The 141860-nt window shown below is 45.8% G+C and overlaps 4 protein-coding genes and 1 pseudogene across 6 annotated transcripts; 3 read left to right on the forward strand and 2 right to left on the reverse strand.

Moving 5' to 3' along the window:
* Nucleotides 1-4189: 4189 nt before the first annotated feature.
* RCC1L (RCC1 like) lies at nt 4190-44321 on the reverse strand (the record flags this gene model as incomplete). Its single annotated transcript, XM_079720156.1, has 11 exons — nt 4190-4389; nt 16521-16606; nt 19005-19178; nt 20017-20104; nt 22986-23167; nt 25687-25771; nt 27467-27518; nt 28047-28113; nt 28965-29093; nt 33370-33499; nt 44007-44321. The coding sequence occupies 11 exons, from the start codon at nt 44319-44321 to the stop codon at nt 4312-4314; spliced, it is 1386 nt and encodes a 461-aa protein (XP_079576282.1). The 3' UTR covers nt 4190-4311.
* An 11911-nt stretch (nt 44322-56232) lies between these two features.
* On the forward strand, nt 56233-73544 carry LOC307063406 (general transcription factor II-I repeat domain-containing protein 2-like). Its single transcript, XM_079719536.1, is given in 5 exon segments — nt 56233-56579; nt 65067-65170; nt 73195-73341; nt 73343-73366; nt 73368-73544. Coding segments are annotated over 4 exon segments (327 nt in total). The 5' UTR covers nt 56233-56579; nt 65067-65071; the 3' UTR covers nt 73425-73544.
* A 13003-nt stretch (nt 73545-86547) lies between these two features.
* On the forward strand, nt 86548-110528 carry LOC307063063 (general transcription factor II-I repeat domain-containing protein 2-like; annotated as a pseudogene). The gene is made up of 9 exons: nt 86548-86672; nt 86986-87029; nt 90604-90681; nt 100194-100240; nt 102806-102875; nt 104108-104185; nt 105115-105198; nt 107207-107390; nt 110351-110528. The product of its transcript is annotated as a general transcription factor II-I repeat domain-containing protein 2-like (transcript).
* Nucleotides 110529-110544: 16 nt separating this feature from the next.
* Nucleotides 110545-111954, forward strand: LOC307063064 (general transcription factor II-I repeat domain-containing protein 2; the record flags this gene model as incomplete). The annotated part of the gene is made up of 1 exon (XM_079719049.1): nt 110545-111954. One exon carries the CDS (start codon nt 110545-110547, stop codon nt 111952-111954), a length of 1410 nt encoding a protein of 469 aa, XP_079575175.1.
* Nucleotides 111955-119104: 7150 nt separating this feature from the next.
* On the reverse strand, nt 119105-133470 carry NCF1 (neutrophil cytosolic factor 1; the record flags this gene model as incomplete). 2 transcript variants are annotated; one of them, XM_079719937.1, is made up of 11 exons in its annotated part: nt 119105-119235; nt 119441-119586; nt 120139-120243; nt 121555-121672; nt 122521-122628; nt 123108-123230; nt 124644-124699; nt 125736-125901; nt 126053-126128; nt 128668-128748; nt 133399-133470. In XM_079719937.1, 11 exons carry the CDS (start codon nt 133468-133470, stop codon nt 119105-119107), a joined length of 1182 nt encoding a protein of 393 aa, XP_079576063.1. The 2 variants fall into 2 exon arrangements, with proteins under 2 accessions (XP_079576063.1, XP_079576062.1); XM_079719936.1 differs by having other exon boundaries at nt 119105-119238.
* Between the last annotated feature and the right edge of the window lie 8390 nt (nt 133471-141860).

The following is a 141860-nucleotide window of genomic DNA, read 5'->3' on the forward strand; positions in this document are numbered from 1 at the left end:
TATTGTAAATAGTGCTGCTATGAACACTGGGGTTCATATATCTTTTCAAATTAGCGTTTTTGTTTTTTCTGGACATTTTCCCAGGAGTGGAGTGGAATTGCTGGATCATGTGGTAGTTCTGCTTTTAGTTTTTTTTTGTTTTTGCTTGGTTTTTTTGGGGGGGGTGGGCTGCATTGCTTCTTCATTGCTGTGCATGGGCTTTCTCTAATTGCAGCAAGCTGGGGCTACTTTTCGTTGTGGTGCACAGGCTTCTCATTGTGGTGGCTTCCCTTGTTGCCGAGCATGGGCTTCTAGGCACACGACCTTCAGTAGTTGTGGCTCGCGGGCTCTAGGGCACAGGCTCAATAGTTGTGGCGCACGGGCTCAGTTGCTCCACAGCATGTGGGATCTACCTGGACCAGGACTCGAACCCATGTCCCCTGCATTGGCAGGCAGATTCCTAACCACTGCGCCACCAGGGAAGTCCCTACTTTTAGTTTTTTAAGGAACCTCCATACTGTTCCCCATAGTGGCTGTACCAATTTACATTCCTACCAACAGTGTATGAGGATTTCCTTTTTTCCACACCCTCTCCAGCGTTAATTATTGTAGACATTTTGATGCTGGCCATTTTGACCAGGGTGAGATGGTACCTTATTGTGGTTTTGATTTGCATTTCTTTAACGACTGGCGATGTTAAGCAGCTGTTCATGTGCCTGATGGCCATCTGTATGTCTTCTTTGGAGAAACATCTATCTAGGTCTTCTGCTCATTTTTTGATTGGGTGGTGGTTGTTTTTTTTTATTATTGAGTTGTATGAGCTGTATCTATATTTTAGCTATTAACCCCATCAGTCCCATCGTTTGCAAATACCTTCTCCCATTCCGTAGGCTTTTTGTTTTGTGGATGGTTTCCTTTGCTGTGCAAAAGCTTTCAAGTCTGATGAGGTCTCGTTTGTCAAACAGCATTTTCTGATGGGCATGGCTTCATGTCCTCTACTCTCTGGTCTCCTGGCACTTGTGCTGCCACCAGGCTACCAGAGCGATGGCAAGACTAAGCTACTCTGCTCTCCAGCCCCATGGGCCATCCCCCCTCCACCAGCTACATCTCACCTGTTTGCCTCCTTGGCAAGACAGTGGACTCCTGGTTTGAGGAGGTGACCACGGTATCTGGATTTATCCTTCTAAATGGGACTGCTGAGCACGCACCTCAGTGTGGCCCCAAATCTGAGAAAAGACATCTTAGAAGGGCTCCAAACATTGTCTCAGCTCAAGCTTAATCTGGCCTGCTGTTGCTCCAGGTTAAATAACAAGGTTCGTGTGGACGAAAGGCCAGGATTTCTTGATTGGTGCAATGTGAGTCTTTGGGGGTGGCTGGTAATGCATCCTGGCAGAGAGAAAGGCAGGTATGGGGCTGTCTGGGGAGGGGATAAGTTCCTGGGGGTCAGTCCTGGGCGCTGGGACGATGGCTGTCTCACAGGGCCGGGCCCGTGCTGGGTGCTGCCCCCAAGGTCTGTCTGTACGTCACACCACACGAGGCAGCTGGCCCGCGGGACAGTTTGAGTCACTCTTGTTGCTGGTCGGGGGGCGCTGGGACCGGGCGTCACACAGGAGAACAGTGTCGATCTTCACGGACGCAGCCCGAGCTTTTGCCCGGGCGCGCGGCCAGGTCGTCACCTGCTGGGCCAGTCAGCACCGTTTCGACTGTGTGGTTCTCAGCATCTGACTGTCGCACAGAACACAGCAAGCGCATTGAGTGTTTGGGCACTTATTATGGGCAACCATCTATTCAGGGGACAAGCATGGTCATGACAGGATTCTGAGTGTGTCAGGACTGACCTGACGAGAGTGGTGAGCCGCGTCTTCTATTCGCTGATGTAAGGTTTTGCGCACAGTGAGAGCCGTCCCTCCCCCAGAATCGTTATGAAGTGGCAGCCTGCACGTCTGCCGGGGACTCAGGGGACGGAAGGCGGAGACCCAAGTGCCTTGGAAGGGACTGTCCACTCACCAAAACGGTGGTGGAGTCCCTATGCCTTCTCAGGGCTCTGCACTGGCCCCAACATCTGTGAATGAACGGAGTCTGAGTGTGAGAAGAGAGATCACGTCGGAGGTGGCCCGTGGTCGCTTCACCCAGGGTGTCATCCACGCACTCGATAACGCGAGAGGAGCCCGGGGCCTGTAACACTGACCCTTCACAGGAACAAAATGAGAAATCACAGCAGCTGAGCCAATGGTGTAGGCGGCCTCTGTGTTAAATGCTGGGAGAGGCTGGGAACAACAGGACAAAAGCTGAGAAGGGCCACGAGCACAGAGGACAGCCATGGGAAGGGCCTGGCAGATGCGCTCCAGCTGGGAACCCCTGTCACCACAAAGGGCACAGACCCCACTGGGAGACACTGGGTTTTTGGGGGGTTTTTTGGATTTTTTTAATTTATGTGGACCAATTTTAAAGTCTTCATTGACTTTGTTACAATGCTGCATGTGTTTTATGTTTTGGTTTTTTGGCCATGAGGCATGTGGGATCTTAGCTCCCTGACCAGGGATCGAACCTGCACCCCCTGCATTGGAAGGCAAAGTCTCAACCACTGGACCACCAGGAAAGTCCTGACACTGGGTTTTAAGACAAATCCAAAGATGTCCCTTAATATACCCTGGGTGCTGTGTCCAAGGTGGAAGTAGTTACTGGACCTGAGTCGTGGTTGCCACTTGAGGGGACGAGGGGAGGCTAAAAACCATTCCCACCTTCGACAGAGACCCTCCATCACCACCATCCCCTACGGTCCCCGAACATCACTAGGGGAACCCCAGCCTGCCCTTCGGGGAGACATCACCCTCCTCAAATCAGCATGTGCTTCAAGGCGTGTATCTCCCTGAGGCTGGATTACTGCCGTTCACCACTGGGGTGACATGGTCCTCGGCCCAACTAGAAGCTCCAGGAAGGAAAATGACAGATGGTTTTCAATTTCTGTTTCAAGTTTATGGAAAAACTTTGCTGTAATAAACATAAGAACTGGTCCCGCTACAGAGAAGTGGAGGTGGTAGGAGCCCAGGTGAGGGGTCCCAGGGCCGCTGCCCCAGACACCGCCTGCCCGGTTCGAGCTGCCTCAGGTCGCAGCGAGGATGTCGGGTCAGTGACTGCTCCACTTTAAACCGCCGCCCCCGGCACCACCTGTCCCTCTCCGGCTTTTCCTCCACAGCCCACGCAACCACCTAATGCACTTTGCATTTTGCTTGTCTGTTTTGCCTCCTCGAATGTAAGTGTCATGAGACCTGCTTACAGGGATTCTGTTTGCCACCACGTGACCCAGTGGGGTCAACAGTACCTGACAAGTATGGGGTACAACAGTAAGTGTTTGTTGAGTGAATGAATAAAAGATGGGGGATGTAGGCAAACCGTGAGTGAGAGCCTGCTCTGCGACATGACTGCCCAGTTGGTTTTATACTTCATCATTTTCTCCCAACGGCACTGCGGGAGCAGACTCTGGTCAGAAAACAAACAGTTTTCAAGTGGGACTGTCTTCTAGAGTATTTTTCACTGGTTTCTAGTTGCCTCTTTACCGAAAGCCTTGTTTTTGAAAGCTAATCTCTAAATGATCAGGTTAAAATAAAAAGGCCTCTCCAGTTCTTAAAAACGAAAAAGCAGAAAATAGACTTTATTCCAAGAGAGATTTTTAAAAGACGTTTTTAAAGAAAAAGACAAGTTACACTACTAATGCACGTGTTTGTCACTGTTTCTGAATTTTCCTTCTCCAAGGCTAGCACTCCAGCCAAGCTTTCGCAGGATGTGTTCAGAGCCCTTGGTCCACAAGAACTTGGCCTCGCTCTTCTCCCGAGGGGGCTTCTCAAGGCTTCTAAGCCAGGCAGTAAGAGTGGTTACAAGGCTGCTGAGAGCCGTGGGCCCACAGGGTCCTGGGCTGGCGCCCACTGGCATTTCCAGGGAGAACTCCAGTGCAAGGGGTTTCGGCTGGTGTCCCAGCAGCCATCAGAGACGGCTGAGCGGGCTAAGCTTTCCAAAGACCAGACATGACACCAGGAGCCGTCGTGTGTTCCCCAGAAGCAGCCGAGATGAGCAGATCATCCTCACCCTGCCGGGGCCACACACCCCTGGGGCTCGGCCGATAACGGCGCCATCTGTGCTGAGTGCAGCATGTCTCACCCTCGGCAGTGGGGGGGACCCCGTCCCGGCACCTCCAGTCACACCGCCCCGGGCTGCCGGGGAGCGCGGCACACCACACGGAGCGCCCCATCCAGAGCCCCAGGGGCTGCTGCCTCTGCTGCGCAGTCCAAGCAGTCCTGAGGCCGAGGCCCGGCTCGAGCGGGCCGGGAAGGAGGTTCAGATGAAGGACCTGGCCAGCGTCACCATGTGGTCCACACCGCACGCCACATCCACAGGTTCCCCAGGCATCGTCACCTGAACAAACAAGACCCAGCACACCGTGAGGAGAGATGGCCTGGCGGTAGCCGATCAAGGGCCTGACCCTGGCTCTGCTCTGGGTAGGTGACCTAACCGCTCTGAGCCTCAGCTCCCTCACCTGGAAATGGGGTGCTTACACCCACCCGGCAGGTCTGCTGGGAAGGGCAGAGCACCCACCGTGGGAAGGGCCGTCCTGACTCCCCACCCAGACCCGGGCAGCATCCCCCGAGAGGCCGCTCTGGGCACGCGCATGGACCCTGCATGCACCGTCCTGGGACATGCACACCCCACAGAGGCCGTCCCCCATGAGTGTGACTCCCCAGAGGTCAAACCTGTGCTCAAGCCAGCTATTCAGTGACTCTTCCCAGGGGTCACCAGACAGCTGCCTGGAGCAGCTCCAGAAACCCTCCTGCCCTGCCCTGCCCTGCCCTCAGGGTCCACTGTGGGAAGGAGGCCTCCCAGCCCAGTGTCTTCACCCGCTCTACCCGTCAGCTCCAGACCCAGGCAGTCTGCTCCCGGGTCCTGTGCACCCCGGAGGACGGGTGTTTACTGCGTCTCAGAAGGTGCCAGAGGCCTGGCTGGCAGCCCTGCCAACAATGCCACCCACACTGACACCACTTCATCACAGGCAGGCCCAACCCTCCAGGTGACGTGCAGACAGCCTCGTGCGGGTGTGGAGGCTCCAGCCTGCTGGCCCTGAGGGTGACCCTCAGTGCCCCACAGCTGGGCCGTGGAGATGGACCCCCTCCCTCCAAACTCCATGGTGCCCACAACACAGGTGGGACCTCCAGGTACACACAGCCACCCAGTTCTCCAGGACAGGGGCACTTTGCTTCCTCCTCTTGGTGTATTATTACTATAAATGTTATTATTATTACTACTATTACTTTGAATAGGTGATAGCCACGTGGCTACGATATAAAATGACATTCAGTAGAAAAGAAGAAAAGGCATTAAATCCCGTTGGACGCCACCCTGTCATCACATGCCCTGCTCCCCACCTTCCCTCTGAACTGGAAACTACTTTTAACTGGTTTCTTGTCTTTCCAGAGATTCTAGACGCAGAAAGCGGTGCGAGTGTAGTGTCTTCTTAGGGGGCAATTTCTAAGACAGAACACCTGCACCACCTCCTGCTCAGCCCCCGCCAGGACGCTGATGCTGCTCTTCTGACCGGATCAGAATCCTGCCATCCCTCCCCAGTGGCAGCGCTCAGCGGGGCAGCGTGACAGCTGGAGAGGGATCTGTAACAGCCTGCGGAGTTTACTGAGCTTCAGAGGGAGAGGCCTCGTCCAGATGGCCTGCCCTAAAAGCCCAGAGGCAGCAACATCAACCGTTCAGAGACAAGTCCATTAGGGTCTCCCGGCCACAAGGCAAACGGATGCTAGTAACCAAGTCGTGCTACTCACCCATCCCTAAACAAACGCCTTCAGCAAAACCTGTTACAGAAATCACTGAACAAACATGCAGCGGTGCCCTCAGCTCATCGCAAAGGCCCAGAGCTGCAGAAAGCGTTCCAGGATGGCCATAGAAGCAGAAGAAAACATGCTGCCTGGGGTGACCAGGCCAGGTGAGCTCCTAGCAACCTCCCCGGGCCACGAGAGCACCTTTATTGACCTTCCCCAGGAAAGGGCCACTCTCCGCGCTAACCTGCGGCCAAGCTGTCACACTTAGGCACCTCTGTCCTTGTTCTCCAAGGGCTGTGACCATCAGAACCCAAAGCAGAGGGAGCCACCCCGTCTTGGCTGACTCGCTGGGATGATGGTCATGGCTGACGCTGGCCCCAGGAGCCTCTCTGGGGAGCAGCAGGTGGCTCCCAGAGCCCCAGCCCCCCCCCCAGCCAACTGCCTCTCACTGTCAGCCTCTGAACTGAGTCCAAGAGAAGGCTGCCCTCAGCCGTGTTTTATTTGTGACCTCATCAGGGTTAAAAGGAGTTTCTATTCTAAACCAATTTACACTCACATTGTTGCAAAGGCAAACAGTTCCAGAAAACGAACCATATTTGGCCTGAGTGACTCTGAAAAGTTTGAGCAGAATCAGTGTACGAACAGCTCTCTGTACCAGGACAAGTTCCCAAGACACGCACCCACCAGCTGAAGGGCAGAGGAAGGCAGAGGAGGAGCGCTGGACCAGCTGTGATCCGGCCACCGGACTTGCCGTGTCCCCACTCGGCTGCACCCAAGATGCCCTTCCCCGGCGCCCAGAAGCCAGGCCACACCCCGGAGGGGAGCCGGCTCAGCCTGCGAGGAGGCCCAGCCCCTGCAGCACGCCCTCCCCTGGGGCGTCATAACTGCCAGGGCCTGTGGCTCCTGAAGCAGCCAGGTAAGAAAGAGGCCCAGGAAACAGAGGGTTCCCAGCTTGTGCTCCAACCAAAGCCCCACCAGAGAGGCGCACGGCGAGGGGGAAGCATAGTCTGCACTCAGAGCACCGAGTTCACGTCGCAGCCCACCCACTGCGCAGCTGAGAGACTGGGCCAGCGGCTTCGAATCCTGAAGTCAGTGTGCACGGGGGCAGGCTGGGGGGCAGCCCAACCTTCACAGGCTGTTCTGGGGATAAGAGAGACAGTGCAAAGCACCGGCCCCAGGGACAGCTCCGGGCCCTGAGAATGGCGGTCATGTGCGATGTAAAGTGAGGGCATGGCCTGGGTGGGGGTGGGGCCACTCGAAAGCTCTCCTCAATGTCCTGTTCCCAGGCCCGCAAGGCTGCCATCAGGCAGAGGGTCCCCACCTCCGCCTCGCCCTCCCTCCACCGCGGGGATTCCAGGGGAACCCAGCTCAGGCCCTCGCAGAGGAGGGGGACCATGGTGACGTCTTTTTCTTTTTTTTTTTTACATCTTTATTGGAGTATAATTGCTTTACAATGGTGTGTTAGTTTCTGCTTTATAACAAAGTGAATCAGTTACACATATACATATGTTCCCATATGTCCTCCCTCTTGCGTCTCCCTCCCTCCCACCCTCCCTATCCCACCCCTCTAGGTGGTCACAAAGCACCGAGCTGATCTCCCTGTGCTATGCGGCTGCTTCCCACTAGCTATCTATTTTACGTTTGGTAGTGTATATATGTCCGTGCCACTCTCTCACTTTGTCACAGCTTACCCTTCCCCCTCCCCATATCCTCAAGTCCACGCTCTAGTAGGTCTGTGTCTTTATTCCCGTCTTACCCCTAGGTTCTTCATGACTTTTTTTTTCTTAAGTTCCATATATATGTGTTAGCATACAGTATGTCTTTCTCTTTCTGACTTACTTCACTCTGTATGACAGACTCTAGGTCATCCACCTCACTACAAATAGCTCAATTTCGTTTCTTTTTATGGCTGAGTAATATTCCATTGTATATATGTGCCACATCTTCTTTATCCATTCATCTGTCGATGGACACCTAGGTTGCTTCCATGTCCTGGCTATTGTAAATAGAGCTGCAATGAACATTTTGGTACATGACTCTTTTTGAATTATGGTTTTCTCAGGGTATATGCCCAGTAGTGGGATTGCTGGGTCATATGGTAGTTCTATTTGTAGTTTTTTAAGGAACCTCCATACTGTTCTACATAGTGGCTGTACCAATTCACATTCCCACCAGCAGTGCAAGAGTGTTCCCTTTTCTCCACACCCTCTCCAGCATTTACTGTTTCTAGATTTTTTGATGATGGCCATTCTGACTGGTGTGAGATGATATCTCATTGTAGTTTTGATTTGCATTTCTCTAATGATTAATGATGTTGAGTATTCTTTCATGTGTTTGTTGGCAGTCTGTATATCTTCTTTGGAGAAATGTCTATTTAGGTCTTCCGCCCATTTTTGGATTGGATTGTTTGTTTTTTTGTTATTGAGCTGCATGAGCTGCTTGTAAATTCTGGAGATTAATCCTTTGTCAGTTGCTTCATTTGGAAATATTTTCTCCCATTCTGAGGGTTGTCTTTTGGTCTTGTTTATGGTTTCCTTTGCTGTGCAAAAGTTTTGAAGTTTCATTAGGTCCCATTTGTCCCATTTGATTCAGTCTTGGCAGGCTGTGGATTTCTAAGAATTTGTCCATTTCTTCCAGGTTGTCCATTTTATTGGCATAGAGTTGCTTGTAGTAATCTCTCATGATCTTTTGTATTTCTGCAGTGTCAGTTGTTACTTCTCCTTTTTCATTTCTAATTCTATTGATTTGAGTCTTCTCCCTTTTTTTATTGATGAGTCTGGCTAATGGTTTATCAATTTTGTTTATCTTCTCAAAGAACCAGCTTTTAGTTTTATTGATCTTTGCTATCGTTTCCTTCATTTCTTTTTCATTTATTTCTGATCTGATCTTTATGATTTCTTTCCTTCTGCTAACTTTGGGGTTTTTTTGTTCTTCTTTCTCTAATTGCTTTAGGTGCAAGGTTAGGTTGTTTATTTGAGATGTTTCCTGTTTATTAAGATAGGATTGTATTGCTATAAACTTCCCTCTTAGAACTGCTTTTGCTGCATCCCATAGGTTTTGGGTCATCGTGTCTCCACTGTCATTTGTTTCTAGGTATTTTTTAATTTCCTCTTTGATTTCTTCAGTGATCACTTCGTTATTAAGCAGTGTATTGTTTAGCCTCCATGTGTATTTTTTACAGATCTTTTCCTGTGATTGATATCTAGTCTCATAGCATTGTGGTCGGAAAAGATACTTGATACAATTTCAATTTTCTTAAATTTACCAAGGTTTGATTTGTGACCCAAGATATGATCTATCCTGGAGAATGTTCCATGAGCATTTGAGAAAAATGTGTATTCTGTTGTTTTTGATGGAATGCCCTATAAATATCAATTAAGTCCATCTTGTTTAATGTATCATTTAAAGCTGTGTTTCCTTATTTATTTTCATTTTGGATGATCTGTCCATTGGTGAAAGTGGGGTGTTAAATTCCCCTACTATGAATGTGTTAGTCGATTTCCCCCTTTATGGCTGTTAGTATCTGCCTTATGTATTGAGGTGCTCCTATGTTGGGTGCATAAATATTTACCATTGTTGTATCTTCTTCTTGGATCGATCCCTTGATCATTACGTAGTGTCCTTCTTTGTCTCTTCTAATAGTCTTTATTTTAAAGTCTATTTTGTCTGATATGAGAATTGCTACTCCAGCTTTCTTTTGGTTTCCATTTGCATGGAATATCTTTTTCCATCCCCTCACTTTCAGTCTGTATGTGTCTCTAGGTCTGAAGTGGGTCTCTTGTAGACAGCATATATATGGGTCTTGTTTTTGTATCCATTCAGCCAGTCTGTGTCTTTTGGTGGGAGCATTTAATCCATTTACATTTAAGGTAATTATCGATATGTATGTTCCTATTCCCGTTTTCTTAATTGTTTTGGGTTTGTTATTGTAGGTCTTTTCCTTCTGTTGTGTTTCTTGCCTAGAGAAGATCCTTTAGCATTTGTTGTAAAGCTGGTTTGGTGGTGCTGAACTCTCTCAGCTTTAGCTTGTCTGTAAAGGTTTTAATTTCTCCATCAAATCTGAATGAGATCCTTGCTGGGTAGAGTAATCTTGGTTGTAGATTTTTCTCCTTCATCACTTTAAATATGTCCTGCCAGTCCATTCTGGCTTGCAGAGTTTCTGCTGAGAGATCAGCTGTTAACCTTATGGGGGTTCCCTTGTCTGTTATTTGTTGTTTTTCCCTTGCTGCTTTTAATATGTTTTCTTTGTATTTAATTTTTGACAGTTTGATTAATATGTGTCTTGGCGTGTTTCTCCTTGGACTTACCCTGTATGGGACTCTCTGTGCTTCCTGGACTTGATTAACTATTTCCTTTCCCATATTAGGGAAGTTTTCAACTATAATCTCTTCAAATATTTTCTCAGTCCCTTTCTTTTTCTCTTCTTCTTCTGGAACCCCTATGATTTGAAATGTTGGTGTGTTTAATGTTGTCCCAGAGGTCTCTGAGACTGTCCTCAGTTCTTTGCATTCTTTTTTCTTTATTCTGCTCTGCAGTAATTATTTCCACTATTTTATCTTACAGATCACTTATCCGTTCTTCTGCCTCAGTTATTCTGCTATTGATCCCTTCTAGAGTATTTTTAATTTCATTTATTGTGTTGTTCATCGTTGCTTGTTTCATCTTTAGTTCTTCTAGATCCTTGTTAAATGTTTCTTGCATTTTCTCTATTCTATTTCCAAGATTTTGGATCATCTTTACTATCATTATTCTGTATTCTTTTTCAGGTAGACTGCCTATTTCCTCTTCATTTGTTAGGTCTGATGGGTTTTTATCTTGCTCCTTCATCTGCTGTGTGTTTTTCTGTCTTCTCATTTTGCTTATCTTACTGTGTTTGGGGTCTCCTTTTTGCAAGCTGCAGGTTCGTAGTTCCTGTTGTTTCTGGTTTCTGTCCCCAGTGGCTAAAGTTGGTTCAGTGGGTTGTGTAGGCTTCCTGGTGGAGGGGACTAGTGCCTGTGTTCTGGTGGATGAGGCTGGATCTTGTCTTTCTGGTGGGCAGGTCCACGTCTGGTGGTGTGTTTTGGGGTGTCTGTGGCCTTATTATGATTTTAGGCAGCCTCTCTCTAATGGGTGGGGTTGTGTTCTTATCTTGCTAGTTGTTTGGCATAGGGTGTCTAGCACTGTAGCTTGCTGGTCGTTGAGTGAAGCTGGGTGCTGGTGTTGAGACAGAGATCTCTGGGAGATTTTCGCCATTTGATATTACATGGAGCTGGGAGGTCTCTTGTGAACCAGTGTCCTGAAGTTGGCTCTCCCACCTCAGAGGCACAGCACTGACTCCTGGCACCAAGAGCCTTTCATCCATATGGCTCAGAATAAAAGGGAGAAGAAGGAAGGAAGGAAGGAAGATAAAAAGATAAAAGAAAAAATAAAGTAAGGTAAAATAAAATAGTTATTAAAATAAAAAAATAATTATTAAGAAAAAAAATTTTTTAAGTAAAAAAAAAAAAGGGACAGATAGAACCCTAGGACAAATGATGAAAGCAAAGCTATACAGACAAAATCTCACACAGAAGCATACACATACACACTCACAAAAAGAGGAAAAGGGGAAAAATTAATAAATCTTGCTCTCAAAGTCCACCTCCTCAATTTGGGATGATTAGTTGTCTATTCAGGTATTCCACAGATGCAGGGTACATCAAGTTGATTGTGGAGATTTAATCCGCTGCTCCTGAGGCTGCTGGGAGAGATTTCCCTTTCTCCTCTTTGTTCGCACACTTCCCGGGGTTCAGCTTTGGATTTGGCCCCGCCTCTGCGTGTAGGTCGCTGGAGGGCGTCTGTTCTTCGCTCAGACAGGACAGGGTTAAAGGAGCCGCTGATTCGGGGGCTCTGGCTCACTCAGGCCAGGGGGAGGGATGGGTACACAGTGCGGGGCGAGCCTGCGGTGGCAGAGGCCGGTGTGACGTTGCACCCGCCTGAGGCACGCCGTGCGTTCTCCCGGGGAAGTTGTCCCTGGATCCCGGGACCCCGGCAGTGGCGGGCTGCACAGGCTCCGGGAGGGGAAGTGGGGATAGTGACCTGTGCTTGCACACAGGCTTCTTGGTGGCGGCAGCAGCAGCCTTAGCGTCTTATGCCCGTCTCTGGGGTCCGTGCTGATAGCTACGGCTCGCGCCCGTCTCTGGAGGTCCTTTAAGCGGCGCTCTGAATCCCCTCTTCTCGCGCACCAGGAAACAAAGAGGGAAGAAAAAGTCTCTTGTCTCTTGGGCAGCTCCAGACTCTTTCCCGGACTCCCTCCCGGCCAGCCGTGGCGCACTAGCCCCTTCAGGCTGTGTTCACGCTGCCAGCCCCAGTCCTCTCCCTGCGATCCGACCTCCGAAGCCCAAGCCTCAGCTCCCAGCCCAGACAAGCCTCTCGGGCTGGTGAGTGCCGGTCGGCACGGATCCTCGGTGCGGGAATCTCTCCACTTTGCCCTCCGCACCCCTGTTGCTGTGCTCTCCTCCGCGGCTCCGAAGCTTCCCCCCTCCGCCACCCGCAGTCTCCGCCCACGAAGGGGCTTCTAGTGTGTGGAAACCTTTCCTCCTTCACGGCTCCCTCCCACTGGTGCAGGTCCTGTCCCTATTCTTTTGTCTCTGTTTATTCTTTTTTCTTTTGCCCTACCCAGGTACGTGGGGAGTTTCTTGCCTTTTGGGAGGTCTGAGGTGTTCTGCCAGCGTTCAGTAGGTGTTCTGTAGGAGTTGTTCCATGTGTAGATGTATTTCTGATGTATCTGTGGGGAGGAAGGTGATCTCCGCGTCTTACTCTTCCGCCAAATTCCCCCTCTCCCATGGTGACGTCTTAAAGTCAGAAATTCTGAGTCTGATTCTTGGCTCCACTTTTCTTTTTTTTTTTTTTAATTTATTTAATTTTGGCTGTGTCGGGTCTTTGTTGCTGCACACGGGCTTTCTTTAGTCGTGGTGAGCGGGGCCTACTCTTCCTTGTGGTGCGCAGGCTTCTCATTGCAGTGGCTTCTCTCGTTGCGGAGCACGGGTGCTAGGCGCGTGGGTTTCAGTAGTTGTGGCACGTGAGCTCAGCAGTTGTGGCTCACGGGCTCTATAGCACAGGCTTAGTGGCTGTGGCGCACAGGCTTAGTTGCTCCGCGGCATGTGGGATCTTCCCGGACCAGGGCTTGAACCCGTGTCCCCTGCATGGGCAGGCGGATTCTTAACCACTGCGCCACCAGGGAAGTCCTCTGCTTCTTACTAGGTGTGTGACCTTAAAGAAATCACTGAACCTCTCTGAGCTCTAAGCATCAATGTGGAGGAGGAAAACAGCCTGGACAGCTTCTGGAAGAAGAGGTTTCAATCAGGTGACTCAGATGTCACTTCCTAGGCCTACGAATCATCAGAAAAGCCCAGGCTCTGTAAGTAAGTCTAAGAATAACTAGTTAATACCACTGTAGGAGCTACAAATATGGCTTTACTCTTTTTTTTCTTTCTTGGAAGACTTTTTAAATGATGTAACATATCCCCTACTTAAGATTAATAAGAAAATAGTGTTTAAGGAATAAAAATCACCTGCAATTTTTTTTTTAAGTGACAAGAGAACAGACTGGAGAAAGGTCCAACTACCCAACAAGAGACTAACCTTTAAGGAATCCAACCTAGTTGATCGAAAACCTGGTTCCTGTCACCACCACTCTCCCAGAGCCCCAGCCTCGCATCTAGGAGCCGGCATGGACTTCAGCACCACCCTCCCAAGCCCGACCAAAAGGTGACACGGGGGCGAAGGAGCTCCACAGACACACAAGGGGAGACGATGGTGTGGGGCATGAAAGCAGCCGTCACGGGAACAGACCAGAGTGCCCTTTCCCTGATGGCATGGAAGCCGGGAACGACACTTCAGAGGGACGTTCAGCGCAGGGGTACGGCTTGAACGACGGGGCATCCACCCCGAGGCCTGCCACTCCACCACAGAGGCCAAGCCTGGCCCGGCCACTTGGACAACGAAAATGCTCTCAAACCTGATTTCACAGCTGATCTTCGCTCTAATTGGGAGGACATGAAGGCAGGTGGGGAGGCCCTAGTCACAACGATCATTCATTCAAAACCCACTTGCTTGGCCATTTCCCCAGCTGCCTCTCAGAAGGAAGTCCCTTGCGGGGGGGGGGGGGGGGGGGGGGTGGAGCTGTTAAAGAGAGGGCTGTGAGAAGCTCCCAAGAGAACGAGCAGGATTCTAACTGCTCTGTATTCCCTGAGCTGCTGGCCACTGTCCACCCGCCACCATGCCTTTCCTCACCCGGGCTGGGGTCCCCAGGGAACAAGCGGGTCAGCACCAGCCAGGCTGGGAACAACTCTGGGCCACAGTCATTTTTTTTCCAACAAGTTTAAAGTCTCCCTTTTGACGTGTTCTCTTAGAGAAAGCACCGGAGTCAGGGCCTGCCGAGCTCAGGGGAGCCAGGAGAGCCAGCAGCCAAGGGGAGGGCTGAGAGAAAGAGCCCCTAAAATAGCAAAGTAAGTGCCTTGAAACATTTTCTGTGTGTTTTTGACCGATAAATCCTTCCTTCCTTCTCTTTCTTTCCTTCTTTCTTTCCGTCTCTCTCTCTCTCTCCCTCTCCCTCTCTCTCCCACTCTCCCTTTGTCTCTCCCTCTCTCTCTCCCTCACTCTCCCAGTCTCTCTCTCTCCCTCTCTCCCTCTCCCTGTCTCTCCCTCTCCCCCCTCTCTTGCTCTCTCTTTCTCCCTCTCTACTTCTCCCTCTCCCACTCTCCCTTCTCTCCCTCTCTCCCTCTCCCTCTCTCTCTCCCTCTCCTTCTCTCCCTCTCTCTCTCCCTCCCTCTCCCGGTCTCCCTGTCTCTCCCTCTCCCCCCTCTCTTGCTCTTTCTCCCTCTCTACTTCTCCCTCTCTCCCTCTTCCTCTCTCTCTCCCTCTCCTTCTCTCCCTCTCTCTCCCTCTCTCTCCCACTCTCCCTCCCTCCCTCTCCCTCTCTTCCTCCCCCTCTTGCTCTTTCTCCCTCTCTACTTCTCCCTCTCTCCCTCTCTCCCTCCTTCTCTCCCTCTCCCTCTCTCTCCCGCTCTCTCTCTCCCTCTCCCTCCCACTCTCCCTCTCTCCTTCTCCTTCTCTCCCTCTCCCACTCCCTCCCTCTCCCTCTCCCTCCATCTCCCTCTCTCTCCCCTCTCCCTCTCCTTCTCTCCCTCTCTCTCTCCCTCTCCCACTCCCTCCCTCTCCCCCTCTCCCACTCTCCCTCCCTCTCCATCTCTCCCTCTCCCCCCTCTCTTGCTCTTTCTCCCTCTACTTCTCCCTCTCTCTCCCTCTTGCCCTCTCTCTCTCCCTCTCCCCCACTCCCTCTCTCCCTCTCTCTCTCCCTCCTTCTCTCCCTCTCCCTCTCTCTCCCTCTCTCCCTCTCCCTCTCTCGCCCCTCCCTCTCCTTCTACCTCTCCATCTCCCTCTCCGGCTCCCTCTCCTTCTCTCTACCTCTCCCTTTCTCTCCCTCTCCCCCTCCCTCTCCTCCTTCCTTCCTTTCCTTCTTTCTCTCTCCTTCCTTCTTTCTTTCCTTCTCTCTCTCCTCCTTCCTTTTCTCTTTCCTTCTGTCTCCCTCTCTCTCCTCCTTCCCTCCTTCCTTCTTTCTTTCTCTCTCTCTCCCTCTCTCCCCTCTCTCTCTCCCTCTTTCCTCCTTCCTTCCTTTATGGCTGTGTTGGGTCTTCATTGCTGCGCATGGGCTTTCTCTAGCTGCAGCAAGCAGGGGCTACTCTTCGTTGCAATGCGCAGGCTTCTCATTGTGGTGGCTTCCCTCATCGCAGAGCACGGGCTCTAGGTGCATGGGCTTCAGTAGTTGTGGCATGCAAGCTCAGTAGTTGTGGTTCACAGGCTCTAGAGCGCAGGCTCAGTAGTTGTGGCACACAGACTTAGTTGCTCCACGGCATGCGGGACCTTCCTGGACCAGGGCACGAACCCGTGTCCCCTGCATTGGCCACTGCGCCACCAGGGAAGTCCCCCTTATTATTTTTTTTTTTTTTTTACACATTTCTTTTGCATTTTTACATGTGTTTTTTAAAAAATGCTTTACACAACCTCAAAACACGTTAAAACCTAACCTTCAAAGAAAACACTTAGGCACGTACACACACGCATGCACGCACACAAGCGCCTGCTCCTCTACACAGAGACTATCTCTGGAAGCGAACGATGAAACCAGAACCAGTGGCTGCCTCTGGGGCAAGAGACGGGAGACTTATTTTTCATAATACATTTTGTACCATGTCCATATGTTCTGTATTCAAAAAAATAAACAGCCTTTTTTTTTTTTGAAGAACTTATAAAGAACTGACTTAGTAAACAACACTAAGATAAACTACAACTTAAGAAGGAACCCTCTTCCCCTTTAATTCTGAAATAAGCCTTTTTGTGTAATTGCATCCTCCCCTCAGAAGAGCCTTCATGTTTCACTCTGATGGCTGTGGTAAGGCACTCTGAACAATAAACATCCCGCTTTCTTTTAAATCCACTGTAAAACATTCCTCTCCACGGCCTCTGTAAACAGCTCCTGGCACGTCAACTTCATCTCAACCCTCTCCCTCTCGGAGTCCCGAGGCACCCAGCCTGCAGCTCGCTCCTCCCTGAGGCCCCCGTTTGCCCGAGGCCAGCCTCCGAGGAGGCTTCTTACAGGCACCACAGGGACTGGAAGCCCGGGGACCCGGTGCTGGCCGGGCTGCTGCATCAGGTGAGTCTGCTCTGTGGGCACGCCGCCCTCACACCCGCCCAGCCCAGCCTTACCCTCCACGGGAAGTACTGGTCTTCCAGGCGACCGATTCCCAGGCACCCTCGGATGTTCTTGCCCCACACAAACAGCTCTCCTCTGTCTGCAAATAAAGAAAAATGGCTTGGCTGGGGCTTGAGGCCAAGGGCAAGTCTCCAAGAGAAGGAAGGGTCATGGGAATAGGCTTTCTAGAACCAGGTACAAAAAGATCAAAGTTAAACTTCAATTTCTCCCAGGCATTAATGCTTTCTTCTAAAGGGACAAGTATACAGTACCATCCCCATACCAAAAACATGTCCCGGCCCAGATTCATGCTGTGTCCCTCGCATGGGAGATGAACACATGCCTGGAGGTGGGCCCAGGGGCTCCTGCACACGGCCTGCTCTGTGTGGCCCTTACACACACACCCTCATCGCCCAGTTATGTCCAACCAAACCCTGCCCTCCACAAATCCTGAAATCTCAGCATCCTCAAATCCTGGTCACGCCCCGACGGAGTGAGAAGTAGGACAATTTGTCATTTCTTGTCTGGGTCTCCACATCTCAGGAGCATTTGGTCAAGTGACACACGGTGACTGGGTGCCTCTTTGGGTCAAGTGTACATCTGTGTGCTAGGAGCTGGGACAGCATGGGGACTGACACGCATGTTCCTGTCCTCACGGGGCTGGAGCTAGTTGAAGAGCGAAAATTAAACAAATGATTAAACCAACAAATGCACGTTTTCAAATTGTAAACAGTGCCATGAAGGAAAAGGACAGGCAGGGTGCTGTAGGGGCAGGCCAGGAGACGGAATCCAGACTGGGGCTCTGGGAACGCCAGCTCCAGGATGGACCCTCAGGCTGGGCAGGGCCCTTGGTGCAGACTTCCATCCACACCAGCCCGGGGCATCCTCGGCACGGAGGCCCCATTTACCAGCCCCCTCTGGCAGAAGGCTCTGGTCATGGGAGGAAGGGAAGACATGGAGGAGCTGGGACTGAAACAACCCAGCTGATTAAATAAGGGATCCTTCTGTGCCACGCTGTCAGAGCCCTCTGGTCTTGTTGCCGTCCTTGGTCTTCCACCTCAGAGGTTGTGTTTAACAGAACAATTCAATCTGGCCCCCAACATGTTAGCAGACCTCAGGGCAAACCAGAGGAAGCCAGGCTCTGAGGCTCCCCCTACTGAGGGACAGTCACTGGCATGTGGAGGGTGGCTGTCGGGGGAAATCTAGGTAGGACTTCATTTCAGTGTGACCCCAAATGGCCGCATGGCACGACAGCAGACAAAGCAATCTACCCTAGTCAAAGGCTTCATACGGGTTTCCAAGTACATGACTTTGCACATAGTTTAAGCCTTAAACATTGGGGAAATAGGTTACTGTTACCTCCAGAATTCGCCCACACTGACTCTATCTGCTACATCAAAATAGCTTTAAAACGCCAATGTGACACAGACGCATTTGCAGATGAAGGTGGCTGACCCTGCGTGAGGGGTCGTCCACCCCGGGCGCCACTGCTGCCACCCAGCGCCTCAGCGCACAGACAACGCTCCACCCACCACCACAGCGGCCCACGCTGCAGCTGCTGCCACTCAAGCCCCGAACCCTGAAACACAGACAGTGACTGAACGGCAGTGAGGACTCTGCAACAGTGTGCTCATCTGGAGCAGCCCTCACGGCAGCGTGAGGCCGGGGAACACAGACAAGGACCACCCAAACTGACTGTCCCGGCCCAGATGTTTCTAAAGGAAACAACAGCTTGCCGTGAGACAAAACGGTCTTTAAATTGCAAGGAAAAAGTGAATTTACTTGAGAATCACAAAATGAAATTTAGTTCCCTCTTACTATTCAAGTCAACTAACGAGGAGCAAATGGAGCCAACAGCCGCGGTGGGGGGATGAGAGCTGCAATCAAGAAGCGCAGACACGCGGGACGTCTGCAGAGTAACTCTGTATGTCATGGCTTTGTAACTGGGCAACGCTCTGAGAAAACCTCCATTTCAGCCCCCCCTTCGATCACTCCCCCTGGCACTTTGGAGAAACCGGGCACATCTACCGCCTCAAAACCACAGGATGGTCTTATAAATATGCCTCTTGCCGCCCCACGCTCCTGGCTCGGATGAGCGTCGGGCTTGGGCTTGGCCAGGGACCGGGGTGAAGCCCCCACGCTCATTTCCTCCTCACCCACCGTGATGTACCAAACCTCCGCGGGTCTCCCCCAGCAGCCCGGCCCACTCGAGGGTCCCCTCTCCCACCACCGACTGCATCCGCTTGAGAAAAGTCACTGCAACACCAGCCTAACCACAAACCAAATGAACTGAAAACAAACCTCCCAGGGGAAAAGGAGACACACATTAGACCACCTCAAGCCAAACAACTTCTGGATTAGCTGCTCTCTTTAATTATCCACACAAGGGTGCCACTCCACTGGATGGATGGAAACTGAGAGCAGCCCAGGGATTGGGGCTGAACCTGAGAGGGTGAAGCTCGGTAAGGCCTTGGGGCCACATGGGCTTGATCACTTACTGGTGAGGGCGGCGAAGTGGCTGAGTCCACAGCGAATGCGGGAAACCTGGACTCCTGGGTTGAACTCCGTCAAGCCAAACAGAGTGGGTGGAATCATTTCTGGAAGGGCAGTTTCCATGAGGTTTGGTCCTTTCCCAAGAATTCCATAGCCCCAGACGAAAACATGTCCCTCTCCTGGATTACAGTAAAAACAACGGTCAGGAAGTCAAACCAAGTGCAGCCCTCCCTCGCAAGAAATTCGAACCACACCACCAAGATGCATTATATCCACATGGACTTTTTTTTTTTCCCCTCTTCTTGCTTGGCAAGAACACATTGATATTTAAAATAATGTTTCTTTTCTCCTCTTTCAAATTCTTGCTTGTGGAGTATGTCTAGCCAGCTAACCAATCTCACAATACAAATGTCCTACATCTTGAGTGTGCTGGATGGAGCCACTCCATAAATCAGCCACAAACCCCACGTGAACACAGGAGAGCCTTAGAAGGGCAGCTTTTCCTAACAGCGCTACGTCTCACACGGATCAGAAGACCAAGCCAAGTACACACACAACTTCTGGCTAGATTCTAAAGTTCGTAACGATTCTCAGCTCATAACAAGCTCACTGCTCATCAGTGGTGCCAGACGTGTAACCCCAGGGGCCTGGATCCCACTACCTGAACCCTAAGGCTCTTCTCCTGTGTGCCCGCAGCTCTTGGCACGGCCTTTCCGGAGAAGGCAGGCCTGGGGGCTTTGGCCCACGCTTCAGGAGAGGGAGCAGAAGTTCATCCTCCACTCCAGAGATTTGCGATAGTTACTCAGCTCTATGCTGGCTGTTCGTCGACCTATAAATCATGGCTGTTATCCTTCTGTCAAGAATGTCACCCTCACCCTCTATTAACTGAACTAACTAGATCTTCCCACAACTGTGCTCCCCGCACTGAAAACCACAGCCTGAATCCAGCGGACACCAACCCTTCCTCACCCAACCCACCCACAGCTTCCCAACAAACTGCCTGCAAGAGGGTCTCACCGTTTAATACAGCGCAGCCTGTTCCCCCACTCGCAGCCTGCTTCACCCGCCCGACTCCCGAGAAGGGCAAGCACCGGGGAACGTTCACCTGAATCAAAGGAAGGGTCCACACTGTTAGGAAGACAAAGCAGCGAGAACTTGGAAATGCTGTTTCATGTGCAGAGTAGGTAAGTCCCCGTTCATTCATTCCCTCCCCATGTATCTCCTTAAATCGTACACATGATAAGCTTCTAACTGCATGCTGGGAAGACGACAGGCAGCAGGAGAAGCAGCCCCGCTCTCAGACTGCAGTCCAGGGCGGGAGGCAGATGTCAGCCAAAACTAACACAGGATGACTCTGTGCTGAACGCAATGAAGAAGAGTACAGGGGTCCCTGGCGTGAGTGTCAGGGACCTGATCTGCTGTGCGGGGAAGAGCAATCAGGAGTAGGCGGGCCAGGGGAGAAGAGAAGGAAATCCCAAGGTGGCGAGATGGACGTGCAAAGGGGGCAAGGTGAGTGTGGCCCGTTCGGGAGCTTACACGAGGTCAGAGTGGCTGAAGCGGGGGGACAAGGGGGAGTATCTGGGCAGAAGGGAAACCAGATCACACAGGGCGTTGTTGATCACAGCAAGGGTTTGGTCTCTATCCTAAGCACAACAGGGAGGCAGTAAGGGTTCCAAGTGGGAGAGGGACGTGATTTCTAGAGGGGAACGTGAGTGGACGTGGTAACAAGGGAGAAGGGCCAGGATGTCGGGCTGAGCATGAATTCACTCCAGGATGTACTGAACTTGCAGTGCCTAGAGACGGCCAAGTGGCACTTCTGCTCAGAGTGACAGATGGGAGGCTCAGGGGTTGGGAGAACGAAGTGTGGCCAACTAAGCTGTCCAGCAGGATTTGGTCTTGGCACCCCTACTGAGGAATAACTTTGCAAGACAGATTTTAAGTGCTTCCGTGACAGCCATGAATCTTTTCAGAGTCGCTTGCAAATGGAGACAGCTGGAGGGTAACAATCCCTAAGATGACTCCAAAGGAATAAAGGGGCTTACTGATCCGAGATGATGTGAGGCTGCTGGCCTGGCCTGGCGTCTGCTGCCTGGCTCTCACAGCTTCTCTACCCAACTGGGCTCTGGCACAGGGCCCTCGGCAAAGGCTGAGAAACGCTCCAGCAAAGAGCCACTGGAAACGCACCACTGTTGTCACTGACAGGATGAGGCTCGGACCACGTAAAGAATCATGGATGCGGTGGGCTGCTTCCAAAACAAATGACCCGTCTGTGCTAGTCACACCATGGCTAATCTGCGCCCTTGTGTGTGGGAGTTAGGCCTAGGGACTTGCTTCTAAAGAACAGAATTCCAGCAAACGTGAGCGGAAGGCATTGCCAAGATGAACTTATGAAGCACTGGCTTCTGTCTCACTGACACGCTCTCTCGCCCTCTTATTGGCTCATTCGGCCGAAGCCACGCTGTGAGCCACCACTTGGAGGAGCCTGCATGGTAAGGAGCCGAGGAAGACTTGGACAACCACTGTGAGCTGGCCAAGCGCCAGCGAGGACCTGGGGCCCCAGGGCCAACAGTCCACGAGAACCTACACCCTGCTGTCAACAACCAGAACGGGCCCGGAGGCAGGGCCTTCCCAAGGTGAACCCCAAGGTGATACCAGCCTTTGAGAGACTCAGAGCCAGAGACCCAGCTAAGCCACCCCTAGGTTCCTGACCCACAGAAATGGTGAGACGATAAATGTGTGTTGTTTTAAGCCGCTACGTGTTGGGGTCCTCTGTCATGCAGCACAGATAATGATGACATGACCCTAGATCTGCCCTCATAGGAAGGCCGTGGGAGACACTGATCTCAGGCCTTGCTATCCGGAAGCCCAGTCCCTCTTCTAAACATTTTATTTGCTGTTTATCTTATGGAAACAATGAATCATTTCAATGACCACGTTTTCGTCTCTGTTTTGGCTACTAGAGAGCTCAGAGACAAATCTGCAGCCACTTCTAGCTACTGTGTCAGACCACAGAGAATGAATTTTTTCATCCAATTAGCTGATCTTTATCCATTTGTGCATATCTCTTTATCTATTAATATATATTTAAAACCCTTCTGTATGTTGTCAGAAGTTTGATGATATTAAGTCCTTATCACTTAGAGATACATGCTGATTTAGGGATATGATGTCTAGGATTTGCTTCAGAATAATGCAGGACAGAGAAGCAGATGGAATTACAGACGCAACGAGATTGGCCATTAGGTGTATGGGGCTTTTTGGAGAGCAGGGTGGGGAGGGTGAATGAAAATGTTCTGGAATTAGTGGGGACAGTTGCATAACCTTGAGAATATACTAAAAACCACTAAGTCACACAATTTAAAACAGTAAACTACCTATTTTTTTGAACGGGCCATTAGTTGGTAATTGTTGAACATGGATGATGGATACACAGAGATTAATTATGCAGTGAGGTCTACCTTTTGCTCACGTTTGGAATTTTCCTTAATAAAACGTTTAAAACCCTACTGTACTGTACTGACGGTGTGACAGGGAGAGGCCACCAGCAGGACTGCCAATGCCCTACTGCATGATCTAGGGGCCACACAGGTGTCTTCATCAAGGTGCACACCTCAGATCTGTATATTTGGGGGTACACACACTAGACGGCAACAAGAGGCCGACTGTGACATCACAGGACCTTATGTAAACAGCCTCACATCCCTTTCAGAACAAGACAGGGCACACAGACATACCTAAACTACTGCTCTAAACCAGGACTATCTCATCGAAGTATTGATAATGATGGCTTTTGCATCTAAGCTTTCTTTCCAGGCTCCAATGAGACTGCCAAAAACTCGGCCCCTTGAAGAGGCAGCCGTAGCACAGGTGAGGCCTACACGGCACTCTATACATCACCCCTTCGTGAAGGATCTCCTCTAAACATCCTTAACACTCTATCTCCAAACCCCCAGCCCCAGGCTGCAGAGGACCTCGTGGGGTCGTACCTGTGTGGAGTCCGTGACAGAGGCCAGCTGCAGGTACTCGGAGTTCCCCCACCCGAAGAGGCTGCCATCGACTGACACAGCCAGGCAGCAGTCCCCGTAGGTGGCCACCTGGACAACGTTCACTCCGGCAAGGTCTCCAGCCAGCTTGGTGGGCACGCTGGTGATATTGTAGTGACCCAGACCTGGAACAATGGAAAACTGTGTTACTTACTTTTAATTGTTTATTCTTTTAACAAACACTTGCATTGACCTACTATGTGTCAAACACAGTTTTAAGCACTTTGCAAACATCAGCTCAAAATCCTAATCTGTTATTCTGCATGCTGTACAACTTCCTTCTCCATGTTCTCTCAGAAGACGAAAAACCATCATAGTAATTGTTTACTTTTAAAACCCTTGATGGGACTTCCCTGGTGTCCCAGTGGTTAAGACTCTGCGCTCCCAATGCAGGGAGCTGGGGTTCGATCCCTGGTCAGGGAACTAAGATGCCACATGCCACAACTAAAAGATCCTGTGTGCAGCAACGAAGATCCCTCGTGCCGCAACTAAGACCCGGCACAGCCAAAATAAATAAATAGAATTTCAATAAATAAACAAACAAACAAATAAATAAAACCCTTGATATTTTCTAAGTCTGATTCAAGTTACATACCTTTTCAGGATGAAACACCAACACACAATGAACCTATCAGACCTTGTATATTACATGCAGGCATACCTCGTTCTATTGCACTTCATAGATACTCCATTTTTTACAAATTGAAGGTTTGTGGCAACCCTATATTGTCAAATGATGGTTGGCACTTAGGGGGCAGTATTTTTTAATTAAGATACGTACATTTTTTTAGACATAATGCTATTGCACACTTAATAGACTACAGTGTAGTGTAAACATAACTTCCATATGCACTGGGAAACCAAAGTTACAACAAGCAATTCCTAATGCACTGCTGGGCTTGCTAGAACAAAAAAGAAATCTCTAAGAGCCCATCCCACCTCAGCCTCCCACCCCACACCATCCCCCAACTACAACAAATCAAAACTGTCAAACTGGTGTGGTACACAGTGACCAGAGGAAAAGACGGGGCTTGCCTGGAGGACAAATGTCACCATCAGCACTGCAATGGAGAGTAACCCCTGGGCAGCAGACCAAGGTAGAACCCTGAACCACAGACTCATGCTTGTACCAGGCTTTCTCAAAGGGGCCCAAAGCAGTGTCAGACTGGCAGCACCCCTCAGCAACAGTCAAAAGCCTGTTATTATGTACTCCATATATAATGAAAAAGATTTTTAAAAAGTAATTCAAAATGTTGAAGGGTTATGAAAGAAATAGGATGCTGAGATAGAAACTGCTTTAGACAGAATGGTCGGGGGAGCCTTCATTGAAGAGACAACCTCAAGCTGAGGCCTACAGGATGAAAAGGAGAGCACAAAAGAGCATTCTAGGCTACGGGAACAGCATGTGCAAAGGCACGGTGGCAGCACAGAGGAGGACAGGCTTCAGAATGGGCTGCAGGGGGCTCGTGGGGCTGGACTCAGAGCCTGGCAAGCAAGGGCAGTGAGGCCATGGGACAGTGGAGCTTCTGGAATGGCACCAGGAAACTGTTAACCACAGTTATCTCCAGCAAGTGAGACTTTCACTTTTCACCATATTCCTTGGTCTATGCTGTCAAAATGTATCAACAATTTCATTCTTTTCATGAAAAGCTGATTTTTAAAAGTTACCCACACCAAGATTTTAGAAAATAAAAAGAAGCTTCCACTTTATAGATTAAAAAAAGGCACATTTCAAAAACTGGCATTGTAATTAAATTAGGACACTTAAATTGACAATACTCACTGCTAGAGAGGTTATGATTAAATTGATACATCTATACATTGCTGATGGCAATATAAACTAGTAAAACTTTCGGAAAGCAATTTAACAACACATTCTGAAAACAATAAAAATATTCTAATCCTTTGACCCACTCCTGGGAATTTATCTAGGGCAACACTCCAAATGAAAGGAAAAGCTAGATGTCTATACATGACAAATGTCCTATCTCCAATGGCTACTGCACCCCCCAAAAAGTAAGCCTCCTGACAACAGGGTAATGAGTAATCACCTGATAAAATGATTAACTCACCTTATGGTACATTAGTTTGATGCTGTACCATACAAATGTTAAAAACTGCAACTGAAAATTATACCAACATGGAAAAATGTTTCATGTAAATTTAATGATAAAACAAGCATATAAAATCACACCTCTGCTATGATTACCATAAAAGATGTTCACATATGAACAAGGACTTGGGAGAAAACATGAGTCAAGGAACAAAGATGATGTGATGAGGTAGCAGGGTTATAGAGGATTTACACAAGATTTAAATCTTAAATTTAAGGTCCTCCCTTCAGACAAATATCAAACACAGAAAAATAAAATATACAAGGATGATAAAGCTTATCCCTCATTCCTCCCTCCCTTAATCACATTCTTCTCAAATGAGTTAAAATCGAGCTCCCTTTAGGTGGCATTTGTCTCTTAAAAGACTCAGACCTGTTGCGGGACTCTCCAATCCGGGGAGCCAGGGGTGAGGGGGATGGGAGGGGACACAACAGAACGGCTTTCCCAGGAAGTGACAGGAGAGGGAAGAGTCAGATGAAGGCAGCTGCACCATCCCACAGGGAGGGGGGCGGGGGTGGAAGGGACGCTACCTGTTTGCCCATCCGCGCCCCATCCACAAGAATACACTTCTCCTTTATCCGTCAGGAACAGACTATGGTCCTGACCGCAGGCGACCTATCACACAAACAGAGGTGAGGTTGGTGAGAAGGAATCCTTAGAAGCCGGTGTCCTGGTCCAAGTGCCCAAAGCCGGGCACCACTCCCCACCGCTCCTGAGTGCCAAGGGGGCTGGGCCGGTAGACTGTCCTGCTCTGCTCTGCATCTGACTCTCATTCCAGTGCAGCCCAGCTTGTGTCTCCTACTCCCCTGAAACTGCTCTTGCTAAAAAAAAAGAACAGCGCCAGGTGTCCTAAGGAGCGAAGCCGGGAGCTCCCCCACCAGACTCCCTCCTCCATAAGCCTCTCTCCCACACCCCACAACAGTGTCCTGTCTTTGTCAGTCTCCACTTCGGACCCTACAGGGCTGGAATCCTCCTCTGAGGTCTGCCCTCTGCCCTCCTCGCTCTGCATGCTTCCTGGGAGATGGTACCCACCCCCACGGCTTCTGCTGCAACCGCCATGCGGTCATCTCCAGTCTCAACCACTCTGCTGAGTCCCAGACCTACTTTGCTAACTGCCTAATGAAAAGCACCATTTAGCAAACATTCCTTATGCCAGGCACTGTGCTAAGTCAATGACCAAGGCAACCCAGTAAGGAACCGAATCTCAGAGAAGTTCGGTAACTTGCCCCAAGTCACCCAGTTAACATGTGGACAAGCAGGGACTTGAACTCGCATCAAGGTGGCTCTGAAGCCTGGGCAAGATGCACACTCCACTCCACTGCCACCTTGAAAACAAATTCCCTCTCCACCTCCTCACCTCCCCCGCTCCGGGACTCTGCCACCCAGGGCCAAGAACCTCAGCGCCACCCATCTGCCTGTGGAGTCGCACTTGGCTCCTTCTAGCTCCCTCCCTGCCCATCTAATCAAGCCTCAAATCTGGTCAATTCTCCTTACGTCTCCTCACCTGTCCCTTCTCCCCAGTTTCCCATGTGGACTTCACCTCCTCCCTCAACTTTATGCCATGGCCAAAGTTATCTTCTTAAACAGATCGTGACTTGGCTGTTACTCACCCTGCTCAGAAACTTTGGCAGCCCCTGACCACCAACAGGACGAAGTCTAAGCTCCTTAATGAGGCGTACAAGACCCTGCATCGTCCCCTCTCAACCTGTCTTGCAGCCGGCTCCACCCCGCCCCACCGCAGGACGGCATGCACACTCCAGCCACACTGCCTGCTCTCGGCACCATCGAGCCTTCAGGCTGCTCCTTCTGCCATAAAACCTTTCCTACCGCCCGCCCCGGCCCAGCTGGTCTGTTCCTCGGCTACCTCCTCCATGACGCTGTCTCTCCTTCCAGTCCACGCCTGGTAGACGTAACTATTCTCCTTCTGGTGCTTTCAGAAGTGCTTTCGGTAGACACTCATTTACATATTTAAGCATTTAAGTATCTACCATATGCCAGGCACTGTACCCAAGCATGGGTACAAGATAAAGCAGCCTGGGACACACACAGCCTTAATATAGTCTGAGACAGCTAGTTTTTATAACCTGCCTCTCCCACTAGAGTGTTACCTGCCCTCCCCAATTTTTACTAAACTTTGTATCCCCACAAGCTAGCGTAAATCCTGGCCTATAGTAGGCAGGCAATATTTACTACAATAATTTATTAATTCAGAAAATCCCCCTAACAATTTGCCATCACCTCACCCAACTTTCACCCTTTCAAAATCACCCCCCAGGGCGGGATCAGTGGTTCCCAGCCCACGTCTCTTACCTGGACCACCTGTCCATCGAAGTCCTGCATCCTATGGACTTTGTGGCTTTCGCTACGGCCAGGAGCGATTTGGGGAGAACAAAAGATATGGTCATGGTAAGCACTGTGCGATTCTGGCCCCTCCCGTCACCCCAACTAGCAGCCTCCCCACACACATAGCAACGTTAGGTCAAATATAAGCAAGAGGTAGGTCTGGGCGTGAAAGGAAAATGAAACAAAATCCTTTGGTGATTTTAATATGCTGCAGATTTCTGACTGGCGTTTAGACCTACCAGCATAATGTGAAGAACTAGAGGGAAATTTTTTTAAAGACTAGAGGAATTTTAAGTTGATCAATTTGGTGAAAATAACAAACAAAATCAAAGAAGTTCCACGCATCACAGTCAATGCTCACACGCCCTCCCTCCCACCTGCACCGGAAAGCTACTCTCCACAGCCTTCCAGTGAGTTCTCACTGCCCCTCTCCAGCATGAGGAACCTTGAGTTTTACTGCTCTGTGGGTCTATCACATCATAATCACTCAGGGGGTGTTTAATGCTTGACACAATTTGAGGAAGGGGTAGTCCTTTCGGGAACTCACCTGTAAACTTCATTTTCGACCACTTTTCTTCCACACTGCCCGTAAGAATTGTTCCCCATGCTGAAGACTAAAGGATAACACCGCCAGTTAAATCAGCTCTAAAGGTTCATGGAATCCTCAAATGTCAGGACTGGAAGGGGGTCTCAAAAGTGGTCCTAGTCCGACCACTCACCCTAGCTGCCCTTTGGCCTCCTTCTCCAACATTCCCAGCCTCTGCAGGCACCCCCCACAGGTGTGCTGGGGTCCAGGCTGGCCGCGAAGGCCTGGGCCACTGTTGCCGTGCCTTCCGTCTCCCCGCCCGGGCCCTGGTTGCGCTTCTCAGGAATTGCACAGTGTGAGGCGAGCACACTCCGTGACAGGCCTCAGCAGCCCCATTCCCTGCACCTGTCCCTAGGCTGCCCTCAATGCCCAGCCCCCTCTTGAAAGAGTTCCTAACACCACCTTCGCCTTTTCCTACAAAGCACACTTAGCCAAAAAAAATGAAATTTGAAAACGTCAGTCAAGTTGACCTTCCCCTGGAAACAACCGCTCTTGTGGAGAGAGCCAGGGTGAGCCAGGAGCCTGGACCGTGGAAGCCCCCCACCTGGAAGCAGTGTGAGCAAACAGGCTGCTTTCAGTACAAGGGAAAAAGCCGTCTACACACATGGTCGGCTTGGTGGCTCCATGGCTAAGGAGCAGGGGGCCAAAATAAGGCTGCCCGCTGTGCGCCGTCACACTTATAAATACCTCAGATTTTCCAAGAACCACAGAGGGCAGAGAACACGAAAGACTTAGCAAGGGCTGCCCAACACGGCTCTCCTGAAACCATCCTACTGACTTGCTTGGGAAATGCCAACAGCTTCACTAACTAGATGTGGCTCAACTGAACGAGCCGCTTCAGGCCCAACAGCGGAAAAGCGGTCCCCACTCTCCCATCACCTCCTTCGCTGTCTGTCAGAACGAGAGAATGGGCTCTGCCGCAGGAGACTTGCAGCACCCGCGTCTCCTGAGGTCTGTCCAGTGGCAGTGGGACGGGTGAGGGCTCCAAAACATACTCATATCCCCTCGCTGAAACGAAAAGGACAAGGTGCACATACATTACACTGCCTGAGAGACTACACTAGTGACAGAGCTAAGACAAGAACTCCAGCCCCACTCCCAGCCCTTGACCTCCATCACATGCTAGGTTATTGAAAAGCATACTTATTAAAGAAATCTCTTCCCACGTCATTTAACACCTTCTGGATTTTTTTTTTCACAGCCCCTGCAGTGGAAGGGCAGAGTCGCAACCACTGGACCACCAGGAAAGTGTCACCTTCTGGATTTTTAAGGAAAGGAAAAGCATTTTCTTCCTGCAATACCCACTAGAATTTCTAGTAAAGTGAAGAACAGCATATACGGTATGATACCACTTAGATTAAAAGGAAGTGAAAAGAATACATAGATGCATGTGCTTGCATATATATAAAATCTCTCTAGAAGGATATTCTGGAAACTGTTGACACAGGTTGTCTTCAGGGAGAAAAACTGTGTGGCTGGGAGGACAGAGGTGGAAAGCAGACTCTTCTCCATATATTCAACTGCGTCTTTAGGATTCTGAGGTATGCAAGTATGTTATCTATTTAAAAAAGAAAATTTTAGGGCTTCCCTGGTGGCGCAGTGGTTGAGAGTCTGCCTGCCGATGCAGGGGACGCGGGTTCGTGCCCCGGTCCGGGAGGATCCCACATGCCGCGGAGCGGCTGGGCCCGTGAGCCATGGTCGCTGGGCCTGCGCGTCCGGAGCCTGTGCTCCGCTACGGGAGAGGCCACAACAGTGAGAGGCCCACGTACCGCAAAAAAAAAAAAAAAAAAAAGAAAATTTTAATATTTAAATAAGCAAGAAAGGGGGAAGTGTTTTAGAAGGCACTCTAAAGAAGAACATTATTGCTCTTCATAATCCTACTGGAGAAGCCAGAATGGTCTATATAGGAAATTCCTATGGTAGGTTTTAAACGATGAGCTTTGGAATATTTATAATGGAGGCTGGAGTTAACGAGAAGAACTGCAAATACACTGGTTCTCAACCCACTCCCCACTAATGACCCCTCTCTTTTCTCCTATGAACCTCATGTTTAAAAACATTCTGTCCTGGGGACTTCCCTGGCGTTCCAGTGGTTAAGACTCCGTGCTTCCACTGCAGGGGGCGCAGGTTCGACCCCTGGTTGGGGAACTAAGATCCCTCACACCGCATGGCGCAGCCAAAAAATTTAAAAATTAAAAAAATGAAAATGAAAACATTCTGTCTACCAAATATATGGCCTTATTATTATAGTTGCCTGTTAGTATTTTTAGTGACTGATATAATTTTCAAACAGAGCTTCTGATCAGCATGAAATAACAAATTTATCACAATAAGATGATGTAATTCTAAGCAAAACCAAAGACGCTGAACAATGCTGTTAGTGTATAGAGCCTTATTAACTGCAAAAATACAGTACTTTAAAATACTAAAACGTTACATCTCCTATTACTATCTTCACTGACCCCCTAAGGGCCTGGGAAGCAGTAAATACATAAATTTAAAGGGAATCTGAAGTGTTACAGCTCCTTTTTTGAATGAATGAATGAATAAATAAATAAATGAATGAATGAATGAATGAATGAATGGAATCTGGCTCCACATCCAACTACCAATTGACAGGAAATACAGAGGACAGAGGATCATGTTAAACAGCACCACAGGGATGCATTCAGCAAACTCCAGACTGGAAACTTCTACAGGATAATCAACATGATTTCTTCAATAAATAAATATCAAGGAGAAAAAGACTGACACAAACTCAAAAGTCTTTTAAAAGTCTTATCAACCAGGGCTCCCCTGGTTGCGCAGTGGTTAAGAATCTGCCTGCCAATGCAGGGGACACAGTTTCAAGCCCTGGTCCGGGAAGATCCCACATGCCGCAGAGCAACTAAGCCCGTGCACCACAACTACTGAGCCTGCGCTCTGGAGCCCGCGAGCCACAACTGCTGAAGCCCGTGTGCCTAGAGCCCGTAGTCCACAACAAGAGAAGTCACCACAATGAGAAGCCCACACACCGCAATGAAGAGTAGCCTCCACTCGCCGCAACCAGAGAAAAGCCCGTGTGCAGCGATGAAGACCCAATGCAGCCAGAAACAATAAATAAATTAAATTAAATAATAAAATAAATAAATTTTTTTAAAAAAGTCTTATCAACCAATTGCAATGTCCAGACCTTATCTGGACCTTGATTCGAATAAATTTTTTAAAATAAAATAAAAACCTAATGACATTCATGAGACAACTAGCAATTTATAACACTGGAGGGGAGTTCCCTGGTAGTCTAGTGGTTAGGATTTGGCACTTTCAGTGCTGTAGCCCAGGTTCAATCCCTGGTTGGGTAACTGAGATCCTGCAAGCCGCGCAGCACAGCCAAAAAAAGAAAAAAGTTAAAAATAAAATAAAATAAAATAAACACTGGATATCTGATATTAAAAGATTATATTGGGACTTCCCTGGTGGCACAGTGGTTAAGAATCAGCCTGCCAATGCAGGGGACACGGGTTCAAGCCCTGGTCCAGGAAGATCCCACATGCTGCAGAGCAACTAAGCCCGTGCGCCACAACTACTGAGCCCGCGCGCCTAGAGCCCGTGCTCCACAACAAGAGAAGCCACCACAATGAGAAGCCCTCACACCGTAACGAAGAGTAGTCCCCGCTCGCCACAACTAGAGAAAGCCCATGCGCAGCAACAAAGACCCAACGCAGCCAAAAATAAATACATAAATTTATATAAAAAAAGAAAAAAATGGTCCACGTCAAAAAAATCTTTAAAAAAAAAATAAAAAGATTATTTTGTTATTTTTAGGTGTGATAATGATGTTGTGTTTGTTTTTTTATAGTCCTTAATTTTTTTAGATATGTACTGAAATATTTAAGAAAAAATCAATAATGTTAGGATTTGCTTCAAATTTGTTGAAGGGGACAGTGGGGGAAATGAATAAAACATGACTGGCATGAGTTGATGATTGCTGGAGCTGATGGCAGTACATGGGATGCCTTATACTTTTCTGCCCATTTCTGTATATAATAAAAGGTATAAAAAAATGTAATGTGACGTCTTACACAGCAAACAAAGACTTCAATACTAATTTATAAAACGATACTGATATAAAATTAAGTGAAAAAAGGCAGAAAACAAAACATATGTGGTAATCAATTATATTTTTAACATATTTGCATATGAATGGGGAACAGGAAAAAATGGGGGGGGAAAAGTCTTGTCCAGTACATTTCTGGGTAATTTCCCCTTTATTTTAAAAAATGTTTCTTATCGTACTTATATTGATGGCTAGCATCTACTTTTTAAAATGTCATTATAAATCATTTCTAACATTTTTACAATTCAAGTTTCAAATATTTGGAATCAAATCTCCATCTTAAAAATGTCACTGAATTTTTTCCCTAGACCATATTCGAGGCACTGTAGAATATTTCAAGTGATCTCCAAGCTAGGAAAGAAAGGTCATCTCTTTGGGGCCAAAAAAGAACACCTTTACTGGGACTTCCCTGGTGGCACAGTGGTTAACTCCACGCTCCCAATGCAGGGGCCCAGGTTCGATCCCTGGTCAGGGAACTAGATCCCACATGCATGCTGCAACTAAAAGAGTTCACATGCCACAAGGAGCCCTCAACCCTCAACTAAGGAGCCGACCTGCCGCAACTAAGACCCGGCACAACCAAATAAATAAATAAATAAAATAAGTTTAAAAAAAGAGAACACCTTTACTTACCAGCAAATGCCCCTTTGCCTAAAGGTTCAATGTTACTACCAAACAAGCTAAAAAATAACCCCATCTAGATGGTTTCAAACAACATCCCTTTAAAGACTCCATCTATTCTGTTGTTATGGTTTGGTTTATGAAATCATATTCTTAAAAATCAAAGGCTGGGGCTTCCCTGGGGGCACAGTGGTTAAGAATCCGCCTGCCAATGCAGGGGACGTGGGTTCAAGCCCTGGTTCGGGAAGATCCCACACGCCGTGGAGCAACTAAGCCCGTGCGCCACAGCTACTGAGCCTGCACTCCAGAGCCCGCAAGCCACAACTCCTGAAGCCCGGGCACCTAGAGCCCGTGCTCTGCAACATGAGAAGCCACTGCAATGAGAAGCCATCGCAACACAACGAAAAGTAGCCCCCACTCACCGCAACTAGAGAAAGCCCGCACACAACAATGAAGACCCAACGCAGCCAAAAATAAATAAATAAAATAAATACATTAAAAAAAAAAATCAAAGGGTGCTTTTTCAGACCAATCACAGCAGAGAGAAACCAAGGTAAGAACGCTCACTTTTATCTTTCCGGCTCCTGTGAAATCCAAGCTGAGAATCTTTGTTGAGCCCCATACCCCAAACTTTCGTAACATCCTTGGTTTTAGAGGACAGCAATGTGAATCCATAACCACAGGCAACAGATGAAATCTGAAAAAAAATTCCCATAAAGCATTGACTGATTTGTGACATCAAGTTTTCCCAGCAATAAATGACAGGTTGCTTATCCATTCCAAGAACACACACTATTACTATAGCAACTAACATTTATTGGACGTTTACTATGTGTTAAGGGCTTGATATGTACTATCTCGTTTAATCTTCACAATCACCCAATGGTCTAAGTATCAAATCATCCCCATTCGCCAAGACACAGTCTCACAGAGTAGTTAAGTTGAAGACTACCTTATTTTGAGTCTTGGCAAGACCGCAGGGTTTACAACTGGTAGACCCTTCCCTTACCAGCTGTGTGACCTGAGATAGACTGCTTAACTTCTGTGTCTGTTTCCCTCTATTTAAAACAGAGATAATAACAGTGTCTCTCTTATTGGGTAGCTGTGAGGATTAAATGAGTTAACATAGTTAAAACCCTTAAAGTAGGGACTTCCCTGGTGATCCAGTGGCTAAGACTCAGTGTTCCCAATGCAGAGGGCCCGGGTTCGAGCCCTGGTCAGAGAACTAGATCCCACATGCCGCAACAAAGATCCCACACAGTGCAGTGAAGATCCCGCATGCCACAACTGAGACCCAGTGCAGCCAAATAGATAAATAAATAAATATTTTTTTAAAAAAACTTAAACAGTACCTGACTTAATGTAAGAACTATATGAAGTATTTATTATTATTGGTGGTGGTAGAAGTAGTATTTGGTAGATAAGGAAATCAAGGCTCCTAGAAGATTAAGTAGCTTGCCTAATACAGTCTCACAGCTAGTAAGTGGAAGCTGTCTGATTGCAGAGTGCATGTTCTTAACCCTTATGCTACACTGTTATACTCTCAAACCACCACTGCCATGAAGAAGAATTAGTATTACAGCTACCGTGAATATAACGCATCAACAGGGCCAGTGTGTTTGCTGGGTGTTTTACCCACACTGTTATCAATCCCCACATTCACTGATCAGATGAGGAAACTGAGGCTTCAGTGGGGCTGGAAGCAAACCAAAGGCAGCCTGGTTTTAGGGTCAATCCCCTTTCCATAATACCCAGAGTGTCCTGAGGCAGTCCTGGTTTACACCTGATGTCCCAAGGTTCACTCTCAAGCAAATGATGACAAATTACATGGTCACCCTGATGATTCCCCACCATCTCTTGGTTGTTTACAGTTTACCAAAGGCCTATGTAGTCAACCTCAGAGACTACATGTATATCTAACCTAATTCTCACGAAAATGCCAGCTTTCCACCAATAATGAACAAACGTGCGATTTTTCTTTTTTTTTTTTTAACTCCAGCATTTCTTTTTTTTTTTTTTAATATTTATTTATTTATTTATGGCTGCATTGGGTCTTTGTTGCTACACAGACTTTCTTTAGTTGCGGTGAGCGGGGGCTACTCTTCGCTGTGGTGCGCAGGCTTTTCATTGCGGTGGCTTCTCTTGTCGTGGAGCACGGGCTCTAGAGCACGCGGGCTTCAGTATTTGTGGCTTGAGGACTCTAGAGCACAGGCTCAGTAGCTGTGGCGCACGGGCTTAGTTGCTCCGTGGCATGTGGGATCTTCCCAGACCAGGGCTCGAACCCATGTCCCCTGCACTGGCAGGCAGATTCTGAACCACAGCGCCACCAGGGAACCCCAACTCCAGGATTTCTTGAAGAAAGCCAGCTAAATACTTCTTTTAAATTTGATGACTTGTTTAATCAAGTTATCTAAAAGTTTTATATCCCTCCTTCTGTCTTGTGACATTTTCCCTCGTAACATTCACATGGAAGGTACATACATGTACACTTGTATTAGGAAAAAAACAAACAAACAAACCAAAAAAACCCCTCAGTCCTCCGGCCTTCTGGAATGGCTCCACCTCCACAGAAATGACCCACTGGGGAGGGAGGAGCCAGCCCCTGACCACACAGCAGGAAACATAAAAAAGTGAGTCCAAAACTGATGCCCAGCACACTACGATTATTCTCATCTGTTTACTCAACATTCAACAAATATTTAGGAAGCACCTACTGTATTATTAAATCTGCTAATATGTGAAAAGACTTTGAACAATACCTGACACAGAGTCAGCATTAAGCAATGTTTTTTATAATAATATGCCAGAAGGGGACTTTCCAACTATGGTGGTGTGAAGAGGTTAGTGAATCTCTCCCCAAACAACAAGTATAAAACTGGAGAAAACTGCAAAGAACAAACCCACAACCATTTCAGGGCTCCAGAAGTCAATCAAAGGCAAATAAATCAAGAAGTTACTCATGGGGGCTTCCCTGGTGGCGCAGTGGTTGAGAGTCCGCCTGCCGATGCAGAGGACACGGGTTCGTGCCCTGGTTGGGGAAGATCCCACATGCCGCGGAGCGGCTGGGCCCGTGAGCCATGGCCGCTGAGCCTGCGCGTCCGGAGCCTGTGCTCCACAACGGGAGAGGCCACGGCAGTGAGAGGCCCGCGTACCACAAAAAAAAAAAAAAAAAAAAAAAGAAGTTACTCATGAAGGGATGCTAGAACTACAGGCAAGAATATCAGGGGTTTGTAGACCTCTTGTCCTGGGCTGCTCCATCTACCCCAGCTCAGGCAGCACAGAAGTTAGAAAAGGGCAGAGCTGGCCATGAAAACCATCAGCTTTGTTACCAGAAAGGACAAACTTAATTTGGGGTAGAGGGTGAAAAGTCATGCTCCACAGCAAACTCAGCAGGAAATAAACAAGGAAGATCCACCACTCAGTGAGCCTGAGGTTGCAATCCTGACTAGGGTAAGAGGGGAGGCAGACCAGCCAGAAATTTAATGGGAAGATCCTAGAAATGAGAGAGCCATGGAAGGCTCTCCACACAAGCATGGCTGACTGGGAAACTGCACATAGGAGCTCCCAGCGGAAAGAAAAGTTGAGGCAGACTTGAGATCAGGCTGAACTTTCAATGTCCCCAAACCACACACAGAATCAAAAGTGAAGGAGAGAAACCTTGTAAGCTCAAGGTGTCTGAGTACAGCCTCTGCCCAACTCACTGGCTGACCACAAAGGTATGCAGATAAGGGGCAACCCTGAAGAAACCCGGCTTAAAAAAAAAAAGGCAGCGCGGGGAGGGGAAGGGAGCTAGGACGGGGAACAAAAGAAAAACCCCAAGCAAAGACACTGGTGTCAGTGGCCACGCAGAGCAGGGGAGACTAACTCCCTAAATTACAGAAAAGTTACCCCACCTCCAAAAAAAACAAAAACAAAGAACTCAAAGAGATAATATCAGAATCCAAAGTTGTTATATCCAAGAGCCCAGTTTTCAATAAACAAGTACAAGACATGCAAAGAAACAAGAAAGTGTGACCTATATTGAGGGAGGAAAGCAGCCAAGAGTAACTAAGTGGACCAAGATGTTGGATTTGTGAACTATTGTTTGAACTATCGTTCAAAGAATATTTTAAAACCATATTTAAAGAACTAAAGAAAAATATGACAACAATGGCCCAACAAATATGGACTCTGAAAACAGAAATAAAAACATTAAAAGCCTAAATGGAATTCTAGGGTTGTAAAGTATACTGACCAAATTTTAAAATTCACTATATAGGCTCAACAGCAGATTTGAGATGGCAGAAGAAAGAATCCGTTAAGTTGAAAAAAATATCAATAGAAATTATTCATTCTGAAGAACAGGAAAAAAAAGAAACATTGGAAAAAAAAAGAACAGTGCCTCAGAGACCTGAAACATAACATCAAGTATATCAACACCTACATAACAAGAGTTCCAAAAGGGCATGAGAGAAAGAAAGAGGCAGAAAAAAATACTCAAGTAATGGCAGAAAACTTACCAAATTTTATTAAAAAAACCCATAAGTCTCATAGATGAAACTTGCTCAACAAATCACAGTTAAACTTTTGAAATACAAAGAGAAATTTTTGAAAGCATCAAAAGAAAATGGATTCATCAAGTACAAGGGAACAACAATAAGATTAACAGTTAACTTCTCATTAGAAACAATGGAGACCAGAGTAGAAGGACACACTCAAAGTGCTGAAGGACAAAAACTGTCAACCAAGAATTCTATATCCAGCAAAACTATCATTTAAAAAAAATATGCAGATGAAATAAAGACATTCCCAAAGACTGAGAGAATTCACTGCTAGCAGACCTGCTTTAAGAAGTACTAAGAGGGCTTCCCTGGTGGTGCAGTGGTTAAGAATCCACCTGCCAATGCAGGGGGCACGGGTTTGAGCCCTGGTCTGGGAAGATCCCACATGCCACGGAGCAGCTAGGCCCGTGAGCCGTGGCTGCTGAGCCTGCGGGTCTGGAGCCTGTGCTCCGCAACGGGAAAGGCCACAATGGTGAGAGGCCCGTGTACCGCAAAAAAAAAAAAAAAGAAAACTGCATAAAATAATAATTATAAAATTGTACTGTTGGGCTTAAAACGTATAAAGATGTAATATATATCACAATAACCACACAAAGGAGAGAAGAGGAAATGGGAGGAAATGGGGCTATGCTGCAACAAAGTTGCTATAGTCTTTCAGAATTAGGTCACTATTAACCTAAAATAGATTATGATAAATTATATATTATAATCCCAAGACCAACCACTAAAAAAACAAAAACTCAAAAAACATATTAAAACACCTGACAAAGGAATTTAAAGGGTCCAAAAGAAAAATACCTATTTAACACAAAAGAAGGCAGCAAAGGAAAAATTGACAAACAAAAAAGACATACAGAAACAAATAGCAAAATGGCAGATGCAATCCAACCATGTTAGTAATTACATTAAAAGGACATGGTGCTTCCCTGGTGGCGCAGTGGTTAAGAATCTGCCTGCCAATGCAGGGGACACGGGTTCAAGCCCTGGTCCGGGAAGATCCCACATGCCGTGGAGCAACTAAGCCCGTGCGCCATAACTACTGAGCCTGCACTCTAGAACCCGCGAAGCACAACTACTGAAGCCCATGCGCCTAGAGCCCGTGCTCCCCAACAAGAGAAGCCACTGCAATGAGAAGCCTGCACACTGCAACATAGAGTAGCCCCCGCTCACTGCAACTAGAGAAAGCCCACGTGCAGCAACAAAGACTCAACACAGCCAAAAATAAAAAATAAATAAATTAATTTTTTAAAAAAGGACATGGGGGCTTCCCTGGTGGCGCAGTGATTGAGAGTCTGCCTGCCGATGCAGGGGACATGGGTTCGTGCCCCGGTCAGGGAAGATCCCACATGCTGTGGAGCGGCTGGGCCCGTGAGCCATGGCCGCTGAGCCTGCACGTCCGGAGCCTGTGCTCCGCAACGGGGGAGGCCACAATGGTGAGAGGCCCGTGTACCGCAAAAAAAAAAAAAAAAAGGACATGGATCGACAATCAAAAAATAGGCAGAAGCCCTAAACAGACATTTCTCCAAATAAGACATACAGATGGCCAATGAGCACATGAAAAGATGCTCATCGTCGCTAATTATTAGAGAAATGCAAATTTAAACTGTTGATACAATGAGGTCACACTGGTCAGAATGGCTATCATTAAAGAGTCTACAAATGATAAATGTTGGAGAGGGTGTGGAGAAAAGGGAACCCTCATATACTGTTGGCGGGAATGTAAATTGGTGCAGCCATTATGGAAAACAGTATGAAGGTTCCTCAAAAAAAACTAAAAATAGAGTTGCCATATGATCCAGCAATCCCACTCCTGGGCATATAACCCAGACAAAACTATAATTTGAAAAGATACATGCATCCCTATGTTCACAGCAGCACTATTCACAATAGCCAAGACATGGAAACAACCTAAATGTCCATCGACAAATGAATGGATAAAGAAGATGTGGTAAATATACACAATGGAATATTCTTAACCATAAAAAAGAGTGAAATAATGCCATTTGCAGCAACATGGACGGACCTTGAGATTATCATACTAAGCAAAGTAAGTCAGAAAGAGAAAGACAAATACCATATGATATCACTTATATATGAATTCTAAAATATGACACAAATGAACTTATCTAGGAAAAAGAAACAGACTCACAGACATAGAGAACAGATTTGTTGTTGCCAGTTGGGGGGTTGGGGAGGGAAGGATTGGGAGTTTAGGATTAGTAAATGCAAACTAGTATATACAGGATGAATAAACAACAAGGTCCTACTGTATAGCACGAGGAACTATCTTCAATATCCTGTGATAAACCATAATGGAAAAAAATATGAAAAAGAATATAGGGGCTTCCCTGGTGGCACAGTGGTTAAGAATCCGCCTGCCCATGCTGGAGACATGGGTTCGAGCCCTGGTCCAGGAAGATCCCACATGCCACGGAGCAACTAAGCCCATGCGCCACAAATACTGAGCCTGCGCTCTGTAGCCCGTGAGCCAAAACTACTGAAGCCCGCGGGCCTAGAGCCCGTGCTCCACAACAAGAGAAGCCCCCGCAGTGAGAAGTCCGCACACCGGGACGAAGAGCAGCCCCTGCTTGACACTAGAGAAAGCCTGCACGCGTCAACGAAGACAAACAACACAGCCAAAAATAAACAAAATAAATAAATTTATTTTTTTAAAAAAGGATATATATGTATAACTGAGCCACGTTGTGCTGTACAGCAGTAATTAACACAACATTGTAAATCTACTATAGTTCAATTTTAAAAAAAAAAGGACATGGATTTAGGGACATCAGTGAAAATGGTGGAGCAATAAGAACACTGGCAAACATTCTCAGAAACAATTCTTTCAGAACTCTGGAAATTAACCAAGGACTTAAAGCAATCTGGGGAATGTTACTTAAGAAAAGCAGCTGAATCTCAGAACAGCAAGCTTTGCAGCATTTTAACTTGACCTATTCCCATCCACCTCTTCTCAGGTCCTGAAAACCAACAGCTCACAATTATAGTGAAAACCAGCAGTCTGGAAGCCACTGGAGGAGACAAAATGGGATTGGAGAAATTTCAAAGCCCCATTCCTAGGGAATTCTCATTTGATCTATCTAGTGGTTCCCTGTAAGACCCCAAGCACAAGGCTCTATTTATCTGATCTGACCCAGTTATCTATCATCCAGGGTAAACAGCCTTTTCCCCAGGGATGTTTGTTGAAAACTGTCAGAGACCAATGATGAACACTGCAGTTGCCTAGATACTGGTGGATAATAGCTGGAGCAAACAACAGGTTAACCAAGAAGCTATCAACCAACTTGACCTTGACATCTATAGAACACTCCACCCAAACAACAACAGAATACACATACTTTTCAAACACACATGGAACATTCTCCAGGACAGACCATATGCTAGGCTATAAAACAAAGTCACAATACATTTAAAAGGACTGAAATTAAAGTATGTTCTGTAACCACAACAGAATTAAATTGGATATCAATGAATAAAGAAATTAGGGAAAACATAAATATTTGGAAATTAAGCACTTCCAAATAACTCATGGGTCAAAGAAGTAATCACATAGGAAATCGCAAAATAAGGTGAATAAAGATCAAAATACAACATAACAGAATTTATGGGCTGCAGCTAAACAGTGTTTAAAGAAAAAATTATAGCTATAAGCACCTACATTACAAAAGAAGAAAGACCTCAACAATAGCCTAACCTTCCAGCAAAAGAAACTAGAAAAGAAAAGCAAACTAAATCCAAAGCAAGCAGAGGGATAAAATTATAAAAATTCAACTGGAAATCAATGAAACAGGAAAACAATACCAAAAACTGAATTAAACTAAATGTTGGTTCTTTCAAAAGATTAACAAAGCTGACAAATCTTTAGCTAGACTGACCAAGGTAAAAAGAGAGAAAATATAAATTACCAAAATCAGCAATGAAAGAGGGGACATCACCAACCTGCCAACCCTACAGAAATTTAGATTATAAGCGAATACTATCAACAACTTTATGCCAACAATTAGATAACTGGCACAAAACAAACAAATTCTCAGAAAGACACAAAGTACCAAAGCTGACTCAAGAAGAAATAAAAAATTTAATATACCTGTAACAAGTTTTTAAATATTGAATTAGTAATAAAAAAAACTCTTTCTATAAAGAAAAGCCCAGGTCCAGATGACTTACTTCACTGGTGAACTCTACCAAACATTAAAACAAGAAATAATACCAATTCTTTACAAACCTTTCCAGAAACTCATTTTATGAGGCCAGTAATACCCTGATACCATAAGCAGACAAGGAGGACATCACAAGAAAAAAACAACAAAAAAGTCCTTAACAAAATATTAGCAACCAAATCCAGCAATGTACAAAAGGGATTATTCACCACAATCGAGTGGAATTTATCCTAGGAATGCAAGGCTGGTTTAATATCCAAAGATCAGTTAATGTAATATATCCAATTAATAGAATAAGAGACAAAAAATACATGATCACAGAAACAGACACAGAAAAAGTGTTTGACAAAAATCTAATCCCTAGTCATGATTTTTTTAAAAAAGAAAAAGAAAAGAAAAACTCTGAACAAAGCAGGACAAAAAGGGAACTTCCTCAACTTGACAAAAGGTATCTATGAAAAACTTATAGCTAATGTCATAATTATAGATGAAAGACTGAATACTATCTCCCTAATATCAGGAACAAGGCAAGGATGTCACTTCAATCCACTGCTACACTGAAGGTTCTATCCAGTGCAGTCAGGTAAGAAAAAGAAATCAAAAGTTTCAAACTGGAAATGAAGATGTAAAACCGTCTTTATTCACAGACAACCAGACAATATGATCCTGTATGTATAAAACCCTAAGGAATACACAAAAATCTATATAACTAATAAGGAAGTTCAGTAAAGTCACAAAATATTAAGTCAATATACAAAAACAAATTGTATTACTATGTAAAAGCAATTAACGCTCCAAAAATGAACTTAAGAATACAATTCTATTCAAAAGAACATCAAAAAGAAAAAAACACTTAGGAATAAATTTAACAAAAGACATGCAAGACTTGCATACTGAAAAGTACAAAAACATAGTTGAAAGAAATTAAAGACCCAAGTAAATGGGGAGACATTTCATGTTTATAGATTGAAAGACTTAAAATTACTTAGATGGCACTTGTGCCCAAATTGATCTACAGATTCAGTGTAATCACTACCAAAATCCCAGCAGGTAGTTTTGCAGAAATTGACAAGCTAATATTAAAATTTGTATGGAAAAGCAAAAGACCCAGAAGAGCCAAAGCTTAACATCTCCCAATTTAAAAACCAATTATAAAGCTACAGTAATCAAGAGAGTATAATTTTAGCATAAGGATAAACATATAAATCAATGGAACAGAACTGAGAGTTCAGAAACAAAGCCTTACATTTACCATCAACCGATTTTCACAAAGGTGTCAAGACTATTTAATAAAGGATAGTGTTTTCAACTAGTGATAGGACAATTGGATAGCCACATCCAAAAAGCCCCTTATCCCACACCATACACAAAAATCAATTCAAATGACTGTCTCATAGACATAAATATGAGAACTCAAACTATGAAGTTCCCAGACAAAAACAGAGGAAAATTATCTTTGTGATCTTGGGTTAGGCAAAGATTTCTTAGATATACCAAAAGCATAATCCACAGCAGAAAAACTGATCAACTGAACTTCATTAAAATTAAAAACTTTTTCTCTCCAAATGACACTATTAAAAAAATAAAAAGAAAATCCATGGACTGGCAGAGAACATTTGCACATCATATGTGTGATAAAGTACCTATATCCAGAATACATAAATAACTCTCACAACTCAATATTAAGAAGTCAAAGCCAACTTTTCATTCCTCTGGAGCTTAAATTCCCTGGCTCTCTCTATCTCCTCTTTTAGGGCAAAAGATCATTTGTTATGCTTGACAGAGAAGTCAGAAGCCAAACTGGTCAAATCTGCTTCTTTTTCACCACCCACCAAGACGTCCACAACCACGCCAAGCAAGAACCTATCCTAAACATCCGTTTTTGCTTTTCTGGATGTTAGCTGTCGAGATAAGCCGCCCTCCGGTAGCTGTTCTTTGCTGCATCGTTTCAAATCTGAGTCAACTCAGGGGACTCCTGTACAACCATTCCAGTGTGTTTAGACCTTTCATCCTTCCTCTCATTCCTGTTACTGCTCCAGTTAACATTTTCTTTCCGAATTGTTCACCGACCCCAGCCGGCCCACGCTTTCTCTGACCTTTTGAAGTCGGCTTTCCTAACAGCAGAACTTCTGGGGTCTGATTGGCCCGAAGGCGAATCCCAAAGTACGAACACCTGCCAGCTGGGGGGCCGTGGGCCTGTCTCATAACTTCTCCGAGCCTCCCTTTCCTCCCCCGTAACTGTGGCAACAACCCCAACTCCCGAATGACGCGGGCCGGACGCAACACCTGGCACGTTTCGGCCACTCGGTACATGCTGGCAGCGCCCTAACGCACTCCCCTCCGGCAGCCCGCTCGAGGGTCGTGCTCTCCGAAGTTTGGCCACCCAGCGTCGCCAACCTCTCCGAGAGGGCCGAGTGCCTCGGGAGGCGCGGCCGAGACCGGAGGCCAGCACGGAGGGAGGAATGGAGGGAGCCGAAGTCCTCACCTTTTGGTCCAGCTCCAGGCGGTAGGGCACGGCCTGGATCCTGCGTCGCGGCCGCGAGCCGGCGCGGGGCTGGGGCCCGGAGCCGGGCAGCACGAAGGTGGGCACGCCCAGTGCCCCGGAGAAGCTGAAGCCCCACACGAAAATGCGGTCGGCGCGGGTCGCGCGCTCGCCCACGTACTGGAACACGGGCGCGTCCGCCTCGGCCTCCGCCGTCTCGCGCCGGCTCCGCGAGCGCCCGGCCGCCGTCCAGTGTCCGCGCCACGGCCCCGGCCCGCTCAGCCGGCGCCCCAGGCGAGCTCCCGCCGCCAGCGCCATCCTCCGCTACACGCCTCAGCCGTTCCTGGGCGCCGCCATATTGGCGACCTTTGACCTCCCCCGGCAGAAGAGCCTGCGGCCACGTTTACTATTGGCTGAAAGCAAAGGTCTTGAGGGCAGCCAATGGCTCAGGGAGGCTGGAGGGCTGGGCTGGACTGGGCGGAGCCTGGTATCGCCGGTTCCTGAGTGACACGACCTAGGGGACCCGTCCCGGCCCTACCGACTTAGTGCGCGACCTTTCTCCGAGCTCCGGCAGCCGGCCTGAACTCACTCGCCTTCCCGCACAGCGCGTGTTTGCTGAGCACCTTCCCGGCTCTGGTGGGCGCTCTCATTTTGCAAAGGCCCTTTGCTTTTTGGTAATCAGCAGGAGTAAAATTTAAGAGGTTGCCCACTCTGCGCGACTCCAGCGTAGCGCTGCTCTCCCCTATCCTCTGCCCCTCGACACTTTTTACCCGGCCCTGTTGCCTCTGTTCCCGCTCCCACGCCGCTCAGTCGGCGCTCCAGCCACAGAGAGCTCCCTGCTGTCTTCGACAGTGCATCCTCCTCCAAGCGTCACCTCGCCCCCCAGCCCATCACTCCACTTAAGGCAGGTGGCTCTACTTGTAATTTCTGAATCCCAGGGATGTTTCAGGCCTTCCTTTGCACACAGCGCCTTGAATGCCCTTCCCACTGCCCACTTCTCCCTGCAGGTGTCTAGCAAACTCCTACTCGCCTTCTAACGTCCAGCTGGAGCACCTCCTTTGAAGTTCCACGAAGGCAAGAACTTCATTCAGGTTGTCCTCACCAGTTTTGTACTAGAGTTTAGCATGCAGCCAGGAACAAGGCATGCCCTCATGAATGATTTGCGAGTCTGGGGACCTGGGTTCCTGTCCTGGCTCTGCTACTGACTTGTCCCGTGATGTTGGGAAGTTGTCTCCCTTCTCTGGATCTCACCTCTAAAATGAGGAGATATTTTTAAAAAATCAATACATGAAAGGAATTTTTGAACTTCATGGCCTGTAGGATCTCTTGCAGCCCATTATGATCTATGACAGTCATTCCCGAATATTAGTCCCAAATGCTGAGAGCAAACTGTCTCTTTTTCCCTCCTCTTGTTTTTCTCTCCTCTTTATATGCTCGATACCTGTATCAACTTTAATAATGTAATAGCCAGTATTTTGCCAGCAAAAGTGAGGTTATTTAGGAATAAGAAGAGAAACTGCAAATTGAGAAATACAAACAGACCACAGGCAAATCCGGAGAACAACGAAAGGGAACTTGCTTTTATATGGAAAAGTGGGTAATTGGGAGGCGCTGTGATAACCAAAGAGTCCACTGGAGGAAGCTGGGAGTCCAAAGTATAGTGGCTTCTCATTGGTTGGGTAGAGGCATCTTCCTGTCCCAGATGTGGGCATTTGTCTCTTCCTGTTTGGAGTAATTGAAGATGCACGGTGGGGCATAAGAGCTCCCCCTACAGTCCCGTCCTGACTCCAATTTTAACCGAGGTTCTTTAATTCCACAAGGCCTCGGTGGGATTAGATAGGCAAGGATTTTATTAGGGAAAATATCTCTGTAAGAGAAAAAGGGGAAGGGAGGTGCTCAGAAAGCTGGGAGAGCCATCAGGCCACGATACAAGTCTGACTCTAAATGAGGGAGAGGGACTTCCCTGGTGGCGCAATGGTTAAGAATCCGCCTGCCAATGCAGAAGACACGGGTTCAATCCCCGGTCCGGGATGATCCCACGTGCCACAGAGCAACTAAGCCCCTGTGCCACAACTACTGAGCCTGCACTCTAGAGCTGGCAAGCCACAACTACTGAGCCCACGCATGTAGAGCCCGTGCTCTGCAACAAGAGAAAACACCACAATGAGACGCCTGCGCACCGCAACGAAGAGTAGCCCCTACTCACCACAACTAGAGAAATCCTGTGCGCAGCAACGAAGACCCAATACAGCCAAAAATAGATAAATAAATTTATAAATAAATAAATGAGGGAGAGGAAGAGGGAAGCCTGGATAAAAGTGTCCTGTGGCTGCTGCTGTACAGTCTAAGGAAGACTTGGTAAGGTCACTGGGGAGTGCTGGAGCCCAAGATAACCATCAGAGGAATCCATGCCTCCCAGGATCTGGTCTGCCCAAGTGTCTCTTCCTGCCTCATTCAGTCACTGGGAGCAGTGCAAGGAAAGCATGACCTCACTGCAAACAGAGGATAGATTTCACAGCTTTGGTTAATTACATTCACTGTAGTTGGAGGCCTTTGAGGAGCAGTCTCACAGCTACCATCGTATCAGTCAGTTTTCCCCCATCACCCTCTATAAAACAGCCCCACAGAAGGGTAAAACACCAGCCACATTTCACCACAGAACGGTAAAAACATGTTTCACAGAAATGACTACAAAGCACATTCCAGGACAACAAAGTAATTTGAACTGGTCTTGATAGTACAATAAAACTGGATTCCTTCCAGGTGTGGAATTAATTCAAGAAACTCAGCTAAAATTGGAATCGGGACAGGCCTGTAGGGGGAGCGCTGGTGCCCCACCATGCATCTTCAATTGCTCCAAACTGGAGGAGACAAATGCCCACAACTGGGGACGGAAAGTGCCGCTACTTCAGCCGCCCAACCAGCGACGACAACCACCAGCAGGCAGCTGCTGCCGCAGGCGGTGGCGAGCAGCGCAGGGTGGACAGCAGCTCCCCCAGCAGCCCCCTCGGGCACTGTCATGGCCAAGTGCCTCCTATGAAGCACCTCCCCGTGGAAGACCTTCCTTGGCCCCCAAGAGAGTGGATTTCTGTAAAGTTCCAGAGTGCACATTTCCTGTGACCTCTGCTAGCAGGAAAGGTAGCTACCTCTCAGTGAGACCCCTACCATTCAGTGAGCCATGGGTGAGCCTTTCCCAACGAGGTCTGGGTCTCAGCTCTGGGGGGTGGCCTCTTTCTGGGGTAGCCTGGCTCAGCCCTAGTGGCGGGGGCTCCTCCCTCTGTCTACCATTCCTGTATTCTTTAGAGTTCTCTTCATACCAGCCAAGCTCTTGTTATCATTAATAATTCTTCATATTAAACCTTCTCTGTTCAAATCACAAGGTGGTTTCTGTCTCCTCACTGGACTTTGATACACCAACTAACAAGCCACTAATTTCACTAAACCCATTTCTAACATTCATTAAGCTAATCAGCAACCCCTCCAGCGTTGATGGAAAGAGAGCTGCCTGGAGGCTCCTGGGAGCTGCCTCTGGTGCGTGGCTACTCCGATTAAATGCTAACTGACCACACAGGGAGTGTGTCTGGGAGCCCCACCACCACACACACGGAGGGGAGGGTGGTTAGAGCTGAGTGAGGCGGTGGACAGAGGTAGGAGACGAGGTTGGAAGGATGGAGGAAGAAGGGCAGCAGATCACCTTTGGCCTTTGGGCCATGGTAAAGTTTGGGGCTTTTACCTGAATTTTTGACTCTATAGATAGTATGGGAACAGGTGCATCCAGGGTCCTCAGTCACCCCTCTCGTCCTTAGTCTGACATCTCTAACATGGGAGGATGAGCAGTTCCACGCAAGCTTTGACTCTCTTCAAGCTTCTTGTCCCATGTGCGTGCCAGGCATTTTAAAATTTCTACCAAAAACTCCACAGATGCCTCAGACACAGAAAGGAGCTCACAGGGCCCATACACACATGCAATCTGGAAAAGAGGGGGAATTAACATCCTAGAGGCAAACTTCAACCAATGGGCTTAGGAGCCAAGGGATAAATGCCACCACTGAGGTCTATTCAGGGAGGCCCCCTGTGCACTTCTCAGGATCCTGGCAGAATCAGGACCCGCTGACCCCAGCGGCAGCCTCAATGGTGACCCTTACATCTGCTTTTCCTGCGTGACTCTTGCCATTCCCTCTCTCCTCTTCCCTACGATCACCTCCCAAGTAAGCCCCCAGGGAGCAAGTCTTTATGTAAGGCTCTGTTTGGGGAAGGACACAAGCTAAAACAATTGGCACCTGAAGTGGGGTGGTGATAACCCCTGGCTTGCTGTAGCATCATGATTACTAAGGCTCTTTTTACTTGAGGTGGAGGGATGAGGTGCAGGCAGACTCAGAGCATTTGGTTAAGCTGTATCTCTATGATACGAATAGTATGGGGGTAATAGTAATTGTAAGTTTGTGGAGTTAGCTGGCCTTGTTAACTGTGTAGGAAGCCTTGAAGAAAGAGTGACAGGTTTAGATCAGCCAGCTCTTCACTTGGGGCATGCTGAGAAAACCAACTGGCCTCCATGATGCTGTTTAAAAATACTTTCATCTCCTGCAGCCAAAAAGGAGCCAGAGGCCTGGGATTTCAGGGTGACAGAGCTGCAGAGGAGGCCTTGGCAGGTCTCCTATGCTGAAGTCAAACCCCGATAGCAAAGGGGTGGGAACTTGAGATTGGGATGGGGCACCGGGACCGCGCACCTGAGAATATTACAACACAGACGCCGCCCCCACTCTAATTTCCAGTCCAGCAGAAACGCCCCCCTCTCCTTTGATATAGGGGAGCAGCCTCCCCTCGCCTGGATACCATGCTAAGACTCCAGCTGAGTAGATGCCGCACGAGATGACGCTTATCCTCCTCAAGGTGCAACCCACTTCACCTCATTGCTGCCAGACCGATATTCAGTCAGGTCTCAGCAGAACCTGAGTGAGGAAGAGCAGTCCCTGTTGTAAGAGGAAACAGCTTACTCACTGACAGAATTGCAGTACTGGGCTCAACAGGACTAGGGAATATGTGTGGGTGCATGTGTACCTTTAGGGTGTTGGACCAGAACTGCAGAATAAAAGAATGGATGGAGAGAGTTTGCTGACACGGGGCCAGCTCCTTCAGGATTTAACATCCTGGCAAGGAGCCAATTCTAATGCTGCTGGGATGGCTCTGTGAAGCTTACATATGACAACAGTATCAATAAATGAGGTGGAGATGCTGGAAATCCCTGGAAGAGAGAAGAGTCAAAAAGCTCGGGGAGGTGGGAATGTTAAAGCGGATTAATCCACCCTGCGAGGGTCCAGAGGACTCTTCCGTCACTAAGGCAATAAGAGATGTACTGGTGAGGAAGCTCTAGCATCTCTGAGAAGCTCGGAGTGCCTAGGCTAGGGTGACAGTAGCAGATGGTGCTCTAAAACTAGACTCCCAAAGACGATGGTAGGTTCCAGAGCAGCAGAGCCAGGCGGCTGGACTTTGCCATCAGAAGCAAGGTGGATGGACTTGGTAGAATGAGAGGCAAGGGCAGAATGGCAACTGTAGTGTCTGGCACCGGTGATCTGTGGCGTGGCTATCTGACCACGGTATTCCAAGGGATAAGATGGAAGCACAGACAGCTAGGGTGCTTTCTTGCCTTGTATAACTGGAAAAAATTCTGGTGAGCAGAAGGCTGACATTGGTTAGTACAATGAAAATCAATCTCTCACCCGGTTTTAGGATCTAACCCAGTTCTCAGACCACAGTCCAGCAATTATAGCAGAGGCTGGGTCCACTTGAGGAAGGACCCTGCAGAGCCACTACAGTAGCATCAATAAATATTCTCTTTATCATTTCCCAAAGGCACCTGTGGTTACTTACCAGAGTTACCATCCACTGGAGAAACGAGAATCAGATCTCCCAAGAGCTGGATAGAGGGTCTGAGTTGACACTGACACCATAGGACCTGAAACACCAACAAGGCCCCAGTTAGAGTGAGGGCACCTGGAGCCAGGTGCAAGTATGTCCCACAGGGGGTCAAATGTGTCCACACACCCACCCTGTGGCTATTTCCCTGGTTCCCAGTTACACAGTTGGGACAGACATTCTTAGCAGCTCACATTGGTTCCCTCACCCTGTCTTGACCCAGGAAGTATTAAAGGAGAAGACATACTGCATCCCAGGTGGAATTGTAGACTTGAGCACCAACTTCTAAGACGTGAAGGACTCAGAAGTGGTGGTTCCCATCACGTGTCCATCTAGTTCACATGTTTGACCCCTGCAAACACCAGATGGGTTATGGCAGACAACTGTAAACTACTATAAACTTAGCCAAGTGCTTAGTCCAGTCATAGCTGCTGAGTCAGGGGTAGTATTTTACTGGAACAGATCAATATGGTTTCTGAACTTCCCAGGGGATACTGATCCAGTGAACGGGTTCTTTTCAATCCCAGTGGTAAAGGGGATCAAAGGCAGTTTGCCTCTATATGGAAAGGACAATACTACTCATTAACTCTCCCTGCTCTCACTCCTGATACCTCCAAAATTAAGGTTCTGTGTACAAGACTTTGTCTCCAGCTCTGCTTTTACTGATAAAGCTGAGACATATACCGATAAAGGAGAATCATGTAAATATTATTGTATGAGGGTTCTCCAGAGAAATAGAACCAATAGGAAAATAGGAAACTCCTTATCTGCCATCTGCAAGCTGGAGACTCAGAAAAGCTGCTGGTGTAGCTCCGGTCAGAGCCCAAAGGCCTGAGAACCAGAGCAACAGTGGCGTTAAGTCCCAGTTCCAGGGCAGGGCAAGACGGATGTCCCGGGTCAAACAGGCAGAGAGAGAGAGAAAGAGAACATTCAATCTTCCTCTACCTTTTTGTCCTATTGGGGCCCTCCATGGGCTGGATGAAGCCCACGGACATTGGGGAGGGCCATTGTCTGTACTCAGGCCACGAATACAAATGCTCATCTCTTTTAGAAACATCATCACAGGCACACTCAGAAATGATGTTTAACCACCTCTGATTATTAATATAGTTATAATATACTTATATATGTATGAAATGCATATAAATTTTCAACTGTTCTTTCATAAGCAGGACTGTCCTGTTATCTAGTGTATGGCCTCTCCGATTTTTTGGTTTTTTTTTTTTTTTTTTTTTTTTTTTTTTTTTGCGGTACGTGGGCCTCTCACTGTTGTGGCCTCTCCCATTGCGGAGCACAGGCTCCGGACGCGCAGGCTCAGCGGCCATGGCTCACAGGCCCAGCTGCTCCACGGCATGTGGGATCTTCCTGGACCGGGGCATGAACCCGTGTCCCCTGCATCGGCAGGCAGACTCTCTACCGCTGCGCCACCAAGGAAGCCCCGATTTTTTGGTTTTAAATAACTGTTCTTTTACAAAACTGGCAATGCTGGTATTTAGTAGGCTTTTTAAAAATCTTTTTTTTTTTTTTTTGCGGTATGTGGGCCTCTCACTGTTGTGGCCTCTCCCGCTGCGGAGCACAGGCTCCGGGCGCGCAGGCTCAGCAGTCATGGCTCACGGGCCCAGCCGCTCCGCAGCACGTGGGATCTTCCCGGACCGGGGCACGAACCCGTGTCCCCTGCATCGGCAGGCAGACTCTCAACCACCGCGCCACCAGGGAAGCCCTAAAAATCTTTACTTGCCAGAATTTTAAAATTGATAACCCTATATGGGTTTCTTGAATTTCTAGAACATTTTTCTTTTAAGGGATATCTGAAAGCACTATTGGTTTGAGATTTAGGAACAAAAGGGCACAGTAAGAAACTCTGCAAATGTGAACCATAGCCACTGGGTGGCGATGCTTGCCCATCAATTTTGTGGCTCACACTAACGGAGAAACAGGATAAAACAGCCTAAAAGTCAGGTTTGGCGAAAGGAGACCTGGATTATAGTCACAACTGGGCTTTTGTATTTTACTATCAAAGCCTGGTTGGTTTTATATACTGGCTGTATGCTGGCAAGTACTTACATTTTTGTCCAAATTGCTATTCAGAAAAGATGATTCTACAGCAAAATACCAGCTATCCCAAAGTATTAAAATGTCTGTGAACTGTTAGCCAGACTAAATCTTCCCCCGACCCATAAGGACATTTTCCTGTAGACGTTCTAATTTCTTTGTCACTTGGGGTAGCTGATATGATAGTCCCTAGTTTAGGAAAGAGTGAACTTAATTATTAGTCTTATATATTTTAATTTTTATTATTAACGTTTAATTATACAATTAATCTATGATTTTTACCTTTGTAGAAAAATTAATTAATAAAACACTATACATGGCTAAGGCTAAAGGCTCCTTTAACCACAGCACCACATATATCTGGTACCATGGAAAACCATTATTTTATTTTTGTTAGGTGTGTTTTTAAAAATTGGGGTAATACGTATTTCATTCTGCAACTTCATCTTTTCACTCAAAACTATATTGGAGATACTTTTTTTTAAAATAAATTTATTTTTGGTTGCATTGGGTCTTCGTTGCTGTGCGCGGGCTCTTCTCTAGTTGCAGTGAGCGGGGGGGGGGGGGGGGGCTACGCTTCACTGCGGTGCGCGGGCTTCTCACTGCAGCGGCTTCTCTTGTTGCGGAGCACGGGCTCTAGGCGCGTGGGCTTCAGTAGTTGTGGCTCGCGGGCTCTAGAGCGCAGGCTCAGTAGTTGCGGCGCACAGGCTTAGTTGCTCCGTGGCATGTGGGATCTTCCCGGACCAGGGCTCAAACCCATGTCCCCTGCATTGGCAGGCGGATTCTTAACCACTGTGCCACCAGGGAAGCCCTGGAGATAACTTTTACAACAGTTTGTTTGGACTTACCCCATTCTTTTCCACTCTTGGATATTACTGTGAATAAACTACATCTTGTTTAACCATTCTCCTTTTTTCATGGACATTTGAGTTGTTTCTATTTTTTTCTATTACAGTGAATATTCTTGTACGTGTTCCTTTTGCACTTATTTAAGGGTATAACCTGGGTAGATACTGATAACTGGAACTGCTGGGCCACAGAAAATGCTCATTTAAAAAATTTAATAGATGTTTTTAATTTGTTCTCTAAAAGTTGTGCTACCATAGTATACGGGTGGATTCATTTTTCCATATACCAAACACCTGATACAAACTTTTTAAATGTTTGTCAATCTAATACCTAAAGCATATCTCATTACTGGTTCACTTTGTATTCTGTAATCTCTAGGAAGTTTGAACATCTATGGTTACTAGCATTTCATGTTTCTTTTACTGAGAATTGTTTGTTTATTCATATTCTTGGCCACATTTCTATTGGGTTGTCTTATTAATTTATAGAAGTAATTGATATATTATGCATAGAAACCCTTATGTGTTGAAATATTTTATCCTGTCTTTTTTCTTAATTTATGGTGTCTTCTGTCCTACACAATTTTATTTTCTTGTAGTCAGTTTTACTAACTTTATCGTTTAGAGCTTCTGCTTTCTGTGTCTTGTTTAGGAAAACTACTACCCAAGATAATAAGGATATTCTGTAATATTTGTAAAACACTTAATCTAATTTTTTACTTTTTCTATGTAGATTTGGAGTTGATTTTTATGAGTAGTATGAGACAAGGTTGTATATTTCTTGATATTTTTTTCAAACAGATATCTGATTGTCCCCATATTATTGGCTATTAACAGAGTTTATCTGAAGATTTGAAATGCCATTTATAACATATGATAAATTTCCACATACACGGATCAATTTCTGAATTCAATTTTTGTTTCTACTGATTTATTCTCAAACTAATGTGACAAGATTTCACCTGCTACAGTTTTATAATATGCTTTGATTTTTATTCAAATGTCTCTTCTTTGTTCTTTTACAAAATTGCCTTTGCTATTCATAACATTTACTTTCAAATAAATTTTAAAATCATCTTGCCAAGTTGCATTAAAAAATCCCACTGGGATTTTTTTTATTGGAATTGCATTAAATTCATGAGCTAATTGAGAGAAATTAACTAGGAGAAATGACATTTTACAATCTTGAGTCTTCCCGTGGCACGTAAATGTGGTATACTCTAATATTACCATTGGTTTCAGCCATCTGCTTGATGAATTCAGCTCGCTGCTTCCAGGTAAATTCTTCTCTCAGTTTTCTGAGAAAAGGGATCTTCCAACTTTCTAGGGCAGTAGTCTCCAAATTATTTTGATTACGTATCCCTATGGGTAAAATTTGTGAGCATGAAAAAATATATATAAATCATTTGCACATATTATTATACTAATATGTACTTTATGAAATATACAAAGAAATTATTTAAATAATGAGATAAAGATTAAATAAACAATAATTTTAAAACAAACATCTTATTGTGTTTTTTAAACTCTTTGCTGTCATTAAAAATAGTAGTGGTAGGAAAATACCAGTAGGTAAGATGATTTTTAGCAAAAACAATGTGACTACATATGTTTAATTTAAAATAATTTTAAATTATTTTTCAAGAAACAGGAATGGGAAGGGCTGGCTTTTTAATCAATATAGGGGTATAATTTATGTAAAATAAATTGCATTCATCCAAACTATAGTTTGAAGAATTTTGAAAAATGTATTCAGCTGTGTGAGCACCACCACAATTGAGATACAGCATAATTCCTTCCCCACCAAAATCATCCTCATATCCTTTGCAGTCAACCCCTTTCTCCACCCCGGTACTTGGAAATTGACATGGTTTTTGCCACTATAAAATAATTTGTCCTTTCTAGAATTATATATATGAACAATCATAAAATATGGGCTCTGATGTGTGTCTTCATTGACTAAGCATGATGAATTTGGAGATTCCACGTACCCGTAATTCGTTCTTTTTTACTGCTGAGTAAAAAAGGGAAGCCCTATTGGACAGTTTTGAGCAGAGGAGTGAAATGAGGTACAAATTACAGAATTCTCCAGGTTGTGGTGTTTTGGTGCTATGAATAGTCTGAGGAGGGTTAAGGGCAGAATCAGAGACAAATTAGGAGTCTACTGCAAAAGATGATGTTGGGGGGATTCCCTGGTGGCGCAGTGGTTGAGAGTCCGCCTGCCGATGCAGGGGACACGGGTTCGTGCCCCGGTCTTGGAAGATCCCGCATGCCGCGGAACAGCTGGGCCCGTGAGCCATGGCCGCTGAGCCTGCGCGTCCGGAGCCTGTGCTCCGCAACGGGAGAGGCCACAACAGTGAGAGGCCCGCGTACCGCAAAAAAAAAAAAAAGGTCCTCAAACATAGCATTGTCTAGTATTCCCAAGAACAAGGCAGAGATGTGCCTTACGTAGAAAATACTTGTGTTAGCTAAGCTTCCTTCACACAAGAGTTACAGCGCTGTTGGCCATGAGTTCAACTAATGAATCAACAATATACATTAAATAAGGTGTCTTTAAACAGACACACACATAAAATAAGGTTATGTATTGATAGTTTTACCAAAATGTGAAGAGGCTGGCAGAAACCTAATCCTGTATTTCTCCTAGGAGCAGTATTCAGTTTTGCTCAGTGTTTGCTAAGAATTTATAGACCATAACTCTTCTGAACAGAAAGAATCAACTATAACATAATGGAAATATTTTCAAACATCTTTTAAAAATGATGTCAAAAAAAGCAGGTACCATCTCAACTAACTGCTGGATGGTTATCTTTACCTTGAAATAACATCTTTTTTAGCAGCTTCTGCTAGGAAGCATATCTTTGTGAGCCACTTACAGAAAAAAATGTCAGCGAATCGTGACACTTGTCTTTTCGCAAAAGAAAATGTGTATTAGAACATAACTTCAAGACAGTAAAGAATGAGAACGCTGCCTTCAATTGCGTCTGAATATTCCTTTAAAACGAGAAACAAGGCAGCTATGTTAAATCGGAGCAATGGGTAAACGGTTTCTATTATCCTATTCTCCTTTTGGCATATATAAAATATGTAACTGTAAAGTTGCTTAAACAACACTACAGTAATATTCGACTACTTGCTGGAGTGTCATCACCATCTGATGGACAACTCATGATTGGTTGGTTATGTCACTGACCCCCATCAAAAGGTGAGGACACGTTGTTACAGTATTATAACAAACAACTCGTTGGCTTTAAGGCAGATTCCCTGGTCACTGGAGTTGTGACCTCACCGCTTTAAAGGTACAAACTGCAATCATGCGAAACTATCAAATTAAATGACAGCAAGAAAGTAGTCCACGTTCGGGGGCGGTGTCAGTGGTGAGACCAGACACGTGCAGCCACTCATCTAAGGCTGAAGATGGACGAGCACGTCTGGCCTTGAACAGAGCGGGACTAAGGGACTTCCAACAAGCTCACTGTGAAGCTGAACTATTCCACGGCACCGGAAACGGCAACTCCCACTTGGGGCGCTGCGGACACACGAGTCTAGGCTGCCTTCCAGGAAGCCAAAAAAAAAAAAAAAAAAGGAAAAGAAAGAGAAAAAGAAGGGATAGTGGAGAGCAGGGCTTCGGCCACCGCCCACACGCCGCACCCTCGCCTCTTCGCGGTCGCGGCCGCCGCCCTTGGCCCCCTGGCCACTCCCAGGTGGCTCAGCCCTCGGACCCCGCGGCCGGCCGGGCGCCGCCCGCCTGCGGGGACCTCAGGTGCGTACCCCGCCCCCGCCGCAGCCGCCATTAAGAGCGGGTGCTTTGCTTGGAACTTTCTCGTCCCGCGGGCCTGACGGAGGGGAGGCCTGGGGAGACCGCCCGCCCAGGCGCGCGGGCTGCAAGCATCCTCTTCGCCGCCAGCCCGACCGGCCCCCGAACCGGCGCCCCGCGGGCAAGGCCCGAGGAGTGGGGGTGGGGCGGGGAAGTTCTGGCGCGAGGGCAACGGTAGCACGCACGGAACGCGCATACCTCTCCCTTCTGATTGGCTGAGCGGAGGCGGTGGGGGCGGGTGCTGCCGACCCTGGGCTCTCTAAGGCCCGATGTACGTGAGGCCACGCTCCAGCTGGCGTACGTGAGGATACCGCGCTGCGTGCGGACGCGGGGCGGGACAGACGCTGTTGCCTGGTAACTGCGCCCGGCTCCACGGCAGAGGTGTCCCGACACCGCCCCTCACGTCGCGCACGTTGCCGAGTGGCGCGCGGTGTGGGGTTTGTCGTGGGCGTGGTCACTGGGGCGGCCACCAGTGGCCGGTTTGTTGGCAGAAAACCAACCTAGAGGTCAGAAGAAGGCTCTCTGGTCCTAGACTACAGTCCCTCACTATTATGATTTAGAGATAAAGGAGAAAAAAGTCTTGCAGGGCTATATTCCCCGTGCTTCGAACCCAAGCTTTGCTGTTTAATAACAGCTTTATTGACAACGCCATGAAATTCACCTTTAAAAGTGTATAATTCAGTGGTTTTTGTTTATTCACAGAGCTGTGCAACCATCACCAGTAATTCTAGAATGTTTTCATCACCCCCAAAGCAACCCCATATCCATTAGGCAGTCATTCCCCTTTCCCATCCCCCCCCCGGACACCGCCAATGTGCTTTGTATCCCTATGTCTCTGCCTATTGCAGGTATTTCCTAAGGATAGAATCATCAAAGGGAGTGTTTTGGATCTGGCTTCTTTCATTCCTTCTTATGGCTGAATAATAATTCATTGTATGGATATACCACATTCTCATTTTCTATCAATTGATGAATGTTTTTTGATTATTTCCACTTTGGGGCCATTACGAATACTGCTGTTGAACATCAGTGTTTAAGTTTTTGTGTGGACATTTGTTTTCAACTCTTGGGTACATACCAAGGAATGGAATGGCTGAGCCAAAAATGCCACCGTTTAGTTTCCTGCTGTTAATTTGAAGTAAGCAGATGTCTAAATACGGGATTGGAAATTGGCAAATTGGATATTGCTCATAGCTGCAATCGAAGAGTTGAGCAGCCTTTTCTTTTCTTCCACCTGGAGAGGAAGGCTTGATCTGTGTGACCGGCCACCTTGCCTTCAGTGGACACAGGGCTTGGCACCAGGCTACTGCAGGTGTTAATCCATTTGGAGCGGGTCAACTTTCTTTCTGCCTTCCTGTTGTTTAGTGCCCGATGTTTGCTGCCCAGAGCTCTGGGTCTTTGCCCACACCTGCTGCCTGGAAGATCTCTTCTCAAGCAGAACTTGCTAACATGCTTTCAGTCTCATCCGCCAGGTTGTTGACTCAGAACCATTTCGGGGGGTTCTGGCTTTCATTTTGCCTTCATTACCTGCTATTCTGCTGTATCTATGCAGGTCTGTCTAACTCGAGACCGCAGGATGTGGATTTTATTCACATAAAAATCACTTTGTTTCCCCCATGTCTTTCCTACCAGCAGTGTATGTTTTCACATAGCACGTGCTTATTAGATTTTTTTTAATTTTAAACATTTGTTTGGCTAAGCTAAAGTTCTTGATTATTTGTTAAGCTTTTTTTTTTTCATTTAATTTGGCCACGCTGCACGGCTTGTGGAATCTTAGTTCCCCGACCAAGGACTGAACCCATGGAGTCCTAACCACTGGACCCCCAGGGAATTCCCAAGCATTTAATTTTCACTTTTTTTTTTCGTTTTTTGACATTGAAAAATACATATTATGTCTAGTTCTTTTCCATACTCCTTGGTCATTCCAGAAGAGTCCTGGTTGTCTTGAAATTTGTTATTATTCTTTTTTTAGGATATTTTTCCCTAGCTTGAGATATAATTGACATATAACACTGTATTAGTTTTAGGAGTACAACATAGTGATTTGACATATGTATGTATTGTGAAATGACTACCACAATAAGTTTAGTCAACATCCATCACATCACATAATTACAATTTTTTTTTCTTGTGGTAAGATCTACTCTCTAAGCAACTTTCAAATATACAGTACAGTATTGTTAACTATAGTCACCATGCTGTACATTACATCCCCAGGACTAATTTATTTTATAATTGGGAATTTGTACCTCTTGACCACTTCAATACATTTCTGTTGAATGCTGAATAGGTACACCTGCATTTGTAGTTTCCACTTGCTGTAGGCCTGGGCTGAGTCAGGGAGAAGGTGGCACCTTGGGAACTTGCTAATTAAAATCAAGGCCTCAGGGATCTGAAAAATTAACCTTTGGAAAGGTAAATTTAGAAACAGTTTAAAAAATAAAGCAGGTGTCTATTTCAAGATTTCAGAGGTTTGATAAATGGAGTGGATGACATTCCAAAATTTAAGTGGTGGAAATGAATTCTAGAACAGGGATGGGCAAATTTTTTTTGTAAAGGGTCAGATAATAAATATTTCCACCTCTGAGGACATGTGGCCTCTGTCACATGCAACCCTGCCTTTGCAGGAAAGCAATCAATGGACAAGATGCAAGCCAGTGAGTGTGGCTATGTTCCAATAAAACTTTATTTATAAAAAGAGGTGGTAGTCTGGTTTTGATGTTTGCTTTTCATTAGTAAAATATAACATTGAAAAGGAGAGAAAGTCCTCAAAGTTTTCTGGGAAAACTGAGATTTGAGAGTTGTTTCAGTTTACATCTCTAGTTTTAAAAAAGCAAAAAGTTAAGCACTATATAAAATCTGTGATCAAAATGAACATAGCTGGTGCTTTAGATTTCAGTAGAGAAGTTAATCACCATATAGGCTTTGGGGGTTTGAACTCTGGTATAAGCTCTCATTGTCAAGGATTTTTAACTATTAGAATGCAATGATTTTGTTTCTCAGGGAAATGTCCTCAAGGTGGGAAACCACCTGATTAGCTTATAACCATGGTTCATTAGTTTGGATGTGCTATTGACACATGGTGTGTTCTAAATCATAAAATGTAAAAGACAAAGTTCCTGCCTCCATTTGCTGTTAAGTAAAGGGTGCAAACAAAGCAATAATTATGAAACATACATTTTTAAAATTATTGCTGGTGGCACAGTTGACACCAACCGAAAATAGCCTTTTTGAGTTCCACCTAGTTTCATTCTGCCTGTTATTTTATTCTCTGTTAAAGTTTTGGCATCACAGTCCTCTCAGAGATTACTGTGGTGTAATTACAGATTAGGTGCAAGCATAAGAGCCTGGAATATGCCAGTCCCTTAAGTGGGCTCAGATCTCTAGTGGCTCTCAGTGTGAGCATCTCACAACACTGTGTCTGGTTCTACTGTTTAAAAATGCATATTTTTCATACATCATGGCCCCTACACTACATCATTGGATGATTAATGGAAGAAACAATGACCCATGTCAACACTGCAGGGAAAACTGGCTCTGCAGGACTTAGCAAGGGGTCACAGAGAGGTCACGATGAATCCACTACTCATGTCATCAACATGAGAGTCACCATACTGTGGCTTTGAGGGTTCCAGTAGCTGCTAGGTGACCAGCCAAGTATGTGATAAGGCTTTAGAGAGACTGCAAAATATTCAAGTTATGGCTAGACGACATGAAATCTAAAGACATATCTATCGATGGCAAAGTTCTAAGAAAAAAGGGAAACCACCACCAAAGAGGGGATGGACTTGTGATAGACAACGCAGAGCCCGCTAGGGGTGGTTGACAGATTTCAGAACTACTTACCTGAAAAAATGTGTGGTGTCGGCAAAGTTGCATCTGCTGATAAAGAGCTAGAAAAGCCCCTCCCCTAAACAATGAAAGAAATCATGGAAGAAAAATGTTCTCTCTGGGAAAGATATGTACTGCTTCCTCAGATAATGTTGACCATGCTTGAATTTGCCTTTTGGTATACCTACTTCCATTGTAAGACTCGACTCCGCTGAATGAGACTTAGTCTTTTTTTTTTTTTTTAACAGTGCTTGAATTAGTTAACTCTGAAAGATAATGGTCAAGAATATATTTCTTGGCCTTCCCTGGTGGCGCAGTGGTTGGGAGTCCGCCTGCCGATGCAGGGGACACGGGTTTGTGCCCTAGTCCAGGAAGATCCCACATGCCGCGGAGCGGCTGGGCCCGTGAGCCATGGCCACTGAGTCTGGAGCCTGTGCTCCGCAACGGGAGAGGCCACAACAGTAAGAGGCCCGCGTACCGCAAAAAAAAAAAAAAAAAAAAAAGAATATATTTCTTCATCACAGTTTTAAAAAACAGTAAGATATTAAAGAGCTTGGTTCCAGGTTTATCTTTAGAACAGTGCAAATTTACCCACGTCAGTCCTTTTTTAAAACAAATATTTGCTTTATTTTAGATAAAAATTGAACACATGTTCACTATATTTAAAAGCTTATTTAAAAATCTTTGTGAGATTTCTGTAACTTCCAATGGGAAAATTATTTTAATATTTCAACAAGTAATGCAGCTGACACGTAAAGATAAAGAAAAGAAATTGGAGTGAAACTCTAACTTTGCCAATAGATGTGTTTTGCATAAATAAAAATTTCAAGTTGGACCTTTAACATGAAGTAATTTAATCAGAATTCTTTTTTTTTAATGAGTAAATAAATTTATTTATTTATTTTTGGCTGAGTTGGGTCATCGTTGCTGTGCACGGGCTTTCTCTAGTTGCAGCGAGCGGGGGCTACTCTTTGTTGCGGTGTGGTGGCTTCTCTTGTTGCGGAGCACGGGCTCTACATGCGAGGGCTTCAGTAGTTGTGGCACGTGGGCTCTAGAGTGCAGGCTCAGTAGTTGTGGTGCATGGGCTTAGCTGCTCCGCGGCATGTGGGATCTTCCCGGCCCAGGGCTCGAACCTGTGTCTCCTGCATTGGCAGGCAGATTCTAAACCACTACGCCACCAGGGAAACCCCCAATTCAGTGGTTTTTAATATATACATGGAGTTGGGCAGTCATCACCACAGTCAGTGTCAGAACATTTTCATCACCCTGAATAGAAACCCTGTACCCTTTAGCTACCCCACCTTCCAGCCCTAAGCAACCACTAATCTACTTTCTGTCTCTATAGATTTCCCTATTCTGGACATTTCATATGCATAGACTCATGTAATATGTGGTTCCCTTGATTTTAAAACGAGCGGGCCCATAGAAGTCAGAGGTGAAAGGAACCTTCACAGTAAGTGATTGATTTAGTCATAGAGGAGGAGCCTGAGGGCCGCCGCACACTGGGCTCCCAAAACAGGTTGGTGGTCTGGGGAATCCACAATCTGGCTTTCCTGGCCCTTGCTTCTGTGAGAACCAGCCCATCATGCCTCATGCCCTGTAAGCTTGTGTCACCAGCCTAACTTGGTGTGTCCTCTGGTGTTCACTGTTGATGCCACTGTGTGATGGCAGTTTCTTTCTGGCAAAGGGAGCAGGAGAGGATGCAGCCACCGGGTTAGGGGTGCAGGGAATGTTCCATGAACAGCGTTGACTAAGGACTATCCAGGGAGGACTTCCCTGGTGATCCAGTGGCTAAGAGTCTGCGCTCCCAATGCAGGGGGCCTGGGTTCGATCCCTGGTCAGGGAACTAGATCCCACATACCACAACTAAAGATTCGGCATGCTGCAACTAAAAAGAGATCCTGCATGTGGCAACGAAGATCCTGTGTGCCGCAACTAAGACCTGGCACAGCCAAATAAATAAATAAATTTCTTTTTTTAAAAAAAGGACTATCCAGGGAAATGACCTCTTGGGACAGGCAAAGAACAGTTCAGTGAATTTCTGTTGTAATCCAGATACAGCCGTTTCTAGAGAGCAGAAAGCCCCAAACGAAATGCATCCTTCCCCATCAAGCTTGACGGGACTCAGTCCCCTCCAGCGTTCTTACCATCAAAAAGTACTCAGGTGCTCTTGAAAAGTTCTGGTAATGAAACAGGACCTCTCCTCGCCTGTGGCATCCCCACGGGCTGTTGGTATGGTGTCCCTCCCATTTCTTAACACACACTGAATGTGATTGACATAGCAGATCTACAGCAATTGAAGGTGAGAAGTGGAAACAGCAGTAGGCAGGAAGTTGCCCAGTGTCTCGCTTTTCATGGACAAATCAACATGTTTGTAACCTGAGAATACATCTGCTCCTTTTTCCCTGTCTGGGATAATAAAGGGAAAATAAGAATTATGAATGAAAATATTCTGAGCTCCCAAAGAATCAGGATAGGGCATAATCTAAGTGAATAGCCTGGTAAGTGGCAAAAATAGCGTGCCTTTGCTGTTTCATACTTTGTGATACCCCTTTCTTCGGCCTGCTGTACTAAGTGATGATCATGGACTCTAGATGCTAGAGCAAAGAGTTTCTAAGACTTAACATGTGTCCTTGGTGGTGCTGCTTGCTGCTTTTTCTGACTCCAGCTCTGTGGGAATAGAGTCCTTGTTATGACAAACAACATTCACAAACTTCTATCTGTTCTCAAATATGGGTGTGATAACAAGAAGAGTGTCAAAGTCTTGATATTAAGATAATTATTTAAAAACTTCAAATTGGGACTGCCCTGGCAGTCCAGTGGTTAGCGCTCCGCGTTTGCACTGCAGGGGGTAGGGGTTCGATCCCTGCTCGGGGAACTAAGATCCTGCAAGCCTCGCAGCATGCCTAAATAAATAAATGTTTTTAAAAATAAATAAATAGGGGCTTCCCTGGTGGTGCAGTGGTTGAGAGTCCGCCTGCTGATGCAGGGGACACGGGTTCGTGCCCCAGTCCGGGAGGATCCCACGTTCCGCGGAGCGGCTGGGCCTGTGAGCCATGGCCGCTGAGCCTGCGCGTCCAGAGCCTGTGCTCCGCAACGGGAGAGGCCACAGCAGTGAGAGGCCCGCGTATGGCAAAGAAAGAAAGAGAGAAAGAGAGAAAGAGAGAGAGAGAGAGAGAGAGAGAGAGAGAGAGAGAGAGAGAGAGAGAGAGAGAGAAAGGGAGAAAGGGAGAAAGGGAGAAAGGGAGGAAGGGAGGAAGGAAGGAAGGAAGGAAGGAAGGAAAGAAAGAAAGAGAAAGAAAGAAAGAAAGAAAGAGATAGATAAATAAATCTATCTATCTATCGTATGATGTCACACTCTCACACTCTCATGTTCTATTTCATAATAGGGAAAGTTATAAAAAAATTTTAAGTCAAACAATTTGCATCCTAATGGCTCTGTACGTGCTAGTCTACATTCTTTCTTTCTCAGGAAGACCTTAGCTCTAACTTAAGAGATCCTCAAGGATCCTCAAGTGTCTTCAGAAGATGTAGATAGACAGTAGTTATATTTTTAGAATTCCTTTTCAGCCTGCTATATCCATCCAGATTGGCTAGGGTAGGCGATGGTTAAAAACACCACCAGATTTTGGTGCATTCAAGGAGCAAGGATTTATTTCTTGCTTGTGCTAGAGGTCTCTTGTGATTGGCTGTGGGTCTGATCCACAGTTTCCTCAATCTGGAACCCAACCATATGGAACGTGGCAGAGTCATTGCATAGAAAGGAGTGTGGCAGGAACCTCTGTGTGGAAGTGATGTCATTTCCCTGACATCCTCGGCCAAGGCAAGGCACGCGGCCACATACCTTCAAGTGGGCAAGGAATTGAACCACGGGCTCTGAAAGAAACGTTTGCGAATATTTCTGAATAGCCTTATAGGACCACCCCCGTAGATCTTTAGGCTTCCTCCCACATACATATTTATGTTGATCTGTTTATCTTTTGCTTACAAACATAATTAAGCCAGATATTGCAGGGGCAGGACACAGTGACAGGCGCTTACATTGTATGCTCTAGTTCAAAGAACTCTTTTTATGATGTTAGAGAAACTTTTTCAAAGAAACTTTTTAATGCTCACTTGATTTAGAGTTTGGGGAAAATTAGAATGAGCTTTCATGCAGAAGTCCTAGCAGGAAAAGGAAGGAAGGGATTTTCTCTTCCCATCTGTAATACACAAAGCCACTTCCCTCCTTTTCCTGTGTATGTGGACTAGAATGTGGTGCCAGGCATGGTCATGCTGAAATCTGACAAAACAACACTGGATCAATAAAGGACCTTACCTTCCTTCCTCCTCGTCTGGGAAATAGTTAACATGCCTCTCTAGCATACCTGAATTTATTTTATGAGAAGGTGATATCTAGGTTTAGTGGAAAATACACTATGGAAAGTTAGCATTGCTCTATACAGATCTTAGGCAAATCACTTACTGTCTCTAAGTGTTGGTTTCTTCACCTTTAAAGGAAGGGTTGAACTAGGTCACCTGTGAGGACGCTCACAGCTCTAAACATGTTGAGCAGGACACTGAATTTCTACCACTCACTTTCCTAATACTTCTCTTTCCTAGGGATCATGGCCCAAGTAGCAATGTCCACCCTGCCCATCACAAATGAGGAGTCCTCGGAGAGCAGGATGGTGGTGACGTTCCTCGTGTCTGCCCTTGAGTCCATGGTGAGATGGCTTTGCAGTTCTATAAAATGTCACGTGGTTGGATCACTGCCGAACATCAGAACGGTGAAACACTTCACCGACACTTTTGATGTTCAGCTTCAGTGTTACATCCTATCTGTGTACACATATCCTTTTTTATAGGGGATTATGGGCTTGTCAGATAATTAAGAAATTTTTTTCTTACATTATGGATGGAATTATATAAATGTAATCTCTCTAGATCTGAAAATTTAATGAAGGCACCTCCGTTACCTTGTTTGAGAATACTTTTTGTTTAAAGTCAAAGGTAAATTAATAATCCAGGGGTTTCCCTGGTGGTGCAGTGGTTGAAAATCCACCTGCCAATGCAGGGGACATGGGTTCAAGCCCTGGTGCAGGAGGATCCCACACGCCACGGAGCAACTAAGCCCATGTGCCACAGCTACTGAGCCCGCGTGCCACAACTACTGAAGCCTGCGCGCCTAGAGCCTGTGCTCCACAACAAGAGAAGCCACCGCAGTGAGAAGCCCGCACACCTCAATGAAGAGTAGCCCCCGCTCACTGCAACGAAGACCCAACACAGCCAAAAATAAATAAATAAAATAAATTTAAAAAAAATTAATAATCCATTGATATGCATCTATTTACATCCAAAGTGTAAAATTTACCTTGTGGGTGAAAATTTGAGGGGAGATTTACATAACCTCAAAGCATCTGATCATAACATATTGATTAAAAAACAGAACATCAGTAACTTTATAAAAGTAGAGAAACCTGACAGCCACCCCCTTAATCAAGTGACCAAGGGGAACATCAGGAGTAATGGGACGGAGGGACCTCCCGAGCTTCCTGGTGGGAGGAACTGAGGAGGAGCAGTGCTGCGTCCTGGCATTCCTGCCTGCAAGGAGGAAGCATAGGACAAACCCAAATTTACAGACATCCTACAGAATAACTGGGCTGCACTTCCATAAATGTCAGTCTCACGAAAGACAAAGATGGAGATCTGTCTGGAAGGAGACTGGAGAGACAGGACAGCCTATAGAAAGTGTGACCCTGGATTGGATCCTGGACCAGAAAAAAATCTAGAGAGAGATTTACTTTTTCTATAAAGAACATTATTGGGTCAATTGGCAAAATACCAAACACACAGGTAACTCACTCACATACACACACGCATACCTAGACCCATCATATTTAAACTGTAGAAAACCAACTATAAAAAGAAAATTTTAAAGCAACTTATGGTAAACTGAATAACAGCCCCCAAAGATGTCCTGTCCTCATCCCCAGAGCCTGTGAACGTTACCTTATTTGGCAAAAGAAAGTGTACAGATGTGACTAAGCTAAGGATCTTGAGATGGGAGATTATCCTAGATTATCTGAGGGTAAATAAAAGTGTTAAAAAAAAAAAAACCCTGGAATGAATTTTTTTAAAAAACATAAGATCTATTTGAAGAGAACTAGAAATATCTTACCCCAGAACTGACCACATTCCTTCTTTTGACAAATATTCATGAAGCAGCTCCTATATGTCAAGGTCTTCTAGGTGCTGGGGCCAGAAGACTTGAGAAGACAGATAAGGTCCCCCTCATATAGATTTCATGTTCTATTTGGGGAGACAGACAATAAACAAATTCTGTGTGTGTGTGTGTGTGTGTTTGTATCAGTAAATATAATAAATATAATATTATTTTAAAACGAGGGTCAGGGGCACTTCCCTTGTGGTCCAGTGGCTAAGACTCTGCATTCCCAATGCAGGGGGCCTGGGTTCGATCCCTGCTCAGGGAACTAGATCCCACACACATGCTTCAACTAAAGATCCCACATGTCGCAGCTAAGACCTGGCACAGCCAAGTAAATAAATAAATATTTAAAAAATAATAATTTATAAAACAGGGGTCAGAAAACAGAGGTTTAGGGGAGAGAACAGATAGTTAAGAGGGGTGGTCTGGGAGAAATTCTCTGGGCAGTTGCCCTTTATGTAAAGACCTAGATGAAGTGAGGAAGTGAGTCAGGCCAGTATCTGGGGGCAGAGTGTTCAAAGCACCAAGAACAGCTTGTGCAAAGGCCCCTTGGCAGGAACAAGTTTGGTGTTTTCAAGGAATATCAAGAAGTCCAGTAACACTGGAGCAGAGGGAGGAAAGAAGATGTGGTCAGAGGTCAGTCAAGTACAAGAGGCTGCGACTTCCCTTGCAGTCCAGTGGTTAAGACTCTGCGCTCCCAATGCCAGGGGTCACGGGCTCAGTCCCTGGTCAGGGGAACTAAGATCCCGCATGTCACACGGTGCAGCCAAAAAAAAAAAAAAGATCATATCAAGACTGGGACTTTTTCCCTCAGGTAGTGGGAAGGCATTGGAAGGTTTTGAGCAAAGGAGTGATGGCAGGGGCGGGGGTGCTTGTGTAAACAGTCGATGACTGTGGAACACGAGTGGACGCAGGGGACCAGTTTGCAGGCCATGGTTCACGTGGGAGGTTTTGGTGGCCTGGACTAGGGTGGGAGTGGCGGAGATAAGAAGCGACGGGAACACAAAGATCTGATGAAGGTAGAGTTGCTAGGACTTACCGACGGATTGGATGGGAGCTATGACATTTTCTTGAAAGAATCAAGTTTTGTGTGTGTGTGGTAGGATATATATATATACATGACGTAAAATTTACCATCTTCACCATTTTTAAGTGTACAGTTCAGTGGCATTAAGTACATTCACACTGTTGTGTGACCCTCACCACTGCCCATCTCCAGAACTTTTTCATCTTCTTAAACTGAAACTCTGCCCTCATTAAACTGTTATTCTCACTCACCCCTTCCTCAAGTCTTCAGAAACCGAGATGTGTGTGTGTGTGTGTGTTTTAATAAAACGTTATCGTACTAGGAATACTTTTACTATTTACAGAAAAGCTGGAGAATTCCCTGGTGGTCCAGTGGTTAGGACTTTGTGCTTTCACTGCAGGGGACCCGGGTTCGATCCCTGGTTGGGGAAATAATATCCCACAAGCCGCGTGGCCCGGCCAAAAACATAAATAAATAAAGAAAAGCTGTAAAGATCATACAGAGAGCCCCCACATACTCCTCACCCACCCATAACTTACATAACTGTGATACGTTATATGTAACTCTGGTACATTTGCCGAAACTAATAGATCAATACCGTACATCACTATTAACCAACTCCAGATTTCACTCGAATTTCATCAGCTTTTCCACTGATGTCCTTTTTCTGCTCCAGGCTCCACCCTGTGATCCCACATGGCATTTAGTCATCCTGTCCCGTTAGGCTCCTCTGATCTGTGACAGTTTCTCAATCTCCTCTTGCTCCGGACGCGCAGGCTCAGCGGCCATGGCTCACGGGCTCAGCCGCTCCGCGGCATGTGGGATCTTCCCGGACTGGGGCACAAACCCGTGTCCCCTGCATCGGCAGGCGGACTCTCAACCACTGCGCCACCAGGGAAGCCCTCCTCTTATTTTTGATGACTTTGACAGTTCTGCAGAGTTCCGGTCAGGTATTTTATCGAATCTCCTTCCGTTTGGGTTTCTCTGATGTAGCCCTCCTGTTTAGACCTGGGTTATGGAGTTTTGGAAAGAAGACCAGAGAGGTGAGATGCCTCATCTTCTCATTACATCGCATCAGGGGTGCGTGGCGCCAACGTGTCTCTGGTGAGGCTCACCTGGACCCCTGGGTCAGGGTGGCGCGATGGTTCATTTTGTGTGTCAACTCGCTGGTTGAAGAACATTTCTGGGTGTATCTGTGAGGGTGTTTGGGGAAAAGATTAGCATTTGAATTGGTGAGCTGTGTAAAGCAGGTGGCCCTCCCCAGCGTGGGTGGGCATCAGCCAATCCATTGAGGGTCTGAATAGAACAAAAAGACAGAAGGAGGCTGAGTTTGCTCTACACCTGACTGCGTGAGCTGGGACATCCATCATCCCTGGCCCTCACACTCCTGGTTCTCAGGCCTTCAGACTCGGGCTGGAATCTACATCAGGGGTCCCCAGCCCTCAGGCCTTTGAACAACACCACTGGCTTTCCTGGGTCTCCAACTTGAAGATGGTGGGACTTAGCTTCTGTTATCACAAGAGCCAATTCCTTATGATAAATCTCATTATATGTACATATGTAATCTCAGTGATATATATATGTGTATATTATACATAATTATTTAACATTGTGATTACATTTATATATATAAAATCTCCTATTGGTTCTGTTTCTCAGGAGGACTCTAATATAAGTAGTGTCGGCCACGTTTCTCCATTGTCAAGTTACTGTTTCCTTTCTTCTCCAAGTCCTGTTCTTGGGAATCAGGTCACTAAGGCCAGCCTACAAACAATGATTCTTGGTGCTCGTCCTGGTCAGGTGATGTGGCCTTTCTCACAGGGCTGGTGGGAGTGTGAGCCCCTCTGAAATGCTATTTGTAATGTTTCAAGAAGCTTAAAAGAATTTACAACCTTTGAGTCAGATGTGCCACTGACATGATTCCAGCCCATGGAAATAAACGTGTATGGAAATGTTTACATCCTTGGAATTTTTTTTTTGAGGTATAATTGACATACAACTCAGATGTTTAGTGTTATTTGTAATAGGAAAATAACTTCAGTAATGTTATGGTTAAACTATGGCATATACACAGGATAGAATATTATATATTCATTCAAAAATCATGTTTTTCAGGATTATAAATGCTCAGAAATAATGAAAAGTGAATAAAGCAGAATGCCAACCTATATACAGTAGAATGTTTCTAATTTTGTTTTTAAAAATTGTGTGTGCATATTTTAAAATGTGAATAGTGGGTAATTTTAGGTAATGGAATTAGAGCTGATTTCTTTTTCTGTGTACTTTTCTGTATCTGCTAAAATTTTTGTAACAGCATATATCATAATGAGAAAAAAATGCTTTTAAGAAGATATTTTCTACCAATGATGACCTAAGTAAGACTAAAGATTGATAACTTCACCTAATACCAGATTCTATACTTTAGATAAAGAGCTGAATTTTTGGTTCATTTGACACAGAGATAGATTTGCCGTGAAGTTAATGGAGCTTAAAAGCTTCTGGGCACCTCCCTTGCACTGGCCACTTCCATGGCCTTGGGGGATCCTAGCAACACATGCACATATGCTTTTGTAAAATTTGCTAAAGTGAGATCTTTCCACCACATCAGTTAAGGTTGCTGTCTCCTATTCTGCCTTCCTCTTTCTGTCACAAGCCCTGTGTTAACTTCCTCTTGCTGCTATAACAAATTACACAAACTTAGAGGCTTTAAACATCACACATTTATCTGACAACGGTTCTGGAGTTCAGAAGGCAGAAAGTGGGTTTTACAGAGCTAAAATCAAGGTGTCAACAGGCTGTATTCCTTCTGGAGGCTCCCAGGGAGAAACTGTGCCTTGCCCTTTCCAGCTCCTCGGGCTGGAATTCCTTGACTTGTGGTTCCTTCCAGCAAGGGCACCAATGTGCCCTTGGATTCCCTTGTCATCCCCTTCTGCCTCCTTCTTTTTATACTAGGATCCTTGTGGTTTCATTAGGGGACCCCTGTGGCCCCACCCAGATAATCAAGATAATCTCATCTTGGGCTTCCCTGGTGGTCCAGTGGTTAAGAATCCACCTGCCAATGCAGGGGACACGAGTTCGAGCCCTGGTCCGGGAAGATCCCACATGCCGCAGAGCAACTCAGCCCATGGGCCACAACTACAGAACCTGCACTCTAGAGCCCACGAGCCACAACTACTGAGCCCACGTGCCACAACTACTGAAGCCTGCATGCCTAGAGCCCATGCTCTGCAACAAGAGAAGCCACTGCAATGAGAAGCCCACACACAGCAACGAAACCCAAGGCAGCCAAAAATAAATAAAATTAAATTGAAAAAACCTTTAATTAAAAAAAAAAAGATAATCTCATCTCAAGATCCTAACTGTAATCACATCTGCAAAGTCCCTTTTGCCTGTAAGGTAACATAACAGGCTCTGGGGATTAGGACGTGGACATCTTTAGGGGCTGTTATTCTGCCCCCCGTAAGCCACTGTGTCAGGTGACGTTTGAGTGGAGATGGGCATTTTGGGGGTCTCAAGAAGGGGAAGCTGGGTTGGAGATTACATTTAGTTTTAGTTTAGTGGTAAGTATTATGTGGCTTGATGTTATTTCTGTGTCTGGGTCAATTATTGCTAGATGTCCCGGTATAGGAATGGTTTCCAGGAATAATCCGATGGTTGACTGTGAACTCTTCTGGTAACTCGACATCAAGGGACAAGACCTGAGGTCATATTGTGGTGTGAACATGTTCCCAACTCCAAAAGTATGTGGGTAGTAGAGGAGAAACAAGGTTTTAAGTGTACAGAGCCAGAAGCTAGTCTGTGGAAAATTCTTCCAGTCATTAAATGGGTGTAATTGTCAACAGAGGATTTGTTTTTCATCGATGTTGTCAAAACGGAAGTTCCCTCTGGTCAGGAAGATACTCAGTAACGTAGCGTATTCAGTTATAAATACACTTTTAAATTGTTGAAAGGAACGACACATAGTAGAATTTATCAGAATTCTTGTCTGTAGGGGATAGACCTGTAGCACCACAAGAAGACCACAGCAAGTGTGTCTGTGGTATGAATTTTCATGTTTCATTCATCCTTATCATCAGTAATAAAAAGGTGGGCTTCCCTGGTGGCACAGTGGTTGAGAGTCCGCCTGCCGATGTGGGGGATGCGGGTTCGTGCCCGCGTCTGGGAAGATCCCACGTGCCGCGGAGCAGCTGGGCCCGTGAGCCATGGCCGCTGAGCCTGTGCTCCGCAACGGGAGAGGCCACAACAGTGAGAGGCCCATGTACCGCAAAAAAAAAAAAAAAAAAAAACTAAATAATAATAATAATAATAAAAAGGTAATCAATCACGTTGGAGGAAATATTAAATTATCTCTATTCTCTCCATAGAAAATGATATTATGAAATTGTTGTCACAGGAAGAGGCAAAGAGTCTGCAGCCAAAGATGTAGGGGAAAAAGGCACATGAGACAGGCGTGTCAGGTGTCAGGCGGTCAAGATTCTGCACTCAGTTCCAACATGGGTGTTTTTCCCCACACTAACAAGCAATTCTTAGACACCAGCTGGGTGTCCTACCATTCACCTCAATCCTGACACTATTTACCTAGAGAGAGCATCAGATTCCACAGGTTAAGGGCTCAGTCCTACAAGACTGTCTTCCCTCCCCCTCCCCCCAACTTCAGATGCCATTGGCAAGCCCGCATCGTCACCTGTGCTTCTGACCAACCCGCTATAGATTGGAGGGTCCCACGTCCCCTTCCTCGGGTTCGATTAATTTGCTAGAGCTGCTCACAGAACTCAGAGAAGCATTTGATTTACTAGATTACCGGTTTGTTATAAAAGGATATATACAACTCAAGGACAGCAAGATGGGAGAGATGCACAAGGCAAGGTGTGGGGAAAGGGGAACAGAGCTTCCATGCCCTCTCCAGGTGCACCACTCTCCCTAAATCTCCACTTGTTCATCAATCCTTTTGTCTTTTTGGGTTTTCCTGGAGGCTTCATTACCTAGGGATGATGGATTAAACCACTGGCCATTGATTCAATCTCCAGCCCCTCTCCCCTCCCCAGAGGTCAGGGGGGTGGGACTGAAAGTTCCCACCTTCTAATCACCTGGTTGGTTTTCCCAACAGCCAGCCCCCATCCTTAGGGGGCCCCCAAAGTCACCTCATTAACAAAGCAAAAGACACCTTTATCTCGCTCTTAGAAAATTCCAAGGGTTTTAGGAGCTTTGTGCCAGAAACAGTGGAAGACAACCAAATATATACATTTCTTATTATAACTCACAAACATCATCACAGGTGCTGAATAGAAATCTTCTTCTCGTGGTTTTATGATGTTAATGGTATTTGCTTGATAAAATTTGTTTTGTTTTTTTTCTTGGTGGTTTTTCTCATTCTAAAGAAATATTTGTTTTGTACCTAATTTTGTACTTTTTGTCTTAAGGCAGACCTCTCAGGCCCCACAAAAATCCAGATCTGCCCTTGTAGATAACATTTCATTCTTTTTTTTCCATTTCAGTGTAAAGAACTGGCCAAGTCCAAGGCGGAAGTGGCCTGCATTGCAATGTATGAAACAGACGTGTTTGTCGTTGGAACAGAGAAAGGACGTGCTTTTATCAATGCCAGAACGGATTTGCAGAAGGATTTTGCAAAATACTGTAGGTGTTAACAATTTTATCCTTTGTATTCATAAATCTTAGAATTTTGGCAGGCAAGACTTATGTATTATTTTCTTCTAAGATGTCATAAGCATTATCCTAAAAATGGTTCTGACACATCCCTTTGACTTAGCAAAACACTGAGTCCAAGAAACATGATCAATGTATTTTACACTGTATCCTCAGCAGGGCCCTGGTTTTGTAGAATACATTTGAAGAACATAGATGAAACTGTCATTCATTCCTAAAATAAAACCAAATTGAACAAAAATACTCTTATTTTACTCCTTCCCAAAGGAAAGGGAAAAACTCCTTCAAGGCCTATTCGGTTTTTCTTTCAGTTAATAGCCATTATACTCCTTTGTCTTTTTTTTTTTTTTTTTTTTTAAATGTGGGACTTTCAGAGCCTTCAGTGTGCCAATATGTGTTACAAGGAGCATTAGTGAGCATATGTGGTCATCTGTGAGCTAAACTAGTCTAGTGTGTTAAAACCTACATGCTGTATAATGATTATCTCTACCACTGTAGGTCATCTGCCAGGTATTGAATTAGCAATTTTGTATTCCCTGGAACCAAGAAAGGAAAAAAAAAAAAAAAAAAAGTTTATCAGAGGGTATATTTGTGTGTGTGTGTGTGTGTGTGTGTGTGTGTGTGTGTGTGTGTGTGTAGGGGGATAAGGGTATAGATATACAGATGTCTCCAAGGGTTGGCAAAGGATGTATATATCCTCTCTCTATATGTATACAGTTGACCCTTGAGCAACATGGGTTTGAATTGCACAGGTCCATATATATTTGGAATTTTTTCAATAGTAAATACTACAGTACTACAACATCTGTGGTTAGTTGAATCCACAAATGAGGAACCGTGGATATGGAGGAAACATGGATACTGAAGGCCAACACTAAATTATACACAGATTTTCACGAGCACCCCTAACCCTCATGTTGTTCAAGGGCCAACTGTATACCATTTTACTACAAAACAAACCTATATATATAAAAGATCATATATATATATATATATATATATATATATATATATATATATATATATATATAGGAGAGAAGATGATTGATTCAGATTGACTTTTAAGACCAAACTTAGGGTCTCTACTATCAAGAAGATTTAAAAAATGAAGCAATCTTTAAATAAGATGGTGAGTATGTAATTGATGAACAAGAAGGGTATGCTCAGGTCAATGTCAGCTGCCAACTGGATTTCTAATCGTTGAAATTGAATCACAGATTTTTAAAAAATTTTCACAGTGCATGCTAATTTTCATATGTAAGGCTATTCATATTTCTCTGAATATGTTTTCTCTCTTTTTTCCTTGATAAATCTTGTAAGGCATTCATCTCTTTTAATTAAATTTCCAATGAGGCAACTTTTGGCTTTGTGATTTTGTCTGTTGTTTCTTTGTTTTCTTTGTCATTTATTTCTGCTCTTTATTATTTCCTTATTTAAGTTAATTTAATTGCTTTTCTTTTCTAGCTTCTTGATTTGGTAGCTTAGGTCATTGAGCTTTTTAAAAAGTACTTAAAGTTATAATTTTTCCTTTAGGTTCTGCTTTAGCTGTAATCCTCAGACTTTGGTATGTTGTGTTTTATTATGATTTTGTTCAAAGTATTTTCTAAGAACCCTAGTAATTTCTTTTTGACCCATGGTTACTGAGAAGCATGTTGCTTAATTTCCTAATATTTGGAAATTTGGGGGTTATTGATTTCTAGTTAAATCCCATTGTGATCCAAAAACATACTCTGTATGATTTTAATCCTTTTGAGTTGATCAAGACCTAATTTATCAGGTAGCACATCATTTATGTTGGTGAATATTCCATGTACACTTGAAAAAAATTTAGATTCTGCAGTTAACAGACCAATTAGGTCAAGTTGTTAAATGTTATTCAGTTCATCTGTATCATTTCCAATTTTCACCTATTATTTTATCCATTATTGATAGAGGATTGTTAAAAATAGCCAGCTATATTGTATATTTGTTCCTCCTTTTGGTTAGTACATTTTGCTTCACACATGTTGAAGATATGAATATGAACGTTATCAGATATAAATTTAGGAATGTAATGTTTTCCTGCTGAATTTACCCTTGTTTTCCTCACAAAATATTCCTCTTTGTTTCATTTATCCTCCTGATCTTGAAGTCTCCTTTGTCTTGTATTAATATAGCCTCACCAGCTTTCTTATGACTAATATTTGCATAGCACATCTTTTTCTATTCATTTACTTTCAGCTGTCTGTACTTTATATTTAAACTATGTCTCTTGTAAACATGCAGTTAGGTCTTTTTTGTAAAAACCAGTCTGAAAATCTGACTCTTACTTGGATTGTTTCATCCATTTACATTTAATGTCATTATTTATATGGTTTAGTTTAAGGCTTCTATGTTGCTGTTTCTTTTCTATTCATCTCATATGTTCTTTGTTCCTTTGAGACTACTTTCCTGCGTTATTTTATTTCTTATTTATTTTTTAAATAAATTTGTCTTATTTATTTATTTATTTTGGCTGCATTGGGTCCTCGTTGCTGCATGCCTGCTTTCTCTAGTTGTGGCCAGCGGGGGCTACTCTTCATTGTGGTACATGGGCTTCTCCTTCTGGTGGCTTCTTCTGTTGCAGAGTACGGATTCTAGGCAGTGGGCTTCAGTAGCTGTGGCATGAGGACTCAGTAGCTGTGGCTCATGGGCTCTAGAGCACAGGCTCAGTAGTTGTGGCACATGGGCTTAGTTGCTCTGCGGCATGTGGGATCTTCCCGGACCAGGGATCGAACCCATGTCCCCTGCACTGGCAGGCGGATTCTTAACCACTGCGCCACCAGGGAAACCCCCTGTTATTTTAGATCGAGAAATTTTTTGTATTATATTTTATCTCCTCTATTGACATTTTAGCTCTTTTAGTTTTTTGTTTTTTTTTTTTTGGTTATTCTTGGGATTATAATATGCCCTCCTAATTTGTCACAGTGAACCTAAAATTACTATTTTTCTACTACACCTACAATGTGAGAACCTTAAACAGTATAATTCTGTTTACTTCTGTCTAGCCCTAATATGTTATAAATCCTACAACGCCTTATGATGTTTGTTTTAAGCAATCACTTTCCAAAATTTTTTTTTTTTTTTTGTGGTACACGGGCCTCTCACTGTTGTGGCCTCTCCCGCTGCGGAGCACAGGCTCCGGACGCGCAGGCTCAGCGGCCATGGCTCACGGGCCCAGCCGCTCCGCAGCATGTGGGATCCTCCCAGACCAGGGCACGAACCCGCGTCCCCTGCATCGGCAGGCGGACTCTCAACCACTGCGCCACCAGGGAAGCCCCCAAAATTTTTTAAAATAATCTTTTATATTTACCTACATATGTACCATTTCTAATACCCTTTTTTCCTTCTTGTAGCTCTGGATTTCCATCTGGAATTATCTCCCTTCAGCCTAAAGAACTTTCTTTAGCATTTCCTTTAGTGTGGGTCTAATAGTAAGAAACCCTCTCTGATTTTGTTTATCAGAAAATGTATTTACCTTGCCTTCATTTGTGTGTGTGTGTGTGGTTTAAAAAAAACATAAAATTTACCATTAAACCATATTTATGGGTATGGTAGTTCAGTAGTGTTGAGTATATTCACATTGTTGTGAAACAGATCTCCAGAATTCTTTCATCTTGCAAATCTGAAGCTCTATATCCACTAAATAAACAATTCCCTTTCCCCCACTACCTTGGACCCTGATAACCACCATTCTCCTTTGTTTCTATGAATGTGACTATTTTACACACCTCATCTAAGTGGAATCATAGAGTATTTACACTATTAACGCTTGGATTATTTTACTTTTGGCATAACATCCTGAAGTTTCATCCATGTTATGGAGCATGGAACGAGACTAAGTCTGCCTTCAAATACCTCTAATGAATTTTTCAGTTCAGTTATCGTATTTTTCAGCCCCAGAAGTGCCGTTTGGTTTTTTTTATAGTTCCTCTTTGTCAGTACTCTCATTTTGTTCATGTATCATTTAGTTGTCTTTCTATACTCTCTTTTAGTGCATTGAGGATCTTTATTTTAAATTCTTTGTCAGGTAGTTCATAGGTCTACATTTCTTTAGAATTGGTGTCTGGAGTTTTATTTTGTTCCTTTGAGTGGGCCTTGTTTCCCTGCTTCTCTGTATGCCTTGTAATTTTTTTTTCCCCTGGGATTTTTTTCCTGGGCATTTGAAAAGACAACCGCCTCTCCCAGTCTTTGCTTACTGGCTCGGTGCGGGGAAGACCACCCATCAGCCCTGCTGGCTGTTCTAGAACCTCTCAAACCTTTTTGAATCTCTTTCGCCCCCTGGTGTCTCCCACAGAACTGCAGCTCTGAGTTAAGTCAGTGCTCTGAGTCAAGCAAGATATAAATCAGTTCCTCCAGTAACCCCCAGACAAGCCAGAATGTTGGACACACATTCTGGACAAAAGTGCACTCTTTTGTTTCCACGTCAAGGGAGGAGCCCCAGTCTGGGGGTTCCTTCGCAGCTGCTCTGCACTATGCCACATAGGGGGAGAAGCATGAATAGGCACAGCAAATGCTGCAAACCTCCCTACCCCTGTGCTAAAATCTCTTCTTGGTTTTCCAATGGCTGGGGTGCCATAGCTTCTCAGCTGGTCTGCAGAGTTCTCACAGAGGTGTTCTGGTCCGTATATTGTTAATTTGGTGTATCTGTGGAGGAAGGAAGGCCCATTGCTTCCTAGTCTGCCATCTTGCCAACATCATTCTCCTTGCTTTCGTTTCTGAAGAATTTTTTTTTTGAAGTATAGTTGATTTACAATGTTATGTTAGTTTCAGGTGTACAGCAAAATGATTCAGTTATACATATATTTATATATTCTTTTTGAGATTCTTTTCCATTATTACAAGATATTGAATATAGTTCCCTGTGCCATACAGTAGGTCCTTATTGTTTTTTGAAGACTGCTTTTACTCGATATGGAATCTGGCTTGACAATTTTTTTCCTCCAGCCCTTTTTTTTCTCTTTTGGCCACATCACGTGGCTTGCGGGATCTTAGTTCTCCGACTAGGGATTGAACCTGCGCCTTAAGCAGTGAAAGCATGGAGTCCTAACCACTGGACCGCCAGGGAATTCTCTTCCTCCAGCCCTTTAAAAGTTTCATTCCATTTCCTCCTGGTTGCCACTGTTTTAGATAACAAAGTCAGGCTAGAATTCTTATTTTTGTTCCCCTGAAGGTAATGTATCTTTTTCCCTAGCTCTGTCTCATCTTTGGTTTTCAGCAGTTTGGCCATGAAAGGCCTATTTATAGCCTTCTTTGTTTTTACACTACTTGGTCTGTGGAGCTTACTGAATCTGCATGTTGGCGTCTTCATCAATGTTGGACATTTTTGGCCATTCATATCTCTTCAAATATTTATTCTGATTCTCTTCTTAATTTACACAGAGAAGGAAATTTGCTATTTAATTTTTTTTTAATTGTCTTTGGCTGCATTGGGTCTTCGTTGCTGCACGCGGGCTTTCTCTAGTTGTGGTGTGCGGGCTTCTCATTGCGGTGGCTTCTCTTGCCGTGGAGCACAGGCTCTAGGCACGCGGGCTTCAGTAGTTGCAGCACATGGGCTCTAGGGTGCGCGGGTTTCAGTGGTTGTGGCACATGGGCTCTAGAGCGCAGGCTCAGTAGTTGTGGCTCGTGGGCTTACTTGCTCCACGGCACGTGGGATCTTCCAGGACCAGGGTTTTAACCCGTGTCCCCTGCATTGGCAGGCAGATTCTTAACCACTGTGCCATCAGGGAAGTCTGGCAGGTGGATTCTTAACCACTGCATCACCAGGGAAGTCCAGAAATTTGCTATTTATTGTTTCACAAGTCATTAAGGCTCTGTTCCTTCCCCCCCCCACTTTTTCTTTATGTATTCAATTTTCAGATTGGATAGTTTCTATTGGCATTTCTTTGAGGACACTGATTCTTCCTTCAGCCATATCCAGGGTGCTGTTAAGTCCATCTGGTGAAATTTTCATTTCCGATTATTTTCCGTTTCTAAAATTCCATTTTCTTTCTTCCTTTTCTGGTTAGCATTTTCATTTCTCTGTTGCAATTTCCCTTATATTAATTTGTTGTGTTCACCACCCCTATAAAAAGTCTTTCATGTGTTTATAGCAGTTGTTTTAGTCCTTATCTGGTAATTTCAACATCTGGGTCATTTGTGGTTCTACGTCTATAGATATTTTTTTCTGCCTTGGTCATGGGTCACATTTTCCTGCTTCTTCACATTCCTACTAATTTTTAATTTTATACTGGGTATTATGCATGATATGTTGTAAAAATCTGCTAAGTAAAATTGCATTTTGTTCTGGCAGGCAGTTAAGTTACTGGCAGGTCACCCTGTCCCCATGTGGATGAGAGTTGCCCTTGGCCCTAGAGCATCCCTCTTAGTCTCAGAAGGCACCCCCTCCTCCTAAGATGTGCCCCTTAGTTCCACAAGGTGTTAAACAAGCGTCTCGAACTTGGTGGATCTTGAATACCAAACCCTGTCTTTCTAGCACCACACAGCTGTTTAAATCTCTGCTCAGCAATTTACCTTCCAGATGTTGCTTTTCCTTAAAGCCTCACCCTCTGCTTGCACAGTTTGGAGACGAAGCAAGAATTTGAGGGAAGATGCTATGATGATACTGGGTCTCCTACCTCCGTGACTCGTTTTCTCCAGAATTTCCCCTTCAGTGTCTAACCACAATGGCAGTCCTGATATGTGACATAGATTTCCTCGTTTCACTAAGACTGCTGCTTTTTGGTTAAGCTCTATTTCTCCCCGAGTCCCACAGGAAGTCAGGAGTTCCCATGGGGGAAAATCCAGGTCAATGTGCATCTCATTCCATATGTGTGCTTCCCTTCTTTCGAGGATAGCATTCCTTCCTGTTTTCGCCTGTTTCTGGTTGTTCTTCCGTGCTTTCAAGTAGTTGATCTTCTCATTTTGTCCAGAGCTTATCATTCATTGTTCCTGGCAAATACACACTTCTCTGCCATCGCTGGAACAGTAATACTGGGTGTCATTCTCGAATATGTGATGGTTATTTCTCTAGAAGTTGTCTTGAAAGTTAGGAAAAATTACCATGGAATTGCATCAAAAACACATTTACCTGCCTTCTGAAGTTAGAAACCAACTCCCTGCTGTATAAGCATTCACAAATTTAATCCTCAAAACAGAAGGAATTGAGAATCAACCTGCGTTAGGGTTATAAGTGCTTAATTTTAAAGCAATATAAAGTAAACCAGGGACTGGTGAGCTTTCTCTGTAACGGGAGTGATAGTAAATGTTTTAGTCTCTGGGTCATTACAGCCTCTGTTGCAGCCACTCACCTTGCTTTTGTAGCATGAAAGTAGAAGCAGGTGATATGGCGATGAATGCACCTGGTCAATAAAACTTTATTTACAGCACTGAAATGTGAATTTCGTGTTATTTCCTCAGGTCATGAAGTAAGTCCTTTTGAACTTATTTAACCATTTCAAAATATGAAAAACCATTCTTAGCTCACAGGTCATACAAAAAACAGGCCATGGGCAGGATGTGGTCCCAGGCTGTAGTTCACTGACCCCTGGAGTAAACCTGCAGGCAGTACTGTCAGTTATTCTGTTTACCTCTTATTTTACCTGTGGGCCAAAATTGTTTGAATGACCAAACACACATAGGTTTTCACCTGCTTCCTTCTTTTAGCCTAATTGGTTCTGATATGTGAACATACCTAGGAATTGCTTTGCAGAATTGTTTACACAAAACTGTATATATCATGTACTTCCTGGATGTCTGAGGGTTTTCAAGTATAATTCTGTCTGTGCACGATTTTTGCCTTACATTCGACCCTGGAACGTAACTCCATTGTACAAGCCTCTCAGGCCCAAGAAATCACTTTGACGGTTTTCAGGTTACTGCCTCTCTACTCCAAGTCCACCCTTCTTTGTCCTGCCTTGTGATACTGGAACTGGACCCTGTAAACATTTCTCCCTTGGCAGCTGGGCCAGGACCTACCTTGGAGGTTTTTCAGGAGGTCCCTGGAGGAGGAAGGCACTTCTCTACCCATTTCCAGTGGGCTCTCACCTGCTGGTACCTGTAGCACGCGGTGACCAACTGCACTTGGGATTCCCAGGGGCACCCCTGCCGCACACAGCGTCCAGTTGGCTCCCCTGCATCCTGGCCGGCTGCCCAGCAAGTCACACAGAAGTTCCCGAAAGTTCCAGAAGGAAGCTTCTCAGAGAGATCCCAGGGGCACCACACCCACAAGCAGTTTCCCAAGGAGTTAGTTCCACCAGTGCCTGAGAGAGGGGCCTCCTAGAAAGTTCTGCTGGCATCACCCCACGGGTGGTTTCCAGAGTTCTGCCACCGCCCCAGGGAACAGCTTCCCTGCAACAGCGAATCTGGCTGCAACCCGGGGGCAACTTGCCAGTGGTTTCCACTAGCACCTCTAGAGGATGGGTCCCTGCTTGCCAGCCCCAGCTTGTGGCGCCCCTGCGGACTCTGCCTCCTCCCCAGAGAGGCCTGGATCTCAGCCTCGGGGGGACTCTCTTCCAGGATTAGTTGCTCCCTCAGCCCTTGCGGTAGTCGATGCTCCTGCTGTCTGTTACCTGTGTGTTGTTTAGAGTTCTCATTACCCCTTAGCACTTCATCCTTGTTACTACGATTCTGATTTTTTGGGGTTTTTTTTTTTTGTCTGCACCAAGTCTTAATTGTAGCATGCAGGCTCTTAGTTATGGCACGTGGGATCTAGGTCCCTCACCAGGGATCGAACCTGGGCCCCTCGCATCGGGAGCACAGAGTCCTAACCTTGGGACCACCAGAGAAGTCCCACTAATGATTCTTTTATTAAACTTTCCCTGTTCAAATGAATGTGTGGTTTCTGTGTCCTGACTAACCCTGATAAAAACAAACAGTTTCAAAACTTTTGCAGTAGCAGCTGACTGGGGGGCTGGTCCCAAACCTGCCCAGTGCTGAGGGTCTTCCTACACAGTGACTGTCACTTGCAGACTGGATAGCAAATAATTTTCTTTCTTTTCTTTTTTTTTTTTTTTTTTTGGCTTCCCTGCTCGGCCTGCGGGATCTTAGTTCCCCAACCAGGGATGGAACCCGAGTCCTCTGCAGTGGAAGCGCAGAGTCCTAAGCACTGGACCGCCAGGGCATTCCCAGCAAACAATTTTCTGTTACCATTTCCTCTGAACTACTAATATTTCCTTATATGTTGAATTATTTATTGTTTATCAATAGATTCATTTCAGAGATGATCACTATGTTATTTTATCCTGTTCATCATAAATAGCCTGTTCTTTGTTGTGTTTTTTTTTTTTTTTAATTAAAAGATCTTGTTTTGGACTTCCCTGGTAGTGCAGTGGTTAAGAATCCACCTGCCAATGCAGGGGACATGGGTTCAAGCCCTGGTCCGGGAAGATCCCACATGTCCCAGAGCAGCTGGGCCTGTGTGCCACAACTAGTGAGCCTGCGCTCTGGAGCCCGTGAGCCACAACTACTGAGTCCGCACGCCACAACTACTGAAGCCCGCGCGCCTAGAGCCCGTGCTCCACAACAAAAGAAGCCACCACAGTGAGAAGCCCGCACACCACAACGAACAGTAGCCCCCGCTTGCTGCAACTAGAGAAAGCCCGGGCGCAGCAACAAAGACCCAACGCAGCCAAAAATAAATAAGTAAATTTATTAAAAAAAAAAAAAAAGATCTTGTTTTATGTCTATTCCTTTTTTCCCCCTTTTTCCTTTCAGTACCAGAAGCATGGACGTTAAGGAAATGTACAGTACAGATACTTGGATACTGACTTTGTACTGATCACTCGTTTACAGGCATTGCCGAAGGGCTGCAGGAGGTGAAACCCCCAGGCCCTGCCAATGGGATGCAGATTGATTCAGGAGAAACGGAAATCCTCAGAAAAGCTGTTGAGGACTATTTCTGCTTTTGTTACGGTAAAGCTCACTTTAAGCATTAATTCTCTAAATAGTTCACTACAGAAGATGGTATTAGAAATCATTTTATCAGCGTGACTATTTAGACCATCTCTAATGTTGGAAAAATCCACATTCACATCAAGGGAAGAGCCAGTTAAGTACCAGATCAAGTCTTCTTATGGAAGACCACTTGGTCTCTTCTGGTCCATTGGAACCTCTGAATTCATCAGCCTTCAGTCTTTGCAGAGCCCCCTCCCCATGGCCATGCAGTTATTACAGATGTTCATGGTTGGTTCACGCACCAGCCTCATCCTCATTGGTCTCCCCACCTACCCACATCTTCCCACAGGCATGGAGACAGGGATTTTTTTTTTAATACCTACACAGTGCTTTAAGAAGCTAGATAACAAGGAAGTCTGCAGGTGTTGTACTTGTGATAGAAGCACCTTAGCATCTTAGGGCCTGGATCATCATTCCTAGACAGCTGCAAACATCTATGTGACCTGCAGGTCCCTGTGAGCATTTGGATTTGGGGGACTCCTCCAGCATAGGGGATCTTAGGGTCTCAGGCTACACTTCCATATGAGAAATGGAGCTCCAGCACCTCGGGGCTGGTCAGCCAGTGCAGAGAGACTGACACATCCCCAGGTGGACTCAGCTTTCTACAGGCAAGTTGGCCCAATCTGTACAGTGTGACACAGGGACAGTTAAGCTTTGGGCAGGGCTCTCATCCTCTTTGGCTGCAGCCTGAGTAACCTCAGGGTGTTCCCTGCAGCCCTGGGTGCACCAGGGTGAGCACCCTGAATTGTGCAACCTCCAAGAGAATGGAGAAAAAGACCTATTATTTTCTTTCTTTTGGAAATAGATTATTTTTAGTTAATTAATTTACTTATTGAAATATAGTTGACTTACAATATTATATTAGTTTCAGGTGTACAACATAGTGATTCAATATTTTTTTTAATAAATTTATTTATTTTATTTATTTATTTTTGGCTGTGTTGGGTCTTCGTTGCTGCGCGCTGGCTTTCTCTAGTTGCAGCGAGCGGGGGCTACTCTTCGTTGCGGTGCATGGACTTCTCACTGCGGTGGCTTCTCTTGTTGCAGAGCACGGGCTCTAGGCACACACACTTCAGTAGTGGTAGCACGCAGGCTCAGTAGTTGTGGCTCGCGGGCTGTAGAGCACAGGCTCAGTAGTTGTGGCTCGCGGACTTAGTTGCTCCGTGGCATGTGGGATCTTCCCGGACCAGGGCTCAAACCCGTGTCCCCTGCATTGGCAGGGGGATTCTTAACCACTGTGTCACCAGGGAAGCCCCTGGTGGGCTTCCAATATTTTTATAGATTATGCAACCTATTATATTCTTTTATGTGAAGATTTAAAGGAAAACATTTTATACTTTTTCTTTTGGCCTTTTGGTCGGAAATTTTATTAACTTGAGATATAGAGGCATAGGACACTTTAAGCTTTTAATAAATTTCAGAACCAAATATCACCACCTGTGTTTATGACACTAAGTGAAATTGACTATCAGGGATTTATGCTCATATTGTTTCAAGACATCCTGCTGCTTCTTCTAGGCAAAGCCTTGGGGACGACAGTGATGGTGCCTGTTCCTTACGAGAAGATGCTGACGGACCAGGCAGCCGTAGTGGTGCAGGGGCTCCCGGAAGGGGTCCCCTTTCAACACCCTGAGAACTATGACCTTGCAACCCTGAAGTGGATTTTGGAGAACAAAGCGGGGATTTCATTCCTTATCAACAGGTGATAGGCTCTATCCCCTCCTAACAGCTGATACACTGACAGCTTAATTTCAGTTAGTTAATTCTGTCCCGTTATGTTTAGAAGTTGGTTATTCAGATGTTTAATCTGTCCGTCTTGCATGTTCATGTCAGGTAACAGTATTGGTTTTCTTGCAGACCCTTCCTGGGTCCCGTGAGTCAGCTAGGTAAGTGACAGCTTCTCATACTTCTCAGACTGCCCCTGACTGCTAAACCGGTTCTGCTTTTCTTAATTAAAATGCAAGTTTGGCACATTCTAAAGCTTGTTCATGCTTTGTCTTTCCTGCATTGAGGAGGCCACCTCTGATCCCGGGGCCAGGGGTGGTGGGGATGTTTTGCAGGGACTACAGCTCAGGGAAACACACATACCCAGCCTGAGAGCTGGGACGCCACCCTCCCGTCAGCTCGCAGGCCGGCGAGCATCTGCGTCCAGCCCTCGGAGGGCAGGAGATCTACCTTGTCCATGTGCACAGGAGTATGAGGATGCTGGAGTGACTTCCTGGTCTTTGAGCACCAACAAGGGGCCAGGCGTTGTGGGATTCAGGAGTGGTCTGGGCTGTGTGACCGTTCCCGTGCTTCTGAGATACATGGTCTGGGAGAAGGAAAGAGACTGTTCAGAGAACCAGGGGTGACCCGTGGAGGAAATCCCTGAGAGCCCCCGGAAGGGGTTAGAATTGTGTGGTCAGAAGAGCTTCCTGGAGGAGCTGGCCCCCAAGCTAAGCAGGATCTCAATAGCTTGGTTCCCCCGGGAAGCCCATTCCATGCGGTCGGGCAGAAAGTTACGTGCAGGGTATTTGAGACCATGTTTGGGAAACCAGGACCCCTCATAAGCTTCTTAACTGATGAAGGGACCAAAAAAGAAAACAGTAATTTTACCAGGAGCATTTAGAGATCCATCTATGCCCACTCCCTTATTTTCTCAGATTATTATTCTGGATCATAGTTGGAAACCTTGGGCCATAGCTGTTCATGAAAGACCAGGTCTAAAGAGGGTGTTATGCTGAGCCTATATAGGTATAGAAGCCAGGTGGCAGGGGTGGGTGGAGGGTCTGTCCACATGGACTACCCTGGGGTACAGAGGGCAATGAGACACTCCTATGCGTGGGCTACTCACAGAGCAGGTATTTCTGGAGCAGTTGTGAGTTCCTGGGGTCCCCCAGCTCACATTAAAGGAGGGACTGGAGTGTGAGGGGTGGCAGGTGCCCAGGTAACTGTTGTCCCAGGTGGCTTGTATTGTCATTATAGAATAATGGTAATAGCTGCTGACACTTATTTTGTAATAGGCACTGTTCTAAGCACTTTGCATGTATTCATTAATCCTCACCCAACCACCATTTAGAGATGAGGAAACTGAGGCATGAGGAGGCTTAGTAAGCCGCCGGAGGTCGCTCCGGCCCAGGTCTGCTCCTTGGCCCCCACTGTGCCCACACAGATGGCCCAGGCCCCGGGGGCTGCTATTCCATGATGACCTAGAGCCAGGAATTCTGTTCTCTTTGTATTCACTTTTTCTTTATATGCCTCTGAATGTTGTCATATTTCAAGGTGCAGACAGGGGCTAGCGTGTGTCTTTTTACTCATGCACAGGTGGGCCTGGGGTGGTAACAGATGCTGAGAGATCAGTGACATCACCAAGTGAAAGGTAAGGGATAAATAAAAAATTAAGTCCACATCTAACCTAAATGTATTAGTTTTTAGGCTATGGAATGTCTTATTTTGTTACATATTCTTTATTCAAAAGGATGTTTGGGATTATGAGAATATATTTATGGACACCTTTAACTTTCTTAATAATTTGTTACAACGCTAAAGGTGAGGTAGCTTTGCATTCAGTTTGATGGGGGGAGGGGAACCTATGATGGTGTGGAGATCTGGGGATTAGATTCAGTGTGTCCAGATGCCTTTGGGCAGTTTTCACTCTGCCCATCTTGACCAGCATTCCCTTCTCCTTTTAGCTGTGCCCCCATCAATGTGAAGACTGAACCCATGGAAGATTCTGGTATGTACACTGATGCTTGTAGAATCAGGTGTTCAGCAGGTCATTATTTGACTCCTTTCTTTTGTTTTACTTAAAAATGGGACTTTCCATAAACCAGGAATAGAGGGGAATTTCCTCAACTTGATTTAAAAAAATTTACAAAAAACCTACAGCTAACATCATATTTCATGCTGAGAAACTAGAATCTTTCCCACTAAGAGCAGGAGCAAGGCAAGGATGTCCGCTCTCATCACTCCCTTTCAACATCATACCGAAAGTCCTAGCTAATACAATAAGATAAGAAAAGGAAATATAAGATATATGGATTGGGAATGACAAACTATAACTGTCTTTAATTTGCAGATGATATATTGGTCCATATTTGGGTAGAAAATCCCAAAGAATCAACAAGATAATGGGGATAGGGCACTAGTTAACCTCAACGGGGGCCTTATTTGCAGAATAATCATATTTTACTCAAATATCTAGGAAAAAAGCTTCTAATTCAATAAATATTAGGTACTAAGATATTATTAAGTAGATATATTTGTAGACAAAGTTATTATTTTAATTATATGGAAATTAGAACTTGACTGCTAAATGAGTAAAAAGTCTTGAATACACATTTGGAATATGAATTTGATTTATGAATAAAGCAGTGTTTTTATTTTTGGACATAGCTTATTTTATTGCTTTCTTACACTCTGTCATTTCTAAATGTTCTACAATAGACGTACATTACTATGACAATGTATATTAGGAAAAAAATTCCTCTGTGATGGTGAGAGTAGTTAATCCCCATCCCTGCTCTCCCACACCTCAAAAAAAAAAAGTCATTAGAAGGAAAAATGTTAAAGGTTAAAAATAGAAAAAAATTTTTAACTCAAATGTTTAATCAAGGGATGGAAAAATACTGAAAGCATTAGAAGTAGAAACGTTAGAAAACCTAAAATAAACAAGTACATAAAACTGAAACTCAAACCTCAAAAAGATAAAGATGAACACAAGCTGACTATACGGGGTAAAACGAGAAGTTAATAATGTTTAGAAAAGCAACATAGAAATAAGAAATAAACAGTTCCAAATGTAAAGTTAAAGTTAAATCTGAGATAACGTAAAAGAAAAATAGTCAATATTAAGAAAAGATGGAGAGAGAAGGCGAAGAGAGATGTTACCTCCAGTGAAATGGAGGTCAGAGCACGAGCTTTGCTGAAGGTGTCAGGTGTGGTTTATGCTCAGCTGCCTCCCCAGTCCCTTGGGGCAAGAGTAGCCTGAATCCACCCTTGTCATACCCCAGGGTCACTCCTATCCACAGATAAACATGTGTTTGGGAGAAGCTCCACCTTAAACATCAGCCTGAAAAATAAGAGTGCCTGTCCATTTTAGTTATTCTAGGTCAAACCAACACAAGTCAATGAAAAGGAGCCAAATATTTCAGCCAACAGAATTCAGCTGTGGCGTCTTCGTCCCACTTACACACGACACGCCTTACACGCTTGCCCCTTTAATCTTAGCCTTGGATGCGTTTCCAAGCTCAGACACATTCTGCCTGCATCTCAGTTGGTAACAGAGAATTTAAAACCCCCAAGCCACAGTCTCCTCTCAGAAACCGGGAAAACAAATGGGGTGGGAGTGCAGGATTGTCGGCTCTCCCCGGGGGGCCCTTTCAAGGATCCACGGCCCTACCGCCTTCCTTTCCCTCCTCACCAGCTATTGGGTGGATGAGCGTTTCCCACCAGCCTTAAAATAGGCCTCTTTTGTTGAGGCCTCTCTTTGGAGATGTGATTCCCTATAAACAAGCTCCCTGATAGGTGACTTTCTACCATGGATTTCATGATACGAATTGCTTCCAGGTGCCTTCAGGCTTCTGTGAGCTGACCATCCACTGGCCTTATTTTCTGTGATGTTTGTGTAGCACTTGCTGCACAGAACGTTTAAATGGTTTTAACTTCTGAATTTCCCCCTCCCCCCTCATAGTTTGAGGAAAGGCTGAAGCAATTCTGCATTCTGCACCGTCAAATCTGCTTTCAGTTGCCTGCATTGAAAAGAAATTTTTCTTTGACAGCCCAGCTGTCACATATTTATCTAATGTTTGTACTTTAAAGTTTTACTATAAATTACAAAAGTTATACATGTTTTAAATAAAAATTCAGTGTAGTCAGTGGTAATAAGTAGTGTAATAAGTAGTAATAAGTAAAATTCCTCTTCACTCCTCCCCTCTCAAAGCTCCATCTCTCTTAAATCTCACTGCACCTCAAATTCCATCCCCATTTTAAGGGCAACAGCTCTTAACCAACTTGTGGAAATTCTTTCAGATCACTTACAAACATGTAAAAAGCTTTTTTCTTTTTTATGCACAAGTAGACCTCCATTTGTGAGCTCTCCTTTAACCTTTCCATCAGACTACCTTTCTGTCCCACTTCTGAGCAATTTCCTCAGCTTGCTCAAGTGCAATATCCATTTCACTGATAGGGCCATCGGCTGTGTCCTTTCTGTTCCTCAGTTTAACAAATTTTTCTTTCTGACAGTCACATTCGTAAATACCCAATCTTACTATCCCTATGCCAACAGAGCTGTTAAAGGTTTTCAGAAGACCTCCCCCACAACTTGTAAATTAATGCTGAACGGTGAAATCCCGAGCTTGTCACAATTTTTGTTTTTGCTTCTGTTAACTTTCACAGTTAAATTATATGTATACTTCAGTATCAGTTATCTATTGCAGTATAAAAGAGCACCCCAGAACTTAGTGGCTTCAAACAATAATTTAGTCTTTCTTACAATTCTGTGTGTTGGCCAGGCCGTCCTGCTGGTCTGGGCTGGCCTCACTCCTGGGGCCGAGGCCTCAGCTGCCAGAGTTGGGCCTACCTCTCCTCTTGGTCTCACACCCTCCAGGCTCAGCCACATGGCAACTCTGTTCCAAAAACAGCAGACGCTGATGCACAAGCGCTTTTCAAGCCTCTGCCTACATCCCACTGGCCAAAGCAAGTCACATGGCCAGGCCTAGATTTAAAAGGTGGAGTGGTTTTCCACTTCTAGAAAATAGGAGTGGGAAAGTTACATTGCAAACAGGTGTATATACTGGGATGGAAGACATTTGTGGCTAATTTTTGCCATCTACTACACCTTTCCCTGATAAAGCCTTTTGGTTTTACCAATGTAGTTTCCCCAGGTTTTGAAATTCATTTTGTTGTGGTAAGTAAATTAAGATTATCTGTGCCAATTTGGGCCCCATTACAGCAGAATATTTGCAATATTTATATTGCATATAAATGCATGTACATATACATCCATCTTGAAAGGGAAAATTTCCCCAAACTGGGAATTAGACCTCCTTCTCCTTCCCTTCTTTTCCTCCTTCCTTCCATCCATCTCTCCTCCCTTCCTTGTTTGCTTTATGTTGTTTTATTATTATTTTATATTTATATTTTTATATGGATAAACCATTTGTTCCTAGTGCATGAGCTACAAGTTCTTTTGCTGATTGCAGTGTTGCTGTGTTAATCCAAACAGAACCTGGAAGATATACTAGCCAGTCATATCTCTGTTCGTAAGTCTAGCCTAACACATAATTTTATAATTTCCATTGCATTCAAAGGCATTTCACCGAAAGCAACAGTTATGTCAGTCAAGAAAGAATCAGAAGATCCTAATTACTATGAATATAGTATGCAAGGTAATATCATTTTATAATAATTTTCTTCTTTAGAAGTTATCTGTGATGGAAAATTTTAATTAGCACCCATCTGAAAAACAGGAAAAGAGTCATAAAGATCCATGTACATTTACCCAGGATCTAACACAGTGCCATTAGGGTAAACAATTTTACAGTCATAAAATAGATTGTATTGATACTTAGCCTGAATCCACACGATTCTAGTCATCCATGAATGTAAAGCCATTTCAGGCTGCATTTTACTAGAGTTTGTCTGTTAAATATTATTTTGTGTGTTCTAAAATATTCCCACCTTAATTCTGTCCAGTCTGTCCCCTAGGTTGCTGAGAAAATAGTAAGTGTTAAAAGAGATGGAGATGAGTTAAGAAATTCAAGTGCCTTTTCTTTTTTTTTTTAATTAATTAATTTACTTATTTTTGGCTGCGTTGGGTCTTTGTTGCTGTGCGTGGGCTTTCTCTAGTTGCAGCGAGTGGGGGCTACTCTTCATTGCCATGCGTGGGCTTCTCATTTCAGTGGCTTTTCTTGTTGTGAGGCACGAGCTCTAGGCACACACACTTCAGTAGTGGTAGCACGCAGGCTCAGTAGTTGTGGCTCACGGGCTTAGTTGCTCCGCGGCATGTGGGATCTTCCCGGACCAGGGCTCAAACCCGTGTTCCCTGCATTGGAGGTGGATTCATAACCACTGCGCCACCAGGGAAGTCCATCAAGTGCCTTTTCTTAATAGTTGTTTCATTGACAGCATACAAGTTCAATGGGGAGAAGACAATTGTTACCAAATACACAAACTTTCCAAACATGGCACAGGTGGGTGCTGTGTGCAGTTAGGTGGCTTGGTTCTCTACCCAAAGACCAAAATCCCGCTGGACCCCAGCATGATGTCAGTTTGACGATATGGTACCATCATGTCGCTGTGACTGCCGTACGGTGTTCAGATTCTTTCTCCATCTTCCAGCTCCACTGGGAATGGAGACAGAGTGCAGGACGATTTGCAGTCACATCCTCAAACATTATCAGATTGGAAATGTTTCCTACAAAATCTTAACTTTGAAAATTTTTCTGCAGCATTACGTAGCTCTGACACTTTCGCTAAAAAAATTGTTTCAAAAAAATCTAAAGGCAGAGACTAACGGAAGTTCTGTTGTAATTGCTCTGTCCTGGGCCAACCCCACCCCCACCTCGTCCGCCCCCCCCCCCCCCGGCCTGTCCCTTGTGACCAGTCTCCTTCCCTCTGGGCAGAGGATCTCTTTTCAATCCATCCCACACACCCCACCCCAATCACTTGTACTTTGAAAACTGGGATCTGTCCACCTCTCTCCCCCACTCACACTGTCTGTGACTCCTTACCACCCGTAAAGTCCCAGTTTCCTTCCATGTTCCTACTGCTCTTTCTGGTCTCCCCTCCTATTTCATCTGCCTCTGCAGCCACCACCCTCCCTGGGCTCTTCAGACACACAGCTCGGGTCTGTGATTCCTTGAACGTGCCCTGAATCCGCCTTTCACGGGGCTTTTATATAAGCTGATCCCTCCCTGTGACTCCCTTCCTACCCTGCAGACCGCTGAGGAGTTCCCCCGCTTCTTTCTGGGCACAGTCAGAATCTCAACCCCTGCAGGGAGCTTCCAACGTTTAGTGTGACCTGCTGTGTTCTATCTATGCTTTTGCCAGGACTCCCTCAGCTAGTGGCAGGAAACACAGCATCTTACTCCTGCCCTGGAGCCCCACACCCGGGCTTTCTACATACTGAGCACTCAGATGTGCTTGCTGAGTTGAATGTGACCCTCATGAAGAATCAGTGTAACATTTGTTTCTAAATTACTGTTGTTTTGAACAAACTACTTTTAATTAAATTACGTCTTGGCTCCCAAGAATATATTTTTGAACTTAAATGACCTTGGTATTGATCAAATCGTGTACAGTCAGGGATAGGATACTTACAGATTCTGCTCCAAAAGGCATCAGTGGAATGAACAAGTTAGATGTACCTGCACTTGTTCTATTTTAATTTTTCAGAAAGAAGTACATTATTTGAAGAAAAACATTTACGTTAAATTGTGTGAATTTATAATCTTTCTCCTGCTTGGCTTGGAAATGACAGAACTATTCAAGAGATCTTTGTAGAACAGCTTCCTTCTTGATACCAAAAAGTTCCAAATTGCCTAACATCGTGGACTATATTCCATAGCACGGAATGTTTTTGTAACCCTTTAGGTTAAATACTCACATGCTGAAGTATTGATGTCTATATCCTTTAAGTAAGGGAGTTTTTTTCTTTTTTTTTTGCGGTATGCGGGCCTCTCACTGTTGTGGCCTCTCCCGTTGTGGAGCACAGGCTCCAGACGCGCAGGCTCAGCGGCCATGGCTCACGGGCCCAGCCGCTCCGCGGCATTTGAGATCTTCCCGGACCGGGGCACGAACCCGCGTCCCCTGCATCGTCAGGTGGACTCTCAACCACTGCACCACCAGGGAAGCCTGGGAGATATTTTTAAATCCAAAAAGACAATCAGTGTGTCCTGCTCAGAATGGCGACTGGCCCTCGGGAAGCCCCAGTGAACACGGCCCCACCAGTGCTCAGAAGCTACCCACACCAGGACCTCATGATCCATCTGCAACACAGATCTCTCAGAAGACCTCTGACACACATTTACACGTACACACATAACATCTTGGCCCACGGAAGTCCCATAGGTCTTTTACATGTGCAGGGACCCCATCTCCAGGGTCCCCAGAAATGAAGAGTGCACAGTACAAGCTGTGCTGAGATACAGTGCACCCAGGCTTCCTTGACGCTGATGGATGTCAGAGCATCAGTACCATTCTGTTTTCTTCCTGGCTGACACTGCATGATATGGGAGAGAAGCCTTCCAGGCCCAAGGGAACATGGATACAAAAGCCCAAGATCAAGGAATTAACATAGTCTTTCTCGAATCACACCACTCCGACACTGACTCTTCTGCTTCCCTTTTTCATATTTAAATACCTCGTACATCGATTACATGGAGCCCAGCTGGATAATGCAAGATAATCTTTTCTGAAGGTTAGCAATGAGCACACTTAATCCCATCTGCAGCCTAATTGCCCCTTGCCATGTAACATAATCTGTTCACAGGTTTTTGGATATCTTTGGAGGGGCCATCTGCCTATCGCAAACACTAAACAATTATATGCCAACAAATCAAGTAACCTAGATGAAATGGACAAACTACTGAAACTGACTAAGGATAAAACACAAAATTTGAATAGTCATATAACAAGAATTTGAATTAGTAGTTCAAAAACTTCCTACAAACAAAAGCACAGGACCAGATGCCATCACTGGTGAATTCTACCAAGTGTTTAAAGTCCTTCACGGGACTTCCCTGGTGGCGCAGTGGTTAAGATTCCGCCTGCCAATGCAGGGGACATGGGTTCGATCCCTGGTCTGGGAAAATCCCACACACCACGGAGTAAATAAGCCTGTGCACCACAAATACTGAGCTTGTACTCTAGAGCCTGCCGAGCCACAACTACTGAGCGTGCATGCCACAACTACTGAAACCTGCGTGCCTAGAGCCCGTGCTCTGCAACAAGAGAAGCCACCCCAATGAGAAGCCCGTGCACCGCAACGAAGAGTAGACCCTGCTCACCGCAACTAGAGAAAGCCCACATGCAGCAATGAAGACCCAACGCAGCCAAACATAAAATAAATAAATTTTTAAAAATAACAAATAAAAAAATAATAAAGTCCTTCACAAACTCTTACAAAAAATAGAGGAGGGAACACTTCTAAACTCATTCTGTTAGGCCAGTATCATCCTGATACCAAAATCAGACAAAAACAACACAAGAAAACTACAGAAAAATATCGCTTATTCATAGGCATACAAAATTTTTCAGTAAAATGCTAGCAAATGAATCCAGGAACATATAAAAAGGATTATACATCATGACTGTTGGGCTGCACCCCACAGGCCTGCAAGCCCAGCCTTGAGACCAAAGAAAGCCCAGTGACAGAGACATCAGTGGCTTATTGGACAGGGGGATCTTACACATCTGAAGCAAAGTCCTGGAGCAACACCCCACCGTGCGGCAATCAGTAGGCAGCACGTAACTGCAACCTTCACTACTTGGAGGAGAAGGAGGCTACCATTTATATAGAGGGAATCGACATCAGGTTGGCTCATCAGTAACCAGGAAACCAGCGCTGGGGCAGGGGGCAAGCATGTACCAGTTACTAATTAAGCCCTATAATTAGGAGGATTGGGTAGTCATGTGAGTGAAGCAGGGGCTTGTCGAGCTGGGGATGTACAGAGAACAGAAGAACAGCCATCTTGAATGGCCTGACCATACAATGACCAAGTGGGATTGACCCTAGGAAGGAAAGATTAGTTCAACATATGGAAATCTATCAGTGGAATAACAACATAATGAATAAAGGACAAGACCCGCACGATTATGCCCATAGATGTAGGAAAAAGGCATTTGACAAAATCTAATACCCTTTCGTGATTAAAAAAAAGAAAAAAAAAAGAACGCTCAAATTAGGAATCCAAGGGAACTTTCTCAACATAATTAAGAGCATCTACAGAAAACCTATACAGCTCATGTCATACTTAATAAGACTGAAGGCTTTCCCCCTAAGACCAGGAACAAGACAAGGACGTCTGTTCTTGCCACTTCTTTTCAACACTGTACTGGAGGTCCTAGGCAGGGCAATTAGGGAAGATTAAAAAAGGCATCCAGATTGGAAAGGAAGATGTAAAACTATTTCTGTTTGCAGATGACATGATCTTGTATATAGAAAATCCCAAGGAATACACACACAAATTAGAGCTAATAAATTAGTTTAGCAAGGTTGCAGGATACAAGGTCAATATACAAAAATCAATTGTATATCCATGTGTTAGCAATGAACAGTCAAAAACTGAAATTTAAAAAAATTCCATTTACCACAGCATCAAAAAGAATGCAATACTTAGGAATAAATTTAACCAAAGAAGTATAAGACTTGTACACTAAAAACTACACAACAGGGACTTCCCTGGTGGTCCAGTGGCTAAGACTCCATGCTCCCAATCCAGGGGGCCCGGGTTTGATCCCTGGTCAGGGAACTAGATCCCACATGCTGCAACTAAGAGTTCGCATGCCACAACTAAAGATCCCGCATGCTGCAACGAAGACCCAGTGCAGCCAAATAAATAAATAAATATTTTTTAAAAAGTGGCTGCACTATTTTATAAAACAAACAAACAAAAACAAAAAACTACAAAACAGTGTTGAAAGAAATTAAAGAACTAAATAAATGTAAAGACATCCTGTGTTCATGGATTGGAAAACTTTCCTACGATTTATATGGAAATGCAAGGGACCCTGAAGAGCCAAAACAATCTTGAAAAAGAACGAAGTTGGAAGATGTGTACTTCCTGATTTCAAAACCTACTACAAAGCTGTCATTATCAGTATTCCGTGGTACTGGCATGAGTATAAACATATGAATCAATGGAATAGAATGGAGAGTACAGAAATAAACCAATATTTTTATAGTCAGTTGATTTTCAACAAGGGTGCACAAAACTAGTCAATGGGGAAAGAATAGTCTTTTCAAAAAATGGTGCTGGAACAACTGGATATCCACCTGCAAAAAGATCAGTTTGGACCTCTACCTCACACAGTATAAAAAAAGATGAACTCGGGACTTCCCTGGTGTCGCACTGGTTGGGAATCTGCCTGCCAATGCAGGGGACATGGGTTCGAGCCCTGGTCCAGGAAGATCCCACATGCTGCGGAGCAACTAAGCCTGTGTGCCAAAACTACTGAGCCGGCGCTCTAGAGCCCACGAGCCACAACTACTGAAGCCCAGGTGCCACAACTACTAAGGCCCGTGCACCTAGAGCCTGTGCTCTGCAACAAGAGAGGCCACTGCAATGAGAAGCACACGCACTGCAACGAAGAGTGGCCCCCGCTCTCCACAACTAGCGAAAGCCTGCATGCAGCAACGAGGACCCAATGCAGCCAAAAATAAATAAATAAATAATTTTTAAAAACTCAAAATGGATCAAAGACCTAAGTATAAGAGCTAAAACTACAGTGCTCTTAGGAGAAAACACAGACATATATCTTTGTGACCTTGGATTAGACAATGGTCTCTTAGATATGAAATCTAAAGCACGAGCAGCCGAAGAAGAAAATAGACAAATTGAACCTCAGCAAAATTAAAAACTCTTGTGCTTCAAGGAATATTATCCAAAAAGTGAAAACACCACAAACAGAATGAGAGAAAACATTTGCAAATTGTATATCTGATAAAGACCTTGCATCCAGAATATATAAGAACTCTTTCAACACAATAATAAAAATACAAACTACCCAATTTAAAAATGGGTGGGGCTTCCCTGGTGGCACAGTGTTTGAGAGTCCGCCTGCCGATGCAGGGGACACGGGTTCGTGCCCCAGTCCGGGAAGATCCCACATACCGCGGAGCGGCTGGGCCCGTGAGCCATGGCCGCTGAGCCTGCACATCCGGAGCCTGTACTCCACAACGGGAGAGGCCACAACAGTGAGAGGCCCGCGTACCGCTAAAAAAATAATAATAATAATGAAGTACCGATACACACTGTAACATGAATGAACCTTGAATACACAATGCTGAGTGAAAGAAGCCAGACACAAAAAGGTACATATTGTATGATTCCATTTATATGAAATGTCCAGAAGAGGCAAATCCATAGAGACAGAAAGTCCATTAGTGGTTACAGAGTCTGAAGAGAGCAGGGAGTGAGGAGTGACCCCCAGTGGGCACAGGGATTCTTTTGGGGGTGATGAAAATGTTCTAGAAATAGTGATGAAGGTTGTACTACCTTGTGAATATATGGAAAACCACTGAACTGTACACTTTGAAAGGATGAATTTTATGGTATGTGAATTATATCTCAGTTTTTAGAAAGCAAATTCAATGTAAGATTAACCTGTATAATCTGTATAAATAATCTGTATAAAATAAAATTTGTGATTAATTTTGACTTGAAAGCACTGATTATCAGATCATTTTGAACACATTTGATACCCATTCAGTACATAGGATTTTTGCTGTCAAAACTCTAGACCAGGAATATTTTTGCTATAACTGTGAATAAATTTACCTGAGAGCCCTTGTCCTCTTGGTAAATTGATACTGGTCATCTTAGCACTCATTTCCTTTTTAAAAAATTATTATTGTGGAAATTCCCTGGCGGTCCAGTGGTTGGGACTCGGTGCTCTCACTGGCGAGGCCCCGCATTCGATCCCTGGTCAGGGAATGAAGATCCTGCAATCCATACGGTGCAGCCAAAAAATATATATATATATATTATTGTGGTAGAATATACGTAACATAAAATTTGCAATTTTAACCATTTTTAAATGCACAGGTCAGTGACATTAAGTACATTCACAGTGTTGTGTGACCATTACCACCATCCATCTCCAGAACTATTTCATCATCACAAACAGGAACTGTCCCCACTAAGCAATAACTCCCCATTCCCTTCCTCTCAGCCCCTGGCAACCCCCATTCTACTTTCTGTCTCTATGAATTTGCCTATTCTCGGTGCCTCATATAACTGGAATCAGACAGTATTTATCCTTTTGTGACTGGATTATTTCACTAGGTGTAATGTCTTCAAGTTTCTTCCATGTTGTAGCAGCTGTCAGAATTTCATTGCCATTCACTTATTTGTAATTTTGCCTTTTTTCTTTATGGAATGGCTATGAATCCATATCTCTAACCCAAATTTGATGATGAAATTTGTGCTCCAAAGCAGGTCCTTCAAAAAATGATCCTTCAAAAAATTCCTCATTTGAAGTATTTCAAAGGTGTGTTCCTCCATGCCCACTTTCCAGAGCATGTCAGTATTTTAAGTTAATCTACACTGAATTTACTGTGTGTGATATTTAGTTCTGGGGTTTTTTGTTTGTTTGTGTTTTTTTACTTTTTGGAATGGAAGAGGAGGAAAAGAAATGCATTGGCCTACTTGTAGGGTTTTTTTTTTTTAATGTAATCTTGATCTTGCTTAGGCTTGAACCTAACACGAGGCAATTTGTTTTTGTTTTTTTTAATTACTTACCTCAACTTCTGTTTGGTAAAGTCATGTAATGAGATTCAACATGGGTGCGTGACTTGCTCTTATATGTAAGTGATTTGATCTTTGTCACATTTGTGACTGTGTTACACAGCCTGACCAGTTTGATGATGCAACGTTGAAGTTACATGGTTTTCTAGAAATGAACCAAAGATGGCCTCTGTATATTGGCCCCTAGGTGGTTTATTTTTTCACAGCAGGATGAGACCTATCAACTCAAAATCCTGCCAGCCCCAAATTCCAGGTGCCTGTGTATGTGAGATGCTGAGAAGGACACACCGTCATCTCGGCAGTGTTCTGGCTGAGAATGCAAGACCTGAGTCTTACCATGAGGAAACGTCAGACAAACTCAAAATGAGGATCGTTCTAGTGGGGAGGGGAAGCGGGGGAAGGAGGGGACTCAAATCTTCAGAAATGGCAATGCCATAAAAAACAAAGACAGACTATGGAACCATTCAATACTAAAGGAGATGTGACAGCTAAAAACAAGACCTGACCCCCCAAACTGGATCCCATACTGAAAGGGAAAGGCTATAATGAACATTTGGGCAACTGACAAAGTTGGAATACAAATGGTAGAATAGATAAAATTGTCTCATATGTTAAATTCTCTGAGTTTATACTGTGATCGTATAAGAGAATATCCCTATTCTAAGGAAATAGTCACGGAAGTGTTCAGAGATAAAGGTCCATAATGTATGTAACTTTCCCTCAAATGCTTCAGGAAAAAACAGTGTGTGTATATACATCTATCTCTCTATATAGATTGGGGGTGGGGGGAAGGAGAGACAAAGATTACCAACAGGGTAAATTGTTAACATCATGTTATCTGAGTAAAGGGTAGATGGATCTTCTTTGTACTATTTTATTTTTGCAATTTTTCTGTGTTTAAAACTATTTCCAAATATAAAGGTTTTTTTAAGAGAAGACATTTATGAGACAATTGAGGAAATTTGAACAATGCCTAGCTATGAGATGATGATACAGAATAATTGTTCATGTGGAGGGGTCATCACAACATCATGGTAATGCTAAAGGAAGAGACTTTACTTAGGTACTTGCCTGTAGTTATGCAATATTTGCACACTGAATTCTGGGATTTACTTTAAACTACCAGTGCTGGGTGGGGTGGGCACGGATAAACCGGGATGATGTGAGCTGATGACTGTTGGCGCTGAGGGATGGGCACATGGCTTCATGATGCCGTCTCTCTGCTTTTCTGTATTTGAAATTTTTCCAAAGCACAAATGAAAACAAAAACAAAGGAAAAAACATAAAGAAAGGATCATTTGTGTGAATTTGATATTACGGAGTCGAAGTATTGCATGTATATTCCTGTGCGGGTCTTGAATTATTTGCATTGGTTTTAAATGATTCCTTTTTTAAAATTTGTATTTCTGCCTTGCTTGCTTTCCTTTCAGAGAGCCATCATTCTGCCAGCACTGAAGTAATAGAAATGGAATTACCAGTGGAAGGTTAGAAAAATAAGGCATTTTCTCTCTCTCTCTTTTTTTTTTTTTTTTTTTTTTTTTTTTTAGTTTACAGTATTTTGAAGAGAATATACCCTTTTAAACACACGTTTGAAAATACAGAAGACAACATGCCTTCTTAGAGAACTGGCCGAGTCCTCATCCTAAGATGTAGTATTAAGAACTCTGTCACTCTCTTACTTTTTTGATTTGTAAATGATTCTACTTTAAGTGCCTGGATATAGAGGTTAAGTGGTAAGAAAAATTTGCACTGATGCCATTTGTTACTTTATTTCATTTTGTCTTCTTGATGGGCATGCCAAAATCTTTTGAGCAAAGTTCAATAGAATTTTAGGAAATTCTTGAATTAGAGATAAAACTTGGTATATACTTCCCTCCACTCATATATAAATCCTGAGCATCATATTTAAGGCCTAAGCTCTTAAAGTGGTTTATGTAAGATAAAATTAATAAAGGAGATTTCCTCTGCAAACATAGAGGTATGAATGTCTTTGTCAGTTTACAGGCAAGTTGATCTTGTTTTTAGGGGTTGTACATCTGTCTCAGTACCAAAATGATTTGTGTTTTTCTTTTACATCAGAAACTTTCTCCAAGGAGCCGAGTTGCAGTCATTTTCGATAGCTTCCCTGATTTAGGGAGTCTGGAGTTTTTTGTTGTAGAGGATGGTTCCAACGGCCCCCTGAGCAATTTGTCTAAGTCTCTGACCTAGAAGAATTTTGGTAGATTTTGCCAGAGAACATACTATGATAGAGTCCAGTCTTAGAATTGTTCATTCACTCATAAAATAAAATTCAAATCCATTTTGAATTTCATTGCTTTAGAACCAAGAAGACAAGCGGACTCTGTCATTATTTAAGTCTTGTTTATTTTTGTAAATTATGTATTTTCATTGTGGTTAAAAAAACCCACATAACATAAAATTTACCATCTTAACCACTGTGAAGTGTGCAGTTTGATAGTGCTGAGTATATTTGTTGGGAAGAAGATCTCCAGAACTTTTCATCTTGCAAACCTATACGCATTTAACAACAACTCCCCCATTTTCCCTCCTGGCAACCCCTATTCTACTTTCTGTCTCTATGAATTTGACTACTTTAGGTATCTCATATAAGTGGAATCATACGTTATTTGCCTTTTTGTGACTGGCTTATTTCACTGAGCATAATGCTTTCAGGGTTTATCCATGTTGTAGCGTGTGTCAGGATTCTTCCATTAATTTTTTGTTTCTTTTCTTTAACTCAATCTCTGACCTTCTCTGGATGTAAAGGAGGACAATTATTTTGAATTGAGTTTAAATCTGTTCCTCCCTTATGTCATTTTACTTTCCTTTGTAAAAGCCTGTTAAGGTATTGTTTGGTCATTTTTTAAATGGATGGATAGTACAATATTTGGAAAGAAGAAGACCTGTGTAGGAGTCAGTTGTAGAACTGGTGCTGAATTAGAATCAGAAAGTTTTCATGGGATGTTGGCCCTCGAAATAGTTCATATCTAAACAGATTTTTTATTATCATGATATTGTGGGAAGCCCATTTACAATAGAGCTGAATTTGTTTGATTTTTAAAACCTTTTTATTTTATGTCAGTTCTATTATTTTTTTATTATTTATTTATCTCTATCTGGGGCAGGGAGGGGCCACACTGCACAGCCTGTGGGATCTCAGTTCCCCAGGCCACGGCAGTGAGAGCCCAGAATTCTAACCACGAGGCCACCAGGGAACTCCCTAAAACCTTTTTATTTTAAAATAATTATAGATTCACAAGAAGCTGCAAGAATAGTACAGAGCAGCCCAATGTACCTTCATCTGTTTTTCCCCAAAGGTTACATCCTACGTAACGATAGTACAATATCAAAACAGTTTTGCATTCTAGTCTTTCTTCTTTTGCTAACAATTAATGTAAGATTTGACAAATCTTTCTAAAATGAGCTAGAGTTAGGCGAGGTAAGCTAGCCAGGCTTTTGTCTATATGTAGAACTTAATGTATATGTCATAATTCTTATCCACCAGAAAACTCAATTAGGTACTTTAGGTACCTCATATAAGTGAAATCATATGATATTTGCTTTTTTGTGACTGGTTTATTTCACTGAGCATGTATATGTCGTGTACATTACATGCATTCGTGTAGGTTACATGCGTCCATGTAATAATAGACCATGAATCACCTGGGGGCTGCTGGCAGGATAAGAAAGGAGCAAATGGCTTTTTTTGAATCCTAGTAATTCCCAATGACAATCAGAAAACACTATGACCACATGTCTTCCATTAGCTCAAATAGAAGGATATTCTTTGTCCGTTACTGCAACTTCATATTATTTGATAATATCTGAAAGTTTCTTATCTCCTCTTATTCCTTATAAGATTATCCTTTATTACCCTATTATCCTTTTTAAAATTAAAATTACCTTTATGTTTATACCTCTATGTTTAGTAAATATAAAATGTATTTAAAATGCCAGGATAAGTGACTTTTTGGGTATAGGAGCGGTAAAATGTTGGAACATGAGAATACATAAACAATGAATGTCATTTTAGAAATTTTTTTTTCAAGATTCTACTCAGCTTGTCCCTTCAGAAATGAGTGAGGACCCTGAAGCTGAGGTGAAAATTGAAGGTTGGTTGCCAAAAACCTCGCCACATTCACACGGCTAAGTATGGTTTTCATTTTTTCTGAAAGGGAAAAGATTGAACTCAATGTGTGTGTACCTATGACCAGAGCAGCCCATATTCCCATCAGGTACCCAGTGCTCTAGGCTTGTCAGATAACAGAATTAGGCTGTGCAAATTAGCCCTGGCCAGAGTAGGGCCAAACTGTGCTTGGTCCAATGAGGAAAGAATGAAGCCAGAAGGAGGGGAATGAAGTGGGGAGGGGGAAACTGCAAGGGAGAGGGGAGAGGGGAAGAATGAAGAGGGGGAGGATGAAGGGGGGAGGGGGGAAGAACGACGGTGTGTCTCCTTGTGTCCCTTTGAGGTCTTGTTCTTCAGATGCAGAATCTCAAACACCCAAATGGTTGATCTTTCACAGAACACAGGGATTGAACTTTGAGTCCCTCAGAAAGGACTAGACAGGCTCATTTACATTTCTCATTTAAGTGAGCATTGTGTGTATCATTTGACCAGAAATCATGATAACGTCAACTGTGCTTTTACTATTTAACCCCATCTGAGCCTTTCCTTGACTGTCTGTTACCTCATTTCTCATAGGACATCTGCTTCCTAAGTGTCCTCTTGGACACATTCGTATGTCTTCTTTCCTACCCCCCACCTTTAAACTGAGAATAACAAGAAAGGAAAAAAATTTTTTTTTTTTTTTTTTTTTGGCTGAGTGGCATGCAAGATCTTAGTTCCCTGACCAGGGATCCAACCCGTGCCCCCTGCACTGGGAGCTTAGAGTCTTAACCACTGGACTGCCAGGGAAGTCCCAGGAAATATATTTTTAAACACCCTTGTTTTTGAATCAAATTAGACTGACTGAAGTATCAGGGGCTATGAACTAAATAAAAGCCATGGTGCCCTTTCTCCTTTGACATCAACATTAAACTACAGAGACTCAAACAAACATCAATTATTGCCAAGCCAGCTTGTTATTCTACAGCTAAATGTTCTCTGGAGTTTAAAAATTTAGCCTGGCCTTCTTTTTTTTTGGCCACGCCTCCTGGCTTGCACAATCTTAATTCCCCAACTAGGGACTGAACCCAGGCCCTGGCAGTGAAAGTGCCAAGTCCTAGTCACTGGACCACCAGGGAATTCCCTAGTCTGGCCTTCTGATCAAAGTGGCAATTTGATAGTTTTAGAGGAGAAGTAGCCTAGTTTTCTATAAGTTCTAAATTTCAATTTCTGTTTAAGGAAACACCAATTCATCCAATATTACAAATTCTGCAGCAGGTGTTGAAGATCTTAACATCGTTCAGGTGACGATTCCAGGTATGGAATTCTATCTGACTTTATCATAATTTAGATTATTTTTTTCATTTTGTTATATTTTAACCACTTTGTGACATGGGTTAGTCTCTTGGAGCTATTTTTTTGCTAAGTTCACCCTGTCAACTAAGGAAAGACAATTCAGGAATATAAAATATGCTTCCAAGTGCTGCACACTGAATATCTTGCTATATTGTACATTGTTTATCAGATATATTGCTTCTCACAGCCCTGCCCTGGTGCATTACTTGGAAAATATCCCTTAGGGCAGCCAACTCCAAGCACTGGCTATCATTGGATTGGAACTGGCCACAGTGGTGAAATGTATTTGCTGCCCATCAATTAATCTTCTTTTCTTAATAGGTGTATATAAAACATATCTGGAGAGATACAAAAGAATCTAATGGCATAGATTCCTCCAAAGAAGGAAACTTGAGAGCTAAGATAGGGATGGAAGGGAGACATTTCATGATGTACTGTTTTATATCATTCGAATTTTGAACCACATAATCACTTTTCATTATTCAAAATTAAATAGAATAAAAATTTCCAGTATTAAAAAATTTTCCCCCCTAATCCTAGTACATACATCTTATTCATTTTACTTGCTATATTGCACTGGCTAGGATGTCTATTATAATGTTGAAGAGTAGGGGTGAAAGTGGACATCCTTATCTTGCATGATATTGAAAATGTTCTCTAAAGTAGTATGTCTTATATTTACATAGAGTCATAATTTGGAAAATTCTCTGTCATCTTTAATGCCTTAAATTTACAAATTGCCAAAAGGCTTAATTATTGCTAAAACTAAACTGAATGATAAGCCAGGTAAAGTGCTTTCACATGTGCTAACAGGTGTTTCCTCCAACAGCTTTTCGGGGGAGCAAATACATGAATAAACCTGGTTTGCTTGTTTTTTTTAATTTTTTTAGATAATGAGAAGGAAAGATTATCAAGCATTGAAAAAATAAAACAACTAAGAGAACAAGTCAATGACCTCTTTAGCCGAAAATTTGGTACGTTTTTATATTGTTACATAACCAAATTTTATACATTTGAAATATTTCCTTCTAATTGATTACTTTATCTAAGAAATTGATCTTTCTGTGAAGGAGCTGTGATCAAAATTAGTGTGTATTTTTCCTGAAGAAGAACTTTTACATGGAAACACTAATTTCATAATAATAATAGCTATCTTTGGCCAATAGGCACATGAAAAGATGCTCAACATTGCTAATTATTAGAGAAATGCAAATCAAAACCACAGTGAGGTACCACCTCACATCAGTCAGAATGGCCATCATTAAAAAGTCTACAGGGCCTCCCTGGTGGCGCAGTGGTTGAGAGTCCGCCTGCCGATGCAGGGGATACGGGTTCGTGCCCCGGTCTGGGAGGATCCCATATGCCGCGGAGCGGCTGGGCCCGTGAGCCATGGCTGCTGAGCCTGTGCATCCGGAGCCTGTGCTCCGCAACGGGAGAGGCCACAGCAGTGAGAGGCCCGCGTACCACAAAAAAAAAAAAAAAAAAAAAAAAAAAAAAAAAAAAAAAAAAGTCTACAAATAATAAATGCTGGAGAGGGTGTGGAGAAAAGGGAACCTTCCTACATTGTTGGTGGGAATGTAAGTTGGTGCAGCCACTATGGAGGACAGTATGGGGGTTCCTTAGAAAACTAAAAATAGAACTACCATATGATCGTGCAATCCCACTCCTGGGCAAATATCCACACAAAGCTATAATTCAAAAAGATACATGCACCCCTATGTTCGTAGCACCACTATTCACAATAGCCAAGACATGTAAACAACCTAAATGTCCATCGACAGATGAATGGATAAAGAAGATGTGGTGTATATATATGTATATATATATATATATATATATATACATATATATATAATGGAATACTACTCAGCCATAAAAAAGAATGAAATAATGCCATTTGCAGCAATATGGATGCTAGAGATTATCATACTAAGTGAAGTAAGTCAGAAAGAGAAAGACAAATACTATATGATATCACTTACGTGGAATCTAAAATATGACACAAATGAACCTATCTACGAAACAGAAACAGAATTATGGACATAGAGAACAGGCTGCTGGTTGCCAAGGGGGAGGGAGTTGGGGGAGTGATGGAGTGGGAGTTTGGGGTTAGCAGATGTAAGCTTTAATATATAGAATGGATAAACAAGGTCCTACTGTATAGCACAGAGAATTATATTCAATATCCTATGATAAACCATAATGGAAAAGAATATTAAAAAAAGAATGTATATATATGTATAACTGAATCACTTTGCTGTACAGCAGAAATTAACACGACATTGTAAATCAACTACACTTCAATAAAAAAAATTTTTTTTTAAAGCTATCTTGGGCTTCCCTGGTGGCGCAGTGGTTGAGAGTCCGCCTGCCGATGCAGGGGACGCGGGTTTGTGCCCCGGTCCAGGAGGATCCCACATGCCGCGGAGCGGCTGGGCCCGTGGGCCATGGTCGCTGAGCCTGCGCGTCGGGAGCCTGTGCTCCGCAATGAGAGAGGCCACAACAGTGAGAGGCCCGTGTACGGCAAAAAAAAAAAAAAAAAAAGCTATCAAATCATTATGCTGTACACCCAAAACTAATACAATGTTATATGTCAATTATATCTCAATTAAAAATAAATTTTAAATATTTTTAAAATAATTATAATAGCTATCTTTCACTTACTGACTTTTTACCATAGCTGAGTATTGTTTTTAGTGTTCGACATGTGATTAATCATTTAATCCTCACAAAACCCTTTTCAGGTAGATACTATGATAATGCCTATTTCATGGACCACAGTCTGCTACACTACCTGTTACCAATTTCAAAATCAATAAAATTATTCATACACCCTAGCATGGCTGGAAAATAAAGTAATGGCTGATCACCAGTGTTGTTACTTGATGCAATTAATTTTAAAATCTTGGCATTAAAGATAAAGCACGGTTTGGGAAAAGCAAGTGACACACACCTGATTTTACACTCTTTGTATCATCACAGGTGAAGCAATTGGAGTGGATTTCCCTGTGAAAGTTCCCTACAGGAAGATCACCTTCAACCCTGGCTGTGTGGTCATCGACGGCATGCCCCCGGGGGTGGTATTCAAAGCCCCTGGCTACCTGGAAATCAGCTCCATGAGAAGGATCTTGGATGCCGCAGAATTTATCAAATTCACAGTCATCAGGTATGTGAGAGTCCCCTGCCTGGTCAGGAGAATGAGCTGCAGATCGTAACTTGCTCGAGGTGGAGAAGCTGGGGGGCACAGGGATTCTCACCCCAGGACGTGGGCCATGGGTCCCTGCAGTCAAGTGCTATGTCATGCTGCCTGTCACACTCAGTTCATCATATTCTGCTTCTGGGAGCTGTGTGTCCTCGCTCCCGTTTCTTGGTGATCATGGGCAGCCTGTTTTAGTTTAGCCTCGCACTGACACTCACAAAAGTTTTGTCAAATAGAACTAAATGGACAAGAGAGGAAAAGTGACCTCTGTTGCACTCACCAATGTCTCTTTCTCTTCAGACCACTTCCCGGCCTTGAACTCAGCAATGGTGAGTATCCTGGGGGAGAGAAGATGGTCCTAGTCCCTGCTGTGCCACGTGCGCTGTCTCAGTGGACACTCACCACCAGAAAGAGCAAAGCATGCTGCTCTTTATGTGCATTTTGTTTTTCCTCGTCTTTTTTTGTTTGTTTGTTTGCGGTACGCGGGCCTCTCACTGTTGTGGCCTCTCCCATTGCGGAGCACAGGCTCTGGACGCACAGGCTCAGCGGCCATGGCTCACGGGCCCAGCTGCTCCGTGGCATGAACCTGTGTCCCCTGCATCGGCAGGCAGACTCTCAACCACTGCGCCACCAGGGAAGCCCTTTCCTGCTTCTTTTAAAGCCCTTTAATTCTGTTGCTCGAGTATTATTAGCCAGGCATTTTTTTCTCATATAACAATTTGATGGAGCTTGCTGTGTGTGATAACATACCACATTCTTATTCAAGAGTCCTTTATGGGGTCGGGGCGGGGGGCGGCTCATATCATAATACTGAACTACTACTCTACCTTATTGGGTAAATAGTACCTACCTGGCCACCCCTGACCTCCCCACAGTTCAGAACCAACAGGGCCTGGCACAGCAGGGCTCCCAGAACCCCCTCCAGTTGACTTCTGTTCTTTTTTTTTTTTTTTTTTTAAAGCATCCTTTTTTTTTTCTTTTTTAATTTTATTTATTTATTTATTTTATTTATGGCTGTGTTGGCTCTTCGTTTCTGTGCCAGGGCTTTCTGTAGTTGCGGCAAGCGGGGGCCACTCCTCATCGCGGTGCGCGGGCCTCTCACTATCGCGGCCTCTCTTGTTGCGGAGCACAGGCTCCAGACGCGCAGGCTCAGTAATTGTGGCTCACGGGGCTAGTTGCTCCGCGGCATGTGGGATCTTCCCAGACCAAGGCTCGAACCTGTGTCCCCTGCATTGGCAGGCAGATTCTCAACCACTGCGCCACCAGGGAAGCCCTGACTTCTGTTCTGATTGGGCAATGTCCCAGCCACTCTGCTTGTTAAATATTTTTAATGTCTCCCCTAAAGTCCTTGCAAGCAAGTCAAAATCCTATTGGATATTAAAGCAGAAAGCGTAACCAACAAGGACCTGCTGTATAGCACAGGGAACTATACTCATCTTGCAATAACCTATAATGGAAAAGAATCTAAAAAAGAATATATATATATATATTTATATATATATATATATGCATATGTATATATAACTGAATCACTTTGCTGTACACCTGAAACGAACACAACATTGTAAATAAGTATATTTCAATAAAATTCTAAAAAAGTAAAGTACCTATAGAAAGAAAAAAAAGCATAACATGTAACGATGTTCCCAAGAGTCATCTAGGGAACCTCCTCATTTAAATTTGGAAACTAAAGTGTTCTTTTAAAATGCACAATTATTATTCCTAAACTCCTCTGGTTGTTAAATAGCTTTTTACATTTTTAATAGCTTTATTGTGGCATAAATTTACATACCGTAAAATTCACTTGTGCAAACTGTACACAATCCAGTGATTTTTAGTATATTTACGGAGTCGTGCAACTATCACCACAATCTAATATTAGAACATTTCCATCCCCCCACCTGAAAGATTCCTCCTACCCATTTCTGGTCATTCCCCATTCCCACCCCCAGCCCCAGGCAGCCACTACATTGACTGCTTGTCTCTGCCTACATTTTCTTAAAGTGAATTTTTATACCTATGTTCTTTCAAAGTAAAGCTCACCTGCATCGTGGCCCATTTCTTTACATTGAAAACAGGTAAGTTCTGTGAGGGTCTGTGGCTATCACTGGTGTCTTTCGGGACTCACAGCAGTTAAATCATACGTCTTCTGTGCTCATTCCCTTCTCTGTTATTTCAAAGTTCCCTTGAAAATCAAATGAAAAAATATATGTTAAAATGCAGATACACTTTCAAATCATTCTCATTTAAACCAGATGGGCAAGCATAGCCACTTGCTGAACCTCCCCAAAGTTGTCTTTCTTTTGGCTCATCTACCTTTTAATTTTATTTATTTATTTATTTATTTATTTTTGGCTGCATCGGGTCTGTTACTGCGCACGGGCTTTCTCTAGTTGCAGCGAGCGGGGGCTACTCTTTGTTGCGGTATGGTGGCTTCTCTTGTTGTGGAGCACGGGCTCTAGGCGCGCAGGCTCAGTAGTTGTGGCACACGGGCTTAGTTGCTCCACGGTATGTGGGATCTTCCTGGACCAGGACTCGAACCCGTGTCCCCTGCATTGGCAGGCGGATTCTTAACCACTGAGCCACCAGGGAAGCCCCTTGGCTCATCTACCTTTTAAAAAAGGGAATTCGTGGCCAACATTGAAAAACCAGGGACTTTTTCATAAAAGTCCATTTCCAGGTTTTCTTTAGCAATCTGAAGATCCAGGCAGGCCAGGGCCATGCTCCCTCTGGCAGTAGTTTGCTTGCCCTGAGTGTCCCCCGTCCTCACCCCACACCTCTGCAGGGCTGGGGTGCTCTCCAGTTAACCACGCCCCACCCCGCCACCTTATCCCTTGCATTTGTCATCATGCTCTTGCTGGTGTTAGACTAACAGTCGATTTAAGGGAAAACTGAACTGTTTCTTGTCTCCATGTTTCTATCAAAAGTGGGAAAAAGAAAGATAGACCAAGAGGGCCGTGTATTTCAAGAAAAGTGGGAGAGAGCGTATTTCTTCGTGGAGGTGCAGAATATCCCTACGTGTTTAATATGCAAACAGAGCATGTCTGTGTCCAAAGAATACAACCTGAGACGCCATTATCAAACCAACCACAGCAAGCACTATGACCAGTACACAGAGAAGATGCGCGACGAGAAGCTCCAGGAGCTGAAGAAAGGGCTCAGAAAGTATCTCTTAGGGTCATCAGACATCGTGTGTCCCGAGCAAAAACAAGTGTTTGCAAATGTGAGTCCAAGGGAAAACTCTGCCGTCCAGCCCATAGAAGACATGGCTGGGAACTTATGGGAGAAATTACGTGAAAAAATCAGATCATTTGTGGCCTATTCTATTGCCATCGACGAGATCACAGATATAAATAACACCACCCAGTTGGCCATATTCATCCGGGGCGTTGATGAGAATTTTGATGTATCCGAAGAACTTTTGGATACGGTGCCCATGACGGGGACAAAATCTGGAAATGAGATCTTTTTGCGTGTTGAGAAAAGTCTTAAAAAGTTTAATATCGACTGGTCGAAATTAGTAAGCGTGGCCTCAACTGGCACTCCTGCGATGGTAGATGCCAACGACGGGCTGGTCACAAAACTCAAGTCCAAGGTGGCGACGGCTTGCAAGGGTTCAGATCTGAAGTCCGTTTGTTGCATTATTCACCCGGAATCGCTCTGTGCTCAAAAGTTAAAGATGGACCACATCATGAGCGTGGTAGTAAATGCCGTGAACTGGATCTGCTCCCGTGGACTGAACCACAGCGAGTTCACGACTTTGCTCTATGAGCTGGACAGCCAATACGGCAGCCTTCTATACTACACGGAGATTAAGTGGCTCAGCCGCGGGCTGGTGCTGAAGAGGTTCTTTGAATCGTTGGAAGAAATTGACTCCTTCATGTCTTCCAGAGGCAAGCCCCTGCCTCAGCTGAGCTCTCAAGATTGGATCAAAGACTTGGCCTTCTTGGTGGACATGACTATGCATCTGAACACGTTGAATATCTCTCTCCAAGGGCATTCCCAAATCGTGACACAGATGTACGACTTGATTCGGGCGTTCTTGGCTAAACTGTGCCTCTGGGAGACTCATTTGGCCAGGAATAACCTGGCCCACTTTCCCACCCTGAAACTGGTTTCCAGAAACGAAAGCGATGGGCTGAACTACATTCCCAAAATCGTGGAGCTGAAGACGGAATTCCAGAAAAGGCTGTCCGATTTCAAACTCTACGAAAGTGAACTGACCCTGTTCAGCTCCCCTTTCTCCATGAAGATCGAGAGCGTCCAGGAAGCGCTCCAGATGGAGGTGATTGATCTGCAGTGCAACACGGTCCTGAAAACCAAATACGACAAGGTTGGAATACCAGAATTCTATAAATACCTCTGGAGCAGCTATCCCAAGTACAAAACCCACTGTGCCAAGATTCTCTCCATGTTCGGGAGTACCTACATTTGTGAACAGCTCTTTTCCATTATGAAACTGAGTAAAACTGAGTACTGCTCCCAGTTGAAGGACTCCCAGTGGGATTCTGTACTCCACATCGCGACGTGATGAAACACACTCCCGCAGGATTCCGTGGGCTGGAAGCCTAGAATCCTCTAGGCCCGAGGGGTTGCAAGATGAGAAAATGAGTTATTAAATATATCTGTTTTTGCCTACTTTGACTCGGAAATGTCATTTGCAGTTATCATACTTGTTTGTATGACATTTTATGTTTCCCCACAGCCCAGTAAAAATCAAGAAAGTTTTATTGTATTTCTAGTAGTTGACTCTTCTTATGCCTGGCCTGTTTCATTCACTCACATACTAGCTTGACCCTTGTGGGCATTGGAGCTGCATCCCAAAGTTTAAATAAGTCCGCAGAGAAACAGAGAGACAGATGCATATGTGCACTGGGGGTATATGTGCACACACATCTATCTCCCCGCCATTGGCATGGAATTCTGTGTGACCTCACATGTTTCCAAGTTGAAGGAGAATCAGTTAGAGACGTGTTCACATACTGTGGTGTCTATGCCTTAGCTGTCCCTTCCTCCACACGAACCTGGAAAGGTAGGACTTAAAATGGAAAATCCCAAAACAAATAATGTAGGTTTTCAAAGCCTAAGTTGAGGTTTGGGGGCTGTCTTTTTTTTAATTTTAATCTTTATTTTGAAATCATTTCAAAGGTATAGAAAAGTTGCAGAAATGAAAAGAGCCTGAAGAACACTTAATGCCCTTTTGCCAGATTCTCATATTATTAACATTTTACCCCATTTTATCATTTGTTTGCTTTCTCTCCCCCCTCTGTCTCCCTTGTGTGTGTGTATAACATTGCCTGTGTGTGTAAGTGACTGTACGATTATCTGTAATAATGTATATAAACTTATGTGCATAATTTCTTTCTGAACCATTTGAGGGAAAGTTGCTTACCTCATTTATCCCTAAATACTTTAGGGAGTATTTTCTAAGAAGAGGGTTTCTATAGCCATGATTTAGTTACCAACTCCAGTAAACTGAACACTGATGCAATACTTTTGTCTGGTTTACCATTCATATTCCAGTTTTGTCAGTTGACCAAATAATGTCCTTTCCTTTATAGAATTTTTCCTCTGGAGGGTTGTCACTTAAAAACATATAGATGCACCTGAAACTAACATGACACTGTAAATTAACTATACTTCAATTGCAAAAAAAAAATCACACAAGGTAACAAAAATTTATCAACTCAAAAAAAGGCATATAGATACAGATACAGGTATAAATATAAATTTAGAGATATCTGTGTTCTTAGTATCTATTAGTTGCTGGAATTAGTGACCCAAAATTGTGAATACTTTCCAGATTTGGAGGGATTAATCTGATTAGGGTACAAAAAGGTTGAAGATCCTATCTGATGACCCATTCAGGAAGCAGTGGAGGAAAAGGCATTGATAGAAATGAAGGGAAGCTGCCGGGGGGGAGAGACCAACCTCTAGGTGGTCACCTGGGCAGCGGACCCAGCCCCAGCTGGGGCCTGGATGTATGTCCTCAGACAGAGGAATGACCCAACCTGGGCAGTTCCTGACCTTGGGAGGTAGACTGCAGGTCCAGCTGGGTCTGGCTGGCTCAGAGGCTCACTTCCTGGGAAGTGAATGAAGGATGGACTGGTTCACAGTGGAAGTCAGGGGAGGCCAGCTGCTGGTGTACCTGAGCAGATGTTGACTCTGAACACGAGAGGCGTGGTCCTGCAAACCTTGCGGGGAAAGACCAGCCCCCGTGTTTTTAGATAGGCAACTGGGGCTCAGAGTGATTAAATGGCCTGCCTGAGGCCACGCAACCAGGAGAGGATTCAGACCCAGGTCCATGTGACTCCAAAGTCCATGTTCTTCCTCCTTTTCTAAGCAGCCACCATGCTTACGTGGAGACCTGGCAGACATCTGTCATAGAGCCCCCGCTCATCATTGTCACGTGTGGCTCCGGGGTGGTTAGCCCATCAGGTAACAGGGAGGTGACCTCAGCGTTCAGTCTGGGCTGCCTTCTGTTGGCTGGACCATTCATGGGGCTGTTCTGCTTTGATTCAACTCCTAGGGTTCCCAGGTTCCTTCTCTACCTGTAGTGTGTGCTGGGCCAAATGGCTTGACCAGCATGGTCACTTGTATGACTGAGCCAAGACTGGGAGAAACCCGCTTCCTCTTATCTCTAAGCGACCAGCCTTGTCCAGCCTCATATGCTGCTTCCCACACAGGAAGAGAAGCTCTCCATGCCACCCATGGCCTTCGAGACAAGCTGCATCTTTTATGAGATTTGCAGCTCCAGTTTGCATCATGGTATCTTTGCATTTGGGGACAGACCCACCAGCAAAGACTTGGAGGCCATGGGCTAGCAGCATTGCTGGGGTGGGTGGTGAATAATCGCTTTCTGGTACAACCTCCTAACTGGGCAGGCTCTCAGTGAATAATCAGAGGCACCCCTCCCTATAGCTAAATTATAATTCTTTGTGTGTGTGATAAACTATTGTCCTTCACTGAATAGTCTCGGCTCTATTAGCCAAGACCCCCACTATGTCTCAGGGAGTGAAAACTGGGTAGATGTCTAAATTTCTGTGCCCTTTCTGTGCCTTAGCAATGGCCCCAGGATGGCTATTTTCAACTGAATCTGGAATGAGAGATCAATTATACTCTCCTGTTTATATTTGCCAGTTTAAAAAAATGTTTATTCAATTTATATAAACCAAAATAAAGAAATAAGTAAATAACAATTCACCCATTTCTTCCACCCCCGCCCACCCTCCACTTATTGCAACCACCGATCTGTTTAATGTATCCAAGAGCTTGGTTGTTTTTTGTTTCTTTCTTTGTCTTTTAGACTCCACATATAAGAGAGATAATACAGTATTTGTCTTTCTCTGTCTGACATTTCACTTAGCATAATGCCCTCAAAGTCCATCCATTTTGTTGCAAGTGGCAAGATTTTATTTTTTATGGCTGAATAATATTCCATTGTGTATTTATGCCACAATTTCTTTATCTGGTCATCCATTGATGGTCACTTAGGTTGTTTCCATATCTTGGCTATTGTAAATGATGCTGCAATGAACATCAAGGTGCAGTTATCGTTAGTGTTTTCATTTTCTTCTCATAATACCCAGATTCTAATGGAATAACTGGATCATATGATAGTTCTATTTTTAATTTTTTTGAGGAAACTTCATACTGTTTTCCATAGTGGCTAAGCCAATTTACATTCCCACTAACGGTGCACAAGTCTTCCCTTTTCTCCACATCCTTGCCAACACTTGTTATTTTTTTGTCTTTTTGATAATAGCCATTCTAACAGGTATGAGGTGCTGGTGCTGTGTCATTGTGGTTTTGATTTGTATTTCCCTGAATGAATGATGTTCAGCGTCTTTTCATGTACCTGTTGGCCATCTGTATGTCTTCTTTGGAGAAATGTCTATTCAGATCTTCTGTCCATTTTTTAATTGGATTGTTTGTTTTTGATATTGAGTTATATGAGTCCTTCATATATTTTGGATATTAACCCCTTATCAAATATATGATTTGCAGTTATTTTCTCTCATTCTATAGGCTGCCTTTTCATTTTGTTTGTTGTTTATTTTGCTGTGCAGGAGCCTTTAGTCTGATGTAGTCCCAGTTGTTTATATTTGCATTTGTTGCTTTTGCTTTTGGTGCAGATTCAAAAACTCATCGCCAAGACCTATATCTAGTAGTTTACTGTCTATGTTTTCTTCTAGGAGCTTTATGTTTTCAGGTATTACACTTAAGTTGGTCATCAGTTTTTGTGTATTGTGTAAGGTAGTGGTCTGGTTTCATTCCTTTGCATGTGGCTGTCCAATTTTCCCAGACAGCATTTACTGAAGACTGTTCTGTCCCCATTACATATTCTTGGCTCCTTTGTTGTAAATTAATTGACTATATATGCATGAGTTTATTTCTGGGTTCTCTACTCTGTTCCATTGATCTATGCACCTGTTTTAATGCCAATACCATACTGTTTTAATTACTATAGCTTTGTAACATAGTTTGAAATTGGGGTGTGTGATGCCTCAAGCTTTGTTCTTTTTTCCTCAAGATTGCTTTGGCCATTTGGGGTCTTTTGTGGTTCCATACAAATTTTAGGATTGTTTGTACTATTTCTGTGAAAAATACCATTGGAATTTTGATAGGGATTGCATTGAATCTGTATATTGCTTTGGGTAGTATGGATATTTTAACAAAATTAATTTTTACAATCCAGGAGCACAGAATATCTTTCTATTTTTTGTGTCTTCTTCAATTTCTTTCATTAATGTCTCATAGTTTTCAATATACAAGTCTTTCACCTACTTGGTTAAATTTATTCCTAGGTGTTTTATTCTTTTTGATTCAATTGTTAATGGGATTGTCTTCTGATAGTTTCTCACTCCGATAGTTCATTATAAGCATAAAGGAATGCAGCAGATGTTTGTGTTGATTTTGTGTACTCCAACTTTACTAAAGTTGTTTATTAGTACTAAGAGTTTTTAATGGAGTCTTTAGAGTTTTCTACATATATCATGTCATCTGCAAATAGTGACAGTTTTACTTCTTCCTTTCTAATTTGGATGTCTTTTATTTTGTTGTTGTTTTTTTTCCCTGATTGCTCTGGCTAAGACTTCCAATACCATGTTGAATAAAATTGGTGAGAGTGTGCAACCTTGTCTTGTTCCTGGTCTTAGAGGAAAAGCTTTTAGCTTTTCACCATTGAGTGTGATGTTAGTTATGAGCTTGTCATACGTGGCCTTTACTATGTTGAGGTATGTTCCCTCTATACCTGCTTTGAGTGTTTTCATTCTAAATGGGTGTTGAATTTTGTCACATGCTTCTTCTGCATCTATTGAAATGATCATATGATTCTTATCCTTTGTTTTGTTAATGTGGTGTATCACTGACTGATTTGTGAATATTGAAACATCACTGCATGCCTGGAATAAATCCTACTTGATCATGGTGTGTTATCCTTTTAAGGTATTGTTGAATTCTGTTTGCTAATACTTTTTTGAAGATTTTTGCATCTATGGTAATGAGGGATACTGGCCTGCAATTTTCTTTTTTGTGTGGCATCCTTGTCTGGTTTTGGTATCAGGGTAATGCTGGCCTCATAAAATATGAAAGAGTTCCCCTCATATTTTTTGGAAGAGTTTGAGAAGAATTTGAGAAGAATATTTGGTAGAATTCACCAGTGAATCCATCTGGTCCTGGACTTTTGTTTTGGGGGAAGTTTTTATTGCTGATTCAGTCTCCTTGCTAATAATTGGTCCATTCAGATTTTGTTTCATCACAGTCTTTGTAGGTTGTATGTTTCTAGTAATTTATCCATTTTTTTCTTGGTTGTCCAATTTGTCCATTTCTTCTAGTTTGGCATATAATTGTTCACAGTAGTCATTTATTTATTTATTTATTTTGATTTTGCAAGAATAGTAAACTTTAAAAAAAAATTATTTATTTCTTTATTTTGGCTGTGTTTGGTCTTCGTTGCTGCATGTGGGCTTTCTCTAGTTGCGGCAAGGGGGGACTACTCTTCGTTGCGATACACAGGCTTCTCATTGCGGTGGCTTCTCCTGTTGCGGGGCATGGGCTCTAGACACACAGGCTTCAGTAGTTGTGGCGTGTGGGCTCAGTAGTTGTGGCTCATGGGCTTAGTTGCTCCGTGGCATGTGGGATCTTCCCAGACCAGGGCTCGAACCCTGCATTGGCAGGCAGATTCTTAACCACTGTACCACCAGGGAAGTCCCCACAGTAGTCATTTATGATCCTTTGTATTTCTTTGGTATCAGTTGTAACATCTCCTCTTTTATTTCTGATTTTGAGTCCCCTTTTTTTCTTGCTGAGTCTAGCTAAAAGTTTGTCAGTTTTGTTTATCTTTTCTAAGAACCGGCTCTTAGTTTCACTGATCTTTTCTATTCTTTTCAGTCTTTATTTCATTTATTTCTGCTCTAATTTTTGTTCCTTCCTTCCTTCTACCAACTTTGGGCTTCATTGGTTCTTCTTTTTCTAGTTCCTTGGGGTGTTGAGTTAGGTTGTTTGAGACTTTTCTTGTTTCTTGAGGTAAGCATTTATTGCTATGAACTTCCCTCTTAGAACTGCTTTTACTACATCTCATAAATTTTGGTATGTTACATTTCCATTTTCATTTTTCTCAAGGTATTTTGTTGTTGTTGTTGTTTCTCTTTTTGATTTGTTCTTTGACCCACTGGTTGTTTATAACTTGTTTAATCTCCGCATGTTTGTGAGTCTTCCAGTTTTCTTCATGTAATTTCTAGTTTCATGCCATTGTGGCTAGAAAAAAAATGCTTGATATAACTTCAATCCTCTTAAATTTGTTAAAATTTGTTTTATGGCCTAACATGATTTATCTTGGAAAATCCTTATTGATTTTCTGTCTGGATGACCTATCCATTGATGTAAATGAGGTATTAAAGTCCCCTACTATTATTGTATTGCTGTCTATTCCTCCCTTTAGGTCTGTAAATATTTGCTTTACATACGTTAGTGCTCCTATGTTGGGTGCATAAATATTTACAAATGTTATACCCTCTTATTGGATTGACCCCTTTATTGTTATGTAATGCCAATGTCTCTTATTACAGTCTTTGTTCTATCTAAGTATAGCTACTCCAGCTGTCTTTCGGTTTCCATTTGCATGAAGTATCTTTTTCCATCCCTTCACTTTCACTTTGTGTTATGTCCTTACATCTAAGGTGTGTCTCCCTATACCTAAATTACATTTTTTTTTTTGGTAATCAGGGTGCACACACAAGGTCACCTACAGCCCTGGCTCACCCCCCCTCCCAACTATGCACTGTGTCTACTCTTCTTCAGAACTCTTCTGCAGTGAGGCCAGAGTTCAAGTAGGCAGTCTGTCAGACAGAGGGGACTGGGGTTTCCTCTTGCACTTGGTCTTGTGCAAACTTGGTCTTGGGCAAGGCCAGGGAATTATGAAACCGGACCTCAGTTCTTGCACCTTCCCCCAATAGAGCTCACACCCTTCATTCCTATTTCTAGAAATACCAAGGGTGTTGCCCAGCCCGCAGCGCGACTTTGCAAACCATCAGGCCATTCCAAGCAACATTTATTAAGGGTGGCGAATAGCTAGGTGGGGCAGGGCCAGGGCCTGCCGTCTGCCGCCAAACCTCAGGCTCTATACATGTATATACAGGGATAGGGGCTGGAGGTGGGGAGAGCATCATGTGGGGACGGCTTCAGACGGCGGAGGCCAGCTTCCGCTTGGTGCTCTCGCTGCAGCGGTGCAGGATAAGGTCTGCGCTGGGCCTCGGGGGCACGGCCGGCTGCGGCTTGGGGCGCTCGGTCTTGGGTGGCTCCTCCTCCTCCTCTGCTGGAGGACAGCACCAGCTGAGGCCCGCCCCGCCTGCTCGGCCCCGCCTCTCTTCACTTTTCAGGCCCCACCCCTCAAGGCCCCGCCTCTCATCACCCTCCATGCTGGCCACATCCCTCCTCACCTCCGGCCCGCCCCAGGGCCCGCCCCAGGGCCCGCCCCCAGGCTCAGGCCCTGCCCCCAGGTCCCCGCCCTCACTCACTCAGCGCCCTCCCTGGGCTCTGGGGCCCCGGCTGCGGCCGGCGGCGGCGCTGCTGCAAAAAACGGACACTGTTGCGCCGATAGGTGTCCTGGCTGAGGCGCTTGCGTGACTGTTGGTGGATGCTGTGCGCGTTGCGGATGGACGACCTGGGCGCAGCAGGACAGGGGCTTTGGTCAGCGCCCCGCGTCCCTGCCCGAGGGGACTCTCATGGCCACCCCTAGAGTCTAAAGACTAGCCCGGGGAGGTTGAGAGTGGGAAGGAGGCGCGGTGGGGGGGGGGTCCAGCACAGCCTGGGCGGGGCATGAAGGCGACTGCCCCTCACCGACGCGGACCCCTGCCCTGACTCAGAGCCCAGGCCCATTTCCCACACCCCTCACCAGCCTTCAGCCTACCCCCTCCCCAGGAAAGCCCTCCGAACTGCCGCAGCCCTCACGGGCCATCCCGAGGACTCTAGGCATCAGAGCCGCCACCTCCATCTCACACCTCTGCTTTCCCACCGCCCCTGTGCCAGCCCCAGAGCGTGGGAGGGGGCCTTCATCCAGTGAGGGTGCTGCCTACCCCGCCAGGCTGAGCGCCCCTGCACCATCTCCCCTGCCCCAGCACTGCCTATCCAGGGCCTGGACAGACAAGCGGAAGCCGTGGTATACCCTCCTCAGCCCCGCCCAGCCCGCCCCCCTGCCCCGGGGACTCTTGCTCACCTGCGGGGCGGCGCTCCCCTCTTGATCCGGCTTTGGGCCTGGTCTGTGTCCTGCCCTGCCTGTTGCAGGTACATGGATGGGAAGTAACCTGTGACATCTTCTTTCCTGCAACAGAGGCAGCCCTTGAGGCCTGAGCAGCTGCAGGGGCGGGGCCTCAGACGTGGGGTCAAGGCTCCCTCTAAACAGTTGGGGGTCAAGGCAGCTGGGAGGTTGCAAACACGGCAGCCAACACCAGACCCTGCACCTGTGTGCCTCAGTTTCCTCATCAATGCGACACAGGCCTTCCCAGTTGTGACGCTGGGAGGGGGAGGAAGTTAGCAGATCCATCTCCCCAGGGACAGGTGTTTGCTATAAAACATCTGCAATATTGTATTTGTCAGTTTTTTCTTTTATGGTGATTGCCTTCTGTGTCCTAAGAAACTTCTGCATACCTCCAGGTCACCAAGTTCCCTTACGCTTTCTTCCAAAAGCTTCTTAGTTTTGGGTTTTGTGTTTGGTAAAATCTGTGAAATGTCCCAAATAAAGGTGTATGGTGCGAGGCAGGGATCTAGGTTCATTTTTTCCCCCAATAGGGATATCCAGTTGTTCCGGCACCATTTGTTGAGAAGATTTTTCTTTCCATTCTCACTACTACATTTGGTAGTAAAAAAAAACCAACAGCCTTTGCATAATACAAACCTCAGTCTGTAAAACTGATTCTTCTTGGCTGGTGGGAGACTCACAAACATTGTCTCAGGGGTGCATAATGGGGGTTAACTGAGTTTGGGTCAAAAAACGAATTCACTTTGCTGTACAGCAGAAACTAACACAACACTGTAAAGCAACTATACACCAATAAAAATTTAAAAATAAAAGGTTGAGAAATCCTGCCTCAAAGTCCCCAGCCAAGGGCCACGCTGATGGGGGGTGTTGTGGCCACAAGCTCACTGGGGTCACGGATGGGCCCTGTGACTCAGGGCTCTGAAATCGTGCGCAAGACCCTGGGATTCTGCTTTCCCCAGAACCAGGAAAATAAGTTAGTATTCCTACATTCACTTGGAGGAATAAACAGATGGAAATTGCAATGAAGGATTTTAAAAGGAAAAGGGATGACAGGGTCTGCTCTAGCAGCTATCAAATATAATAATTAATACAATTAATTGTGTTGCTGGAGAATGAATAGATGGACTGGTCAGGGGACGTGACCCCAAGTCACAAAGGAAAGGTGTGCCCTCTCAGACAAGGACACTGAACCCTGAGACACGGGCAGGCTGGGATTATCACGAGTCTGCTTCCAAAATGGAAACAGCCCAGAGAGAGGCAGTGGCCTACCCAGAGTCACACAGTCAAGTCGGCACTGAGCCTACGCAGGCCCAGCCCCAGGCCAGGCTGACTCTCAGGGCAGGTGCAGTGGGAGGGAGGGCACAGCTCTCCTACCTGATGACCCACCAGCCATCCAGGAGCTTATGAATGACCTCGATGGTTTCGCCCTGCTCCAAAGACATCTCATCCTCCAATAGGGCAGTGTAGGCTTTGATGGTGACATAGGGCTCACCTGGAGAGGGGAGGGGCAGAGTGTGAAGCCCCCCCGCCAGGACGGGGCTTGCCACCCCGCTCCTCCTCTCTGGGCCTGGGGCTTCCTCCAGCTGGAGCCCAGGACCTCTCTCCTCCAGCCCTCCCCCCTCCTCGTGGAGACACTTTGGACTTGTGCCCTCTGCCTACTCTACCCAGAGGAGCTCGCCCACTCCTACCCACCATCACCCACACCAGAGGCCAGGAGCGCCCATGACTGCAGAGACCTGGCCAGGCACCTGCACACGAGGAGTGGCTCGGCAGGAAGTGCGGAGGTAGAGCGCCCATCCAGTGGCACCTGAGCTACTCAACTCCAGTCCGCTGTTGGCATGTGGGGCTGCAGGCCCAGTACACATGCCTTTCCCAATTTTTAAAGAGGAGTCATAAATCCACATAAAATTGTAATATCTTTCTATTGCAAAATACGGGCAACCAATATTAAATTTTTTCAAACCCCACGTGGGACCCATCCAGCCCAGGGGCTGCCAGTTTTTCCATTCTAGTCAGCCATGATGCCCCCACCTCCAGGCAGCCCTCCTTCCTGAGCCTCAGTTTGGCTCATCATGCAGCTTCCCACTGGACCCGGCCCCAGGCTGGCAGCCACCCGGTGTCCCAGGCTGACCTTATCCCCCTCACCTCTATTCTACCTCTTGGTTCCCCCTGTCCCGACCAAGGGCACCACCTCCTACCCTACCTAGACCTAACCTAGGGTCTCAGCCCTGCCTTCCCTCCTGCCCAGCCCACAGTCATGTCTGACCCCAAAGCAGTCACTTCTGGCTCTTCAATCCTGCCCCTCTCTCCCACCCCTGAGGCCAAGGAGGGGAGGGGCACCTGCATAGTTGGGTTCTGGGTCTTCTGCCTCATCAGGACTGTCCAGGGGCTCCAAGTAGGACGCCGGGACCCAGCCGCGCTTTGTCTTCATCTGGCAGAACCACCAGCCTGTGCCAGGGATATGGGGCGGTAGGTCTGGGCGGGCCTGGGAGCCTCCCTCAGCCATCGGCGGGTAGGGGTGGGTGAGGGCAGTCAGACACAGACACACAGGCGTCCAACACTCAGAAATGTCACCTTCACCGCACTCCACACCAAAATCACACACACCAGTACCCACAGGGTCACAGAACTACAGCTCAGAACCCACTTCACACACGTGGTGAGAAGTTCACCTGTCCGCCTGGATATAACCCCCAGAGATGCACAGTCACAGCCCAGAATGTGTGCAGATCCCCAGAGCTGCCCTGGGGCACACTCTCAGAGAGAGGGTGACCCACAGGGTGGGAAGAACAGTCAGGGCCTCTGAAGGAGCCAGAGCCCCCCGGTGGGCCAAACGGGGAGGAGGCCTGGGGCTGCCTGAGGGGCATAGCCTTGGTGGGGGCCCAGGCACCAGGGGAGGGCGGTCCAGGCAGGGCGGGGAGGCTGACCACTCTGGCTCTTCTCCACGACATCCACCACGTCGCCTGTGGCCAGAGCCATCTCGGAGCCTGAGCTCTTCTCATAGTCAGAGATGGCGCGGTACGTCTGCAGGATGATGGGGCCCGTGATGTCTGGGTAGAGAGAGGGCAGGGTGAGTGGACATTGTGGGCGCCTCGTCCTGGCTCTCCCCTGTGGGCCCTGTGTAGGCCACCTGAACAGGCACTGGCATCCATCCCCACCCAGCTCCAGACAGGCCAGGGGTAGACACGCCCTGTATACTGGAAAGCAGCAAAGACAAGCTAGTCTTCACAGCCCTACACTTATTGAGCACCTAGTATGTTCCAGACACTGGTCACACACTTTACACATGGTCTCCTTCTCATTTGATGTGGTTAGCAAGCAGCCCTTCTCAACTTCAAGGTGCACACAAATCACCCAGGAATCTTGCTGAAACATAGGTGCTGATACCATAGGCCTCTGGTGGGACCTGAGAGGCTACATGTCTAACCAGCCCCCAGGCAATACTGCTGCTGCCTGTTATGGGCTGAATTGTGTCCCCCCACCCCCAAATTCATATGTTGAAGCCCTAACCCCCAGTACCTTAGAATCTGAGTGTATTTGGACATAAAACCTTCAAGGAGGTGATTAAGATTAAATGAGGTCCTAAGGTTGGGACCCTGATCCAATAGGACTGGTGTCCTTATAGGAAGAGGAAAAGACACCAGGGAGTTGCATGCACAGAGGGAAGGCCATGTGAGGACAAAGCAACAAGGCAGCCATCTGCAAGCCAAGGAGAGAGGCCTCAGCTGAACCCAAACCTGCCCACAACTTGATCTCAGCCTTCCAGCCTCCAGAACTATGTCTCATATTCATTTCTTCTATTTAAGCCACCCACTCTATGACACTTTGTTATAGCAGCCTGACCTAAGACACTGCTGGTCACTGGACCACACTTTGAGTAGCCCAGAGTACTTGACCGTGTGTCCCACCGACTGGCTGAAATCCTGCTCCACATTTAGTAGCTGTGTGTCCCTTGTCAAGAATCTCAACTTAAATCAAGCCTCAGTGTTGTCCAGTTGCAAAATGGGAATAATAGCACAGTTGTACCTACTTCATACTATTATAGAGATGATTACATGAGTTAATACATGGAAAACATTTAAAATAGTGCCTGGCACAGGGTAAGTGCTCGATAAATGTTAGGTAGTGTTATTAACAATTATCATGCAATAAAGACTAGTACTGTCATGCCCCTGAGTCACCCCTAAAGGCCACTTTTGCCCCTAAATCTGTTCATCCATTCAGCCAGAACATCCTCTGGGCTGTTGGGAGCCAGGGTCTGTGCTGGGCACTGCAGCCATGGAGGTCAGCTCCCTTCACTGACCAGTGACCCTCAAAGACGCCAACACTTCAGTGCAGCCACCAAGACCCTTCACAGCTGCTCTCACCTCCTGCTCTCTTCCCTGCACACACCGAGCTCAGGGCCCCTGATGATGTCAGCAGTCCCTTAGGGTGACCTCACTTGGCTGACCACGGCCTCTCACCTGCAGCGTTACTCTTGCCATCTCTGGGCATCAGGTATGTCTCTGGCTTTTTCACCCTGCATCAGAGAACAGTCTGGGTTAGACGCTCAGCTTCCCCTGGGGAACAGCATGCTCTGGGCAGACCTACAGAAGAACTTGCCAAGAAAGTTCCCAGAAGGAACGTGGGAAATGGGGGCCGCCGCAGAGAGAAGGTAGCAACTGGACTGGGAGGACAGGGCTTTGAGGAGAACAGGATCTGCTCAGCCAGCCCGAGGAGGGGCCCCAGCCTCCTGCAGACCCAAAGGAGAAGGCTCGTGGGCCAGCTCCCTTCTGCTGGAGCCTCGAGAGGGAAGCCAGCAGGAGTGGGCGCCCCCAACCCCCGGGGCCAACGGGAGCTGCCCTGCCCAGGATCGGGGATGTGTTCAAGGGTCCAGATGCACTGGCTGGAGTTCTGCTGTCTGTCTACAGCAGCCCTGTCCTCCAGGCCTCCCCCAGCGCTCAGTACCAGAGAGGGACAGAGAGAAGGACCTTCTGCAGCACATTCCCGCGAGATCTCATCAGCATCTCCGATGCTGTCCACGCAGGGCCCTGAGCACAGGAGATCCCTGGGGCGAGGGCAGGCAGAGAATGAGGTGACAAAGGATAGGCAGGAGCCTGAGAGAGGCTCAGGAAGGACCAGAGGCCATCGGCCCCCCACGTCCTCTCGGGGGCTCCACACTTCACAGTTTGTAAGCACTCTCCCCAGCACCCACTACTGCATCTGGCCCTCACCACCCGGTCACAGAAAGGGAAGCTGCTTTCAGAAGGCTCCAGGTCCCACGGCCAGGCAGTCTCAGAGTCAGGACAAGGACTTAGGACCTCAGACCCCCAGCCCACAGTGCCTCCGCCCGACCCCCAGCACCTTGAGGCTCAGAGGGGTCCAGGTAGAAACTTGGCAGGGATGCTGGGGGTGTCCAGAGTTGGAATCCTGCCTCCTTGGCTTTCCCTGCTGTGTGACTTTGGGCAAGTCACTTCCCCTCTCTGAGCCTCAGGCTCCTCCTGTGTAACATGGGGATAGTCCCACCCCCTCCAGGCAAGGGTCTGACCACCACCTTTCCTCCTCCTGCCACTCACTGGCTGTCCGTGGGGAGCTTGAGGTCGTCAGGGCGCACCTTGAAGAAGTTGAGGAGGTGGGGGCAGCGGGAGATCTTGCCAGGCAGGTTCATGAGCGAGTTGCAGTACTCGGTGAGGGTGCCCTGGCGGCTCTCGGCCACCCGCTGCCCATCAAACCACCGCGGGGCTGGGCGGACCAGGGAGGGGCACCAGAGGACCAGTGAGCACACTCGAAAGGTCAAGTCCGGAGAGGGTGGGAGTGGAGGGGGCAATCGGAGGGCAGGTGAGGGGAGCTGGGACAGGTGAGCCTGCCCAGGTGACTCAGCCCTGCTCCTCACCTGGCAGGTGGGGGATGATCCTGTCCTCTGGGTTGATGTCCCCTGCCTCGATAGGAAACATCTCCTTTAAGGTTTTCTAGACAGAAAAGCAGACGTGAAGGAATCTGTTTTATTACAGCACTGTAAAACACAAAATTGGACATGACCTAAATACCCTTCCAACTGCTCAGGCTAGAAGCTCCTGGTGGCATCCTGGATTCTTCTTTCTCTTCCACCTCACATCCAACCCATCAGCAAATTCTTTTGGTTCTGCTCCCCAAATCTATTCAGAATCTGATCCTCCTCACTACACCTGCTGCCACCACCCTGGTCTGAGCTTCCACCGGGTCTGGTTATTATAACCTCCTTAGGTCACTCACCCCTCCCCCTCCCTTGTCTGTCCTCAATCCACCATGCAGAGGGATCCTCCGAAAACCTAAGTTGCATCCTGTCCCTCCTCTGCTCAGAACCCTCCCTGCCTCTCAGCTACTCAGAATGGAAGCCAAAGGCTCCGCATTGGTCGACAAGGCACCATGTGACCTGCCTCTGCCTGCCTTGCTCACCTCTCCTGCCCCACTCTCCCCTTGTTCACTCTGCTCCAGCCACCCTTGAATGCTCCAGGCCCACTCCTGCCCCAGGGCCTTTGCACGTGTGATTCCCATTCTTCCCCCACACAGATCAATAGCTCACTCTCTCTCTCTCTTTCTCCTTCTTCAAGTCCTTGCTCAGATATATCCCACTTCAATGAGGCCTCCTCCCTGACAGCTGTCCTTCCTTGTCCCTCCCTTCCCACCTCCCCTCCCTGCTTTATTTTTCTCTGTAATTCTAAGGACCATCTAACATACTATATAAGTTACTTATTTTTTTGTTTGTCTGTTATCCTGACTCCTCAACTAGAACATAAGGTCTACTAGGGTGGGCAAGGATTTGCATCTGTTTTTTATGCCTTTCAGCAGCATTTCCTTCTCACTAAGTAGAAAGTGCCTGGTACTTAGTTGGTGCTCAATAAATAGTGGTTGGATGAATGAATGAGTCGACCAATTAATAAAAGAAGCTAATCCTACAATGGAATAACCCAGAACAGTTTAAAGAGGTGAGATGAAGCCCCACCAAGTATCGGCATGGACTGGTCTCAAAAATGTAACCTAGCAACAGTAATAAGATTGAGAAAGAGGCAAAAAGCACACTGATGGCATTTATATACACTACAGAAAATGCAGGCTCCACACTACTGCATGTTGTTTCTGTGTTGTGCGTGTACGTGTGCGTGTGTGTGTGGGGGGGCCACCCAGGGTAGGAGCTGGGAGGGATATGAGATGAAGGGCGACTTCCACTGCTTTTGTAATGTTTTATCTCCTTTATCTTAAAAACACCTTATCTTAAAAACACCTTAGGGCTTCCCTGGTGGCGCAGTGGTTAAGAACCCGCCTGCCAATGCGGGGGACACAGGTTCGAGCCCTGGTCCGGGAAGATCCCACATGCCGCAGAGCAACTAAGCCCGTGCACCACAACTACTGAGCCTGAGCTCTACAGCCCTCGAGCCACAACTACTGAGCTGGCGTGCCTAGAGCCCGGGCTCTGCAACAAGAGAAGCCACTGCAGTGAGAAGCCCGCGTACCGCAATGAAGAGTAGACCCCGTTCCCACAACTAGAGAAAGCTTGCGCAAAGCAATGAAGACCCAACGTAGCCAAAAATAAAATGAATTTAAAAACAAACAAACAAAAAAAACGCCTTATAGCAAACGGCCCAGTGATATCAGCTGTGACTCCAGGTGCCAGGTGTACAAGGCTGGTTACAGTTTTCTTTGCATTTATCTGCATTTCACTTTAAATAATTCACACAAGAGAAGTGCAGGAACCTGTACGCTTCCTGAAGCCCCTTGCCTGGTTAAGGAGGGCCCTGCGTGTGGAGTGGGCCCTGGGGGAACCCATCTGGCTTTTGTGGCCCCTCCATCCATATGACCCTGTCTTAGACCAGGACCCAGCACTGTGTGCACTGTGACCCCCGATGACCACCCCCAATTTTGTCCAACCAGCCACTGGTGTTGGGAACCCTGGGGGATTCTCTCATGTGAACCCTGGTGATAACAGGCACCCACAAAGCAAGAGGACCCGGTTTCTTGGGTGTCAAGATTATCCGCCCTCCTAACCCACCAGGGGTCCTCATCAGGCCAGTGACGGTGAGTGAAAGAGCAAGCTCCTAGGATGACACCTGTGGTGGGGACACTGGCAGGCTGTCCCCTGCAGGGACAGAGCAAGCAGGGCCCTTGAGACGGCCCCCTTGAGAGCCTGTGGAATGGGTGCAGAGTTTTGGTTTGGGAAGACAGAAATATTCAGAAATGGGTGGTGGTGTTGGCTGTGTGACATTGTGAATGTACGTAATGCCACTGGCTTGTACACTTAAAATGGGTAAAGTGGTAAATGTATGTCATGTATCTTTCACCAAAATAAAATGTGCTTTAGTGCTTTTTAAAGTTAAAAAGAATAATGCCCCCTTATCTGTGGGCTGGGAGGGGACGGGGGGACTCTGGGTTCCTCAGCTCCTGGTCAGCACCTGGGGCGCTCCCCTCCCCAAAGGGCAGAGCTGGGACTGGGTGTGGCATCCCCTCCCTGGACCCCCAACACAGGGCACTCACATGGAATTCGTAGATCTCAGTGAAACGCCGGTAGACCACCTTCTCAGACAGGTCCTGCCACTTCACCAGGAACATGTAGACCTGGGGGGTGGTAGAGGTGGGGCACCTCGTTCAGCCATGCACCTGGGCAGCCCCCCACCCCATGGTGGAAGCCCACAGGACTGGGGGTGGGATGGAGAATGCTCTTTGTGGTAACCTGGGCCATAGAAAGAGCACCAAGTTCATGGTCCCCAGGGCAAGAGGGATGACTTCTCTCAAATTAACTCAAATTCATCTGTAAACTGGAGGTAAAAGTAGGATCTCACTGCTAAGGCTGGTATGAGAGTTAACAGAAGGTAAGATACAGAAAGGGCTGGCCTCAGACAACACAAGAACTCAGTAAGATGTTGTATGGTTCCATTTGTATGAAATGTCCAGGGAGTTCCCTGGTGGTTCAGTGGTTGGGACTCTACACTTTCGCTGCGAAGGTCCCAGGTTCAGTCCCTGGTCGGGAAATTGAGATCCCACAAGCCACGTGCGTGGCCACACACACACACACACAATGTCCAAAAGAGACAAATCTATTGAGACAGAAAGTAGATTAGTGGTTGCCAGGGGCTGGGCGGGGTTGGGGGTAGGGGGGCTGAGGTCTGACTGCTAATGGGTATGGGTGATGAAGAAAATCTTCTACAATCAATTGTAGTGATGGTTGTGCAACTCTGTGAATATACTAAAAACCACTGAATTGTACAATTCACATAGGTTAATCGTATGGTATGGGAAATATATCTCAAAAAAGCCATTATTTAAAAACAAACAAACAAGAAAAAAACAAAACAAAAAACCTCAGGAAGGAAAAATAGGCCTGCAAAAATAGTTAGGAGAAAACCACTCAGCCACAAAAAAATAGTTAGGAGAATACCACTCAGCCACAAAAAAATAGTTAGGAGAATACCACTCAGCCACAAAAAAATAGTTAGGAGAATACCACTCAGCCAGAAAAAAATAGTTTAGGAGAATACCACTCAGCCACAAAAAAGAACAAATTACTGATACTTGCAATCACATGGATGAATCTCAAAATCATTAAATTATGCTGAGTGAAATAAGCCAGGCATGAAAGGCTACATATGATTCCACATCTATGACATTCTAGAGCAAGCACAACTAATTTAAGGTGGAAAAAACCTGGGGATGGGGAGGAGTGGCTGGGGTGTGAGATGGGGTGATGGTCACGGTCTACATCTTGATGAGAGTTTGGGTTACGTAGAGAGATGTACTGTCAAATCTCAGCAAATGTACCTCTGAGATTTTTGGGTTTCATTTTACATAAATTTTACATCAAAAGAGAAAAAAACTACAGAAAAATACTGAACTCTAGTTGTGATATGCATGCTGAAGTATTGGGTTGGTTCGTTCGTTCAGGTTTTTCTGTAAGGCCTTAAGGAAAACCGGAATGAACTTTTTGGCCAACTCAACGTTTAGGACAGTGTACTGATGTTTGTAATTTGCCTTGAAATGCACCAAAAATAAGATAGATTGATGGGTGGATGGATGGATGGATGCATACATGATAAAGCAAGTACTATAGGAAATGTTAATGGTATAATCAAGATAGTAAGCATGTGACTGGTTGGGTTTGGTTTTTTTAAAAAATTAATTAATAATTTATTTATTTTTGGCTGCGTTGAGTCTTCGTTGCTGTGCACAGGTTTTCTCTAGTTGTGGCGCATGGGGGCTACTCTTTGTTGCAGTGCACAGGCTTCTCATTGTGGTGGCTTCTCTTGTTGCAGAGCATGGGCTCTAGACGCTTCAGTAGTTGCAGCACACGGGCTCAGTAGTTGTGGCTTGTGGGCTCTAGAGCGCAGGCTCAGTTAGTTGTGGCGCACAGGCTTAGTTGCTCTGCAGCATGTGGGATCTTCCGGGACCAGGGCTTGAACCTGTGTCCCCTGCATTGGCAGGCAGATTCTTAACTACTGCACCACCAGAGAGGTCCCTGGTTGGGTTTTTTGTTTGGTTTTGTTTTGCTGTAAAATTTTTTTCAACTTTGCTGTATATTTGAAATTTCTCAGAATAAAATCTTGGGGAATAAAAAGAATAGCTACCAATGGGGATGATAAAAATGTTCTAAAAATTAGATAGTTGTGATAGTTGAAGAACTTTAAATATACCCAAAACCATAGTGCACTTTAAATGGGTGAACTTGCTAATATTTTACATATTTAGAAGTAAAATCAACAAGGATTTTTTTAACTTTAAAGTTGGAAACAAACAGAAACAAATGAACTTAACTACATATAAAATGGGTAATAACCTAAATATTAAAGGAGAATGGAAAAGAATCCAAGTAGCTTTTAGTTGCAGCACTTTCAGTATTCTCAGTCCAAAAGGACCAAAAAAACTGCAAAGAAAACTTAAATTTGAATTAATAGGTTAGTAGGTTTATTGTTAATAGTGGCGTGGGTGTAATTATTCTGAAACAAGTTTATGTGTATTTTAGAATTGAGCAGAAGAGTGAATATACTGATCTCATTGGGAGCCAGGGTTCCTGCAGTGAGAAAAAGGAGCTACAAACATAAAGTGATGAGAAGCAAGGATGATATGAAATAGCTATTTCCTCCAGTCTGTCCACTGGAAAGGCAGTCATGAGCCATGACACCTTGATGGCAATGAGCACACCTAGCTTCCAGATCTTGGGTTCTAATATCACTCCCACTAAAAAGAACCAGGGCTCTTTAGTGAAATGGTTGAGTCCAGGACTAGGGCTGGGAAAGTCCAAGTTAAGCTGGCCCACTTTGTGCCATAAGAATGTACCCAGGTGCCCTGTCCGCCCCCCCCCCTCAAAAAAGAAAGACAGGATATATTTTTAAAAAAAAGTACAGGGCTTCCCTCGTGGCGCAGTGGTTGAGAGTCCACCTGGCCATGCAGCAGGTGCGGGTTCGTGCCCTGGTCCAGGAGGATCCCGCATGCTGTGGAGCGGCTGGGCCCGTGAGCTGTGGCCGCTGGGCCTGTGCATCCGGAGCCTGTGCTCCACAATGGGAGAGGCCACAGCAGTGAGAGACCCGCGCAAAAAAAAAAAAGTACAGAAGCCAGCCTGAAGGAGCCCCCAGTCACCAAATCTGGGACATTCTGAGCATCAAAATAAGTAATGATGGTATTGGATTATAACTCACTGAATAAAACAGGAATCCATGGATCCATACTGACATAAATAAGGAAGAAGGGAAGACACAGGAAAATGTTAACTAATAAATGCAGAAGGACCAGTAGAGTTTAAAAATCATTATTTGGCAATCATTATAGTAATGTGATTCAGGCAAGAGTCATACAGGTACTATAAGGCACAGGATATTCACATAGCTTTACATAACCTCCCCACAGTTTAGTTATTAATTACAAAGGGGAAAATAGTAACTTTACAGCAGAGAAACTTGGAGGACACATCCAGGACTCAGTGATCAAAGTTAACATCACCAATAAAGGAACAAATCAAAATCACCTGCCACCTGATAGGATCAATGAAAAGAACATATCAATACTTCTGGGGTGTTCCTGCATTACCAAGATCTAACAAAATATCAGACACACCCAAATCGAGGGGTGTTCTGCAAAATAACTGGCCCCATCTCTTCAAAAAGTCAAAGTTGAGGACAAAGACTGATTAAGACTGATCTGGATTTAAAGAATCCCAAAGAGACATGACAACTCAGATGCAACAGGTGATCCTGGATAGTTTTTGTTCATTTGTTTTAATTTGTGTGATCTTGGATTGGATCCTTGACCTGAAAAAATTTTCCTACGGAGGGACGGACAAGAGGACAATTGGTAAAATCCGAATAAAGTCTGTGGGTTGCATAACAGTGTTTTATCAGTGTTGATTTCCTCATTTTAACACCTTTGGTTATGTAAAAGAATGCCCTTGTTTTTAAGAAATACACACCTGTAATAAATATTTAGAGGTAAACAAACACAGTGTCTCCAAATAACTCTCAAATGATTCAGAAAATGTATATTCAGAGAGAGAGAAAGCAGGAGGGACAAAGAGAGGGGGAGAGACAGAGAGAGTGAGAGGAGAGAGGAAATGTGGGTGAAGGAATATTGGAGTTATTGGTACTTTTGGGGACATTTCTGTAAATTTGAAGTTATTTCAAAATTAAAAGTTAAAAAAGAAGGGTCTTGGCACATACACTAAAAGTGTCATACAAGTGCCAATTTACTAATTGGATCCCTCCGTGGCCTTCCTCTGGGTTTGGGGACCCCGTGATGGGGTGGCCATGCCTGGGCCTGCACTCCTCCAGCTCCCCCAGGGCAGGAGGGGGGACTCCTCTGGTCCCTGTGGTGGTTTCACCCTACAGGAGGGGTCACGACTCTAGTGTAACTGATCGCCACCAGCGCGCCCTCCCGAGGACCCTTCCCAGAGGGGCCGCGGGGACACTTGCCGGGCGTGGAGAGGGGACGCCGGGCTGGGGCGGGAAACAGGGCGTGGGGTGGGCGGGCGGGGGCCGGGGGCCAAGCCGCTGTCCTCGCACCGAGGGCCCGGGTGGTGGCGCGCATCTTTTGAAGGGCGCACATCGACTGCGGCCCCGGCGGGCGGCCTGAGGCCCAGAGCCGGGGAGCCTGGGCCGCGACCCCGCGCCCTTACCCCTCGGCCGCCCGCGTCTCGGGCCGGGAGTCCCGGGGCTGCGCGGGGACCGGCACCTGCGCCCCGCCAGTCCTGTCCCCACGCGCAGGGCGCCTCAGGCCGGTACTCACGTAGTGCTGGTTGGGGACGAAGCGCTTCTCGAAGCCCAGGAGGGCGATGTGGCGAATGAAGGGGTCCCCCATGGCTGAGCTGCGTGCGGCCCCCTCTTCTCCGGGGCGCTGCGGGCTGGGACTTAAATAGGCTGGAAAAAGGAAGTCGCCTCTTTCGCGGCGGGGCCGCGGGCAGGAGGGGGCGGGGAGCGTGCAGATAGGGCTTTGCTTCTTCTTTCAGTTTCTGGGCTTCCTCGGGTTCCCGTGGTGAGGACATGGGTAGCCCCACGCACGCAGTTGTGCGAGGACACGCCCGTCATTTGTCCTCTCCGTGGCCCACAGGAGGGTTGCCCGACGCCCAGCTCTCTCCTCCTGCCTCCTCTGAGCCAGCCACGCTGGCCCCTCTGTTCCAGTTGCTCCCATCTCAGGGCTTTTGCACAAGCCATTCCACCTGGCCCATCTCCCACACACCTGTAACTTCCACCCTCATCTTCTACAGGTTTCTGCTCAAAGGGCACCTCCTCTGAGAGGCCTTCCTTGATATAAACTTCACATAAAATAGCAAAACTTCATGCGGACCCCACCCCTTTCCTTTTTTTTTTTTTTTTTTCAGACCACTCATCACTATTTTTATTTTTACAGTGTCTTTCCCTACCAGAATGTGAGCCCCATGAAAGAAGGGTTTGGCCTGTTTTGACAAGGGCTCTGGCCCCAACTCCTAGAGCTGGTGCCTGGCACACAGTGGGCCCTCTGTAAGTATTCGGATAGTAACTTCATCACTCGCGAAGTGATTGACGGAATGAATCTTCCAGGGGAGCGTGTGCCTCAGGTGTACATCCCGGGTGACTGTGGCTGAGGGCAGGGGCAGCGGGGCAGACTTGTTTTTGGTGGGCAGAACCGCGTTCAAATCCTGATCAAAGAATGGCCGCTCAGAGCAGACGTGGTTTCCTCCTGAGTGAAAGGGGACTCCCAGCTCTGCTGAGAAGGGGGAGAAGGGGATTTGGGATGGAGGGGTGAGGAGGACAGCGGCTTGCTGGGGGGGAGGCTGGGGCCACTGTCACTAAAGCCTGGGGTGCTTGGCCAGGTAGATGCGGGGGCCTGGGGGTCTCAGAGGTTATAGAGCTGGTTCAAGGTCATGCAGCAAGTGGCCTCAGACCCAGGCAGTTTAGCTGCAGGCTCAGGTGGGCAGGGCCAGTTTGTGGCCCAGATCCCCAGATTCCAAGATGGAGAGAGGATGGCAAAGGCCATCAGCACTGGGAACACTCTGAGAGCCACAGGTCCCCCTGGACCACCAGGGGTGAGGGTTGATCTCCGGCAGGGGATTTTATCTAGGAAGCCCGGCGTCCATCTCCTCTGCTCTGAAAGATCTGCTTGGCAGGTCCCCTCTGGTCACTGCTGCTCCCCGATCACCCTGAGGTCACCAGCCCTGGGTGTGACCAGCCTTGCAAGTCCTTCCTCTGATCATTTCCATTTACACATCTAGGATCTCCCTGCACAGAAGGATGATGCACTACTCAGCAATGGGCAGGAACTGCCGGACACAACATGGGTGAACCTTCCAGACACAATGCGGGGATAGAGAAGGCAGACACAAAACACACCTTCTGCAGAATGCCATTGACACCAAGCTCAAAAACTGCCCATGCCAGTCAGTGGGGTTGGAAGCCAGGGTAACCTCCAGCGCGGGGGTGGGGTGGGGTGGGGTGGGGTGGGGCAGCAGTGAGTGGAGGCAAGTAGGAGGCGGCAGGTGATTTGCTCTGTTGATAAGGATGCCATTTCCACAAGTGCACTCACTTTCTGAAAATTAACCCAGCCCCAGACACGTCAGTTTCATGCACAGCCCTTTTTTGTGGGTGTGTTGTACCTCAAAAGAAAGCTGAAAGCAAAGAACATTGAGTGGGATCACATGATGGATGCCAGTCCTCACTTAATCCCACATCAGTGGCCCCTGCAGCACAAGGCCCTTGGCTCATGGCTGAGTGGCTGTCCTTTCATTACTCACTAAATGCCCCCTCCCTGAGGGATGCTCAGCTTGTCTCTGATCTTCCCTGTCCCATGTAGTGCTGCCTTGCGGCCCCCACACAGAGGTCAGACTTGCAGCATTGGCTCACCTGGGAAGGGTAGAGGAAGTGGCTGGTGGGGCTGGCTGCAGTGGTACCCACCCCCCCACACACCTCCATGCCCCGGCACTTCCTTCCCTTCTTCTCAGCGGTCTTTCCACTCTTGCATAATTGCCCAGCCAGGCTGCTCTGTCCTGCAGACACCAGGCACAACTCAGCGGCCCAAGCCATCAGCTGCTACCTCTCCACTTCCCTCCTGTGGTCTCCCCAAACGTCGCCTTGCTCCTTACCGCGCCCAGGCAGAGCGCAGGCGTCCAAAGCATGAAGTGCTAAGAACTCGTATTTACCTTGTAAGGACCTCCATAAGCGGGCTCATAGCCTTTTGTTGGGATGAGATAGATTTACTTGAATGCATGGATGAAACAAGTGAGTGACCAAATGCTTAATTTTAAAAAATGAACAAAACTGGAGATAATTAATAAATAAGTTTGTTTTGGGGGGGAGATACAAACTTAAAAATTTTAGAACTTTCAAATTGTGAAATTATAGAAAACTACAGAAAAATGAAGTTTAAACATAAAATTTTTGCTAACATTATAGATATCTCGTTACCCATCACTCAGGTATTAGATGAATACCAGAGCCCCCAGAATCCCCCCCCCCTTCCCATTGAGTGCTAACAAAGGACTTAGCCTGGGTCAGGAGTGCTTTATATTTAGGATCACATCTTATCCTCACAATGAGACTATCAGGTAGGTACTGTTATTTCCCCTACTTTATAGATGGGAAAACTGAGGCACAGAGAGGTAAATAGGTTGCCACCACTGGTAAGCAAAAAGCTGGGTCTTGACCTAGGCAGTCTGGACCCTGGACCCACGCTCTTTTTTTTTTTTTTTTTTTTTGGCTGCGTTGGGTCTTTGTTGCTGTGCGCGACCGGGGACTACTCTTCATTGCAGTGCACAGTTCTCATTGCGGTGGCTTCTCTCATGGCGGAGCACGGGCTCCAGGCGCGCGGGCCTCAGTAGTTGTGGCGTGTGGGCTCAGTAGTTGTGGTGCACGGGCTTAGATGCTCTGCGGCATGTGGGATCTTCCCGGACCAGGGCTTGAATCCGTGTCCCCTGCATTGGCAGGCAGACTCTCAACCACTGCACCACCAGGGAAGTCCTGGACCCACGCTCTTAACCACTGGCTCCCCTGAGTGAGTGAATGACGACTGGGGTTCACGAATGAGGATCCAGACTGTGCAAACGCCCCAAAGAGGGAGATTCTAGCAACAGGCCAGACTGGACGGGAAGCAGGGCTTCCCAGTCTGGCCCAAAGACCTTGGCCTCTCCAGATGCCGCCTTCCTCAGATGGACAGGGCTGCGCAGTTCCTCAACCAGGAGATCCCCAAGGCTGGGCCTTGGAGACAGGCTACATGGAGAAAGGTTTGGCCTGAGGGCCTGAGGCCCAGGCAGTGCCCTCTGGGATCTCCTGTCAGGCTTCCCAGGATGGGAACAAAGCAGCCCTGGCTACGGGATGCTCCTTCCCAAGTCTAAATTAAGCCCCTCCCGCTGGTCCCCAGCTAGGCAGTTCTCGCCTGGCGCCTGGAGGAGGAGGGGCCCCGGGCCGCTGCTGGCCGGTAGGCTAAGGGCGCCCTCGGCGGTGAGGCTGGCTGTGCGGGGGCTCTGAGGGCAAGCAGGGGTCTGCATGGAAATGTCGGCCACGCACAACCTGCCTCCCTTTCTTAGCAAATCAGGCCAGGAGCGGGCTCGGGCTGGGTCAGGGATGGACCTCGAGGCCTCATCAGAAGAGAACCGGGAGCCTGCGCTCAGGACCGGGGCTTAGGACATACCCAAGCCACACGTGGGAATTCCTTCTCCCCTGGGCCTGATGACACTGCTGTCCAGTCCTTGGCCTAGGGACACAGGAGTGAGGGCTCCAGTGCTGGACATGCACAGGAATGAGACTGAGCCTTTGGTCTGTAGGAGACCACGTACACGCCAACCGCTGGCTATGAGCACACGTCCCGGAACCCAACCCACACTGACCTCCTCCCATTCAGGGCTGTGTGCCCCTGGGCAAGCTCCGGGCCTGTACTTTTCACCTGTAAAATGGCATTAGTAACCGTACCTACTCTGTGGACTGTTCGGAGGATTTAGAGAGGTCCGAGGCAGTTTCTTGCTGTTTAAACCGGGCCTTTAAGGAGGGAAGTGTCACACGGATGAGAGCTGGCACTCCAGGCTGCTGGGGCGTGCAAGCCTCAGACCCCAGGTCAGGCTTGTGCTCTCTGCCGCAGCCATCACGGGGAGCCGTCAGAGCGCTGCGAAGCCCCTGGCCTGGCCCTGAGAGAGCTCAGTAGTGCCTGGAGCTGCGGGCGTGGGATGGGGACTTCCCAGACCAGGCTGGGGAAGACAGCAGCTAAGGGCACGGACAGCAATTTGTTCTGGGGGGCAGGGCTGGGGCTGTCCCCTCTGCACTCCGGCATCTGGCAGGGGTCCTGACACCAAGAGGGCCCTTAACAAATGCCAGACGGACAGGAACTCTGCAAGCTGGTCCCCCTCCAAAGCCAGGAGCCCAACGCTGGGCCCCAGGGACTGCCTGTGCCCGCCCTCCCGCCCCACTTCCTCCCTGGGGCCTGATGCGTCACGTGGTGAGAGCTATTTGAAGTTCACCGACCAACCATGAAGGGTGGTAAATCCAGCAGCAGGCTGCCGCCTCAGGGGGTTTTGTGGTGATTTGTCTAGAGCTTGAAGCTAATTCCAGTAATGAGAACTCCCGCCTAAATCCAGTCACCAGGGCTGGGTTGCCATTTCCACATCTCCCCAGCCCAGACACACTGCAGAGGAGCAAGCTGGCGGCGGCGTTGAAGTCCGTCTGGGACCTGCCCAGGGCTCAGTACCTCTGCTACTGCCCAGGGGGTGCAGAACAGTAAAGACGCACAGGCCTGGGGTGAGGGGCTTGTCACCTGTAGACAGATGGTTTGCTTACAAAGGTTCCTGGCAGGGCCCCATCTTGCCTCAAGCACCGGGGCAATGAGGCCACTCCCGAGACAGAAAGCTCCTCTTCTGAAGGCCAACAAGAGCCAACACTTGCTACGGCTTTTTGACCACATGCCATAGGGTGCCTGCTCTGACCTTGCCATTCTGGAAACCTGCACTTGCTATCTTTCATTAGGGGTTTTTCCTAGAGGATATATTGATAGATGGGTCGTTGTCAGGGAGAAGACAGTTTGTCTAAATTACAGAGCATGCAGATCTATAGATCCTTTCAGGATTTATCTAAATCTTCTTAGGAGCCTTGGAGGTGGGCTTTCCCTTCTGCTGCCTCTGGTTGGGGCTTGTTCAGTAAATGAGTCGGGGCTACTCAAGTGGGAACAGCTCTTACTAGGTTCCCCCAGTCACTGCCAAGCACATGGTCTTTGGTGAGGGTCATTATTGCTTTCTACAACTTGAGGCACTGTGGGTTTTAAACAGGCATCCTGAGATCATGCATGAAGTTGATGCTGCAAAAGGCCCATCAACCACCTGCTCTTGCTTCTGAGAAGGAAACCCGGCAGGAAACACTGTTACAAATGGGCATTGTATCATAGCTTGTTTTCAGTGCTACCTTTCCTGATACTTCCTCAGAATAAAACCACAAGGTACGGGGGGTTGGGGGTCAGGGGTTGGACAGGACAGGAGGGAGGTGACACACAAGACCACTGTTGACCAGAGTAGGGGAGCTGGGAAGCCAAGGAGCTTTGCTGTTTTTCACCCAGCACCCAGGGTTACAAAGCCCCTCTGGAGCAGCAGCTAGGTCCACCCACTGTGACTTGTCAACGGGGCCACCATACCGAGGAACTTGTGATTTCAACAACCTGCTACAAGCCGCTTTCCTATCTGCCTTTTGAGCCAAGAAAGCTGGCAGCCATGAGGGGAAGTACAGAAAGCTTACCATCCCTTTAGTAGGTAGTGGAGTAAAACAGAACCCAAACTGCAGAGGTTGGAGAGCAACTCTACGGTGGTCTAACCAGAAGGCTGCACAGCCCCACTTGTGCTCATCCTACTGGACTCAGGGCTGAGTAGAACAGGGACCTCAGAGACTGCCTCAATCCCCACATCCTGTCTCCCTCTTCTTCCCTATCATAGGGAAACCGAGGCATCTCTGGGAGACCACCACATCTTTCAAAATACATAGTCCAGAAAGTGGGGCTTCCACTTAGCAAGGTGAGACCAGATTGTGACAGTTACCTGTCCACTAATGGTTAAGCCAACCAGGATCTTGAGTTTATTTAGACTGGGGCTTGGGGTGTGGAAACTGGAGAGGTCTGGTCTCTCAATCTCCCTCTCCAACGGACCTTTCCGGTTCCTGTTGGGGAGGAAAGAGAAAAGGCAGAAATGAAGCTGGAGGATGCCCACATAGCCAGCCTACTTCAAAGGGGCATTGGCTGCCTGCCATAGTAGGCAGCTCTGTCCTGGCGACACTGGGCGCTACAGACCCGGGCCCAGTCTCGTCCCTCAGTCTCGGAGCTAAGACTGTGCCAATGACTTGATTTCTTGTCTTTATTTCCTCATCTCTCAAATCCCAAGGTGACCTGGGCATAGGGCGTGAATGCACAGTGAATAAGCCTAACCTCACTTCCTGCATCACAGATGATTTCGATCAATGAAAAGATAAAAAGGTCTCTTAGGATGTGCTGACTGCTCAACAGGGTAAGTTTACGTGCACTTGCACAGTCTGAGTGGTGGCAGGCTGGGCAAATGCAGAGATTTCTCTCAGCACTGCCGACAGCCATGCCCACAGTAGCTCTGCCAACTGCCCGAGGGCAGAGGCTGCCCCATGAACAGAGCTCGGCTCTCCCCGCCACCCAAGGCCCAGAGCTGGGCACGGGGTCGTTAGCACTTGGCCCAGCTCCACCAAACGGGGTTTAACTCATACAATCTTGCGATGGACACATTTCTTTGGTTCTACCGTTTTTCTGTCGGCAATTTACTGAAGATAACAGCTGTCCAGAAGCAGAGCTTGGATTTGGTCACAAGGCCTATGTCCCCAGTCATTCTGCTGCACTTCCTGGTAAAATAAGGTTTAACCATCACTATCATGGAATCAGGATGTGTTCCAGAAACACATTAGAATTACTGATGAGACCTATGTAACCTGTCATTTGTTTTTCAGTCCGGTCCTTACTGATCTAGTGAAGACCTTGGTGGCCAAGTTTTAACACCCCTCATCCCCTGAAGAATCACGCTATCTATCAACTGTCTCATTTCTGAATGCACCACCTGTTCACTAACACAGGCGGTGGAAGGCTTGTCTTGTACACGGTTCCCGGGCTCCGAATGAGCAGGCCAGGGCGACACTCCAGCCATTTTAAAACAAGCCCATGGTGCTGAAACCAGGGCTAATCTGACCATCGCAGGTAAGGAGGCAAATTGCTAAGGCAGTCACCTCACCAGGAAACAATGCTGTCCTACGGAAGGCTTTACTGAGATACCCGACTGTGGGAAGCAGAGTTAATGAGGTGTGTTAAAACAACAGTGAGTTAATAAATAAAAATGACTTATTCCACCTCCAGGCTCTTCCACTCAAAGACAGATGCAGGAACAGCACCCCTTGCCTGAGGTTCAACATTTCTTAAAGGAACCAATAAGCCTGTTTAGAGGAGAGGCAGAATGGGACAGGACAGCATTCTTAAACCTTTTGCGTATCACCACAAGGAGGACGCAGCACTGGTTCTGTGCTGTTGTCCACAGTACAGAAACGGATGCACTTGTTAGACGTTAAGAAACTTTATATTTTTTTTAAAAAAAAAAAGCTTTCTAATAGTATATATAAAAACAAAAGACGTGTGTATGCATATATACAGAATTTTCATACTGGATGTATACACTTACACTGGGAAACAGATCTCCTTGTAAGTCTGTGCTCCCGCAAACTTTTTGTTAAAGAGTTACATGCACAAGCTTAACTCCTTTTAAAAGCAGCCTTTGGATGACTACGGTTCTCCAGTGGCTGGGATGGGAAGCGTGGGTGGAGGCAGCAGGTTGTGAACACCTTAAGAACACGGGAAAGGAACCCTGAGATTCTACTGCAGCAGCTGTCTCCTCCTAATGTCGGTTGGTAAGTTAGGAACAAACCAGTTTGGCTTTCCCTGAGGTCACACTTGTAAGGGTAAAGGAGAGGCAGAGGGTGATGGTGGAGAGGACAGAGAAGACCTGGAGCCAGTGTGTGGTTTTCACGGGGGAGGGGCTGACATATGGGCTCTACCTGGGGAGGGACTCTGACCTCCAACATCATGCGTATGCTGCATACAGTTGGCATGTCACAGATAAAAAGCTGGGGGCTCCAGCCCCAGCTCAGCCCAGAGGCACAGCGGTCTCAGACACACCGTGAGCAGTGGTGTCCTGACAAGGGACTGAGCCTCTGGACCGTGCCCACCTAACCTCGCCTTGCATTCCGCCG

Source organism: Hyperoodon ampullatus, assembly GCF_949752795.1.
Source record: "Hyperoodon ampullatus genome assembly, chromosome: 14".
Classification (NCBI taxonomy): Eukaryota; Metazoa; Chordata; class Mammalia; order Artiodactyla; family Ziphiidae; genus Hyperoodon; species Hyperoodon ampullatus.